This window comes from Glycine soja, chromosome 16 (assembly GCF_004193775.1).
Source record: "Glycine soja cultivar W05 chromosome 16, ASM419377v2, whole genome shotgun sequence".
NCBI lineage: Eukaryota > Viridiplantae > Streptophyta > Magnoliopsida > Fabales > Fabaceae > Glycine > Glycine soja.
In genome coordinates this window covers 35,997,298-36,120,547 of record NC_041017.1, presented here as the reverse complement: position 1 = coordinate 36,120,547, position 123,250 = coordinate 35,997,298, and the positions used below count along the sequence as shown (strand labels likewise).

At 32.4% G+C, this 123,250-nt stretch overlaps 9 protein-coding genes and 2 pseudogenes across 13 annotated transcripts; 2 read left to right on the top strand and 9 right to left on the bottom strand.

Annotated features, from left to right (window-relative positions):
* Positions 1 to 373: 373 nt before the first annotated feature.
* LOC114390653 (membrane steroid-binding protein 1-like) lies at positions 374 to 4,045 on the bottom strand. Its single transcript, XM_028351468.1, has 2 exons — positions 3,595 to 4,045; positions 374 to 930 (listed from the first exon to the last, which is right to left on the bottom strand). Exons 1-2 carry the CDS (start codon positions 3,906 to 3,908, stop codon positions 576 to 578), a joined length of 669 nt encoding a protein of 222 aa, XP_028207269.1. The 5' UTR covers positions 3,909 to 4,045; the 3' UTR covers positions 374 to 575.
* A 624-nt stretch (positions 4,046 to 4,669) lies between these two features.
* LOC114389223 (flap endonuclease GEN-like 2) lies at positions 4,670 to 11,841 on the top strand. 4 transcript variants are annotated; one of them, XM_028349852.1, is made up of 14 exons: positions 4,670 to 4,890; positions 4,993 to 5,150; positions 6,355 to 6,416; positions 6,552 to 6,688; positions 7,233 to 7,284; positions 7,426 to 7,498; positions 7,596 to 7,666; positions 8,190 to 8,249; positions 8,368 to 8,461; positions 9,438 to 9,537; positions 9,937 to 10,019; positions 10,323 to 10,423; positions 10,868 to 10,998; positions 11,255 to 11,841. In XM_028349852.1, the coding sequence occupies exons 1-14, from the start codon at positions 4,823 to 4,825 to the stop codon at positions 11,775 to 11,777; spliced, it is 1,713 nt and encodes a 570-aa protein (XP_028205653.1). In that variant the 5' UTR covers positions 4,670 to 4,822; the 3' UTR covers positions 11,778 to 11,841. The 4 variants fall into 4 exon arrangements, with proteins under 4 accessions (XP_028205653.1, XP_028205654.1, XP_028205652.1 ...); XM_028349851.1 differs by having other exon boundaries at positions 4,671 to 4,890; positions 6,555 to 6,688; positions 7,593 to 7,666; XM_028349850.1 differs by having other exon boundaries at positions 4,671 to 4,890; positions 7,593 to 7,666.
* A 3,734-nt stretch (positions 11,842 to 15,575) lies between these two features.
* On the bottom strand, positions 15,576 to 18,751 carry LOC114390280 (receptor-like protein EIX1). The gene has a single exon (XM_028350986.1). The coding sequence runs from the start codon at positions 18,722 to 18,724 to the stop codon at positions 15,725 to 15,727; it is 3,000 nt and encodes a 999-aa protein (XP_028206787.1). The 5' UTR covers positions 18,725 to 18,751; the 3' UTR covers positions 15,576 to 15,724.
* Positions 18,752 to 24,978: 6,227 nt separating this feature from the next.
* On the bottom strand, positions 24,979 to 28,108 carry LOC114390316 (receptor-like protein EIX2). Its single transcript, XM_028351018.1, has one exon. It carries the CDS (start codon positions 27,974 to 27,976, stop codon positions 25,178 to 25,180), a length of 2,799 nt encoding a protein of 932 aa, XP_028206819.1. The 5' UTR covers positions 27,977 to 28,108; the 3' UTR covers positions 24,979 to 25,177.
* Positions 28,109 to 31,352: 3,244 nt separating this feature from the next.
* Positions 31,353 to 98,294, top strand: LOC114390768 (protein YLS3-like). Of its 2 annotated transcripts, XM_028351645.1 has the most exons (3): positions 31,391 to 31,914; positions 89,499 to 89,600; positions 98,023 to 98,294. In XM_028351645.1, the coding sequence occupies exons 1-3, from the start codon at positions 31,578 to 31,580 to the stop codon at positions 98,160 to 98,162; spliced, it is 579 nt and encodes a 192-aa protein (XP_028207446.1). In that variant the 5' UTR covers positions 31,391 to 31,577; the 3' UTR covers positions 98,163 to 98,294. The 2 variants fall into 2 exon arrangements, with proteins under 2 accessions (XP_028207447.1, XP_028207446.1); XM_028351646.1 differs by lacking the exons at positions 89,499 to 89,600; positions 98,023 to 98,294 and adding an exon at positions 32,052 to 32,344 and having other exon boundaries at positions 31,353 to 31,914.
* LOC114390764 (receptor-like protein EIX2) lies at positions 37,939 to 41,522 on the bottom strand. The gene has a single exon (XM_028351641.1). It carries the CDS (start codon positions 41,503 to 41,505, stop codon positions 38,185 to 38,187), a length of 3,321 nt encoding a protein of 1,106 aa, XP_028207442.1. The 5' UTR covers positions 41,506 to 41,522; the 3' UTR covers positions 37,939 to 38,184.
* On the bottom strand, positions 47,431 to 50,560 carry LOC114390766 (receptor-like protein EIX2). Its single transcript, XM_028351644.1, has one exon. It carries the CDS (start codon positions 50,426 to 50,428, stop codon positions 47,630 to 47,632), a length of 2,799 nt encoding a protein of 932 aa, XP_028207445.1. The 5' UTR covers positions 50,429 to 50,560; the 3' UTR covers positions 47,431 to 47,629.
* LOC114390765 (receptor-like protein EIX1) lies at positions 76,786 to 79,873 on the bottom strand. The gene is made up of 2 exons (XM_028351643.1): positions 79,852 to 79,873; positions 76,786 to 79,795 (listed from the first exon to the last, which is right to left on the bottom strand). Exon 2 carries the CDS (start codon positions 79,729 to 79,731, stop codon positions 76,867 to 76,869), a length of 2,865 nt encoding a protein of 954 aa, XP_028207444.1. The 5' UTR covers positions 79,732 to 79,795; positions 79,852 to 79,873; the 3' UTR covers positions 76,786 to 76,866.
* Positions 84,153 to 86,427, bottom strand: LOC114390767 (annotated as a pseudogene).
* A 9,516-nt stretch (positions 98,295 to 107,810) lies between the features above and the next one.
* LOC114390077 (receptor-like protein EIX1) lies at positions 107,811 to 111,314 on the bottom strand. The gene is made up of 2 exons (XM_028350762.1): positions 110,014 to 111,314; positions 107,811 to 109,941 (listed from the first exon to the last, which is right to left on the bottom strand). Exons 1-2 carry the CDS (start codon positions 111,293 to 111,295, stop codon positions 107,915 to 107,917), a joined length of 3,309 nt encoding a protein of 1,102 aa, XP_028206563.1. The 5' UTR covers positions 111,296 to 111,314; the 3' UTR covers positions 107,811 to 107,914.
* A 6,334-nt stretch (positions 111,315 to 117,648) lies between these two features.
* On the bottom strand, positions 117,649 to 119,948 carry LOC114390081 (annotated as a pseudogene).
* Positions 119,949 to 123,250: the final 3,302 nt, after the last annotated feature.

Here is a 123,250-nt window from a genome sequence, read left to right as displayed (position 1 = left end):
CTCGTTTAACAATAAGGTCATACTCAAAATTTTTGAAAAGTCTTTTTAGTTAAATATGTTAAGTGATAAGCTTTTAAAAAGGACTTGTGTAATTAGCAATGATAATGATATTATTATTAATATGATACACAATGTTATAATTATTTTATTGAAATTAAAAAATTATTTTAGTGATTTTATTTTATTGAAATTAAAAAATTATTTTAGTGATTTTAGTTTGACACATGTAATATTTGTAAGCAAGTTTTTATCACATTTTATGGTTTAAACTTACCTTATTGTTTTTAAAGAAAATATTTGATTTTTTTTAGAAAAAAGTAAATACAAATACAACATTGATTTGTTGCCTGTATGTAATATAGATCTTATGGAATAAAGAAGAAGCTTTAAACCCAGGAAAACTGAAATTAAATACTAAGAATCGAAATTCCTTATTTATCAAACAGAATACTAGGACAAAGTTCCAGTGCAAAAGGGGTGGCCTAGACTAATCAGCAAGGCTCAGTCTCTCTCAGAAGCTTCTAAATAACCGTTTCCACTGTTTGCAAGACAATTGCTCTTTATCCAACGATTATTTACTCTTTATCTGCGTCAATCTTTGAAGGGGTTCCATCATTTTTAGCAGCTGCTGATTCTGATGGGCCATCATCTTCAGTAGGCTTTGAAGATTCAGCATCATGGACATTAGATTCTGCTGCTTCGCCAGTGGATTCTGGTTCAGTTACTGGAACGGTCTTTTTGACAGTTCCAACTTTTACATACTTGCCCATAAACTTGTATTCCCAGTCTTGCAAGGCCTCAACCTCAAATGGGCCAAGACCAGAGATATCTCCAGTTAGATCTTTCTCTTCAAAAGACATCTTTGCTAAAGCTCTGCTAGCATCCTTGCCAGCAAATAGAGCATAGGGTCCACCAGGTCCATAAAACATTCTGGTAGGACACATTACAGAAACATTGAAAAAATGGAAAAGAAAAACATATTTTGTTGGTGACATTCAAAAGTAGAAATCAAAAGAAAAATCAATATAATACTTGCTCAACTAGCAAGAAAATCAGGTATGCTGTGGGTTTTCTGATGATTCTCACATCTACGTTCTACAATTATAACCTTAGTAGTTCTCACTAGAAAATTATGCATGTTAAAAGCAATTTTAGTCTCCCAAGTTTTCTTCAAGCAACTCAAGTCCCTCTGTTTTTAAATTTAACAAATCTGGTCCCTCTCATCAATATTCTCATACCTAAAACCCTCAAAATCATATTTTCTATTCAAATAGTAAGGGATATATGATGAAATTGAAACATGAAATACTTTTAAAAACTCATGTTAGAAATTTAGTGAAAACTTGATAAAATTTGAAGGAAGTTGTGAGATTGGGGTTTGAAGAGGGAAATTTCTAACTTTTATTCTGAGTTAAGTTTGATATTTTGGTTGGTAAAATTTAAGTGAAACCAGGTTTAAGATGATGTAATTGGTTCAATTGTGATGGTTTTGAGTAGAAAAAGAAAATTAGAGTTTCATGTAGAAAGAAAATGCCAAAGAGGTAACGGTTGTTAAGGAGACAATTTCATACTAACGACTTGAGACTTTTCTATGGTAACTAGAACAGACTGAATAAAGCAGCAAAAACAAAGCAAGCAACTTAAGGATAACTTGTGTAATCAGAATTAAATAAAACTCTAAATTGACAAACAATGCACAACTGCCCATTACCAACCTACATAACAAATAAGATGCATTTGTTTTCCCTTCCTTGTCACACCCACCAACCCATCAATCACAAACTTGCATGGTTTAATACTGTCAAGAAAATGGTACAAAAATCTTAGCTTATTGGACAACTTAGATTTGGATTAACCAGGAATTCTCAAGTTCATAACTTGACAAGGTAGTCTTTCCAGGTGAAACTAAAAAAAGTAATAAGCACACTTTCATTATTTCTAGTGGCAGAAAGAACACTGAAGTGAGAAATACCCTGACATAGCACCTCAATCAATCTTTCAGCCCATTTAAAACTGAGGAACATATTGATACTATATTTCATCAAACTCTCTTTAAAATGCATGAAAACTACAGTTAGAGACATTGGAAAGTACACACAGCATACAAAAAAAGGACAGTCTTTTCAACAAAATAAAAACAATTTTTGACTTGAATGGTGAGTGGAATGAAATGGAATTGGAAGGAACAGCATAGGATAAAGTTACCAATATATCATTCGGACATTTCTACAGTAGAACAAAAACAGTGGAATTAAAATAAGATTATTATCATCCTATATTTCCCAAATTGAAAGGAAAGAAACGGAGGGATACTGGATTAAATGGAACAGAATGCATTCCATCACACTTTAAATAATCCAATGAATGTAGCCTAGTAGCATTCAATTCTTTTTCACTCAATTGCATCCCTTTCCATGAATATAAACTTAACCCTTACCTGGTGCCTGGTGGACTAGCATAAAGTTGGAAGGAAGAAAATTTGAAATGAACGTCACTTTATACTTAATGCATACTTGACTTTCAGTTGATAAAAGGAGGAAAATAATACGAATTAACTTTCTCTCAAGGCCAAAACTTTGGTTAAATGTCATTTTCGGTCAGCAATTCCTTTTCCTACAACCCACTTTTCCACCTAATCAATGCAGACCCAGAGGCTAGGCTAGCAGAAGTGTCGACCAAGAGTTGAAAAATGGAGGCCTAAAAAGTAACAACGTAATTCAATAGTACAACATTGAACAACTCCATACACATTCACTATCTTCACTCCTCCAATTCCCACCTTCCTTCCCATTTTCCACTCCCACCAAGCATACCCAAAAACACTTACTAACACATGAGTAGGATTGCATCCTCTCCTCACCATGAAACAAAAATAAAATCAAGAACCCAATCCACAAATGGGCACAAAATACTTACGCCTAAAGCATACCAAAAGAAAGGGGGTTCAATTTTCAACAAAAGTAACCCAATGAAAAAAAGAAAGAAAACCCTTGAAACACATTTGTCCAACAAACATGCAGTTTCTTAATTTATCTTAGTGTTGTTCTCTAATCGGAATTGAAGTTTCACCTCGATAATGTATGTTAGAAAAGTAATTCAAGTCTTTACTACATGAATCAACAAAATAAAACTCTAATTTTGACTAGTAAACAACACCAAAAACATCTATGGAACTGCAACTAAGTTTCGTCCATTCATGAAATGCTCATTTCAGGGATAAAAAAAACTCAAAAAACTCCGTTGACCAAACAAACGAAACCAAGACCCCAAAATCACAGAAAACAAAAAGGATAAAAAACAAAAATCAAAAACATCAAAAGGGGTCTTGTGTTATGCGGAGGTAGTGTAATTATATTCATCATTATACCAAACAAACGAAAACCCAGAACCCAAAACCGCAAAAAACAAAAAAGGGTAAAAATAAAAAACAACAAAAGGGGTCTTGTGTAATGCTGAGATAGTGTTATTACAGTACCAAACAAACGAAAACCCAGAACCCAGAACCACAAGAAACAAAAAGGGCAACACTCAGAAATCAAAAACAAAAAAAGGGGTGTTGTGTTGTGCTATTAAAGTTATCATGAATGGCTATACCTGCTCTGGGAAACATCATAGATCTGGCCCTTGATGGCCATGAGGAGAGGCTTCTCGGGATCGGAGCCGTCGTAGGCCTTGAGTTCTTCCTCGGTGACCTCGCCGATTTGAACAGGGGGTCGCAGAGGCTCCATCTGGGGCTCGAAGTCACGCGAGGCGGTGTTGTGGCGGTGGTCGGAGGAGGAGGGGAAGAGGCCCGAAACGACGTAGTAGAGGGCCAGGATGAGGGCCAGCAGGGTGAAGAAGGTGTTCGGAGAGAGCCCCGTGTACGCTTCTATGGCCTCCTTCAGTGTCTCCCATAGTTGCAAAGCCATCTTCTCCTTCTCTTGTTGCTGCTGCTGCTGCACACTGTGTGTGTTTCAGTGTTTGCGTGCTGGTGTGTGTCAGAGAGAGATAAGGGAGAGTTGAAAAAATGTTGTCTTCAACTCATTGTGAGTATTTTAAAAAATTAAGTTCTTTTAAAATCTATATAACCTTCTATAATTATAAAGGAAATAATCTATTTTAATTTCATCTTTAGATATTTTTGCCTTTCGACTATTCATAATCATTATTACTTTTTAACTTTAACTTCGGTCCCTAATTTATCTCTCATTTCGATTTTAGTTATGTTCATGTGTGTTGTGAACATTTTAAGTTTGTGAACATGGAGTGTATTGTATTTGCATGGGCTGAATATGCTAGCTTAAGAAAGCATTGATCAAACCAATGTTCACTTATCACGTGTTTTTATGGATGATGAATGTGAATATCATGTATCATAATTGATATGTGATAATTAATATTTCTTTTTAATATTTCATCTTTCATGAAAATGATTCTAATCAAAATATGTCACAAGATAATCATTAGTCAATATAACATTTTTTTTAGTTCTAGACTGAGAGATTGGTATTGTGAGATTGAATAAAATTCTTCAATAATTTCAAAAGAAGATCACAATCAAAACTAAAAATAATTAGGGACCAAAAATATAATTTTGTCTACCTTATACCAATTGTTATATTTCTTAAAATAAGGTACATCCAAACTTCATAGGTAATTTCTAAGTCCAGCAAAAGATATCTTTTTTTATTCAGCAAAACAAATCTTGCACTCGCAGCATAAATCTGAAAACTTTGTCGCTTAACGCGGAACTTGAGTTCGCGTTTTTAAAAACTCTACCTTTGCTTTTCCCTCTCGCCGGAAGAATCTTGGTCTCATCAGCAACGTCTCAATCTCCATTCCAATGGGCGTGAAGAATCTGTGGGACGTCCTCGAATCGTGCAAGAAAACGGTTCCCCTTCACCACCTACAGTTACCTTCCATTTCCCCAAAACTATGTTTTTTTTTTCTTCCTTCGAAACGGTGTTGAGTGAATTGACGCGGGTCTCTGTTTTGTGTTGTTTCGTTGGTCAGGAACAAGAGGGTGTGCGTGGACCTGTCGTGCTGGATGGTGCAGCTTCACAGCGTGAGCAAGTCGCACGCCTGCGTCAAGGAGAAAGTCTATCTCAGAGGACTCTTTCACCGTCTCAGAGCACTCATTGCGCTCAATTGCAGCCTCATCTTCGTCTCAGGTTTCTCACATGGTCTTTTGTTTCCTTCACTTAAACACAGAGGGTGCAGCATTGTTAGTTCAGTTGTGAGAAACACTGATGGAGACTGACTTAACTTTAAAGGAAAAAAAAATGTGTTTTTTAATCCATATAGTTCCGGTCAAACAATGTTAAGTTTCCTGTACTTTCATATCGAGGAATTTGGCTCTCAAACTTTAAAACTCATGTGGATTTCGTCTCGATTTTTGGTGTTTTTTTCTATTTTCATAAATAATTAATTAGGGACTAAATTTACAGTTTTTTTATAAATAAATCGAGTACCAAATTCACTGACACTTTAGACTTTTTGTATCAGTGGTGTGTATATGCATATAAGTTTGGTTGCAGAAGTTGAGTACATAAGTGTGTACATGTATCAGGGTTTGAAATTGTAGTTGTGTTTGTGTTTGTGAGAATTGGGTGCTTTGCATAGGCTGAATATTCCAAGTAACGAAAGCATTCGGCAATTCTTGTACCAAGCCGAGAAACCTTAGGGTATGCTTGTGTGTGTGTGTGTGTGTATGTGAGTGTTTTAAATTTTAGTTGTGGTCATGTGTGTTGTGAACATTTTAAGTTTGTGAGCACTGGGTGTATTGCATTTGCATGGACTGAATATGCTAGCTAAAGAAAGCATTTGGCAATACATATACCAATTCTGGAAAACTTAGGGTATATTTGGATGAAGGCTTTAGTCATTTTAAAGTGAGCGTTTTCATTGTGAGATTTGAGAATGGGTCTCATGATATTGGTGTAAGCCTTTTGGATCTGATTTCTCTATCAATATTTGACACTTGATAATTATTATTAGCGTGGGCTTTGGTTTTGACCTTTTCACTGTCACATCTCAATTCCTATGATATGATCTGACACAATCACTGAGTTCAACTACACAAGTAATACATTTCATATCACCCTATCAGTTCCAAGACTCCAAGTTATTGGCTGGAAACAGGGCGAGTGGCGTAGCGCCGTAGCCTATGCTGGCCCCTGTTATCTAATCCAAGTTATTGTCTTGGGACATGTTACTTATTGGTCTTATTTAGCGATGACAATTAAGATCTTTCTTGTTGACTTAATTATGGTGCTTTTATCACCATTCATTCTGCTTATTTGCCTTTTGAATGTATTTACATTTACATTATTCATGCATATTGCTTCCCAATGACTAATCTTTGATATCTGGTAGATGGAGCTATTCCTGCCATCAAATTATCAACCTATAGGCGTCGCTTAAATGTTGGAAAGGAGGTTCGTAGCTGTCTCATATTTTTTTCTGTTGCAGTTTCTTGTATATACTTTATACATCTTCCATACTTTTACTTATTGCTTTTACTTTTTCTTACTTTCTTTTATACTAACTTTAGTCAGTCAATAATAATAAAGCAGGTACAGGTAGCACAAAATGAAACTAACTTACAGAAAGCGACTTCATTACAGAGAAACATGGGGTCTGAGTTTTCTTGCATGATCAAAGAGGCTAAGGTCTTGGGGATGGCTCTTGGCATTTCTTGTTTAAATGGGTAATATATTATTGAATAAGTTAAGGTTCAGTGTTTTCTTTCAGGGGACACTCATATTGTGTCTGGTAATTGTTATTGTTAGTGTTAAATATATTTTACTTAGATTGAATAACAAATGAAAATTTGTTTGTAAATTTATAATAGTAATACTAATAATAGTTCAAGAAGAAAGTTTTTTACTTTTACCGTGTTGATTGTTGAACAGTTGTCAACTGGACTAATAATTTTTCCTTTTATTTAGTGCCGCTATATATGAGTGCACTGATTCATTATAAGAGATTCAAAATGCTCAACATTGTTGCATTATGCTTGTATAAAAACATTGAAAATGTGCTTGATGTCTTGTTATCAAGCTGAATAATATTTCTGAAACTTTGGTTTTTAACCGTACTGAATGGTGTCGTGTGATCCATGTAACCGAGCTCACCTAGTGGAATAAAGCTTTGTTGTTGAATTAGTTTATTGGAAAAGTTGCATTGCTGGATAATAAAGAAGTTACTGCACAATTTGAACTAATTTTATTTTGCTCTTTACTAAAATTCAGGATTGAAGAAGCTGAAGCTCAGTGTGCTTTGTTGAATTTTGAATCATTATGCGTAAGTACTGTGTATACTTATCTATCTTCAAATTCCTTTTTGTACCCACTTTGTAATTTCTGATATTCATTGGATGCTGATGCTATTGCTGTTGGCTAACCTATCTGTATTGTTGTCATTCGTTCATAATAATTATGGTAGGATGGGTGTTTCAGTTCAGATTCAGACATATTCCTTTTTGGTGCAAGGACAGTATATAGGGATATCTGCCTTGGTGAGTAGACAACCTTGTTTTATCATTGGTGAATTTTCTTTGCATTAAGTATGTTTTCATACGACTAATGATGAGTTGTTTATTAATGAGTTAGGAGATGGTGGATATGTTGTTTGTTATGAGATGACAGATATTGAAAGAAAACTTGGATTTGGAAGGGACTCATTGGTAAATTACTTATTGACTTTTCAATGTACTTACCACAATGTTCACTTTTTTATTTTTTATTTTTTATTTTTTTAATAGATGATCTTTCATTGTTCAGTGTTGTGCAATACAAATTCAGTTAGATTGATGCATGTGAAGGCCCAAAAGAGAAAGTTAGGTCCATGGACAGTAGGTTAAATTATTTCTTTACACTTAATGTCATCACGGGAAGCCTAATTGAAAAGCCTGTTAAAACAGAATGTATCAGCATGATTGACATTTGACATTCAATTGTTTGAATATGCAATGGTTCTTCATGTCTTGTATTGAATACAGAAATTTTACATGCATGTCTGTGATAGTTTTGTTTTGTTTTCTCCCATCCTTTCTTCCCTACACACGTTGATGGTCTAATAAGTAATAATGAAATTAGTGACATTTATGTTTTATTCAATAAGTGTTCCAATTGTATATATATGTTGAATCAAGGTTATTGTGTTCCTTTCTGGTGAAAATCAGTAACCAAGGTACTTGTGATCTTCAGATTGCTCTCTCCTTGCTTCTTGGCAGTGACTATTATCAAGGAGTTCATGGTCTGGGTCCAGTAAGTCCTGAAATTTGTTTTTCATAATCATATTACCTTTTTTGGCTTTTCACCCCTTGTTTTTAACAGGGCTGGAAATTACATGTTTTACATATGCTTATTTTTTCCATGGCTGTAGGAGTCGGCTTGTCAGATAGTCAAATCAATTGGAGACAAATATATTCTTAAGAAATTTGCTTCTGAAGGACTTGGATGGGTCAAAAAAAGAAAAGGCATACCTTCTATATTACATTCTAATTTGATAATCTTAATCTTAATATTATACAGCTGTTACTTTTTGTCAATTTTTTCCAATAAATTTAGTTGTAATAATTTTGCATGCAACTCAGAATTGTTACTATATATGTAAACTTTTCAGAGAATTAGGGACATTATCTGTCCAAATTATGCAATAATAAACTTAATATTTGATAAAGAGCGGTTTTAATTTTTTTAAAAGAATTTTGTCAACAAATATATCAGGATTTTGTTTACAGGTTATTAACTGTATATATATATTTATATATAATAAATAGAACTTTAAAGTCTGAATTATTTAGTCTCTTACATGTCCCTTTCCATTAGCAAAATGCCAAAACCTTTTGGGTTGAAGCATGGATAATTTGAATGCTCACCTACCTTGTTTTGAAATTCTGCTTTTTATTAGAAAAATGGGGGTAACAATGATCAAACTCTAGACCACTTAGTGCCTGTTTGGTTCGGTGCTCATTATTGTGAATGCACGTCAAATTGAAGCAAAAGATACTTGCTTTTGTGCCATTTTTAAAATTTTGACTAAAATTTCTTGGAAAATGTGGATCATGGTCTCAGATTCAAACATGCTATTAATCATGCATGCTTTGATACCATGCCATGAACCAATTATCTCCGCTATCTGAAAATATAATATCAGCTAAGTTAGTATATTAGAAAAAAGCTAAATTAACACTAACTTATTACTGTCCATATAAATGTAAATTGTTAAGCAATGAGATGTTAAAGTGGGCCCAATATAATATCTAATTCTAAACCAAAGGATGGAATTATATACCTAATATCTTTGTGCTTTTTTTATGTCTTCTAGAATGCATTGTCTGCATTAACTTGTACACAAATGTTGACTTGCAGTTAATAATTATTTTTGTCAAATGGAGGATTGTTGGTGTCTCTTGAACATTGTATCTTAGCTTCTATCTTTTGTCTATGCAGGAGGTAAGAATGATTTATGGCCGGATGATAACATTTTACAAGTAATTAATGCTTATATGAAGCCAAAATGTCACCAAGCAGATTCAGATATTGTGCACAAGTAGGTTTATCTTTTTCATTCATGGTTTCCACTCATAAAGATTGATTCTTAATACTGATTGAAATATATTCAATATACTCACTAATCCGAACATGTGAATACTGAGTCAATTTACGTCTGGTATTGTTAACTTATCTCATTCTCTTTCTAGCTAAGAAAGGTCATGTCTTTCTGTTATGGTTTTTAATACTGATTACTGATCAGGTATAAATGTTAATTTCTGAAAACAGATATGAAGTCCATTTGAAACAGTTACAGATATCACATGTTTTGTTAAAATTTAATTAAGCTTCTGAGATTCTTAATTGGAATTTTATTTTTGATGTAACCTGATGAATTACTGGAATATAAATTATATAGCATTGTTGTCAGCTACTTAAAATTTACTCATCTCTATAGGGCTCTTGCTCAATATCCATTTCAACGTACTAAACTCCAGCAGATATGTGTTGGATTCTTTGAGTGGCCTTCAGAGAAAACAGGTTCTTCGTCTTCTTTGACATATTCTAATAGATCAACAATTCATACCTCCAGTTGAATAATTTATTATAGTAAAATGTCTTAACAACTAATTTATTTTGTGGTTTGGGGGTGGCCTGGGTGCACAACTGTGAGCACTTACTACTAAGTAAAGACTATTTTGTTCATTGGTCATGTAATGAATTGTAGAGTTTACATTTAGTCCTAATCTAACTCAGAATTCTTAGTGATTTGAAGTATAAAGTTGAGCTGTGTTGGACTTTTCATAGTTATTTTGTGTTGCTAATTTACATTTCATTAAATAGATGGGTATATCCTTCCAAATATAGCTGAAAGAAATTTACGACGATTTGCCAATTTGCGTTTAACTTCATCTGAAGTTGGACTGAACCTTCCTTTACATGAGGTACTGCTAACCCTTTCCACTACCTAATTAAGATTTGATTACTGTCTGAGCTCATGTGAAAAGTTTTAATATTTAAACATTATTTTAAACTAAATAAAAGAGTGACTGCTCATGCTTAGAATCACGTGGCATTTTGATAACTGATGTTCTCTTTCACATGTTCATCATCTAAGATCAAAGCTGTCCATTTGATTAAGTAATGTAAGTATGCTACAAATTTTCTATTTTGGTAATTATAACAATGGTTCAATTCTTCGATGATCATTGATTTACAGTAGCTTCTACTGCACTCAGTGTATCATCAATAAACAGGGAAATCTTCCATTCATCGAGTTTCTATAATGCCGTTACTATTATTAGTGAACATAAATTTTATCTACAGGCTCCTTATTTTTGAACCTGGATATATTACAAGAATCTTATTTATATTATATCCGATCACAGATCCCTGTGAAGTGTCCTGTGTCAGAAATCATTAAGAGCCGAAGAGTTCAAGGGAGAGAATGCTACGAGGTTTCTTGGGAAGGAATGGATGGACTTGAAACTTCAATAGTACCTGCAGATCTTATAGAAAGGTAATGTAAATACATAATTGATGAACTTACTTTACTCCCTAAAACACAGAAAGGAAATGTTTTATCTGATTCTTATCAAATGTATATTTTGCTTATTTTTTGCTTGCAACTTGAGTTAGTATGCTGTTTGGTTTATTGCTGCAACTATACCAAGTATCTTTTAGAACAATTCAAATTCAAGAAGGCTGGTGGATATATAAGATAACTTTTTGTTTAGGGTGCCTTTCATCATTGTCTCATTATTAATCATCTACAGTGCTTGTCGTGAGAAGATTTTGGAGTTCGAGGAAAGAAAAGCTCAACGGAAGAAACAAAATATTCAGAAAAGAAAACCAAAGAAAAAGGAAACTAATTCATCTGTGGCAGAGCTTGATCTAAAACTTCAGAATTTGTTGCTTGATATTAATTTGAGAGACGAAGCCAACTTCAATGCCTCTGATTCTTCAGGAAGGATATCAAGAATTACAACTGATATGGCTGAAGCTGATCTGAATACCACAGACTTGTTGCCCCTATCACATGACATAGAACACACTGGGTTAATTCAGAATTCTAGCAGTGAGGTGGTTTCCAGTATAGATAAAAATGAGATCATAGATCTTCTGAGCCCTTCCCCACCTAAGAAATCCAATTTATCCTCAAAATGTCAGCAATCAAGTGACCAACATATTGAAGTGATTAATTTGAGTGATTCAGAAAATGACATGTCCGTTGAACACAAGCAGAAAGCGAAGGAGCTGAGATTGTTCTTAGCTAGTATTAGGAATGAAATTCATTGAACAATGTTTGTACAAGTAATATAAAAGCAGGTTTTATTAGTATTGATATCACACATTTACTAGAGATAGGACCAATGTATTAAATTTAGTACTTACAAGGTTGACACCTTCCCCAACTTTCAATTCGGTTTTGTAAGATTTAGTTAGATTGAAAGTCCAACTTTTAATAGTGTAATTAAAAACCAAATGAGTTACCATTTGTGATCTTACACAAATCATTTAAATAATTTGAAAAAATTGATTTAGTTGTTTCATCCAAAAAAATGAAAATATTTCAGACAAAAACAAGATTTTTAAGGATATGTAATTTATCTAATAACTCCAATTCAAATATCATTTGAGATGAGTAATTTATAAATATCTTTGCAAGTATTCTTTGAGTCTTGAGGTTATCTTAATTTTTGTAAATGCTCTCAAGAAGTCTACCCTAGTCTTAGTTAGTCTCTGGGATCCAATTTACCTAAAAAAAATTCTTATTAAAAAACATCATTGCATTGTCATACAATCTATTGATTTCAATATTAATTACCACTAAACCCTCTTATTCTGAAAACCTATATAAAGAAAAGCCAAAATGTTATTTGATCAAGATAATAGAAAAAGAATGAAAATATTACCCATAAGAGATTTAGCCCAAAAAACTTTACTCCTTCCTTCCAATACATATACCCTTGATAATAACAAAATCTATACCTTTTATGAATTTATACAGGTTGATATTGATTAAATGGAAGTTTAAAATTAAATGGATAATAAAAACAAGTTTATGTAAGTTTTTTATTCATAGAAATAAAAAATAATTACTACAGAGTTTTACAATAACTCATGCACCTGTTCAACCAATTAAATTAGATCCCATTGGTTTATGTAAGTAATTTTACACTTGTCCTAGATTTTAATTTGACCATTCATGATCAAATCTAATGGCTAATATTTATTTTTCATTCATGTGAAAAAAAACAAAACTCACTTGATACTTCCCTGCTTGTTTGCAATCCATAGGTTCTCACCAAGTTTTATGTTAGCTTAAATAGTTAACTTTCTTGATTATGTGGCCTTCGTGTTGCCTCTCATACGATATAATATGACATTTGTGTGGCAAATTAAATACCTATATTTTAGAAACCCTTAACCCAAACCTTAAGATTCCATTTCCAAATTTCTGCAACTATTCTTCATTTGTGGTCAAAGATGCCAAGGGCATTTGTTTTAATCGAGTTTGAACATGGGGCCGAATAGGAGATTCTGACATTGTGGAAAATAGGCAGTGAACTACCATATACTATGACTGATCGAGTCAGAAACTGATCGTTCCTTCTAGCAGATGGATATTGAGTTTTTGTTGCACTGAAGTGTTGTGGATAATTGTGGACAGTCATCATCCTAGAGATATATTTCTCAATGGGGTAATGCCAATTTTTGCCCCAAATGTTAGCCATAAGACATTAATAAAATGGCATGAGAATTGTTTAGAAGCAACTCAAGAAATTCTTGCTAAATGCAACTTGTTAACCACCATATACTATGATTGACACCCATGTAAAAAAAAATCACAGATTGAAAATGTTAAATCTTGTAAGATGATAGGATTCCTAGAGCAATTCAACCTTCTATTTTGGATTGTTACGGAACTTGTGGATCACACCATTTCTTTACCACTTAAGGACCTCACAAAATCAAACACCGCATTATTTTAAGCCACAATAAATTTTATTATACATTTTTACCAGCTGATCTTCCAAAATTGTGTAATGAGACATAGACAGAGTAAAATTCGTCCCAAAAAACTAAATTCGTTATGCAGAACAAAGACAGAGTAAAATTCGTCCTCATTTCTATCTCTGTAGTCATTCCCATGGATGAGGGTAAGTTCCCAACAGAATGGTTGCTTTGTAAATTCACTTCCACTAGAAATGGCCAAATCATCCAACAATTTGGTATTTCTCCTGACAAATTATTTGATGCAAGATTCAGAAATTCTAATTTCATGGATTCAGAGAATGAATTGCTTGAAAGATCTAACCGAAACACATCACTTGAAAGATAGGATAATTTACCACATAAGTGATTTGAGCTTAGATCAATAGTATGGATAGATAATGGATTCTTTAATGTAGTCCCAAGCTCACCATGGATATGATTGTAAGAGGTTTAAATACAAAACCTGAGAAAGTGCTTCTCACATCCGTATGGGAATAGAATCTAAAATCTCCGTGTTAGACAGTCCAACATCTTGAAGTTTGTTTTGTGACTGAATCCATGATGGAAAATTGGCACCTTACTGCCACGATCTCACATGCAAAGAGGTAAGCTGAAAATTAGGAAGCCAATTGGGACCCACTTTTAAAGTGAAATTGTTCCCTGATGCATGAAACTCCTTCAAGCTTGTAAGATTTCTAAGATCATTTTCCTTGACAACTCTTTGAAAAAGATTGCCATCAATATGAAGAGATGACAATTTAGAGATATTCATGAGATGACAATTTAGAGAGTGATCAAAGACTTTCAAATCGATTTCCACTGAATTTATCAATAGACAGATCAAGATATCTTAATGTTGAAAGTTTTCCAAATCATCTAGAAAGGGCACCACCAATTGAGTTGTTGTAAAAATCTAGCATGTCAATATTTTTAAAAACTCCAATTTAATCCGTCAAATTGGGTTATTTTATCATCTAGGGACAAATTTTTTCTGTTTTTTTTCTCATGTGGGTACTTTTCAAATCATGCCCCAAAAGTGAATAAGTGGTATTATAATATTTAAGTTACAAGTCGTAATATGACTTATTTTTTTTTTAACTTAAATCGTAAAATTATTTATGCCTCCTTTTTTTATTACTTCAAAGTGATTTAGATTTTTTTTTTAATTTTACGACTTCAAAGTTATAAGTTTTTCTATTAGGATTTTAAAGTGATAAATTTTATTTTTTTTATTTTATTTTTCCTTTTAGGACTTTATAGTCATTTTGGTTTTTTTTTTACGTTTAAAGTTTTTAATTTTAGAATTTTTTATTTTTTTATTTTGTTTTCCTTTAAAAAAATTGTTAATTAGTATTTATTTAATTATTAAATAAATATTTTATTTATTCATTTATAAAAAATAAAATTAAATGACATTATTAAAAGATTATCTAAATTTTAAATAAACAAAATATGAGAATGAATTTTTGGACAAGTCAAAATTTTGAAGATGTGTGAGGTTTGGAATACCACCAGGGAATCGGACCTTGCATTTCATTACCCAACAACAAGGGAATATTTGAAATCTCATTTCCAGAGAGATTCAAGCATATGGATAAATTTCAAAGAAACATAACTTAAAAAAAAAATAGATACACTTGTGTATGTAGATGCAATGACAACAATTCCCACAGTACAACTCTTATGCATTAAATATAACACATTACTGAAAATTGAAATATAATGGATTAGTTTGTTTAAATTTATTTGATGAAATAAATTATTATTTTAATAAAATAAGTAACTTTTTTTAGTATATTTATCTAAACTGCTTTTGTTTCTTTTAAGAAACATCCCATAGCTTGCTTAAAAAAATGCTTATATAAAAAATGTTTATTTCAAAATTACTTTTTTTCTTTAATTTAAAAAAACTCACCCAATATTAACTTAAGCAACTGACCAAACACGTGGTTTCAAAACTTGGTTTAAACCAAAGAGTTTATCAAATGTTTTTTTTTAGTAACTATTTCAATCTTAATCTACGTGATTTAGCAAATGTTTTTTTATCATAGAATTACAACTAGTTGATCTAAATTACGACATTAACTAGAATTCATCTGTAATAATATGCTCAATATGCAAATCTTTACATCCCAAAACAGAATTTACATAAGGCTCTAAACTCTGAAAAAAAAAAAGATAGCAATGACTACAAATTGATCAACCTGCCAATACAATGATAAAACATCGGTGTATTCTAAGCAACACTAAACACTGATACTACATGAGCAAAAAGATTGAAGTTTGAACCACACGTGATCAAGGAAATGAAAATAGGCATACCTCCATGATCTACAAATAAGTAAAGGAGCAATCACTATCCAGAATCCCGCAACAAATCCAATTGTCATACTGACAAAAAACCAATTCACTCCATGCCCATCACTTCCTTCATAACTATGAGTTTTCCCATTGGAGCTGCAGTTTATGGGCAGTGGTGGACCACATAGATTGTTGCCAATAAAGCTGGAGGCATCAAAGGTTTGCAATTGAGTTCCTGTTGGAATATTTCCCTTCAAATGATTGTAAGACAAGTCTAGCATGCTCAGAAAGCTCAAATTTGCAATGGTTGGAGGGATTTCACCAGAAAGTTGATTCCTCGAAAAATCAATGGACTGTAACGATCCCATATTACCAATACCTTCTGGAATAGGACCAATCAATTGGTTGTGGGACAAGTTCAAAAAGTTCAATCCATTTATATCTGTGATTTCTCTAGGTATTTCTCCTAATAATTTGTTACTTGACAGATCAATGCTTGTTACCAAACCCAGAATGTTTTTGTACTCATCTCCTCTTCCTTTCAGCCATAGTAGCACACTAACTATATCAGAATTGGAAGAGTATATTGTATAATTCAGTGCTGAAGAATAGATTCTGGGATCTGTACTTCGGTTCACTAGTGTCATGGCACTCAAGTTATTGAAACAGCTCGGTATATTGCCAGACAAATTGTTTTTTGCAAGGTCTAAAACTTGAAGATGACTCATCTGGCATATTTCATTTGGAATGTGACCGGAAAAACTGTTTGATCGAAGGCGGAGGATTTTCATATTTGAGAGCTTTTCTCCCACCCATGGTGGAATACTTCCTGAAAGATTATTTTCTCCAAGATCCAAGGATTTCAATTGGTTAGTCTTCTTCAAACTGGTAGGAAATATTCCTGAGAGTGTGTTGTTACGAATTTGTAAAGACTGCAGCTCAGACAAGGAACCCATGGATGACGGTAAGTTCCCAACAAAATGGTTGCTTTGTAAATTTACATCCACAAGAAATGTCCAATTCATCCAGCAATCAGGTATCTCTCCTGACAAATTATTCGATGCAAGATTCAGAAATTCTAATTGCATTGGCTCTTCCTGATCGTTACATAAAAAATCATTCATGGATTCAGAGAATGAATTGCTCGAAAGATCTAACTGAATCACATCTCTTGAAAGATAGGGTAATTTACCACACAAGTGATTTGAGCTTAGATCAATAGTTTGGATAGATATTGGATTCTTTAATGTAGTCCCAATCTCACCATGGATATGATTATGAGAGAGGTTTAAATACAAAACCTGAGAAAGTGCCTCGCACATCTGTGTGGGAATAGAATCAATAATCCCCGTGTTAGACAGTCCAACATATTCAAGTTTGTTTTGTGACTGAATCCACGATGGAAAGCTGGGACCTAACTGCCATGATGTCACTTCCAAAAAGGTAAGTTGAAAATTAGGAATCCAATTGGGACCCACTTTTAAAGTGAAATTGTTTCCTGATGCACTAAACTGCTCCAAGCTTGTAAGATTTGCAAGATCATCTTCCTTGACAACTCCTTGAAAATTATTGCCATCAATATAAAGATATGACAATTTAGAGAGTGATCCAAGACTTTCAAATGGATTTCCACTGAATTTATTAAAAGAGAGATAGAGATATTTTAAATTTATCTCCCTTAAGTTGCGGAGATTACCCAAAAAAGTCGGAATTGTTCCTTCAAGTTGATTACGTGATAAATCAAGTTCAACAAGAGAAGTCAAATTTCCCAGGGCATCAGAAATAGTCCCATGCAATTTGTTGCCCTTGAGGTTCAGGAACTTGAGACGACGAAGACCGTCTAAGCAATCAGGTATAGAAGATGAGAATGAATTGAAAGACAAGTCAAGATTTTGAAGAAGTGTGAGGTTTCGAATACCACCAGGAATCGGACCTTGGATTTCATAATTACCTGATAATTCAAGAGAAACAAGTTTCTCCAATTTGAATATCCACTTGGGGACAAAAGAAATGGCAGGGGAATAACTAGTATTGTAAAGAATGAGAGTTTGCAGAGATGAGAAGTTGAGCAGGGATGGTTCATTATAGTGAGGGAGTGTGCATTCATACAAATATAGGTGGGTCAAAGAAGGAAGAGATTGGAGAGTGTGTAGCCAATGAAATGCTTTGGATAGGTTTGCATAACTCAAATCAAGATATTCAAGCTTCCACATACTTGATACCCATTCTACATTTTCAGCTAACAGATCAGAATAACCTCCGAGGTCAAGGTAGACCAAATTGGAGAGATTCCCAATCTGAGATGGAATCTTCCCATGGAATAGAGTATAAGAGAGGTCGAGGTGAGTCAAGGAGGTCATTGCACAAAGGAAAGAAGGAATTGCCATACCTTCTCCAAGGAAATAATTGTAGCTCAAGTCAAGATATCGAAGCTTAGAGAAATTCCCAATCTGAGGAGGAATCTTCCCATTGAATCCAGTATGAGAGAGGTTGAGGTGAGTCAAGGAAGTCATTGTCCCAAGGAAAGAAGGAATTGACATACCTTTTCCAAGGAAATAATTGCCGCTCAAGTCCAAGTAATTCAAATGCTTTAAATCAGCCAAACAAGGACTTATCTCTCCACCAAAGCTCCTTCTCCTATAAGCTTCCTCATCGAAGCGATAGTGGTAATCATAGTCAAATTCGAAAGCAGAAAACGTAGTGTTGAGGTGAAGCTGAAGAAGATGGGAAGTGAGGTTGTGGCAGAGGACTCCATACCAGTGGCAACAGTTGGTATGATTATGATTCCAAGACCAAAGCCTATTTGAAGGATCATTCAGATTATTCTTAAACTTCAAAAGTGTCTCACGCTCACTTGGGATGCACACACTCTCTCTGCATGGTAAGCTCAACAACCAAAGCTGGACAAAGACAAGAATATAAATGGAGGAGGAATTCATGATCATGCAACGCAAATATAGAAAACGAGTGTAGTTGTTGGTTCTGCATATAAATCATCAAACTTCTATTATTTATACTGCTGCCCTGCCTGCTTTTTTCTTCACTTTCATTATTTTTTTTACCTTTTTTATTATTGTGCCAAATACTAAAATATTCTTCCATTCTTTTTTTACGCTGGCCTCTTTAAATTATCGATTTAATTATCCAATTCTCCCGAATTAATTCTTAGAATACGAAATATTTTGTTTTTACTGTATCTATCTTCCTTTTTAAAATTCCTATATACACTAAATTCATAAAAAAAATCAAAATTAATAACAAAGAAATATGATTTATTCTTGTGCTGAATACTAACATAAGAAACATTCTTTTTGGTACAGTTTTTTTTTACAAAAATAAATAAGAATTATTTTATTTTAATTTACTCTATAATACTGCTTAAATGAAAATTTGGTGTCATTAAACTTCAAATTTTAACTATTATTTAATCAATCCTTCCGTTAAACTTTTGTTACGTACAAAAGTCCAACATTTTTTTAAGAAAAAAATCAAGTCTTTTATTTCATCAAATTTAATATTAAATTATCAAATTTTCAATATTCAAAACTAAAAATAATGTAAAAGAAAATTGTCTTCTAAATCATAGCTTACACCATCAAGTCAATCTCAAGGTTTTTCATTTTTTCATCTTGAACCTTTGGACACTCCACAAAGTCCAGCCATGATGTTAAGGTCTGACTTCTTCAACTTAAACCATAGGTCACTGCATTAATTACCTTCATATCAAGTTCCCTGTCATTGACAACAAATGTTGCGAGTTAAGTCAAGCAAGGAAAAAAAAATATTATTGATGAATAAATCAATTATAGGAAAAGAGTTTACTTTAAAGACTATTTTGGTTAAAAAAATCTATAAAAAAAATTATTTCATTCCAAGCTAGCTATTTAATTTTGATCAATTTTTCAATTCACAAAATAATATTCTTCTTATATGTGAAAATGACTAATTAATCTTCATTGTCATTAATGATTGTTGTGTTGTCTATTTCTAATTGTTTTTTTAATCATAATATTATTTTCTTTTTATTAAAAATTAATTAGTGAGATACAAAGAAGTTTAACTTGATCTATCATAATTATTGAGATCATAGTTTTTCCTTTTATAAGTCTTGGTCCAAATTTCTCCATGTATTGTAAATCATATTTAACTTAAAAAGTAAATTAGAAGATCTACAAAGAAGTGTGACATGTTTTTTAAATTATAAAATTATGGTCCTAGCTATTTATTGTTAGACCACAAGTTTTCATATATTAAAGTTTTTGTCTAAATTTCATTTATGGTGATAGTTTAAGAATAGTGATAGAAGACAAAAATAAATATTCAATTTATTGAAATATCTAACTCAATTAATTGATGAATACATCAATTATAGGAAAAGGGTGTACTTTAAAGACTATTTATATTAAAAAATCTATAAAAAAATTATTTCCTTCCAATCTAATTATTTAATTTTAATCAATTTTTCAGTTCACAAAATAATATTCTCTTATATAGGAAAAAAAGACTAGATTTAATTATCATCAATTGGAAAAGTTATTGTGTCATGTATTTATAATTGTATTCTAACTTGAATATTATTTTATTTATCATATAAAAATTAATTAGTTATATAAAAGAAGTAAAAAGAATATTAACTTTTTTTCTCAAAAAAAAAATCAGTATCATATTTTATATTTTTTACAAGTTATCAACTTAAATAAGAGGAGAAACATAATTTTAATTTCCATTTTACTTTTTAAATAATTGCAAGTGCCAAATTTAAATAATCATGAGAATACTCACGTTCAATATAATATTCTCAAAAAAAAATCCATACGATAACTTAAACCATCTATAAAGAAATATAATTTATTCTTGTGCCAAATACTAAAACAAGAAACATTTTTTTATTTCTAGTTTACCGTATAGAATTGTTTAAATCAATGAAATTTTTATTTTAAGAAAATATTAATGATTTTTTTTTAAACTTTAAGTAATTTACATCAAAGATAATTAAATTTGGCTTAATTAGTCTTCAAATTTTAACTATTATTCAAATCAATCCTTTCGTTAAACCTGTACGTGTTAAGTAAACAACAAAAAGTCTTGTCTTATAAAATTCACACATTCTATTACATGCGGTTTGAACCCATAATTAATTTTAAACTATCAAATTTTAATTATTCAAAATAAAAGAAATGAAAACAAAATTGTCTCCTAGAGAAACCACCTGCCACTCCACCAAATCCATATCAAGGTCCCCACTTTTCCAACTTGAACCATAGACTACTCCATCAAGTCTATGTCAAGGTCCTCCACATGCAATGTTATATTATGTGATTTTTTTTTCCCATTCAATGTTATATTTAGCTACACATCAAAATTAATTTTATACAAAAAAATTTACATATAGGTTGTTTTTAGTGAATCAAATTCTTTTTTAATTCAAATAGGGACATTAGTTTTCGTATCCGTTAAGAATAATTGCTACCTAATTTAAATAATTGTATTAAATTCTAATTATCAAAAAAATTCCGTATTCATTATCATAAAAATATTTAACAATTTAATCATTAATTTCGTATTATAATTGATACTTGACAACTAATATTTTTTGCACTTAATTTCATTTGATAATAACTGATATTTCTTCAATCGCGTATCATTTGTGGCAAAACGAACATCCAATATCATTGGAGAACAATGTTGATGTAACGATTAATTCATTGAGAATCACATGAATGCATTAAATTCAGGATATTAAATTTACAAATAATTTTATGTTTTTCAATTATATTTTAACAATAATTAAGAAATAAATCTAAATCGTTCTACATTTACATTTGTTTATAGGTATTTGGGATATTGGAGATGCTATATGCGAATCTAAATTTTGCTTAACACAAAAATGTGGTATGCAAGGAAAAATCACATTGAAATATTTTTATCTGCCACTTCAAATTTTAAAAGATTTGTTTCAAAATAAGGATATGAAGAACAAATTATTGATTTTAGAGAACATTTCCTCCATGATGTTTTCCTTTTCTTTAGGTGAAAAACAAATAGACATTTCCAAAAATAATGAAAGTGCATCTTATATAATGTTGTTTATATAGAGAAGTCTTTGAAAATATAAGTCAAGTACTATTACTACAAACTATTCTGTATCATATATCTCTTATATATTTTCATATAAAATATTTATTAATTTTTTATTTATTTCTTAGTAACATGTACATGAAAGTCAAACCAAATCGAATCGAGGATTTATGTGGCATTTAACTTTTATCACTTTTTGCCCTAAAAGATCACACTCTAATCATGTACCAAAATTTTGTGGCGTACAAGAAAACTCTTCTATTTGGGAACAGTCGATCTTTAAATTATCAACTTAAAAGAAGTGGTGAAAAAGAATTTAACTTTTTTCTATAAAAAATAGTATCATATTTTGTATTTTTTATAAGTTATCAACTTAAATAATAGGATAAACATAATTTTTATTTTCATTTTACTTTTTAAATAGGAGAAACATAATTTTTATTTTTATTTTACTTTTTAAATAATTGTAAGTGTCAAATTTAAACAATCATAAAAATACTCACGTTCAATATAATATTCTAAAAAATATATTTATACGATAACGTAAATAATCTTCTACAAAGAAATATATTTTATTCTTGTCTCAAATACTAAAATAAGAAACATTTTATTTTAATTTACAGTATAGGATTTCTTAAATCAATGAAATTTTTATTTTAAGAAAATATTAATAATTTTTTTAAAACTTTGAGTAGTTTACAACAAAGGTAATTAAATTTGGCTTAATTAGTCTTTCAATTTTAACTATTATTTAAATCAATTAATCCTTTTGTTAAACCTGTACGTGTTAAGTAAATAACAAAATATCTTTGAACCATAGACGACTCCATCAAGTCCAAGTCAATGTCCATCATTTTTTCATCTTGAACCTTAGGACACTCCACAAAGTCCAGCCAACCATATTTAGGTCTCTATCTTCTTCAACATGAACCATAGGTCATTACATTACCTTCATATCAAGTTCCTTATCATTGACAACAAATGTTTAGAATTAAGTAAGCAAGGAAAAAAAATTATAAATGATGAATACACCAATTATAGGAAAATGATCTAATTTAAAGACTATTTCGGTTAAAAAATCTATATAAAAAAAGCCTCTTTCGTTTCAATCTAACTATTTAATTTTGATCTATTTTTTAATTTACAAAATAATATTCTTCTTATATGTGAAAAAAAAAACTAATTTTCATTGTCATTAATCGGAAAGATTGTTGTGTCGTCTATTTCTAATTGTATTTTAGCCTGAATATTATATTCTTTTTCATTAAAAATTAATTAGTAAGATACAAAGAAATGTAAAATGCTTGTTTAACTTGGTCTATCATAAATATTGAGATCATAACTTTTTTCTTTTATAAGTCTTTGTCCAAATTTCTCCAAATATTGTAGATCATATTTAGCTTAAAAAGTAAATTAGAGGATATGATATACCAAGAAGTGTGGCATGTTTTTTTAAATTATTTATCTATGGCCTTAGCTATTTTATTTTTAGACCACAAGTCTTCATATATTAAAGTCTTTGTCTGAATTTCATTTACTTGTGTGGTGATATTTTAAGAATAGTGATAGAAGAGAAAAATAAATATATAATTTATTGAAATATCTAACTTATGAAGATTTGCATTCTTAATGCATAAGATTTTCAGTTTATATATTATCATTATTTGGAAATATTGTTTGTGTTAATTGTCTATTTCTAATTAATTTGAAAATGAATCTTAATTTTTTATCATAAAAATTAGTATTATATTTTTTATTTTCTTTACAAGTTATCAACTTAAATACTAATAGGAGCAACATAATTTTAATTTCCATTTTACTTTTTAAATAATTTTAAGTGCCAAATTTAAGCAATCATACTCACGTTCAATATAATATTTTTAAAAAATAATTCATGAGATCACTTAAATAATCTTCAAAGAAATATAATTTATTCTTGTGCCAAATAAACAACAAAAAAAGTCTTGCATTATTAAATTCAAGTCTTCTATTACATGCAATTTGAACCTATAACTAATTTTAAATGATCAAATTTTTATTATTCAAAATAAAAGAAAAGAAAAAAAAATTGTCTTCTAGACAAACCAGAGACAACTCCACCAAATCCATATCAAGGTCCCCACTTTTTTAACTTGAATCATAGGCCACTCCATCAAATCTATGCCAAAGTTTCTTATCATTGACAACAAATGTTGAGAGTTAAGTCAAGCATGAAAAAAAATAGGGTAAAATATATCATTTCTATCCCTATAAAATTTTAATGTGCTACTTTTTTTTTTTATCCTGAGTTAAGTTTGGATGATAGATAATTATCATGTATTCTTAGATTTTGGTGTCATTTTAGGATATTTATGTGATATATGTCTTTTATGCTTTTTTATTGTCATGAACTAATCTTCTCTTTTGTTGGAGTTGAATATAATTGGTTCATTTTTCATGTAATGACTATTTTTTTATTGAATAAAGCATTCTAATTGTTTCTCTTCTATGTTTAATATGTGTTTTTGGCTTAATCACCTGTTTGTATGATTTTTTTTATTCAATTGTAATTTAAATTTTTTTTTGAACTACGAATTGCAAAAAACACCTAATAATTTTTATGTCTAGGAATAAGATAAAAAGAATTGAGCATCAATAAACACTTTATCTTAATGAAAATCATTTAGTTATATTAATTTAAGGGATTAAGGGATTTAGGTCTCTTCACTAGGAATTAAAGTGAAGATAATATGATGGGATTATGATAATATAACCTTTATTAAATATAAATGTGTAGTTATTAGGTAATAGAAACTTCAATGAAATTAAACCCCAACAATTTTTTCATTGATTTAACCCCAACAATTACATGAGGTGTTTGTTAAAATTCCCAAACAATTTTTTTCCTTAATTTTTTCCTTAATTTTTTCTTTTATTTTCTTCTTTAGTTTTCTTATTTTTATTTCTTACTTTAATTTCTTTATCTTTATGCATATTGTTATTTAAATCAAATTAGCTAATGTTAATTAATTTCAAATATTCATAGTATAGAAATTATACTTTTTATTACCCAATTATTGCCTAAGTCCTGTTAATGCTAATCATTGTTAGAGCACAGATAGTAGAAGACAATAATGCGTGATAAATACAAAACAGAATTTGATGCTCAAGTCTGAAGCTCGTCTAGTTCTCTTAACATTAAGAACATTTATTACCAATGAAAGCAAAACAAACAGACACCCCATATGAACATGTACATAGTATGGTAAACCTTTTAACATTTTTAATGTCTAGAATAACACGTTGTAATGTCTCTCACTCCTAACAGTTAACATGTAAACTCACAATTTCCCATGTAACCTTCTTACCTTCAAAACTATTATCACATAAATCAGATCTCTCAAGTGGTCAAGATAATGAAAATAAGCACGCCTCCAAGTTCTGTTGAAGAAAACAACACTGCAAAAACCCCAAAATCCTGCTGCAAATCCAACTCCCATACCGATATAAAACTCTGATGTTCCAAAGAAATTACCATCACCGTGTCCAACAGAAGCACTCTCTGTCAACTCTTCCTTGTCTGTGCAATTTTTTGTTACAGGAGGACCACAAAGCTCAGGATTTCCAGTGTAGCTAAGTTCTTCAAAGCTCTGAAGTTGGGTGCTCGTGGGAATTCTGCCTGATAAGTTGTTGTATGATAGATTCAGGACACTGAGGAAGGACAAATCAGATAAGCTTTGAGGGATTTGACCTGAAATGTTGTTTAGTGAGAGATCAAGGGATTCTAACAATTTCATTTTTCCCATGTCATTTGGTATCTCTCCAGACAGATGATTTCTAGACAAGTTCAAAAACCGCAAAGCAGATAGCTTGGAAATTTCAGATGGAATTGCTCCAGACAGCTTATTACTTGAAAGATCAATCATTCTCACCAATATCAGATTGTCTCTGTACTCTAACTCATCTCCTTTGGGAACTAAGACAAGAGTTTCCTTGTAGTGGTTATAACTGAAGTCAGAGCCATATGAATAACTTAAAGGGTTGGCAAAGAAGTCATCTTCACCAGCCATTGTCTTCATGTCATCCAAACAATTTGGAATGGATCCTGACAGGCTGTTATTGCCAAGATCCAGCACTATAAGGGAAGAAAGTTGACAAATCTTTTGAGTAATGCTGCCATTGAAATTGTTGGATCTTAGACGAAGAACCATTAGATATTGCATTTCCCACATCCAATCTGGTATTGCGTCAGAAAGTTGGTTATTGCCCATGTCAATGAATTTCATTGTAGAGCAATTTTGCAGTGTTGAAGGAATATATCCAGAGAAGCGGTTGTCGTCTAACAACAAAGACTCAAGTTGAGATAGATACCCCATGGAGTTTGGAATAACACCAGACAAATTGTTACTACCCAAGTTCAAATGCACCAATGCTTGCCAATGCACCCAACAGTGACCAAGATCACCAGATAAGACATTATTTGAAAAATCAAGCACACTCAAATTATTAGTAGCATTTTCCTTTCCACATAAAAAGGGAGAAATTGTTCCGGAAATTGAGTTATTGGCAACATTCAGCACTTCAACATTTGAAGACACACTTGGCAATGTACCCTTGAACAAATTAGAACTCAAATTTATGAGGCTGGAATTGAGAAAGATGTTAGATAGGTCTCCACTTAACAGATTGTTGGACAGATCCAGGAATTCAGTTTGCAAAGTCCAATTCCAAAACCAACTTGGAACCAAGTCTGCAATACCTGCCTTAGACATTGTCAAAACCTTCACAGAACTTTGCCTTTTTAGCCATTCTGGAAACTTAGGACCTATTCCAAAGGAGCTCAGTAAAACATATTCAAGCTGAAAAGGAGGAACCCATCCAGAGTTGACACTGAGGAACAAGTTTGTCCAAGATAAACGTAGTTCCTTTAATTTCAAAAGTTTTACAAAATTTGACTCTTTTATAGATCCTTCTAACAAATTAGATGAAAGGTCTAACATCACTAAATTTGAGAGAGTTCCAAGAGTTACAGGCATATCACCAGTCAAAGAATTAGTTCCAAGATTTAATACCTGCAGGTTTCTGAGGAGCTCAAAACTCTTAGGAATGGTTCCATTCAGTCGGTTGTGAGCCAGGTTTAAAGTTCTCAAGAATGACAAGTTTGCAAATGGTGAGGGAATTGGACAAGTAAAGGTATTATTACTGAGATTTAGAACTTCAAGATGCTTAAGCTGGCCTAATGAATCTGGAAGTGGCCCACTGAGCTGGTTGTTCTGCAGGTCTAGATTTTTTATGTTCTGAAGGCTTGATATTATTTGTGGAATTTGTCCCTGTAAAAGGTTACTGTGTAAATCAAGTTGGACAAGAGTTGTGCTGAGATTAAATAGCCATGAAGGGATTTGCTGATTGAGATTGTTAATTGAAAGATCAAGGACTTGGAGATGTGTGAAGTTGGTTTTTCCTTTTGGTGGTCCTAAGTTATCAATTTGACAGCTCTCCAAGTGTAGTTCTGAAAGAGATGGAAGTGCACTCAGTACTTGAAGCCAGTTACCTTGTTTATGAAGGTCTGAACCACTCAAATCAAGGTACTCTAAGGAAGATAGCCTTGATATCCAATTAAGGTTATCTATCTGAAGAGCATAATTGTATCCCAGATTAAGGTGCTGCAGGTTTGAGAGGTTTCCTAGTTGATGAGGGATTAATCCCATGAACCCACTTAAGCTAAGGTCCAAGTATCTCAGACTCTCCAATGAGCCTAGGAAGCTTGGTATTGGAGTAAGAACAAAATAATTTGAACTCAAGTCCAAACGATTCAAATATTTTAGTTCAAGCAAAGAAGGACTAATCTCTCCACTCAACTCCCTATAGGGAGAGCCCGCAGGTGTGTAGAGATTGATTTCCATGACTTTACCTGTGTTGTTGCAGTGAACCCCTGGCCATGTACAGCAATCCGATTTGTCAGACCACGATGAAAGCCTGTTTGAAGGGTCTGCTAGTCCATGCTTGAAGCTGAGGAGTGCATTCCTTTCCTTCACACTGCAAGTCATATTGAGCCTTGCTGCCTTGCTTGCACTGAAGTGGAGAGTTGTTGCAGTGGACAATATCAAGAGAAGAACATGAGTTGCAAATAGCACTGCCATGAAGAAGAAGGAAGACGAAAAAGGTTGAATCCACAATTTTCTGGTTCACGGTTGGTATTTACTACTAACAATGCCTATATAGGATATATACCATAGAAGGGTTTGCATTTAAAATTTTTTTCCACTAATGGTGGTGGTTGCAAAATGCACACATATGTAGAGGTATATATGTCTACAAGGAGACAATTAGGATTAAAAGTGTCTAACCACACCACCATTATTTTGCTCTAGTTTATTTAATTTTGATTTAATTACTCTTTTAGTCCTTATAGTTGTGATAATTTTTTTTAGTCCCTATAGTTTAAGACATTCATTTTGATTCTTATATTTACAATTTTTTTTATCTTTTGATCCTCGCGGGGAAGATTCAACTCACACATAAACATGAACAAAATTAATAAAAATAGGGAAGCAAGCTCAGGTACAAATGAAGTGTAATGGAGGTATGAGACAAAGCCACTACACATTCCATTATTCTTGAGTCTGCCACCGACCTCTGCAAGCTTAGCATTTGCCAATTGCCATGATGTAATCTCCATCTTGACAGTCTCTCATCAAGTTGGAGTGGTATCACAGCATTGAACTAAGTTGATCGTTCCAATGGGATGATGGTTTTGATTGCTGCAGATAAAGTGTGTGATTGTGAGTTTCTGGTCCCATGAGTTAAACTATAAGGATTAAAAAAAATATTGTCGTAACTTTAAGGGCCAAAAGGATAATTAAACCTTTTATTTTTTTTTATTATTTTTTTTAACAACGGGTTATATATATGTAGCAGTTTATTCTAAACAATGGACTACGTGTGAAATCTTTGAATTCTATGTAAGAAATGTTATTTCAAACTTCTCATCAGTCTTCATGTCAATGATGACATGCTCCATTTGAATTCTATGTCTAATTAAGCTCTCGGTCTTCCGTTTTTGCAACTTTATTTCGTAGAAAGAAGCCAAATTTGAAGATACAACATTTGATACTATAACTGTTTGGTGTTTTGAAAATCTCACTCACATATTTCCAAATGTTACAAAAGAATTTGATTCAGTGGTTTTTACGAATTCCTTCCTAGCCTTTTTTACCAAGTCAGGGAATTTGCATTGTTGTGCATGATGGCTGCCACAAGGACCCTTGTACCAACCCATTAGTGCAAGTGGTTTTTTCTTATGAGAATTGAGAAACAAATTATATATGTGTTTTATTAAGGGAATTCTATTATTTTTAATTTTGAACTTGTAATGTTTTTTGTTTCCCTCACAGAACAAGTGATGAAACTCTTGATGATCGACGCCATACGTACGCCTACTTTGATGCTCTTTTTTCACACCACTTTTATCTTAATGGTATCTCAAGTTGACAATCATAAATTAAAATAGCTAACTATAGTTGATTAGTAGAGACAAACAGCTCAAAGATAAAGATCTTTAAGCCATCATTTTTTTTTTCCTTTTCTTTTCTATGAACTGTCATTTCTTATCTCTACATGGAATGTCTAGAAGTTGAAAATTACTTGAGCTTTCTTTACCTACTGCTTTCCATTTTGGCGAACTGCTTTTCTTTCTCATAATGAACTTTCCACTTCCAATGATGGTTGAACATTAATAATTCTTCATCTATTTTGTCTAAAAATTTCCACTCACTTTTTGTGAGTGGTGTGAATGTCATGCAGACAAATGATGTCCAAGCTCCACTTTTTCCATTCATTGCAAGTTGTAAGCAGAATGTAGAATGTACGTATAATAAAATAATGAGAATGGCAACTGCTAGTACTACTTAATTAGAACAAAAGTATCAAAATTTAAACGAAAATAACTTTCATGCTGTTAATATATGAGTTTAATTTTTATAGATAGTGTAAAAATTTAAATTGTTAATTAATTAGAAATCACCAAATGATTTGTAAAACAATTAGTAAAAAAGTTATAGGAAATATATATAATTAATTAATTGCAAATGAAAGTGTATTTAAATTAAATTCTTAATTAACATATCCTTATTGTGATATTTTGTATATTTTTTATTTAATTGAGACAGTGGAATGAGACCGCACTATAATTTTCATCACGGGTGTGGTTGTCTAATATAATAGGGATGGTTGGTGAGGAATTTTGGAATGTTAGTTGGTTTTAGACTATATATCCTCTTGTTCAGTTTTCACATTCTCATTAGAGTTAAGTTGCTTTTGGGGAAGAACCAATGTCTTGAAATTCCCTCTTCACCAGAAGCAGTTTTATTGTGTCTTTATCGAAGTCATCTTCTCCAGAGACTTGCCTTTAACTTTGAAGATAGGAAATAGATCAGTCAAACATTGTTTCAGTTTATTTGAATGACATGTGATTTACAAAGACTTGTTACAACTCACAACCTTTGGAATTTCTCTATGCCTGGTTAACCCACAATTTCTGGCGCCTGTTGCGGTTAGGAACATAGGCTAGCAAAAACACTAATCATTTCAAGAGAAATGTTAACACACTTTTCTAATATATTATTTTTTATATTAAAATTTATTTAAATAAAAAATTCAGCTGATCTCATATTTTATTTAGCAAATTTTTCTCATATATTAAGTCTTAGGTTTTTAAAATTATAAAGCTAAAACTAAAATGTTTTACTAAATGTATTTTAAAGTAAATTTTACACACAAAAATATTATGATTTTATAAAAATTGTTTGGTCAAGGGAGACATATTGAGCCCTCCTAACTATAAGCTACCCTGAGGGTTTCTATCTTTCTTTTTCCCACTTAATTTTTGACTTTGGCAGCAAGGGTTAAACCTACCACATCTACATGACTATGTCTTACTTTCCAATAAGTTACACCTAAATAGCTAACATATTCCTCTTGCTCACGCACACTATCTTTCGTAAACTTTTCACGATCATCTTTATATTATCAAATTCATTTAATTAAATATACAATTATCTTAATATTATAAGCAAGTCTCTGTATAATCATGTAGTGTTTCTAAATTGAATGAGCCTAAATCACACACTCCTGAAAAAAGGATAAAAACATATTTAATTTCATTTAGTGTTTAATAGTGTTTTGGTCTTTTTTTTTTTGTTTTTTTATAGTTATTTCTTTTCAAATTTGATGACAACATTGTCATTGGGTCCTTCTACCCTTCACATCAGCAAATTGGACACTAAAGAGACTCGGTCAGAAACAAATAACTACTAGGGGTACAATAACATGAGAGGATTTAACACTTTTGGAGTAGGAAAATGTACTTTAAGAAAAGAAAATTATATGTTTATCCATGAACACTAAGCTCTAGACAAAAAAAAAAAAACCACGAGAAATAGTATATAACTCTTTAGTGGACAATTGGTGTTGTACAAAATTGAAATGATCCAGACTAAGTCAACAAACTGGTCTTCTTCATTGAACTCACAGTGAAAGCACAGAATTTATTTTCATCTACTAGTTTCCTTCCCAATTCCCATGTTTTCTAAAACATAACACACTACAGAACCTTCTAATAAATTAAAACAAAAAAACCAATATTTTACATGTAGCACCACAACCTAACAATTTCTACCTACAACTTTTTCTATAGACTATAATATAATCTATCTCCACTCATTCATTCATCAAGATTGAGAAATGGATTCAAATGCTTGTCTACCACACTTGCTAGTGTTAGCAATAACATTGGTATTGGTTAGTCATGCAATGGGAGATTCAGCTAAAGACAAACAGAGATGTGCAGAATCCCTGACAGGTGTTGCAACGTGTCTGCCATATTTGGGTGCTGACGCGAAAGCACCCACAGCAGATTGTTGCAGTGGTCTCACACAAGCCATGAAGACCAACAAGAAGTGTGTCTGCCTTATTCTCAAAGACAGGGATGATCCTGACCTTGGCTTAAAGATTAACATGACAATTGCTGTTGGTCTCCCTTCTCTTTGCAAAACACCTGATAATCTCTCACAGTGTTCTGGTACGTTCAATTTCTAATTAAGCCTTCCTTTTTCTTAAAGAACACTACACTACAGTGTTATGTTTCCATTTCCTATGCAATGAATGATCTATCAGTCTTGTTAGTTGTCATATAACAACTTATGATTTTACATTCAGTTGATGGAAGTTCCCAGAATGGTAGAAAGCAGGGGACAGATGAAACGGCCACAGCTAAGAATAGTGCATCTTATATCGGGAAGAGATTGTTAGTTGATAGTGTAAAAAATATTTATACTCTTGAGTGTACTAAATCTCTGACAGACTCACAATAGATATTATTGCAAAACCTTTTGGAGATTTATTTTTGTTTTTAATACTAACCTAGAGTCTACAGATCAAAGTTAATTAATTGCTGAAAATTATGTTCATTCTCATTCTTGGCGCTGTTAGTCCAGTGTGAAAACGGACAAATTCAGTTTCATGTTATATATGGCTCTGTATATGAAAAGGAAATTAAAGAAAAAGTAGAATTTGATTATGGCTAATTTCACACATTATATTTATTATCAGAAAACCTTTAGATAAAAATTATTTTTTTGTACTTTTAGCTTGGTCGTAAACATTAACATTACATCACGCACACAAACATGAAAGGCAAACCAAATTATTTTACATCCCTGAATTTTATGAGGAAGGATGCTATAAATATTAACAATACATCTCACACACACAAAGACAACTAAAATTATATCACTAAATTGAGGTGGGGATAGTTTTGAAAAAAAAAATAGTTGGTGTGGTTGTGTAGGTGTGTTTTTATGTTTTTCAATTCAGGATATTAAATTTACAAATAATTTTATGTTTTTCAATTAGATTTTAACAATAATTAAGAAATAAATCTAAATCATTCTACATTTGTTTATAGGTACTTGGCATATTGGAGATGCTATATGGGAATCTAAATTTTGCTCAACACAAATGTGGTATATGCAAGGAAAAATCAAATTGAAAATTTTTTAACCACCACTTCAAATTTTAAAAGATTTGTTTCAAAATAAGGATATGAAGAACAAATTGTTTTTACAGAACATTCCCTCCATGATGTTTTCCTTTCCGTTAGGTGAAAAAAATAGACATTTCCAAAAATAATGGAAGTGAACCTTATATAATGCTGTTTATATAGAGAAGTCTTTCAAAATACAAGTTAAAGTACTATTACTACAAACTATTTTGTATCATATATCTCTTATATATTTTGATATAAAACATTTAATAATTTTTTTTATTTCTTAGTAACATGTACATGAAAGTCAATCCAAACCGAATCGAGGATTTATGTGGCATTTAACTTTTATCACTTTCTGCCCTCAAAGATCACACTCTAATCATGTACCAACATTTTGTGGTGTACAAGAAAACTCTTCTATTTGAGAGCAGACGATTTTTATTTGAACCTTTTTTGGCAAATGGAACTAGCTTTGAATTACCATGTGACAAAAAGCTACGTTGGATTACCATGTGACGATTTTTATTTGAGAGCAGGCGATTTTTATTTGAACCTCTTCACTGTTTTTCATCAATATTACCAAAATTTCCTTAAAGTGTTCAATATTTCGTAATCTTCATAATTAATTCAAAATTCTCAAAAGATTAGTATATGACCTTTTTTCTTGTTTGTACTAGGAGAGGAATAAATGAAAAAAATTCAGAAATTTGTGGATTGCAATTTGCTCAAATGATGTGTCTATTAGTTCTTTGAAATTTGTATATATTGATCATATTTACTTTTACCTTTTAATAGATATATTGTGCTGTCATCCCAAGAGAAGGATCAAACATTGATGATGCAGAGGTGCTAAGATATTGCAAGAAGAATCTTGCATCTTTCAAAGTCCCTGAAAAGGTCTTCATTACTGATTCTTAATTTGCCCAAGACTGCCACCGGAAAGATTTTGCGTCGTCTTGTGGCAGAACACATTGTCTCTCAAATTTGAGCAACTGATCAAGTCCTACTTTTGAAGCCTCCATACCTGGCCATACATAGTTGGAGTCCACACACCATAAATTTCAACAATAATTTGGCAACTTGGCATTTAAGAGGAGGGTAATTCTGCAAATGGTCTTTCATTCAGGATACAATAGATTGTAGTTTTCAATGATTCACGTGAAATGTTCACAATGTAATGTTTTCAATGTTTTATAGGTCTTAAATACCAATATAGCAGACAAGATCATGCTTATGCTTTTTTGCTATCGTGCTCCTGTTCCTTGCCACTGGTCTTGATGAAGCCAAGCATTGTCTCTTTGCCTTTTAAGTTGTACATAGTTGCAAAACAGGTACATGTGAAAGAATAATGCTTATTAAAGGTAAGGTTGATTTTAAAGTGGGCATGCAAGAATGCATTCATTATCTCAAGTAAATAAAATTCAAGCGAATATGTGATTTGGATTAGAGAATAGTATTATCCAGTGCACACTAAATTGGAGAGATTCCCAACATGTGGTTTCAAAACTAAAAGAACTTACCAACTATTTGAATTTTAATCTACGTGATCTAGCTAATGTTTTCTATCAGAGAATTACAACTAGTTGATCTTAAGTACAAAACTATACTAAATATGTAAATCTTTACATCTAAAAACAGAATTTAAATAAGGCTCTCAAATTTGAAGAAAAAAAAGAAGATAGCAATGACTACAAATTGATCAATCTGCCAATACAATGATAAAACATCGGTTTATTCTAAGCAACACTAAAAAGTGATACTACATGAGCCAAAAGATTGAAATTATTGACCATGCAGTATGAATGTACAGCATTATTTATTTAATTTTTCTAATACAATTTTATTTTATATTAATACAAAAACTCTCACAAAACAACTTCTTAACTACTAGTTAATCACTACTTTTATACATAAAAAAACTAGTTAATTACTACTGCTACATAGCAGAAATTCCTTAATTTCACGTGGTTTGCCTCAGTTGTTTGCCGCAGGTTTCAGTATATCCTTAGGAATCGTCGATTGTCAAATCGTTGTTAAATAACGGCGCTATATATAATTTTAGTATTTTGACGTTTTTAAATGAATTTCTTATTTATGATTATATATTTACAATTTTTAATTTCACTTAAAAAAAGAGTTTTTTTTCGATTTAGAGAGAAAAAAATAGAGTTTTTAGTTAACACACTGTTACTATATAGTGCGGAGACAATTACCCCACAAGCTTTTCATTAACTTGTCATAATATAATATATGTGAATACAAACTGTCCCTATAATTTAAAATAAAATAAATAAAAAGTCAATAACTTTATAAGTATTGTCTCCACACATATATATTATCCTATAATTTACAATTTTTATATTTATTATTGATGATATTCTTAATTAACCAAGTAAAAATATTTTTTTTATAATTTTTAAGATAATTATTATAAAAATTAATAAATTTATTACAAATAACATTTTTATATGTGTAAGTGCATGTATATTATTTATTGAAATATTTTATTTGAATTTTTCATTAAAAATACTAAATTTATTAACATGATATGTGTCTCGTTAGAGCAGTGATTCAATTTAATCTGATAGTGAGAACAGAATTGACAGCAGATTCCCTTTACTGTGTGATGAAAGAGTTGTACGAAATCTTTATGACATCAACCCCCAACATGAGTGGCCCAGTGGACAAGCCCATCAATCTAACATGTCGGTTGATAGCACTTGCATAAACTTTTGTTCCTTGCATCATCTCATGTGTCTCCATTCTCCATTCTCTGCTTCCACTAACGATTAAACCTCATTGATTAGGGTTCAATGATTTTTCAATGAATAAAATTAATTTTAAATTCTTGATTCTAACAGCTCACGTATTGTCTGTTGAATCAAATGGATTAAACTCTTGATATCATAAAGAAAATTAAAAATTGATTCTTTGTGTAAAATAAAGAAATCTAATTAATTATGCTTGTTATGTTACTATATCATTTTTCGGGTGTGGAGTAACATCAAAATCAAAGTAACAAAGTTACTTGCATGTTACTCTAACTGTTATGAATCAACCATCAGACAAATCAAATCATGAGGAGGCAAGCATTAACAGAATAGGAGCAGGATTGCTGAGTTGGCATTGCGGGATTGGGCCCTTGGATGATCCTGTCGGGAATATGCTTTTTCTGTTAGGATAATTGTTGCAATTATGTTATTGCTAGCTTTCTCTAGAACCTGCAAAAAAGGAACGAATAATTAGTAAATGAAGCTTATAAATTGCCAACCCATGTAATGAATTTGCAAGCAGAAATCAAAGTTTCCTTTCCTTATCTTATCCCTTTCTTTGGAGGAATTCTGGGCCCCGAACTCCAGAAACACCAGCACTCATATCACTAACCATAATTCCAGCTAAGTCGAATATGGTTTCATGTTTTGTAAAACAATTTAGATCCCCTTTATCAAAGTGTATCTGTCTTTTACACAAGTTTTTTCACTTTATTTTATTTCCCTCAGAATCAATTGTTGTGTTATTCGTACTATTAAATTAGTCCGATAACTACCATGTCGATCATTGTTAGTTTTATTTCCACCATTGTTCGGAGTAAGTATATACTATTACTTTATGATTAAACGTGTTATTTAAATTGCAAATAAAAACTCTTTATAATGAAGTACAATTGCTTATAACTACAACAATTATATTGAGTCAATTTAACACTCATCAAAGGCAGAAAAGCTTTACTTTAAGATTAGACAGAGGCTCATACCAATCATGGCGGTGGTTATAATTACACACATCAGCAACTGTAAAAGATCTTGCACAGCCACAGAAAAAAAAATGCTTGATGCACATCTGATAAACTCACTCAAGGTCTATGTATTAATAGTGTAAAAGAGAGACTGAATATTAAATGATAAAAATATAAAATAATTGTTTTGTATTGGCAGAGTACACATATATATGCCCAAATGTAGATTCAAAGTTCAAACATTTTGGGCCTATAGCTAGACCATCCCTCCTAGTCATAGCCATCTGAATTGGATTGACCCCACCCCAAGGTTTGTGTTGCATCACTTGCATGCATTCACCCACCACAGTTGTTATAGTTTTCTCGTGATTTTTGTATTGGAAAATACTATGGACAAATATAATTGATACAGTCATAATTAATTATTGTCATGTTGCAATTACAAAGACTCCTCAAAGAATATGTTTAGTAAATCATGATCAAGTAGAAATTGCAATGGCAAACTGTTTTTTAAAATCTTATTAGTCAGTTGTATAAACCCAAATTTAGATATATTCAGGTATGTAATATTTGCCATTTTAGTGCTCTGTTTGGAAATTTGCGTGTCGAAATGTTTTTTTTATACGTACCTACACAACACTCTTTAGCCAAATACCACTGTTCATGGAGGAATCTGTCCTGAAAGGAGTATAGAACCAGAAACAATATGCGTGGTGGTATCTATCATTCTGAAGAAGAGAAAAAGTGGGATACGTACAATAGTAGGACTGTGACACTACTAGAAAAATGTATGCACCTTTCATGTCCCTAAATTTATGAACAAAAGATTCAGGTATCGTTTATTGAATTTGTTTTATATGGAGTGTAAAGTCATCATATCCAATACTAATAAGTGTATGTTTATATAATTCTTTTTAAAATAATTACTCTTCTTTATTTACATCTAATAAAAATGTTATCACATTAATTTTTAAATTAAGCTAAATGAAGCATGTTTCATAAGAAATTAACTTTTACTGTAATTGTTACATTTTTTAGTGACAAAGGGAGATGGGTGAAGACGGTGAAGGAAAAAAAAATGAAGATAATGTCTATGTTGTTCAAATAACAGTATTAATTGTATTAAAATAGTTAATATTAAAAAATAAATTAGTAAATATAACAACAAATTGTTGTGTTGGTGCTATTTATTGTGCATCAAAATATGTAAAAATAATAATTAACTTGTAATTTGTATAGTTGGTATGGGTTGTTTTATCTATCCTGGATTTTGTTGTATCACACATATAATCATTTATATATATATGGGCTACTATTGTCACTACCAAAAATGCTATTGAGACTACCAAAGCATTTGAAATTACTTGGTTATCCTTAGTTCCATTTCCCCACACCTCCTATCCTTCCCCTCTTTACGTTCAGCTACTCTCCCTCTTTACATCCAAAAACAGAATTTAAATAAGGCTCTCAAATTTGGGAAAAAAAAAAAAAAGAAGAAGAAGAAGATAGCAATGACTACAAATTGATCAACCTGCCAATAATAAAACTTCGGAGTATTCTAAGCAACACTAAACAGTGATACTACCTAAGCGAAAAGATTGAAGTTTGAACCACACATGATCAAGGAAATGAAAATAGGCATACCGCCATGATCTACAAATCAGCAAAGGCGCAATCACTATCCAGAATCCCACAATAAATCCAATTGTCATACTGACAAAAAACCAATTCACTCCATGCCCATCACTTCCTTCATAACTATGGGTTTTCCCATTGGAGCTGCAGTTTATGGGCAGTGGTGGACCACATAGATTGTTGCCGATGAAGCTGGAGGCATCAAAGGTTTGCAATTGAGTTCCTGTTGGAATATTTCCCTTCAAATGATTGTAAGACAAGTCTAGCATGCTCAGAAAGCTCAAATTTGCAATGCTTGGAGGGATTTCACCAGAAAGTTGATTCCTCGAAAAATCAATGGACTGTAATAATCTCATATTACCTATACCTTGTGGAATATGACCAATCAATTGGTTGTGGGACAAGTTTAAAAAATTCAATCCATTTAGATATGTGATTTCTCTTGGTATTTCCCCTAATAACTTGTTACTTGACAGATCAATGCTTGTTACCAAACCCAGAATGTTTCGGTACTCATCTTCTCTTCCTTTCAGCCATAGTAGCACAATAACTATACTTTCCATCGAAGAGTAAGGCGTATCATATTTTCCTAGAGAATAGATACGAGGATCTGTAATTTGGTTCTTTAGTGTCATGGCACTCAAGTTACTGAAACAGCTCGGTATATTGCCAGACAGATTGTTTTGTGCAAGGTCTAAAACCTGAAGATGACTCATCTGACATATTTCATTTGGAATGTGGCCGGCAAAACTGTTTGATCGAAGGCGGAGGATTTTCACATTTAAGAGGTTTTCTCCAACCCATGTTGGAATAGTTCCTGAAAGATTATTTTCCCCAAGGTCCAAGGATATCAATTGGTTATTCTTCTTCAAACTGGTTGGAAATATTCCAGAGAGTGTGTTGTTACGAATTTGTAAAGACTGCAGCTCTGCCAAGGAACCCATGGATTGGGGTAAGTTCCCAACAAAATGGTTGCTTTGTAAATTTACATCCACCAGAAGTGTCCAATTCATCCAGCAATCAGGTATCTCTCCTGACAAATTATTTGATGCAAGATTCAGAAATTCTAATCGCATTGGCTTGTCCTGATCGTTACATAAAAAGTCATTCATGGATTCAGAGAATGAATTGCTTGAAAGATCTAACTGAAACACATCACTTGAAAGATAGGGTAATTTACCACACAAGTGATTTGAGGTTAGATCAATAGTTGGGATAGATATTGGATTCTTTAATGTAGTCCCAATCTCACCATGGATATGATTACGAGAGAGGTTTAAATACAAAACCTGAGAAAGTGCTTCCCACATCTGTGTGGGAATAGAATCGAAAATCCCCGTGTTAGATAGTCCAACATATTCAAGTTGGTTTTGTGACTGAATCCACAATGGAAAGCTGGGACCTAACTGCCATGATGTCACTTCCAAATAGGTAAGTTGAAAATTAGGAATCCAATTGGGACCCACTGTTAAAGTGAAATTGTTTCCTGATGCATGAATCTCCGTCAAGCTTGTAAGATTTGCAAGATCATCTTCCTTGACAACTCCTTGAAAATTATTGCCATCAATCTGAAGATATGACAACATAGAAAGCGATCTAAGACTTTCAAATGGATTTCCACTGAATTTATTAATAGACAGATCGAGATATCTTAATGATGAAAGTTTTCCAAATGATCTAGGAAGAGCACCACCAATTGAGTTGTTGAAAAAATCTAGCAGCTCAATATTTTTAAATGCCCCAATATGATCTGTCAGATTGCCTGAAAGTCGTGAACTCTGAACTGCAAGTGTTGTGAGTCCATGGGAAATACAAGGAGCAAGAATTTCTAAAAGTTCATTAACCTGTTGGTTGAGTTTGAGATATGATAAATCTATCACCCTTAAGTTGCAGAGATTACCCAAAGAAGTTGGAATGGTTCCTTCAAGTTGATTAGCTGATAAATCAAGTTCAACAAGAGAAGTCAAATTTCCCAGGGCATCAGAAATAGTCCCATGCAAGTTGTTGTATCTTAGGTCCAGATACTTGAGACGATGAAGACCGTATAAGCAATCAGGTATAGAAGATGAGAATGAATTTTCAGACAAGTCAAGATTTTGAAGAAGTGTGAGGTTTCGAATACCACCAGGAATCGGACCTTGGATTTCATTACCCCATAATTGAAGAGAAACAAGTTTCTTCAATTTGAATATCCACTTGGGGACAAAAGAAATGGCAGGGGAATAACTAGTGAAGGAAAGATGGAGAGTTTGCAGAGATGAGAAGTTGAGCAAGGATGGTTCATTATAGTGAGGGAGTAAGCATCCTGACAAATATAGGTGGGTCAAAGAAGGAAGAGATTGGAGAGTGTGTAGCCAATGAAATGCTTTGGATAGGTCTGCATAACTCAAATCAAGATATTCAAGCTTCCACATACTTGATACCCATTCTACATTTTCAGCAAACAGAGGAGGTTTGAGATCATAACTACCTCCAAGGTCAAGGTAGACCAAATTGGAGAGATTCCCAATCTGAGGAGGAATCTTCCCATAGAATCCAGTAAGAGAGAGGTCGAGGTGAGTCAAGGAGGTCATTGCACAAAGGAAAGAAGGAATTGACATACCTTCTCCAAGTAAATAATTGTCGCTCAAGTCAAGATATCGAAGCTTAGAGAGATTCCCGATCTGAGAGGGTACTGTTCCGTTGGCAAAAACATAACTCAGGTCAAGATACACCAAATTTGAGAGATTCCCAATCTGAGGAGGAATCTTCCCATAGAATCCACTATAAGAGAGGTTAAGGTGAGTCAAGGAGGTCATTGTCCCAAGGAAAGAAGGAATTGACATACCTTCTCCAAGGAATACATTGCCGCTCAAGTCCAAGTAATTCAAATGCTTTAAATCAGCCAAACAAGGACTTATCTCTCCACCAAAGCTCCATCTCCGATAAGCTTCGTAGTTATCATTGAAAGGAGAATGTGAAGAGTTGAGGTGAAGCTGAAGAACATGGGAAGTGACGTTGTGGCAGAGGACTCCATACCAGTGGCAACAGTTGGTATGATTATGATTCCAAGACCAAAGCCTATTTGAAGGATCATTCAGATTATTCTTAAACTTCAAAAGTGTCTCACGCTCACTTGGGATGCACACACTCTCTCTGCATGGTAAGCTCAACAACCAAAGCTGGACAAAGACAAGAATATAAATGGAGGAATTCATGATCACACAAGAATATATAGAAAACAAGTGTAGTTGTTGGTTCTGCATATAAATCATCAAACTTCTATTATTTATACTGCTGCCCTGCCTGTTTTTTTAGGTACAGTTTTTTTTTACAAAAATAAATAAGAATTATTTTATTTTAATTTACTCTATAATACTGCTTAAATGAAAATTTGGTGTCATTAAACTTCAAATTTTAACTATTATTTAATCAATCCTTCCGTTAAACTTTTGTTACGTACAAAAGTCCAACATTTTTTTAAGAAAAAAATCAAGTCTTTTATTTCATCAAATTTAATATTAAATTATCAAATTTTCAATATTCAAACTAAAAATAATGTAAAAGAAAATTGTCTTCTAAATCATAGCTTACACCATCAAGTCAATCTCAAGGTTTTCCATTTTTTCATCTTGAACCTTTGGACACTCCACAAAGTCCAGCCATGATGTTAAGGTCTGACTTCTTCAACTTAAACCATAGGTCACTGCATTACCTTCATATCAAGTTTCCTGTCATTGACAACAAATGTTGCGAGTTAAGTCAAGCAAGGAAAAAAAAATATTATTGATGAATAAATCAATTATAGGAAAAGAGTTTACTTTAAAGACTATTTTGGTTAAAAAAATCTATAAAAAAAATTATTTCATTCCAAGCTAGCTATTTAATTTTGATCAATTTTTCAATTCACAAAATAATATTCTTCTTATATGTGAAAATGACTAATTAATCTTCATTGTCATTAATGATTGTTGTGTTGTCTATTTCTAATTGTTTTTTTAATCATAATATTATTTTCTTTTTATTAAAAATTAATTAGTGAGATACAAAGAAGTTTAACTTGATCTATCATAATTATTGAGATCATAGTTTTGCCTTTTATAAGTCTTGGTCCAAATTTCTCCATGTATTGTAAATCATATTTAACTTAAAAAGTAAATTAGAAGATCTACAAAGAAGTGTGACATGTTTTTTAAATTATAAAATTATGGTCCTAGCTATTTATTGTTAGACCACAAGTTTTCATATATTAAAGTTTTTGTCTAAATTTCATTTATGGTGATAGTTTAAGAATAGTGATAGAAGACAAAAATAAATATTCAATTTATTGAAATATCTAACTCAATTAATTGATGAATACATCAATTATAGGAAAAGGGTGTACTTTAAAGACTATTTCTATTAAAAAATCTATAAAAAAATTATTTCCTTCCAATCTAATTATTTAATTTTAATCAATTTTTCAGTTCACAAAATAATATTCTCTTATATAGGAAAAAAAGACTAGATTTAATTATCATCAATTGGAAAATTTATTGTGTCATGTATTTATAATTGTATTCTAACTTGAATATTATTTTATTTATCATATAAAAATTAATTAGTTATATAAAAGAAGTAAAAAGAATATTAACTTTTTTTCTCAAAAAAAAAATCAGTATCATATTTTATATTTTTTACAAGTTATCAACTTAAATAAGAGGAGAAACATAATTTTAATTTCCATTTTACTTTTTAAATAATTGCAAGTGCCAAATTTAAATAATCATGAGAATACTCACGTTCAATATAATATTCTCAAAAAAAAATCCATACGATAACTTAAACCATCTATAAAGAAATATAATTTATTCTTGTGCCAAATACTAAAACAAGAAACATTTTTTTATTTCTAGTTTACCGTATAGAATTGTTTAAATCAATGAAATTTTTATTTTAAGAAAATATTAATGATTTTTTTTAAAACTTTAAGTAATTTACATCAAAGATAATTAAATTTGGCTTAATTAGTCTTCAAATTTTAACTATTATTCAAATCAATCCTTTCGTTAAACCTGTACGTGTTAAGTAAACAACAAAAAGTCTTGTCTTATAAAATTCACACATTCTATTACATGCGGTTTGAACCCATAATTAATTTTAAACTATCAAATTTTAATTATTCAAAATAAAAGAAATGAAAACAAAATTGTCTCCTAGAGAAACCACCTGCCACTCCACCAAATCCATATCAAGGTCCCCACTTTTCCAACTTGAACCATAGACTACTCCATCAAGTCTATGTCAAGGTCCTCCACATGCAATGTTATATTATGTGATTTTTTTTTCCCATTCAATGTTATATTTAGCTACACATCAAAATTAATTTTATACAAAAAAATTTACATATAGGTTGTTTTTAGTGAATCAAATTCTTTTTTAATTCAAATAGGGACATTAGTTTTCGTATCCGTTAAGAATAATTGCTACCTAATTTAAATAATTGTATTAAATTCTAATTATAAAAAAAATTCCGTATTCATTATCATAAAAATATTTAACAATTTAATCATTAATTTCGTATTATAATTGATACTTGACAACTAATATTTTTTGCACTTAATTTCATTTGATAATAACTGATATTTCTTCAATCGCGTATCATTTGTGGCAAAACGAACATCCAATATCATTGGAGAACAATGTTGATGTAACGATTAATTCATTGAGAATCACATGAATGCATTAAATTCAGGATATTAAATTTACAAATAATTTTATGTTTTTCAATTATATTTTAACAATAATTAAGAAATAAATCTAAATCGTTCTACATTTACATTTGTTTATAGGTATTTGGGATATTGGAGATGCTATATGCGAATCTAAATTTTGCTTAACACAAAAATGTGGTATGCAAGGAAAAATCACATTGAAATATTTTTATCTGCCACTTCAAATTTTAAAAGATTTGTTTCAAAATAAGGATATGAAGAACAAATTATTGATTTTAGAGAACATTTCCTCCATGATGTTTTCCTTTTCTTTAGGTGAAAAACAAATAGACATTTCCAAAAATAATGAAAGTGCATCTTATATAATGTTGTTTATATAGAGAAGTCTTTGAAAATATAAGTCAAGTACTATTACTACAAACTATTCTGTATCATATATCTCTTATATATTTTCATATAAAATATTTATTAATTTTTTATTTATTTCTTAGTAACATGTACATGAAAGTCAAACCAAATCGAATCGAGGATTTATGTGGCATTTAACTTTTATCACTTTTTGCCCTAAAAGATCACACTCTAATCATGTACCAAAATTTTGTGGCGTACAAGAAAACTCTTCTATTTGGGAACAGTCGATCTTTAAATTATCAACTTAAAAGAAGTGGTGAAAAAGAATTTAACTTTTTTCTATAAAAAATAGTATCATATTTTGTATTTTTTATAAGTTATCAACTTAAATAATAGGATAAACATAATTTTTATTTTCATTTTACTTTTTAAATAGGAGAAACATAATTTTTATTTTTATTTTACTTTTTAAATAATTGTAAGTGTCAAATTTAAACAATCATAAAAATACTCACGTTCAATATAATATTCTAAAAAATATATTTATACGATAACGTAAATAATCTTCTACAAAGAAATATATTTTATTCTTGTCTCAAATACTAAAATAAGAAACATTTTATTTTAATTTACAGTATAGGATTTCTTAAATCAATGAAATTTTTATTTTAAGAAAATATTAATAATTTTTTTAAAACTTTGAGTAGTTTACAGCAAAGGTAATTAAATTTGGCTTAATTAGTCTTTCAATTTTAACTATTATTTAAATCAATTAATCCTTTTGTTAAACCTGTACGTGTTAAGTAAATAACAAAATATCTTTGAACCATAGACGACTCCATCAAGTCCAAGTCAATGTCCATCATTTTTTCATCTTGAACCTTAGGACACTCCACAAAGTCCAGCCAACCATATTTAGGTCTCTATCTTCTTCAACATGAACCATAGGTCATTACATTACCTTCATATCAAGTTCCTTATCATTGACAACAAATGTTTAGAATTAAGTAAGCAAGGAAAAAAAATTATAAATGATGAATACACCAATTATAGGAAAATGATCTAATTTAAAGACTATTTCGGTTAAAAAATCTATATAAAAAAAGCCTCTTTCGTTTCAATCTAACTATTTAATTTTGATCTATTTTTTAATTTACAAAATAATATTCTTCTTATATGTGAAAAAAAAAACTAATTTTCATTGTCATTAATCGGAAAGATTGTTGTGTCGTCTATTTCTAATTGTATTTTAGCCTGAATATTATATTCTTTTTCATTAAAAATTAATTAGTAAGATACAAAGAAATGTAAAATGCTTGTTTAACTTGGTCTATCATAAATATTGAGATCATAACTTTTTTCTTTTATAAGTCTTTGTCCAAATTTCTCCAAATATTGTAGATCATATTTAGCTTAAAAAGTAAATTAGAGGATATGATATACCAAGAAGTGTGGCATGTTTTTTTAAATTATTTATCTATGGCCTTAGCTATTTTATTTTTAGACCACAAGTCTTCATATATTAAAGTCTTTGTCTGAATTTCATTTACTTGTGTGGTGATATTTTAAGAATAGTGATAGAAGAGAAAAATAAATATATAATTTATTGAAATATCTAACTTATGAAGATTTGCATTCTTAATGCATAAGATTTTCAGTTTATATATTATCATTATTTGGAAATATTGTTTGTGTTAATTGTCTATTTCTAATTAATTTGAAAATGAATCTTAATTTTTTATCATAAAAATTAGTATTATATTTTTTATTTTCTTTACAAGTTATCAACTTAAATACTAATAGGAGCAACATAATTTTAATTTCCATTTTACTTTTTAAATAATTTTAAGTGCCAAATTTAAGCAATCATACTCACGTTCAATATAATATTTTTAAAAAATAATTCATGAGATCACTTAAATAATCTTCAAAGAAATATAATTTATTCTTGTGCCAAATAAACAACAAAAAAAGTCTTGCATTATTAAATTCAAGTCTTCTATTACATGCAATTTGAACCTATAACTAATTTTAAATGATCAAATTTTTATTATTCAAAATAAAAGAAAAGAAAAAAAAATTGTCTTCTAGACAAACCAGAGACAACTCCACCAAATCCATATCAAGGTCCCCACTTTTTTAACTTGAACCATAGGCCACTCCATCAAATCTATGCCAAAGTTTCTTATCATTGACAACAAATGTTGAGAGTTAAGTCAAGCATGAAAAAAAATAGGGTAAAATATATCATTTCTATCCCTATAAAATTTTAATGTGCTACTTTTTTTTTTTTATCCTGAGTTAAGTTTGGATGATAGATAATTATCATGTATTCTTAGATTTTGGTGTCATTTTAGGATATTTATGTGATATATGTCTTTTATGCTTTTTTATTGTCATGAACTAATCTTCTCTTTTGTTGGAGTTGAATATAATTGGTTCATTTTTCATGTAATGACTATTTTTTTTATTGAATAAAGCATTCTAATTGTTTCTCTTCTATGTTTAATATGTGTTTTTGGCTTAATCACCTGTTTGTATGATTTTTTTTATTCAATTGTAATTTAAATTTTTTTTTGAACTACGAATTGCAAAAAACACCTAATAATTTTTATGTCTAGGAATAAGATAAAAAGAATTGAGCATCAATAAACACTTTATCTTAATGAAAATCATTTAGTTATATTAATTTAAGGGATTAAGGGATTTAGGTCTCTTCACTAGGAATTAAAGTGAAGATAATATGATGGGATTATGATAATATAACCTTTATTAAATATAAATGTGTAGTTATTAGGTAATAGAAACTTCAATGAAATTAAACCCCAACAATTTTTTCATTGATTTAACCCCAACAATTACATGAGGTGTTTGTTAAAATTCCCAAACAATTTTTTTCCTTAATTTTTTCCTTAATTTTTTCTTTTATTTTCTTCTTTAGTTTTCTTATTTTTATTTCTTACTTTAATTTCTTTATCTTTATGCATATTGTTATTTAAATCAAATTAGCTAATGTTAATTAATTTCAAATATTCATAGTATAGAAATTATACTTTTTATTACCCAATTATTGCCTAAGTCCTGTTAATGCTAATCATTGTTAGAGCACAGATAGTAGAAGACAATAATGCGTGATAAATACAAAACAGAATTTGATGCTCAAGTCTGAAGCTCGTCTAGTTCTCTTAACATTAAGAACATTTATTACCAATGAAAGCAAAACAAACAGACACCCCATATGAACATGTACATAGTATGGTAAACCTTTTAACATTTTTAATGTCTAGAATAACACGTTGTAATGTCTCTCACTCCTAACAGTTAACATGTAAACTCACAATTTCCCATGTAACCTTCTTACCTTCAAAACTATTATCACATAAATCAGATCTCTCAAGTGGTCAAGATAATGAAAATAAGCACGCCTCCAAGTTCTGTTGAAGAAAACAACACTGCAAAAACCCCAAAATCCTGCTGCAAATCCAACTCCCATACCGATATAAAACTCTGATGTTCCAAAGAAATTACCATCACCGTGTCCAACAGAAGCACTCTCTGTCAACTCTTCCTTGTCTGTGCAATTTTTTGTTACAGGAGGACCACAAAGCTCAGGATTTCCAGTGTAGCTAAGTTCTTCAAAGCTCTGAAGTTGGGTGCTCGTGGGAATTCTGCCTGATAAGTTGTTGTATGATAGATTCAGGACACTGAGGAAGGACAAATCAGATAAGCTTTGAGGGATTTGACCTGAAATGTTGTTTAGTGAGAGATCAAGGGATTCTAACAATTTCATTTTTCCCATGTCATTTGGTATCTCTCCAGACAGATGATTTCTAGACAAGTTCAAAAACCGCAAAGCAGATAGCTTGGAAATTTCAGATGGAATTGCTCCAGACAGCTTATTACTTGAAAGATCAATCATTCTCACCAATATCAGATTGTCTCTGTACTCTAACTCATCTCCTTTGGGAACTAAGACAAGAGTTTCCTTGTAGTGGTTATAACTGAAGTCAGAGCCATATGAATAACTTAAAGGGTTGGCAAAGAAGTCATCTTCACCAGCCATTGTCTTCATGTCATCCAAACAATTTGGAATGGATCCTGACAGGCTGTTATTGCCAAGATCCAGCACTATAAGGGAAGAAAGTTGACAAATCTTTTGAGTAATGCTGCCATTGAAATTGTTGGATCTTAGACGAAGAACCATTAGATATTGCATTTCCCACATCCAATCTGGTATTGCGTCAGAAAGTTGGTTATTGCCCATGTCAATGAATTTCATTGTAGAGCAATTTTGCAGTGTTGAAGGAATATATCCAGAGAAGCGGTTGTCGTCTAACAACAAAGACTCAAGTTGAGATAGATACCCCATGGAGTTTGGAATAACACCAGACAAATTGTTACTACCCAAGTTCAAATGCACCAATGCTTGCCAATGCACCCAACAGTGACCAAGATCACCAGATAAGACATTATTTGAAAAATCAAGCACACTCAAATTATTAGTAGCATTTTCCTTTCCACATAAAAAGGGAGAAATTGTTCCGGAAATTGAGTTATTGGCAACATTCAGCACTTCAACATTTGAAGACACACTTGGCAATGTACCCTTGAACAAATTAGAACTCAAATTTATGAGGCTGGAATTGAGAAAGATGTTAGATAGGTCTCCACTTAACAGATTGTTGGACAGATCCAGGAATTCAGTTTGCAAAGTCCAATTCCAAAACCAACTTGGAACCAAGTCTGCAATACCTGCCTTAGACATTGTCAAAACCTTCACAGAACTTTGCCTTTTTAGCCATTCTGGAAACTTAGGACCTATTCCAAAGGAGCTCAGTAAAACATATTCAAGCTGAAAAGGAGGAACCCATCCAGAGTTGACACTGAGGAACAAGTTTGTCCAAGATAAACGTAGTTCCTTTAATTTCAAAAGTTTTACAAAATTTGACTCTTTTATAGATCCTTCTAACAAATTAGATGAAAGGTCTAACATCACTAAATTTGAGAGAGTTCCAAGAGTTACAGGCATATCACCAGTCAAAGAATTAGTTCCAAGATTTAATACCTGCAGGTTTCTGAGGAGCTCAAAACTCTTAGGAATGGTTCCATTCAGTCGGTTGTGAGCCAGGTTTAAAGTTCTCAAGAATGACAAGTTTGCAAATGGTGAGGGAATTGGACAAGTAAAGGTATTATTACTGAGATTTAGAACTTCAAGATGCTTAAGCTGGCCTAATGAATCTGGAAGTGGCCCACTGAGCTGGTTGTTCTGCAGGTCTAGATTTTTTATGTTCTGAAGGCTTGATATTATTTGTGGAATTTGTCCCTGTAAAAGGTTACTGTGTAAATCAAGTTGGACAAGAGTTGTGCTGAGATTAAATAGCCATGAAGGGATTTGCTGATTGAGATTGTTAATTGAAAGATCAAGGACTTGGAGATGTGTGAAGTTGGTTTTTCCTTTTGGTGGTCCTAAGTTATCAATTTGACAGCTCTCCAAGTGTAGTTCTGAAAGAGATGGAAGTGCACTCAGTACTTGAAGCCAGTTACCTTGTTTATGAAGGTCTGAACCACTCAAATCAAGGTACTCTAAGGAAGATAGCCTTGATATCCAATTAAGGTTATCTATCTGAAGAGCATAATTGTATCCCAGATTAAGGTGCTGCAGGTTTGAGAGGTTTCCTAGTTGATGAGGGATTAATCCCATGAACCCACTTAAGCTAAGGTCCAAGTATCTCAGACTCTCCAATGAGCCTAGGAAGCTTGGTATTGGAGTAAGAACAAAATAATTTGAACTCAAGTCCAAACGATTCAAATATTTTAGTTCAAGCAAAGAAGGACTAATCTCTCCACTCAACTCCCTATAGGGAGAGCCCGCAGGTGTGTAGAGATTGATTTCCATGACTTTACCTGTGTTGTTGCAGTGAACCCCTGGCCATGTACAGCAATCCGATTTGTCAGACCACGATGAAAGCCTGTTTGAAGGGTCTGCTAGTCCATGCTTGAAGCTGAGGAGTGCATTCCTTTCCTTCACACTGCAAGTCATATTGAGCCTTGCTGCCTTGCTTGCACTGAAGTGGAGAGTTGTTGCAGTGGACAATATCAAGAGAAGAACATGAGTTGCAAATAGCACTGCCATGAAGAAGAAGGAAGACGAAAAAGGTTGAATCCACAATTTTCTGGTTCACGGTTGGTATTTACTACTAACAATGCCTATATAGGATATATACCATAGAAGGGTTTGCATTTAAAATTTTTTTCCACTAATGGTGGTGGTTGCAAAATGCACACATATGTAGAGGTATATATGTCTACAAGGAGACAATTAGGATTAAAAGTGTCTAACCACACCACCATTATTTTGCTCTAGTTTATTTAATTTTGATTTAATTACTCTTTTAGTCCTTATAGTTGTGATAATTTTTTTTAGTCCCTATAGTTTAAGACATTCATTTTGATTCTTATATTTACAATTTTTTTTATCTTTTGATCCTCGCGGGGAAGATTCAACTCACACATAAACATGAACAAAATTAATAAAAATAGGGAAGCAAGCTCAGGTACAAATGAAGTGTAATGGAGGTATGAGACAAAGCCACTACACATTCCATTATTCTTGAGTCTGCCACCGACCTCTGCAAGCTTAGCATTTGCCAATTGCCATGATGTAATCTCCATCTTGACAGTCTCTCATCAAGTTGGAGTGGTATCACAGCATTGAACTAAGTTGATCGTTCCAATGGGATGATGGTTTTGATTGCTGCAGATAAAGTGTGTGATTGTGAGTTTCTGGTCCCATGAGTTAAACTATAAGGATTAAAAAAAATATTGTCGTAACTTTAAGGGCCAAAAGGATAATTAAACCTTTTATTTTTTTTTATTATTTTTTTTAACAACGGGTTATATATATGTAGCAGTTTATTCTAAACAATGGACTACGTGTGAAATCTTTGAATTCTATGTAAGAAATGTTATTTCAAACTTCTCATCAGTCTTCATGTCAATGATGACATGCTCCATTTGAATTCTATGTCTAATTAAGCTCTCGGTCTTCCGTTTTTGCAACTTTATTTCGTAGAAAGAAGCCAAATTTGAAGATACAACATTTGATACTATAACTGTTTGGTGTTTTGAAAATCTCACTCACATATTTCCAAATGTTACAAAAGAATTTGATTCAGTGGTTTTTACGAATTCCTTCCTAGCCTTTTTTACCAAGTCAGGGAATTTGCATTGTTGTGCATGATGGCTGCCACAAGGACCCTTGTACCAACCCATTAGTGCAAGTGGTTTTTTCTTATGAGAATTGAGAAACAAATTATATATGTGTTTTATTAAGGGAATTCTATTATTTTTAATTTTGAACTTGTAATGTTTTTTGTTTCCCTCACAGAACAAGTGATGAAACTCTTGATGATCGACGCCATACGTACGCCTACTTTGATGCTCTTTTTTCACACCACTTTTATCTTAATGGTATCTCAAGTTGACAATCATAAATTAAAATAGCTAACTATAGTTGATTAGTAGAGACAAACAGCTCAAAGATAAAGATCTTTAAGCCATCATTTTTTTTTTCCTTTTCTTTTCTATGAACTGTCATTTCTTATCTCTACATGGAATGTCTAGAAGTTGAAAATTACTTGAGCTTTCTTTACCTACTGCTTTCCATTTTGGCGAACTGCTTTTCTTTCTCATAATGAACTTTCCACTTCCAATGATGGTTGAACATTAATAATTCTTCATCTATTTTGTCTAAAAATTTCCACTCACTTTTTGTGAGTGGTGTGAATGTCATGCAGACAAATGATGTCCAAGCTCCACTTTTTCCATTCATTGCAAGTTGTAAGCAGAATGTAGAATGTACGTATAATAAAATAATGAGAATGGCAACTGCTAGTACTACTTAATTAGAACAAAAGTATCAAAATTTAAACGAAAATAACTTTCATGCTGTTAATATATGAGTTTAATTTTTATAGATAGTGTAAAAATTTAAATTGTTAATTAATTAGAAATCACCAAATGATTTGTAAAACAATTAGTAAAAAAGTTATAGGAAATATATATAATTAATTAATTGCAAATGAAAGTGTATTTAAATTAAATTCTTAATTAACATATCCTTATTGTGATATTTTGTATATTTTTTATTTAATTGAGACAGTGGAATGAGACCGCACTATAATTTTCATCACGGGTGTGGTTGTCTAATATAATAGGGATGGTTGGTGAGGAATTTTGGAATGTTAGTTGGTTTTAGACTATATATCCTCTTGTTCAGTTTTCACATTCTCATTAGAGTTAAGTTGCTTTAGGGGAAGAACCAATGTCTTGAAATTCCCTCTTCACCAGAAGCAGTTTTATTGTGTCTTTATCGAAGTCATCTTCTCCAGAGACTTGCCTTTAACTTTGAAGATAGGAAATAGATCAGTCAAACATTGTTTCAGTTTATTTGGATTTTTTTTTAATGACATGTGATTTACAAAGACTTCTTACAACTCACAACCTTTGGAATTTCTCTATGCCTGGTTAACCCACAATTTCTGGCGCCTGTTGCGGTTAGGAACATAGGCTAGCAAAAACACTAATCATTTCAAGAGATATGTTAACACACTTTTCTAATATATTATTTTTATATTAAAATTTATTAAAATAAAAAATTCAGCTGATCTCATATTTTATTTAGCAAATTTTTCTCATATATTAAGTCTTAGGTTTTTAAAATTATAAAGCTAAAACTAAAATGTTTTACTAAATGTATTTTAAAGTAAATTTTATACACAAAAATATTATGATTTTATAAAAATTGTTTGGTCAAGGGAGACATATTGAGCCCTCCTAACTATAAGCTACCCTGAGGGTTTCTATCTTTCTTTTTCCCTCATAACTTGCGCAAGTTGTTCAAGGCCTCGGTAAGGAGTCGTTCTCGCTCATTTCTTCCAGCCATTACTTCCTATGTCACGCAAGCAATAAAACTTTGAAAAGAGAAAAACAAACAAAAAAAACAAAAAAAAAATATACCAACACAATAGAGTACACTTCTAATCAAACAAAAAAAACACAACGCATCAGAGTACACAAGGAAACACAGAAAGCTCATAACACACATGGCCGAAAGGTTCGACCTGCTCTGATACCACTAAATGTGACACCCTCTACCCTCACAAATAACAAATACAAGGAAATAAAATCATGCGGAATTTTTTTTTTCATTTTAAACATATTGACTTTAAATTGATTTCAAAAGATAAAGGGTTCACATTCACTTAATGAAAACATAGTAGAAATTGTTCAAATAAAAACAACAAAGTTATTCCGGCTCAAAACAAGACCGTCCATACTGAATGAATAAATAAAAAAAAACTAAAAACAGAAAACATAACTCAACGATATTGTTTACGGAAAATATAGCATGCGAAGTAATTCCTATGCCCCAATGTCACACTTATCAGAGCATGTCTCTATCACAAATTAAGTCTCTCCGGCTCTAACATGGAATTCACATATGATGGCTCACCTGAACAAATGGCACACACCGGGAGTGAGTTATCACATTCGTATATAATAAAATATTAGAGCATGTGAAACATATAATACTTAAAACTGAATTTATATAAATAACATTACTGCATAAAATCGGACACATTATTCACACCCATTCCAATTTACACACTCCATAAAATAACATCAACCACAATTGTTAACTCAATGAAATTCAAACACAAGCGTTATGCAACAATTATACTAAGACTCAAGCCTATATGCAATGTGGTACCATTTTTCAGTGAAAAACCTCGTCGGGCGCCTAGGAGTACATGACAGGACATGCCTCACAATGGGTAAGTCAGGTCACTCTCACTAAGTGAAATCATAGGGAGACCAGTCAGGGTCACGCTGTTTTGCAAGAATGCTCCAATCATGTGGGATCGGCACAGACTTACAGGAGCACTCAAACCGAATGACCCCCAAGGCCTACACTCCGAAGAGTCCGTCAGGGCCTCTCCCTCCTGATTCAGGTCCAACCCAAAAAATACATTTGAACACACAGACTCTACCTATGAATTATGCAATGCACACAACTAATCAATGGTTTTCAAAATCTCGATTGTATATATTTTAACTTAGTGCGCCTCAAGTGATTAACTTGTCGGGTTTCCACAGTGGATCCCATCACAACTCATCGCGCATTAACTCGTCGCCCTTAAAGGGTCTTACAGTTGTGTGATTACATAATTCATGGCTCACAACTCAAAACATACAACATCTCAAGAGTCATGTAATTCACAATCCATTACGTATCAATTGATTATCACTTACACATCATCTCAATCACATTTTCATAATAAAATAATTTATTGCATCTCATGCACCCTACACATATGATTCAATAGTAACATTTACTTGACATCACAAAATATAAATTAAACCAAAATGTATTAATTCAACAACATAAATAAAAAAGACTTCTATAACAATTAATCTTTAAAGTCACAACAATAATCACTATGAAACAATAATATCTATAACCTTATTTTTATTTATTTATTTATTATTATTATTACACATCACAGTAAAAGTGTTTCCTTGGAATACACTAAGACAAAAATAAATAGAGTACTAAACCATTTTATTTTATACTTTCAAATGTTTCCTAATGCTCAAATATATTAATTCAACAAAATAAAAATAATTATTATTAAACAATAATTTTACACAATATTTAATTTATTATTATACAGCTGTAACATATACAACTAAAAAGAAATAAACTAATAATTTCACAACACTATTTAATTTATTTCTAAAAAGCAATAAACAATAGTTTCACAACAGTATTTAGTTTATAATATTAAACATATCAATTTGCATAAAAAATAGCTTTCTTACGTATGTATTTGATAGTTACAATAAGTATTTTTTTTCTAACAAAAACTTACTTTATTATTAATTGTATTTGCTAAACACATATTAAAACATGTAACTAACAAGAAAAAAAAATACGTACCTGCCACTTCCAAAATAAAAACAAAAGACGTGGTTATAAAATCTGTCATATATATGTACCAAAACCAACGTGCTACAATGAGTGGATTGCAAACAAACAAATATATATATATATATATATATATATATATATATATATATATATATATATATATATATATATATATATATATATATATATCAACAAGTGCAGTACGGTACAAGCGCCAATTAACAACAATCATACGCGTTAATGTTTAGTAATATATATCCAAAAAAAAAATCTGATTTCATTATATGATTAGATATAATTCAAAATCAGTCATATAGGCATCCGGCAAATGTTGGTAAGCAATTCATATAATGTGCCTACATATATGATCATTATTATGTAATTTAAATTGAAATCAAAACATTGAAACAAGAAAATAATTCATACGAAATCAAGACTTGCAATATATGTAAATAAATAAAATTTGTAAAAAGTGAAATTCAGTTACATGACAAGCATAAATTTGGAAAAATCAGTTAAGAAACAACCCAAAATACCCAAAAATTGATCCTCTAGGGATTCCTATACATGTTCATTCTAATCCCCAAGCGTGAATAACTCATCATCCTTTACGTAGTCCCTCAATCGTTCTCTGTTAGCAATTGTGGCGTTTTTGGTGCTCTCTAGAGCTCCTCCTCCGATTGTCCTGTTAGGGTTCTTGTGCGTCAGAAGAAGAAAAAGGGACAGAAGTGTTTTGTAAAAGCTGCTCTAGGTTATGACCTAATTATATTTTTTTTTTACTTATTTATTTATTTATTAACTTATTACTCTATTATTTATTTATTAACAGTTACGGCTGTTGCACAAAACCTTTTGGAGATTTATTTTTTGTTTTTAATACTAACCTAGAGTCTACAGATCAAAGTTAATTAATTGCTGAAAATTATGTTCATTCTCATTCTTGGCGCTGTTAGTCCAGTGTGAAAACGGACAAATTCAGTTTCATGTTATATATGGCTCTGTATATGAAAAGGAAATTAAAGAAAAAGTAGAATTTGATTATGGCTAATTTCACCCATTATATTTATTACAAGAAAACCTTTAGATAAAAATTATTTTTTGGTACTTTTAGCTTGGTCGTAAACATTAACATTACATCACGCACACAAACATAAAAGGCAAACCAAATTATTTTACATCCCTAAATTTTATGAGGAAGGATGCTATAAATATTAACAATACATCTCACACACACAAAGACAACTAAAATTATATCACTAAATTGAGGTGGGGATAGTTTTGAAAAAAAAAATAGTAGGTGTGGTTGTGTAGGTGTGTTTTTATGTTTTTCAATTCAGGATATTAAATTTACAAATAATTTTATGCTTTTCAATTATATTTTAACAATAATTAAGAAATAAATCTAAATCATTCTACATTTGTTTATAGGTACTTGGCATACTGGAGATGCTATATGTATGGGAATCTAAATTTTGCTTAACACAAATGTGGTATATGCAAGGAAAAATCAAATTGAAAAAATTTTAACCACCACTTCAAATTTTAAAAGATTTGTTTCAAAATAAGGATATGAAGAACAAATTGTTTTTACAGAACATTCCCTCCATGATGTTTTCCTTTCCTTTAGGTGAAAAAAATAGACATTTCCAAAAATAATGGAAGTGAACCTTATATAATGCTGTTTATATAGAGAAGTCTTTCAAAATACAATTTAAAGTACTATTACTACAAACTATTTTGTATTATATATCTCTTATATATTTTGATATAAAACATTTATTAATTTTTTTTATTTCTTAGTAACATGTACATGAAAGTCAAACCAAACCGAATCGAGAATTTATATGGCATTTAACTTTTATCACTTTCTGCCCTCAAAGATCACACTCTAATCATGTACCAACATTTTGTGGTATACAAGAAAACTCTTCTATTTGAGAACAGACGATTTTTATTTGAACCTCTTTTGGCAAATGGAACTAGCTTTGGATTACCATGTGACAAAAAACTACTTTCCTAACTTTGGATTAACCAAATCTGAAAAGCGTTTCGTGTAATATTGGCTACGCATGACTAATTAACTTCTGAAACGGTCAGCTACTTCATAACCTTTTGATGTCATTCTCCCCAACAAAAAACAATTGCAACTTGTTACCTAGCAACAGCTTGAATTGCTTGCTTTCTCACGCACTTAGTGACCCTAGATGCTTGTGAAATAAATTGTTATAACCTTCACTGTTTTTCATCAATATTACCAAAATTTCCTTAAAGTGTTCAATATATCGTAATCTTCATAATTAATTCAAAATTCTCAAAAGATTAGTATATGACCTTTTTTCTTGTTTGTACTAGGAGAGGAATAAATGAAAAAAATTCAGAAATTTGTGGATTGCAATTTGCTCAAATGATGTGTCTATTAGTTCTTTGAAATTTGTATATATTGATCATATTTATTTTTACCTTTTAATAGATATATTGTGCTGTCATCCCAAGAGAAGGATCAAACATTGATGATGCAGAGGTGCTAAGATATTGCAAGAAGAATCTTGCATCTTTCAAAGTCCCTGAAAAGGTCTTCATTACTGATTCTTTGCACAAGACTGCTATCGGAAAGATTTTGCGTCGTCTTGTGGCAGAACACATTGTCTCTCAAATTTGAGCAACTGATCAAGTCCTACTTTTGAAGCCTCCATACCTGGCCATACATAGTTGGAGTCCACACACCATAAATTTCAACAATAATTTGGCAACTTGGCATTTAAGAGGAGGGTAATTCTGCAAATGGTCTTTCATTCAGGATACAATAGATTGTCGTTTTCAATGATTCACGTGAAATGTTCACAATGTAATGTTTTCAATGTTTTATAGGTCTTAAATACCAATAGCAGACAAGATCATGCTTATGCTTTTTTGCTATCGTGCTCCTGTTCCTTGCCACTGGTCTTGATGAAGCCAAGCATTGTCTCTTTGCCTTTTAAGTTGTAAATAGTTGCAAAACAAGTACATGTGAAAGAATAATGCTTATTAAAGGTAAGGTTGATTTTAAAGTGGGCATACAAGAATGCATTCATTATCTCAAGTAAATAAAATTCAAGCGAATATGTGATTTGGATTAGAGAATAGTATTATCCAGTGCACACTAAATTGGAGAGATTCCCAACATGTGGTTTCAAAACTAAAAGTACTTACCAACTATTTGAATTTTAATCTACGTGATCTAGCTAATGTTTTCTATCAGAGAATTACAACTAGTTGATCTTAAGTACAAAACTATACTAAATATGCAAATCTTTACATCTAAAAACAGAATTTAAATAAGGCTCTAAAATTTGAAGAAAAAAACGAAGATAGCAATGACTACAAATTGATCAATCTGCCAATACAATGATAAAACATCGGCTTATTCTAAGCAACACTAAAAAGTGATACTACATGAGCAAAAAGATTGAAATTATTGACCATCCAGTATGAATGTACAGCATTATTTATTTAATTTTTCTACTACAATTTTATTTTATATTAATACACTATATCATTATGACATCAACCCCCAACATGAGTGGCCCAGTGGACAAGCCCATCAATCTAACATGTCGGTTGATAGCACTTGCATAAACTTTTGTTCCTTGCATCATCCCATGTGTCTCCATTCTCCATTCTCTGCTTCCACTAACGATTAAACCTTATTGATTAGGGTTCAATGATTTTTCAATGAATAAAATTAATTTTTAATTCTTGATTCTAACAGATCACGTATAGTCTGTTGAATCAAATGGATTAGAATCTTGATATCATAAAGAAAATTAAAATTTGATTCTTTGTGTAAAATAAAGAAATCTAATTAATTATGCTTGTTATGTTACTTTATATATCATTTTTCCGGTGTGGAGTAACATCAAAATCAAAGTAACAAAGTTACTTGCATGTTACTCTAACCATAATTCTAGCTAAGTCGAATATGATTTCATGTTTTGTAAAACAATTTAGATCCCCTTTATCAAAGTGTATCTGTCTTTTACACAAGTTTTTTCACTTTATTTTATTTCCCCCAGAATCAATTGTTGTGTTATTCATACTATTAAATTAGTCTGATAACTACCATGTCGATCATTGTTAGTTTTGTTTCCACCATTGTTCGAAGTACGTATATACTATTACTTTATGATTAAACGTGTTACTTAAATTGCAGATAAAAACTCTATAATGAAGTACAATTGTTTATAACTACAACAATTATATTGAGTCAATTTAACACTCATCAAAGGCAGAAAAGCTTTACTTTAAGATTAGACAGAGGTTCATACCAATCATGGCGGTGGTTATAATTACACACATCAGCAACTGTAAAAGATCTTGCACAGCCACAGAAAAAAAAATGCTTGATGCACATCTGATAAACTCACTCAAGGTCTATGTATTAATAGTGTAAAAGAGAGACTGAATATTAAATGATAAAAATATAAAATAATTGTTTTGTATTGGCAGAGTACACATATATATGCCCAAATGTAGATTCCAAGTTCAAACATTTTGGGCCTATAGCTAGACCATCCCTCCTAGTCATAGCCATCTGAATTGGATCGACCCCACCCCAAGGTTTGTGTTGCATCACTTGCATGCATTCACCCACCACAGTTGTTGTTATAGTTTTCTCGTGATTTTTGTATTGGAAAATACTATGGACAAATATAATTGATACAGTCATAATTAATTATTGTCATGTTGCAATTACAAAGACTCCTCAAAGAAAATGTTTAGTAAATCATGATCAAGTAGAAATTGCAATGGCAAACTGTTTTTTAAAATCTTATTAGTCAGTTGTATAAACCCAAATTTAGTTATATCCAGGTATGTAATATTTGCCATTTTAGTGCTCTGTTTGGAAATTTGCGTGTCGAATTGTTTTTTTTTATACGTACCTACACAACACTCTTTAGCCAAATACCACTGTTCATGGAGGAATCTGTCCTGAAAGGAGTATAGAACCAGAAACAATATGCGTGGTGGTATCTATCATTCTGAAAAAGAGAAAAAGTGGGATACGTACAATAGGAGGACTGTGACACTAGGGGTGGAAATGAGCCGAGCAGCTTGTCGAGGGCTTTTGGCTCGGCCTATGTGAGGCTCGGCTCGGTTCGGCTTGTTTACTATAAAGGTCAAGCTCAAGCTTTTGAAAAAACCTTTTTAGATTAAAAGGCCAAGTCCAAACTATAAAAAAGCTTGACAAGCCGGCTTGTTTAACTAATAATAATAATAATATTAATAATAATAACTTTATTTTATCAAATCTTATTTTATCCAGATTTTATTCCATCTAGATTTTATTTCCTCCAGATTTTATTTCATCCAATCTTATCTTAACTTGTCCAGATTTTATTTTATTTCGTTTATGGGCTTGGACTTAAAATAGATTTGTGAGCATTGGGGCTGAGGACCTATATAACAGCACCAAGATTTTAGTTTAGGGAGTTTTTTTCGGATAGGAGAATAATTCTAGGATTTTAGAATTCCAGTTTTTATTACTGTTCATGCACACTGTTCACGTAGAATAAAATTTGTTTTCTGCAATTTCGTTTCGACTTCAATCTACAGTTTCATTTCTACTGATTAATGGAAGGCCAAGTCTCTAGCATTATTTTCTCTTGAGGATCAAGCAAAACTCTCTTTGAGGTTTTGTTATTACTATTGAATACTAATCAGTTTTTCCTCTTCACCCATTACTTTGTATTTGTTGCTATTAATCCATACATGCTTAGTGCTTGATTAATTGTCTCTGCGCTTAATTTACATTCATGCTTAATGATCAGTTTCGTTCATGATTAATTGGTGTATGTGTTGTTTAATCACATAATGACAGTCTTATGTTAATTTTCGCTTAGTAATTTAATTTAGGGTTGAATTAAGTGGTTGAACTGATTAAGGATAAATTCTCGTAACCTAGAATAAAAGACTTGCTTGTGAATCAAGGGGAAACATGTTTTAATTATGTTATTTTCTAATTCAAATTTGCTTGTTGTTTAATTTACAAAAACAAACAACCCTCCAATTCGTTACTGTTTTATTATTATCTATTATGAACGATTGGTTGACCATTGCTCGTTGGGAGACGACCTAGGATCACTTCCTAGATATTACATTTTTAATGTTTATTTGATTCGGGTACGGTCTCGATCAATAGTATATAAGATATGACTTGAGTAGATTAAGATGAAATTATTGTAGATATATTTTTTTAAAAAAATATTTAATATAATTATATATTCAAAAATTGGATTAAAAATTATTAATTTAACTAATAATAATTTTTGTTTGGCTATATTAGTGTAAATCATCTCTAATCCATACATTTTTTTTAATATTATGCTCTTTTTATTATCTTTTTATATACTTGATGCTTTAACGGACTTGAATTCAATATGGTTTTGTTTATCAATTATTTTTGGATTTGTACATTACTTATATGAAATTTTATAAGTTTTTTTTAGTTAGTATTTTACTAGGTTTTAAAATAATTAATTAATCAAAGACGTCTTTAAGCAAACTTTTAAATAAGCTCGTGGGCCATGTCAAACTTTTATGTAAGCCGAGCCGAGCCTAAAAAAAAGTCTATGACAGGTAATGAGCCGAGTTCAAGCCTTACGTACTCAATTCAAACCGAACTCAAGCCTAATAAAACTTGGCTTGGCTTGGCTCATTTCCACCCCTATGTGACATTACTAGAAAAATCTATGCACATTTCATGTCCCTAAATTTATGAACAAAAGATTCAGGTGTCGTTTATTGAATTTGTTTTATATGGAGTGTAAAGTCATATCCAATACTAATAAGTGTATGTTTATATAATTCTTTTTTAAAATAATTACTCTTCTTTATTTACATCTAATAAAAATGTTATCACATTAATTTTTAAAATAAGCTAAATGAAGCATGTTTCATAAGAAATTAACTTTTACTGTAATTGTTACATTTTTTAGTAACAAAGGGAGATGGGTGAAGACGGTGAAGGAATAAAAAATGAAGATAATGTCAATAATAAAATATGTATTTGAAAGATTATGTTGAAAAATATTTTGTGAGCACCAAGAGTATTTCTATACCACTAGCAAACATAACTAAATTAATAAATGTTTCTAAAACCAATATAGCAAGTAGTTCTGTACATACAAAAGAATTTAATATGAAAAGGATCAATATCATTATATGTTGCAGGCATATAGATATCCCATAAGAAAAATAAATAAAATCCCACGTCTTGAAGGATTGTTTTCATTCTATTTGTTCATTTGAAATCAATGAAAAAAAAATTAATAACAAAAGAAACGAAAAGGATAACATTTTGTTTGATAAACTGTAAAAATTTCGTGTTATTATTTTTTATAAAATTTTAGCAAACATAATTAAATTAAGAATATAATTGTAAGTCATTATAAAAAAATTACATCGTTGACTAATACAAAATTATCATTAGATTAATTTTTAAAATTATAATTATAAAAGTTAATAATTTTATCTTACTTAATTATTTATAATTAGATAATAATGTAAAAAAAATTATACTATCATTACATACACAAATTATTCTTAGATAATGGTGTCTTATTTAACAGCTAAATGGTAATATTTTCAAAATACAGAATATTGAAATAAGTTTTATCTCTTTTAATAAAGCCTTTCAGTACATACAATTAATAAGGAAATAAAGTGATGAGCATGGTTGGGACCCTACTATTTGGACTTTGTCGATATATTTTCTTTTTCTTTTCGCTTTAACTTCTGAGCTTTAACAATCACACGAAGGACTAACAAGCACCTACGCTTTAAATGTCTTGTATATATATTCATTTTATGTAGAAGAAGATGAAATTCGAAAATTGTGAAATTTAGCTAAAAATATTCATTACTATTGCCAAGTTAATATAAAAATTATTGACCATGCAGTATGAATGTACAGCATTATTTATTTAATTTTTCTAATACAATTTTATTTTATATTAATACAAAAACTCTCACAAAACAACTTCTTAACTACTAGTTAATTACTACTTTTATATATAAAAAACTAGTTAATTACTACTGCTACATAGCAGAAATTCCTTAATTCTCTGAGAATTATATTCCTTAATTTCACGTGGTTTGCCTCAGTTGTTTGCCGCAGGTTTCAGTATATCCTTAGGAATCGTCGATTGTCAAATCGTTGTTAAATAACGGCGCTATATATAATTTTAGTATTTTGACGTTTTTAAATGAATTTCTTATTTATGATTATATATTTACAATTTTTAATTTCACTTAAAAAAATTGAGTTTTTTTCGATTTACAGAGAAAAAAATAGAGTTTTTAGTTAACACACTGTTACTATATAGTGCGGAGACAATTACCCCACAAGCTTTCCATTAACTTGTCATAATATAATATATGTGAATACAAACTGTCCCTATAATTTAAAATAAAATAAATAAAAAGTCAATAACTTTATAAGTATTGTCTCCACACATATATATTATCCTATAATTTACAATTTTTATATTTATTATTGATATTCTTAATTAACTAAGTAAAAATATTTTTTTATTTATAATTTTTAAGATAATTATTATAAATATTAATAAATTTTTTATAAATAACATTTTTATATATGTAAGTGCATGTATATTATTTATTGAAATATTTTATTTGAATTTTTCATTAAAAATACTAAATTTATTAACATGATATGTGCCTCGTTAGAGCAGTGGTTTAGTTTAATCTGATAGTGAGAACTGAATTGACGGCAGATACCCTTTACTGTGAAAAAAAAATAGTATTTGGAGGGGTCCATATGTGATGAAAGAGTTGTACGAAATCTTTATGGCATCAACCCCCAACATGAGTGGCCCAGTGGACAAGCCCATCAATCTAACATGTCGGTTGATAGCACTTGCATAAACTTTTGTTCCTTGCATCATCTCATGTGTCTCCATTCTCCATTCTCTGCTTCCACTAACGATTAAACCTTATTGATTAGGGTTCAATGATTTTTCAATGAATAAAATTAATTTTAAATTCTTGATTCTAACAGCTCACGTATAGTCTGTTGAATCAAATGGATTAGACTCTTGATATCATAAAGAAAATTAAAATTTGATTCTTTGTGTAAAATAAAGAAATCTAATTAATTATGCTTGTTATGTTACTTTATATATCATTTTTCCGATGTGGAGTAACATCAAAATCAAAGTAACAAAGTTACTTGCATGTTATTCTAACCATAATTCCAGCTAAGTCGAATATGGTTTCATGTTTTGTAAAACAATTTAGATCCCCTTTATCAAAGTGTGTCTGCCTTTTACACAAGTTTTTTCACTTTATTTTATTTCCCCCAGAATCAATTATTGTGTTATTCATACTATTAAATTAGTCCGATAACTACCATGTCGATCATTGTTAGTTTTGTTTCCACCATTGTTCGGAATACGTATATACTATTACTTTATGATTAAACGTGTTACTTAAATTGCAGATAAAAACTCTTTATAATGAAGTACAATTGTTTATAACTACAACAATTATATTGAGTCAATTTAACACTCATCAAAGGCAGAAAAGCTTTACTTTAAGATTAGACAGAGGCTCATACCACTCATGGCGGTGGTTATAATTACACACATCAGCAACTGTAAAAGATCTTGCACAGCCACAGAAAAAAAAAAGCTTGATGCACATCTGATAAACTCACTCAAGGTCTATGTATTAATAGTGTAAAAGAGAGACTGAATATTAAATGATAAAAATATAAAATAATTGTTTTGTATTGGCAGACTACACATATATATGCCCAAATGTAGATTCAAAGTTCAAACATTTTGGGCCTATAGCTAGACCATCCCTCCTAGGGGAGTTGCTAGGTGCACCCAGCAATATTGCTGGTGCACCCAGCAATTTATTGAAAGGTCAATTTTGCCCTTCATTTAAAAACATAAAAAACTTTATCCCTCTTTCGGAAGCATTCTGTCTTCTCTCTTCCGCGAAAAAGCTTTTCTCCTCTCTTCTCTCTTCCGCGAAAAAGCATTCTGTCTTCTTCTCTTCTTCTCCGCGAGGCTTCTCCGGCTTCATCTTCTCCGCGAGGCTTGTCTTCCATTTGCATTCGAGGTAGGTGGCCTTCTTCTTAGCTTTCCTTTTGTTTTGCACTGTATGTGTAGCATTTAGGGTAGGTTAGTTGAACCTTAGGGTAGATGAACCTTAGGGTAGATGAACCTTAGGGTAAAGGACGCCGGAAAAAATGGCGGAAGCTTGGTGACGGTGAGCCTTCCGGAAGACCCGTTAGGGGTTCTTCCGGAACTTCCGGAAGAAGATCTTCCGGAAGAGTTCCGGAAGAAGGGTTCTTCCGTAGGTAATGAAACGACTTCCGGAAGAACAGATCTTCCGGAAAACTCTCGGAACACCTCTTCCGGAATGTTTCCGGAAGATGTACTTGTTCCGGAAACATTCCGGAAGAGGGTTCTTCCGGAAGTCGTTTCAGTGGTTCCGGAAGCACTTTCCGGAAGAGCCTTCTTCCGGAATTGTTCCGGAAGAAGTACTTCTTCCGGAAGTAGTTTTTAAATTTTTTTTTTAAAAAAAAATATTTTTTTTGTTAATTGTTTTTGTTAATTGTTTTAGTTTATTTTTTATATCATTTTAGTTGACTAATTTTCTAATTATTTAATTTAAAATTACTTATGTATTATTTTATAAATGAAGTAGTTTATTTGTATAAATAAAGTTGTGTATGTTTGGAAATATTTTTTTCCTATTATTGTTTTATTTGTATATATAATTTTAGTTGTGTATGTTTACTAATTATATATTTTGAAAGTAGTTGTTTTTTTTTTGTCTATAAATAATTTTTTTTATTTTATTATCAATAAAGTTGTTTATTTGATTATAAATGAAGTTGTTTAATTTTTTTTTTAAAATTAAGTTGTGGATGTTTAGTAATGAATTATTTTTATATTAGTTGTATTTTTTTTTATAAATGAAGTTGTTTATTTTTTTTAAAAAAATTAACTTGTGGATGTTTACTAAGTAATTTAGTTGTGTTTTTTTTAGAAATGAAGTTTCTTATTTTTTTTTAAATTAAGAGTTGGATGTTTACTAATTAATTTTTTTTTACATTAGTTTTTTTTTTATAAATGAAGTTTGTTTAATTTTTTTTTAAATTAAGTTGTGGATGTTTAGTAATGAATTATTTTTATATTAGTTGTGTTTTTTTTATAAATAATTGAAGTTGTTTATTTTTTTTTAAAAAAAATTAAGGTGTGGATGTTTACTAAGTAATTTAGTTGTGTTTTTTTTTTAGAAATGAAGTTTCTTATTTTTTTTTTAAATTAAGAGTTGGATGTTTACTAATTAATTTTTTTTACATTAGTTGTGTTTTTTTTTTATAAATGAAGTTTGTTTAATTTTTTTTTAAAATTAAGTTGTGGATGTTTAGTAATGAATTATTTTTATATTAGTTGATTTTTTATAAAGAAAATTGTGTATATTTTGACCGAAAAAAATACGTGTTCGACATGATTTACAGATCATGGCCAGAACACGAGGTTTAGGTCGTGCCATAGGTAGATTTGTAGGCAGAGATAGAGCTGCTGACGAGGATGCTGGCGATGTTCCCGAGAGGCGTAGGCCTACTGCCTCAGCCCGTAGGCTACGCGTTCATCAGATGACTACGGAGGGACGTGATATGGCTGAGGACGTCGCTGACATGACTGATGATGTCCCTGAGCAGCCTACGGAGGCACCTGAGATGCGTGCGGACGCACAGGGTGCTGATAGTGATGAGGGGTCAGATGGTGATGATGCTGCAGAGGGATTCCCTGGTGGTCCACGTGACCCGTCAGTGCTCACATCATTTGCCGAGCATGTTGCACATGCCGTGTGGAGTGGACAGATATTTTAATTTGTTAATTATTTGTCATTGTTTATTTATTTGTTTATGATTAATTTTTTTTTAATAATTGTATAATTTGTACTTCAAATCAGGAACGTCCTGATTTGAAGTTAGTGTCACATGGGAGGAAGCTGACACTGATTGGGAGGCCAGTGCCTGAGATTGAAGGCCTGGTGGCTGCCACAGGATTAAGTCCACTGATAGATTGTTCAGTTATTACTGGCGATCCTGGACTTATATCCGCATTTGTGGAGAGGTGGCACAGTGAGACTAGCACCTTCCACCTTCCAGTAGGAGAGCTGACGATCACATTGGATGATGTGTCGTCCATTCTACATTTGCCCATCACTGGTGCCTTGCACAGTTTCCACGCTCTTTCTACGGAGGAGGCCAGATTCTTGCTCACGGAGTTGCTGGAAGTGTCTGCGGAGGAGGCCAGAGCCGAGACAGCACTCACACGTGGAGCATATGTACGATTAGGATGGGTTCGTGACATTTATGAGACCAGATGTCAGGCCCGACGGTGGATTGTCGCAGCTCGCGCTTATTTGCTGCACCTTGTCGGTTGCACTCTTTTTGCTAATAAGAGTGCAACATACGTGCATGTGGTCCACCTTGACGCTTTTCGGGACCTCGCTCATAGTGGTGGTTACGCTTGGGGGGTTGCCGCGCTGGTTCATATGTACGACCAGTTAGATGAGGCTTGTAGGACCACCACCCGACAGCTTGCGGGGTACTTGACGCTATTTCAGGTAAATTTTGTGTTTATTAATATGTTAGGTTCGATTATGATTTAAACATGTTTTTATGTTATGTTAACCTCAATTATTGTGTAGTGCTGGATCTATGAGCACTTCCCTAGTGTGCATCAGTGCGTGACTGACGACACATACCAGGAGACGTCCCCACGTGCTTCCCGGTGGTTGACGTCGAAGGCGCACATGAAGGGCATCACAGGAGCACCCTACAGGGCACGTTGTGATGGTTTGACCGTCACAGATGTGTCCTGGTTGCCGTACACGGAGCATCGGGGTGTTAGGGCGTTTCAGGAGATTTCATCGTTCCAGGGTCAGCTCAGATGGGGTCCTATGATCGTCGCAGTTCGACCGGAGAGGGTGGTACGCCAGTTCGGTTACATCCAGAGCATCCCTCCGCCGCCTGTTAGTACACGATTGTCACAGGAGCAGATAGATGACAGGTGGATGGAGTTTGCGGATCACTTACTACCTGCGGGTCAGCCTTGTTTAGTGCCTGGGCAGGTATCTGCGGATTACATTGAGTGGTTTTTCCGCATATCTCACCCTTTCATGACACCGACCCAGGCAGCTGACCAGCAGAGGGATGCACCAGCTGCAGACCCTGAGGACTACATACAGCCGCCCAGCCCCCAGGTTCCAGTGGCATTTGACCCCCCTCCATATGTGGTAAGATTATTTGCGCGTTTAATGTTTTATGAGTTGTTGTTTATTTTGAATTTCATAATAAATGTTTTTACTGACTTTGACAGGATGATTACGAGGGATATGAGGCGATTGCACAGAGGTTGGAGCGTGTGCTCAACCTTAGGATAGTCACTGCAGGCACAGAGTTATATGACATTATGCAGGACTGCCTGACGATCGCGAGAGGGGGACCCAGTGCTGATGGGACGGTCAGGGCTCGTCAGAGACGCCGCACGGACCATTGATCATTGTATTTATATTGTTGTGTTGTAGTTGACATGAATATTTGTAATTATTACAGTTTTTGTTTAATATAGTTGGCGTGTTTTGCACAGTTTATTATTTTATAATATAGTTTGTTATTCCGATTGTTTGTGGTCCTTAAGCGAAGTTTACGGTTGTTTTAAATTTATTTTTAAAAAAAGGGAACCTAGAATCATGAGTTTTGTTTGTAAGAATTACATAAAAAATAAAAGTTTTTAAAATAATTAATAAATCAGGAAATAGTCCCGTTCCCCAGTTCTCATGTTTGGACGTCAAAGAATCCAAAAAAAATAGTCCCGTTCCCCAGTTCCGTCAACTAACACGTCAAAACAAAGCCTCAAAATCCAAAAAAATAGGAAATGAACCCTTTTTCCATGTTCAAGTACCCATGTTTGGGATTTTTTTGCGTGGGTGTGCCTGTGCCCTGAGACAATGGAGGGCGGCCATTTCTCATGTTTGGACGTCAAAGAATCCAAAAAAAATAGTCCCGTTCCCCAGTTCCGTCAACTAACACGTCAAAACAAAGCCTCAAAATCCAAAAAAATAGGAAATGAACCCTTTTTCCATGTTCAAGTACCCATGTTTGGGATTTTTTTGCGTGGGTGTGCCTGTGCCCTGAGACAATGGAGGGCGGCCATTTCTCATGTTTGGACGTCAAAGAATCCAAAAAAAATAGTCCCGTTCCCCAGTTCCGTCAACTAACACGTCAAAACAAAGTCTCAAAATCCAAAAAACTACGAAATGAACCCTTTTAACAATTAAATTTTTGGACCACTGAAACAACGCATTCAACTTTATTATGGGAATTAAACACGCCGTAAACATATAAAGGTTACATCAACAAAAAAACAAAAAATTAAACATGACATTCAGTTGTTTAGCGACGTCCCACTGACCTCGTCTTCAACATATTTAGTAAAGACAGCTAAAATTTCTATTGGTCCATATTTTTTCCAGTAGTTAGATTGTACTAACACCTTCAGCAGTTCTTCGTTGGTGATCAGCTCATTTATTTCATATTTTATAACCGTATCTGAATACTCAAACCGAGCTGGTTGGCGGAAAAACAATCGTCTTACCGTTTGTGATTCGTGAATTCCAAGAGGGGGGATCCCTTTAGGTGCAACTTGCTTGATTAAATTCTTCAGTTCATCGATGGTACATGTTGAAGGAATTTGAAATTTCTTAGGATTTTTTCCTGTGAACGCGCAACCAACAAATTTGTTCTGCGGTGGCATGTTCCATTTGCCGTTGTAATACAGGATCGCGTCATGAATACGAGGCATAGTGCGTTCAAGTAAGTTTATTATTCCATCTGGTGTTCTTCCAACGGTGCATAATAACTCAATCGGACCAACACAAGAAAATTGATCATTACACATTAACATTGTGTTGACATCGTCATCATTTATCAATTTGATACACTCAAAGCGAATTTGGTTACCTGTATCGGTGAATGGCTTCCGGTAGTGAATTTCATCCAAAAATTGTTTGTCGGATAGCTGAAGGGTATTGTGTATTCTGGTTTTTAGGCTTGCAAAATCACACCTATTTGGTACTCGAATGGGCATCGGAGTTGAAGTTTGGAAGTAAACCTCAGTATCATTGTGAATAATCGATCCATTTGGATAAATGAAAGCCAACCTTGAGTTGACAATCGTCTGACTGCTAGTTTCTCCTAGAAATGCCATAGTTTGTGTATCAGTTGGGAGATTATTTGAAAGCAAGATAATGTGTGATTTAGTAGCCTAGTCTGCCATATATATAGATGGTTGTGACCGAGCCTTTGTTTAACTTTGTTTACAAAAAAATAGACACGCGTAAATGTGTAGTCAAGTCAGCCAATGTGTTGTCGCTAATGTGTAGTCAAGTCAACCAATGTGTTGTCACGCTCAAACTGTAACACGCATGCATGTCATTATGTGTTGTCAATTATGACAATGATGAATACAAATATATCGCATAATATTAATTGGTTAGTGACGGGTTACAACGAATTATATCGCATAATGAATACAAATAAATAAACAATGATGTATGCTGTACGCGTAAATGATTTTAGTCTTCATTTAGGTCTACATAGTGTGTTTTGAATGACATCAAGCTTGTGTATTCCTGCATTCTACTAATATATGAAATTGCCCATTGCTTTGCCTGAGAATAACAATTGGTTGACCACAACAGCGCTGGGGGCGGCAACGGACAATGGTCTTTCAAATAAACCTGTTGTACATGAACAAACACTATATCATGCGCTGACCGTGCCAAACGAACAAGCGAAGTCATTGCATAATTGTTACACTAACTATATTCAATGTACCTGAACAAAATGATTTCCAAACACGTGACCGACACATATGATGCGGTGGCCAGAAGAGTCAGGTGGTGGTTGACTTCTAAGAGGGAAAAATGTCATGCTTTGTTGTTGGGACAACGATACAAGGATTACGTTATACCGTGAAGCAATCACATATCCCATGTCTGTTATATCCATCCACTTGTCCACACTAACCTGAATGAACCAAACATACACATGTAAGTAATTTAAACATTGTTATTAAAAAAAATTAACCTAAAAACATACCTTTGAAAATCCATCAACAAGTAGGGACAACTTTAATTGTTCAAATCTCTCTGTGCCACCGAAGAGGTTCATGTACTCATGCGACCACCTGCCAAGTTCTTTAAGCAATTCATTACGCACTAACGGCCACGAATCTTCCCCCATACCTAATAAAGCGCCAATGGACCGATATCCACAGTTACCGTCCGCTTTCACATCCACAACGTCACGAATGAAACCTTGAAAGAATGACGCAAATTGATCCAACATCGGGATGATCCTTGTTGGCTGACGCGGTTGAGAACATGATGCACTTCGTTTCACTGGAGAGTTGCTGCTTTGAACAGAATGAAAAGCATCAACATACTCCCAGTAAGACGGATCACGCTTTGTGGATGTTTGACTTCTTTTCATCGGTTTCTTCGGTGCACCTTTAGTGTTCACCTTTGATGGAGGAGGGCACATAGAGTTATGATCAGGGTATGCGATTTCTCGAAGTTTACTCTTCAGATTTACTTTGCCAGCCACATCAAGTTCATCAAACCTTTTAGATATGACCTCTATTTCTTCCTTGATGGTGACTTCCGTCTCACATAACCCTTGGTCTGAAAAGCAAAGTCTCCTCCAAAAAAGATGGACTGACTCCAATGGGATGCTGCTAGCAGTATACCTAGAAAGCTCACATGCACAAGGAAGCCCGTGCGTGCTTCTCATCACACAACCACAAGAAGAGAGATTGTTGCCGAGATAACGTAGACGGTCAATCTCAGAAGCAATCTGATTTAAAGCATCCCTCGAAACCATCCCAAGAAGCCTCTTGTATAAGGTTTTTTTATATACATGGCCAACCACATGCGTACTGGTTTCAAAGGATGCTTTAATTTCGACGTGTTGCAGCGTGATCATGTTGTTCATGGCATCCCAAACACTACATAGGTCTCCAACGCTATTTTGTAGTACTCTTTTGAGAGCCCAATGAGCTGATTCAACCCTACATTTAAAATACACAACAAACATGAAAATATACAACAATTAAATACCATTTAATATTAATCGTTACTAACAAATAAAATCAGTTGTTAATACCTGTTTGTTGTTGTGTTGCCTAGGTGCATGACCTTATTCGTCCATGCTGTAATAAATTTTTCCTTGTGGGGGATAATCCATGTGTCGTTAACATAGTCAACGAACATCGGCCAAGGCGAACAAGCAACTTGAAACTTCTGATATGACTCATGGAACTCGTATTCGGACGGACAATCAACCAAAGTACCCCAGTTATCCATTACATAGTCCCACGCATTTTTTTCCCCGATTAAAGATTTGCACTTCGCCTTCACATTCTTATCGATATGAAACCTGCACAACAAATTAGTAGACTCGGGAAACACAGTTTTCACTGCATTCATCAGTGCTAGGTCTCTGTCAGTGACAATAACAAGAGGGAGGCGATCGTGTCTTAAAAATAGGCCTCGAAATCGTTCCAAAGCCCATACAATATTATTAACACGCTCAGCCTCCAGATATGCAAACCCAGCAGAGAATGTCATCGCCGTTGGTGTCACTCCAACAAAGTCAAGTAGTGGGAGTCTGTACCTGTTTGTTTTGTAGGTACTGTCTATAAAAAACACTAGATGACATGCATTGCATAACTTTACTGCATCTGGGTGACACCAAAACAGATCACGCACCACAACTTCATCCTTCAATCTATGCCAATGAATGTATTGATCACGTTCGAGAAGCTTCATCAGATGCTGCATTTCGGTATCAGCTCCTCTTATTGAAGAACGATATGCACTTCTTGCATTGTAAATTTGCTTTATCGTGGTGTAACTGTCGGCATTGTGTTCCTTCAACGTTAGCAAGATGTTTTTCGGTTTCACCATCGACTTTGTCATATCAGCAATAATTTTCTTTTCTTCCTTAGTCAATCGCCCGGCGTATGGATGTCCAACTAAGGACTTCGCCAATTCATGATTATGAATCCCACAGATCAATTTCACCATCCAACCTTCCCCTCCACGCACTGGTTTCCCACGAAGCCTGAAGGGACAACCACATTTCCTACTCCCGGTGTCTTTTCTAACGAATTCTTTATTTCTACACTTGTACGTACCACTCCTTTCACACCCAATTAACACAAATGAACTTCTTCCTCTGCTACCGGTCTCTGTGTCAGATCTCATAATCACTGCAACAAATCCATTTTCATGGGCAACTGTTCGAGCCCATTGCAAAACATCATCTCGAGTAGCGAATACCTACAACGCAACCCTAACACATTAATTTTCGTACAAACCATCAATTCAACCAATGACTCAAATTATCTATGATTACCTGAGATGTATTAAAAGCATTTGAACAATCGACATGTCGTTCATTCACTCCACATTCTTCTTGATTATCATAATCATAATCCATATGAACTTCTTGTGACATCGCAAAGTCATACCTCCATTGATCTTCGTCCATCTTAAGGACATATGCATCATACACAAGTACATTCAAATTATCATATAACCACATCCAAAAATTTACTACACCTTAAATAACAAACATATTAATAGGACATATGCATCGTATATTACTATATTAAAATTATCACTATATTCTAAATTTATAACTATATTATTTACTTAAACTAAACTTATCACTATAATAAACAACTAATAAAACATTTTTGTACCATTATACATTTAAGTTACCTAAATCATTTAATATTATACCATTATACCTAATTAAATCAATAATCCACAACATATATAAACCAGAAATAAAAAAAAATTATAAAACAGAAATATATATATATATATATATATATACCATTATAAAACAAAAAAAATTATAATCCACAATATATATCATTATACCTAATTAAACCAATAATTCATTATTAACTAACAGAAATATATATAAAACAGAAATTAAAAAATTATAAAACAGAAATTAAAATAAATTAGTAATAATTTAACATTCCGGAAGAAGGTCTTCCGGAAGTTACGAAGGCCAATTCCGGAAGAAGTGCTTCCGGAAACTACTTCCGGAAGACCTTCTTCCGGAATTGGGCTTCTTAACTTCCGGAAGAAGGTCTTCCGGAAGTTACGAAGCCCAATTCCGGAAGAAGTGCTTCCGGAAGTAGTTTCCGGAAGAACTTCTTCCGCAATTGGCCTTCACCACTTCCGGATGAAGGTCTTCCGGAAGTTACGAAGGCCAATTCCGAAAGAAGTGCTTCCGAAAACTACTTCCGGAAGCACTTCTTCCGGAATTGGGCTTCGTAACTTCCGGAAGACCTTCTTCCGGAAGTTAAGAAGCCCAATTCCGGAAGAAGGTCTTCCGGAAATAGTTTCCGGAAGCACTTCTTCCGGAATTGGCCTTCGTAACTTCCGGAAGACCTTCATCCGGAAGTGGTCATTCCGGACCTTCCTCCTTCTGTGCCTAAAATTTCTTCCGGATACATTTTTTACTGTTTTTCTTCTCTAAAAGCTAACCGGAAAACGAAATAAACGCGTACCTCCGACAAAATAGGAACAACAGCCACTAATAAAACTTCAAATACGGAACACGGGACCACCAAATCTTCAAATACTTCACTTCACGGGACCACCAACAGACTGCTGAAGGGACCACCACCGAAACAACAGCAAACGGAAGAAGAAACAAAGCAAACGGAAGAAGCAACAAAGCAAACGGAAGAAGAAACAAAGCAAACGGAAGAAGAAAGAAAGAAAGTGCAGTAAAACACAACCTGAAGACGTTAATTTAAAGAAATTTACACAAGGGCAAAATCGTCATTACATACGCATTAAAAAAAAAAACTAACTTCCGGAAGAAGCTTCTTCCGGAAGACAATGGAATTCTTCCGGAAGAAGCTTCTTCCGGAAACATTCCGGATGACGTTCTTCCGGAAATTGTCTGTGAGTATTTCCGGAAGACACAAATTATTCTTCCGGAAGAAGGTTCTTCCGGAAACTTTCCGGAAAAATTATTTCCAGAAACTTTCCGGAAGAACCTTCTTCCGGAAGAATAATTGCTGAAGGGCAGTTTCGCCACTTCACTGTTTGCTGGGTGCCCCAGCAATAATGCTGGGTGCACGTAGCAACTCCCCCCTCCTAGTCATAGCCATCTGAATTGGATCGACCCCACCCCAAGGTTTGTGTTGCATCACTTACATGCATTCACCCACCACAGTTGTTGTTATAGTTTTCTCGTGATTTTTGTATTGGAAAATACTATGGACAAATATAATTGATACAGTCATAATTAATTATTGTCATGTTGCAATTACAAAGACTCCTCAAAGAAAATGTTTAGTAAATCATGATCAAGTAGAAATTGCAATGGCAAACAGTTTTTTAAAATCTTATTAGTCAGTTGTATAAACCCAAATTTAGTTATATCCAGGTATGTAATATTTGCCATTTTAGTGCTCTGTTTGGAAATTTGCGTGTCGAATTGTTTTTTTTATACGTACCTACACAACACTCTTTAGCCAAATACCACTGTTCATGGAGGAATCTGTCCTGAAAGGAGTATAGAACCAGAAACAATATGCGTGGTGGTATCTATCATTCTGAAAAAGAGAAAAAGTGGGATACGTACAATAGTAGGACTGTGACACTACTAGAAAAATCTATGCACCTTTCATGTCCCTAAATTTATGAACAAAAGATTCAGGTGTCGTTTATTGAATTTGTTTTATATGGAGTGTAAAGTCATCATATCCAATACTAATAAGTGTATGTTTATATAATTCTTTTTAAAATAATTACTCTTCTTTATTTTCATCTATTAAAAATGTTATCACATTAATTTTTAAAATAAGCTAAATGAAGCATGTTTCATAAGAAATTAACTTTTACTGTAATTGTTACATTTTTTAGTGACAAAGGGAGATGGGTGAAGACGGTGAAGGAAAAAAAAATGAAGATAATGTCTATGTTGTTCAAATAACAGTATTAATTGTATTAAAATAGTTAATATTAAAAAATAAATTAGTAAATATAACAACAAATTGTTGTGTTGGTGCTATTTATTGTGCATCAAAATATGTAAAAATAATAATTAACTTGTAATTTGTATAGTTGGTATGGGTTGTTTTATCTATCCTGGATTTTGTTGTATCACACATATAATCATTTATATATATATGGGCTACTATTGTCACTACCAAAAATGCTATTGAGACTACCAAAGCATTTGAAATTACTTGGTTATCCTTAGTTCCATTTCCCCACACCTCCTATCGTTCCCCTCTTTACGTTCAGCTACTCTCCCTCTTTACATCCAAAAACAGAATTTAAATAAGGCTCTCAAATTTGAAAAAAAAAAAGAAGATAGCAATGACTACAAATTGATCAACCTGCCAATACAATGATAAAACTTCGGAGTATTCTAAGCAACACTAAACAGTGATACTACCTGAGCGAAAAGATTGAAGTTTGAACCACACATGATCAAGGAAATGAAAATAGGCATACCGCCATGATCTACAAATCAGCAAAGGAGCAATCACTATCCAGAATCCCACAATAAATCCAATTGTCATACTGACAAAAAACCAATTCACTCCATGCCCATCACTTCCTTCATAACTATGGGTTTTCCCATTGGAGCTGCAGTTTATGGGCAGTGGTGGACCACATAGATTGTTGCCGATGAAGCTGGAGGCATAAAAGGTTTGCAATTGAGTTCCTGTTGGAATATTTCCCTTCAATTGATTATAAGACAAGTCTAGCATGCTCAGAAAGCTCAAATTTGCAATGCTTGGAGGGATTTCACCAGAAAGTTGATTCCTCGAAAAATCAATGGACTGTAATGATCTCATATTACCTATATCTTGTGGAATATGACCAATCAATTGGTTGTGGGACAAGTTTAAAAAATTCAATCCATTTAGATATGTGATTTCTCTTGGTATTTCCCCTAATAACTTGTTACTTGACAGATCAATGCTTGTTACCAAACCCAGAAAGTTTCTGTACTCATCTCCTCTTCCTTTCAGCCATAGTAGCACACTAACTATACTAACTCCGGAAGAGTAATCTGGACTCCAAGGAGCTACAGAATAGATACGAGGATCTGTACTTTGGTTCATTAGTGTCATGGCACTCAAGTTACTGAAACAGCTCGGTATATTGCCAGACAGATTGTTTCGTGCAAGGTCTAAAACCTGAAGATGACTCATCTGGCATATTTCATTTGGAATGTGGCCGGCAAAATTGTTTGATCGAAGGCGAAGGATTTTCACATTTAAGAGGTTTTCTCCAACCCATGTTGGAATAGTTCCTGAAAGATTATTTTCCCCAAGGTCCAAGGATATCAATTGGTTATTCTTCTTCAAACTGGTTGGAAATATTCCTGAGAGTGTGTTGTTACGAATTTGTAAAGACTGCAGGTCCAAGGAACCCATGGATTGGGGTAAGTTCCCAACAAAATGGTTGCTTTGTAAATTTACATCCACAAGAGATGTCCAATTCATCCAGCAATCAGGTATCTCTCCTGACAAATTATTTGATGCAAGATTCAGAAATTCTAATTGCATTGGCTCGTCCTGATCGTTACATAAAAAGTCATTCATGGATTCAGAGAATGAATTGCTTGAAAGATCTAACTGAGACACATCACTTGAAAGATAGGGTAATTTACCAAACAAGTGATTTGAGCTTAGATCAATAGTTGGGACAGATATTGGATTCTTTAATGTAGTCCCAATCTCACCATGGATATGATTACGAGAGAGGTTTAAATACAAAACCTGAGAAAGTGCTTCCCACATCTGTGTGGGAATAGAATCGAAAATCCCCGTGTTAGATAGTCCAACATAATGAAGTTGGTTTTGTGACTGAATCCACAATGGAAAGCTGGGACCTAACTGCCATGATGTCACTTCCAAATAGGTAAGTTGAAAATTAGGAATCCAATTGGGACCCACTTTTAAAGTGAAATTGTTCCCCGATGCGACAAACTCCGTCAAGCTTGTAAGATTTGCAAGATCATCTTCCTTGACAACTCCGTGAAAAAGATTGCCGTCAATATGAAGAGATAACAATTTAGAGAGTGATCGAAGACTTTCAAATGGATTTCCACTGAATTTATTCATAGAGAGATCGAGATATCTTAATGATGAAAGTTTTCCAAATGATCTAGGAAGAGCACCACCAATTGAGTTGTTGGAAAAAAGTAACGTGTCAATATTTTTAAATGCCCCAATATGATCTGTCAGATTGCCTGAAAGTCGTGAACTCTGAACTGCAAGTGTTGTGAGTCCATGGGAAATACAAGGAGCAAGAATTTCTAAAAGTTCATTAACCTGTTGGTTGAGTTTGAGATATGATAAATCTATCACCCTTAAGTTGCAGAGATTACCCAAAGAAGTTGGAATGTTTCCTTCAAGTTGACTATATGACAAATGAAGTTCAACAAGAGAAGTCAAATTACCCAAAGAAGTTGGAATGTTTCCTTCAAGTTGATTACCTGATAAATCAAGTTCAACAAGAGAAGTCAAATTACCCAAAGAAGTTGGAATGTTTCCTTCAAGTTGATTACCTGATAAATCAAGTTCAACAAGAGAAGTCAAATTACCCAAAGAAGTTGGAATGTTTCCTTCAAGTTGATTACCTGATAAATCAAGTTCAACAAGAGAAGTCAAATTTCCCAAGGCATCAGAAATAGTCCCATGCAAGTTGCTGGAACTTAGGTCCAAAGACTTGAGACGATGAAGACCGTATAAGCAATCAGGTATAGAAGATGAGAATGAATTTTCATACAAGTCAAGATTTTGAAGAAGTGTGAGGTTTCGGATACCACCAGGAATCGGACCTTGGATGCCATTATCCAGTAATTGAAGAGAAACAAGTTTCTTCAATTTGAATATCCACTTGGGGACAAAAGAAATGGCAGGGGAATAACTAGTAACGGAAAGATGGAGAGTTTGCAGAGATGAGAAGTTGAGCAAGGATGGTTCATTGTAGTGAGGGAGTAAGCATCCTGACAAATATAGGTGGGTCAAAGAAGGAAGAGATTGGAGAGTGTGTAGCCAATGAAATGCTTTGGATAGGTTTGCATAACTCAAATGAAGATATTCAAGCTTCCACATACTTGATACCCATTCTACATTTTCAGCTAACAGATCATATCTACCTCCAAGGCCAAGATAGACCAAATTGGAGAGATTCCCAATCTGAGATGGAATCTTCCCCATGAATCCAGAAGAGAGGTCGAGGTGAGTCAAGGAGGTCATTGCACAAAGGAAAGAAGGAATTGCCATACCTTCAAAATAATTGGCGCTCAAGTCAAGATATCGAAGCTTAGAGAGATTCCCGATCTGAGAGGGTACTGTTCCGTTGGCAAAAACAGAACTCAGGTCAAGATACACCAAATTTGAGAGATTCCCAATCTGAGGAGGAATCTTCCCACGGAATCCAGTAAGAGAGAGGTTGAGGTGAGTCAAGGAAGTCATTGTCCCAAGGAAAGAAGGAATTGACATACCTGCTCCAAGAAATCTATTGCCGCTCAAGTCCAAGTAATTCAAATGCTTTAAATCAGCCAAACAAGGACTTATCTCTCTACCAAAGCTCCATCTCCTATAAGCTTCCTCATCGAATGTACGGTGGAATCCATCATCATAGTAGTAAAGATAGAAAGCAGAAGGTGAAGTGTTGAGGTGAAGCTGAAGAAGATGGGAAGTAAGGTTGTGGCAGAGGACTCCATACCAGTGGCAACAGTTGGTATTATTATGATTCCAAGACCAAAGCCTATTTGAAGGATCATTCAGATTATTCTTAAACTTCAAAAGTGTCTCACGCTCACTTGGGATGCACACACTCTCTCTGCAAGGTAAGCTACATAACCAAAGGTGGAGAAAGACAAGAATATAAATGGAGGAGGAATTCATGATCATGCAAGTGTTTTTTTTTTTAGAGCTGAAACAAGTCTAATTGTGGCTTCTGCATATTAATCATCAAACTTCTATTATTTATACTGCTGCCCTGCCTGTTTTTTTCTTCACTTTCATTGTTTTTTTTACCTTTTTTTATTATTGTGCCTAATACTAAATTATCGACTTAATTATCCAATTTTCTCGAATTAATTCTTAGAATACGAAAATTTTTGTATTTACTGTATCAATCTCCCTTTTTAAAATTCCTATATACACTAAATTCATAAAAAAATCAAAATTAATAACAAAGAAATATGATTTATTCTTGTGCTGAATACTAACATAAGAAACATTCTTTTTGGTACAGTTTTTTTTTTTTTTTTTTTACAAAAATAAGTAAGAATCATTTTATTTTAATTTACCCTATATTTTAATTTACCCTATAATACTGCTTAAATGAAAATTTGGTGTCATTAAAATTCAAATTTTAACTTTTATTTAATCAATCCTTTCTTTAAACTTTTGTTACGTACAAAAGTCCAATATTTTTTTAAGAAAAAATCAAGTCTTCTACAAATCCCAACCCATGATTAATATTAAATCAAGTCTTCTATTTCAAGCCATGATGTTAAGGTCTGACTTCTTCAACTTGAACCATAGGTCACTGCATTACCTTCATATCAAACAAATGTTGCGAGTTAAGTCAAGCAAGGAAAAAAAATATAATTGATGAATAAATCAATTATAAGAAAAGAGTTTACTTTAAAGACAATTTTGGTTAAAAAAAATCTATAAAAAAAATTATTTCGTTCCAAGCTAGCTATTTAATTTTGATCAATTTTTCAACTCACAAAATATTATTCTTCTTATATGTGAAAAAGACTAATTAATCTTCATTGTCATTAATGATTGTTGTGTTGTCTATTTCTAATTGTTTTTTTAATCATAATATTATTTTCTTTTTTATTAAAAATTAATTAGTGAGATACAAAGAAGTTTAAATTGCTTGTTTAGCTTGGTCTATCATAATTATTGAGATCATAGTTTTTCCTTTTATAAGTCTTGTTCCAAATTTCTCCATGTATTGTAGATCATATTTAACTTAAAAAGTAAATTAGAAGATCTACAAAGAAGTGTGGCATGTTTTTTAAATTATAAAATTATGGTCCTAGCTATTTATTGTTAGACCACAAGTCTTCATATATTAAAGTTTTTGTCTAAATTTCATTTATGGTGATAGTTTAAGAATAGTGATAGAAGAGAAAAATAAATATACAATTTATTGAAATATCTAACTCAATTAATTGATGAATACATCAATTATAGAAAAGGGTGTACTTTAAAGACTATTTCTATTAAAAAATCTATAAAAAAATATATTTCGTTCCAATATAATTATTTAATTTTAATCAATTTTTCAGTTCACAAAATAATATTCTCTTATATAGGAAAAAAATACTAAATTTAATTATCATCAATTGGAAAAGTTATTGTGTCATGTATTTTTAATTGTATTCGAACTTGAATATTATTTTATTTATCATATAAAAATTAATTAGTTATATAAAAGAAGTAAAAAGAATATTAACTTTTTTTCTCAAAAAAAAAAATCAGTATCATATTTTATGTTTTTTACAAGTTATCAACTTAAATAAGAGGAGAAACATAATTTTAATTTCCATTTTACTTTTTAAATAATTGCAAGTGCCAAATTTAAATAATCATGAGAATACTCATGTTTAATATAATATTCTAAAAAAAAAAATCCATACGATAACTTAAAAAATCTACAAACAAATATAATTTATTCTTGTGCTAAATACTAAAACAAGAAACATTTTTTTTATTGTAGTTTACTGTATAGAATTGCTTAAATCAATGAAATTTTTATTATAAGAAAATATTAATGATTTTTTTAAAACTTTAAGTAGTTTACATCAAAGATAATTAAATTTGGCTTAATTAGTCTTCAAATTTTAACTATTATTCAAATCAAACCTTTCGTTAAGTAAACAACAAAAAGTCTTGCCTTATAAAATTCAAATATTCTATTACATGCGGTTTGAACCCATAATTAATTTTAAACTATCAAATTTTAATTATTCAAAAATAAAAGAAATGAAAACAAAATTGTCTACTAGAGAAACCGCTGGCCACTCCACCAAATTCATATCAAGGTCCCCACTTTTCCAACTTGAACCATAGACTACTCCATCAAGTCCATGTCAATGTCCTCCAATTTTTCATCTTGAACCTTAGGACACTCCACAAAGTCCAGCCATATTAAGGTCTCTGACTTCTTCACCTTGATCCATATCCCATAGGCCACTCCATCAATTTCATGACAATGTCCCCCCACTTCTTCAACTTGAACCATAGGTCACTACATTACCTTCATATCAAGTTCTTTATCATTGACAACAAATGTTTAGAATTAAGTAAGGAAGGAAAAAATTATAAATGATGAATACATCAATTATAGGAAAAGAATCTAATTTAGAACTAATATAGTGTATATGCTATTCTTTTTTTCTATTTTTTCCCCCTACATTTATGATCTCGGAACTGAAACAGTGAGAGAAACCGATGTGAAAATAGATAGGGTGGATGAAGAACTAGACATCGGCCAGTGGAAGAAAATGAACAGATGGAAAACCATCTTTTTGGGTATTTCCCTATTTCTTTTATAAAGATACCAGCTCCTCTCTCTCTAATACACACACTGGTGATACAGGTGTGATGGAAACCCTATATCTGATAGCTTGAAACTTTATTTTGTATGCGGGAATTCAATACAACTAGTGACCCTTGTATAAAACGATAGGAACTAATATGAATAAAAAAATAATATTTCATGATTTTTAAAATTTAATCAATCATGATTTGTCAAATGAACTTGTTAATGAGTATTATAGAATAAGTGCATCAATACTCAGGAAATGGGAATGTGGAATGTATCAGAGTAAGGAAAAGCGAGAGGGAAGATGTGGAAGAGCTTAGAAACTGCAGAATCCTATGCAAGCTCCAACTTTCTACACTAATTAAATTCATTCAGGCAAATTCTTAGTTACATGTTGTGTAAAACAGTCTTCTTAAATCCAATCACCGAGTGTGTCATTTCAGTTATTTTAATGCTAATCATTGTTAGTGCACAGATAGTAGAAGACAATAATGCGTCATAAATACAAAACAGAATTTGATACTCAAGTCTCAAGCTCGTCTAGTTCTCTTAACATTAAGAACATTTAATACCAATGAAAGCAAAACAGACAGAACACCACAGATGAACAGGTACATAGTATGGTAAACCTTTTCACATTTTTAATGGCTAGACTAACACGTTGTAATGTCTCACTTCTTAACAGTTAACAGGTAAACTCATAATTTCCCAAGTAACCTTCTTACCTTCAAAACTATCATCACATAAATCAGGTCTCTCAAGTGGTCAAGATAATGAAAATAAGCATGCCTCCAAGTTCTGTTGAAGAAAACAACACTGCAAAAACCCCAAAATCCTGCTGCAAATCCAACTCCCATACCGATATAAAACTCTGATGTTCCAAAGAAATTACCATCACCGTGTCCAACAGAAGCACTCTCCCTCAACCATTCCTTGTTTGTGCAATTTTTTGTTACAGGAGGACCACAAAGCTCAGGATTTCCAGTGTAGCTAAGTTCTTCAAAGCTCTGAAGTTGGGTGCTCGTGGGAATTCTGCCTGATAAGTTGTGGTATGATAGATTCAGGAAACTGAGGAAGGACAAATCAGATAAGCTTTGAGGGATTTGACCTGAAATGTTGTTTTGTGAGAGATCAAGGGATTCTAACAATTTCATTTTTCCCATGTCATTTGGTATCTCTCCAGACAGATGATTTCTAGACAAGTTCAAAAACCGCAAAGCAGATAGCTTGGAAATTTCAGATGGAATTGCTCCAGACAGCTTATTACTTGAAAGATCAATCATTCTCACCAATATCAGATTGTCTCTGTACTCTAACTCATCTTTTTTGGGAACTAAGACAAGAGTTTCCTTGTAGTGGTTATAACTGAAGTCAGAGCCATATGAATAACTTGAAGGGTTTGCAAAGAAGTCATCTTCACCAGCCATTGTTTTCATGTCATCCAAACAATTTGGAATGGATCCTGACAGGCTGTTATTGCCAAGATCCAGCACTAGAAGGGAAGAAAGTTGACACATCTTTTGAGTAATGCTGCCATTGAAATTGTTGGATCTTAGACGAAGAACCATTAGATATTGCATTTCCCACATCCAATCTGGTATTGTGTCAGAAAGTTGGTTATTTCCCATGTCTATGAATTTCATTGTAGAGAAATTTTGCAGTGTTGAAGGAATATATCCTGAGAAGCGGTTGTCGTCTAACAGCAAAGACTCAAGTTGAGACAGATACCCCATGGAGTTTGGAATTTCACCAGACAAATTGTTACTGCCCAAGTTCACATGCACCAAAGCTTGCCAATGCACCCAACAGTGACCAAGATCACCAGACAAGACATTATTTGAAAAATCAAGCACACTTAACTTATTAGTAGCATTTTCCTTTCCACATAAAAAGGGAGAAATTGTTCCGGAAATTGAGTTATTGGCAACATTCAGCACTTCAACATTTGCAGACACACTTGGCAATCTACCCTTGAACAAATTAGAACTCAAATTTATGACGCTGGAATTTAGAAAGATGTTAGATAGGTCTCCCCTTAACAGATTGTTTGACAGATCCAGGAATTCAATTTGCAAAGTCCAATTCCAAAACCAACTTGGAACCAAGTCTGCAATACCTGCCTTAGACATTGTCAAAACCTTCACAGAACTTTTCCTTTTTAGCCATTCTGGAAGCTTAGGACCTATTCCAAAGGAGCTCAGTAAAACATATTCAAGCTGAAAAGGAGGAGCCCATCCAGAGTTGACACTGAGGAACAAGTTTGTCCAAGACAAACGTAGTTCCTTTAATGTATAAAGTTTTACAAAATTTGACTCTTTTATAGATCCTTCTAACAAATTAGATGAAAGGTCTAACGTCACTAAATTTGAGAGAGTTCCAAGAGTTACAGGCACATCACCAGTCAAAGAATTAGCTCCAAGATTTAATACCTGCAGGTTTTTGAGGAACTCAAAACTCTTAGGAATGGTTCCATTCAGTCGGTTGTGAGCAAGGTTTAAAGTTCTCAAGGATGACAAGTTTGCAAATGGTGAGGGAATTGGACAAGTAAAGGTATTATTACTGAGATCTAGAACTTCAAGATGCTTAAGCTGGCCTAATGAATCTGGAAGTGGCCCACTGAGTTGATTGTTCTGCAGGTCTAGATTTTTTATGTTCTGAAGGCTTGATATTATTTGTGGAATTTCACCCTGTAAAAGGTTACTCTGTAAATCAAGTTGGACAAGAGTTTTGCTGAGATTAAATAGCCATGAAGGGATTTGCTGATTGAGATTGTTATTTGAAAGATCAAGGACTTGGAGATGTGTGAAGTTGGTTTTTCCTTTTGGTGGTCCTAAGTTATCAATTTGACAGCTCTCCAAGTGTAGTTCTGAAAGAGATGGAAGTGCACTCAGTACTTGAAGCCAGTTACCTTGTTTATGAAGGTCTGAACCACTCAAATCAAGGTACTCCAAGGAAGATAGCCTTGATATCCAATTAAGGTTATCTATCTGAAGAGCATAATTGTATCCAAGATTAAGGTGCTGCAGGTTTGAGAGGTTTCCTAGTTGATGAGGGATTAATCCCATGAACCCACTTAAGCTAAGGTCCAAGTATCTCAGACTCTCCAATGAGCCTAGGAAGCTTGGTATTGGAGTAAGAACAAAATAATTTGAACTCAAGTCCAAATGATTCAAATATTTTAGTCCAAGCAAAGAAGGACTAATCTCTCCACTCAACTCCCTATAGGGAGAGCCCACAGGTGTGTCAAGATTGATTTCCATGACTTTACCAGTGTTGTTGCAGGGAACCCCTAGCCATGTACAGCAATCCGATTTGTCAGACCATGATGAAAGCCTGTTTGAAGGGTCTGCTAGTCCATGCTTGAAGCTGTGGAGTGCATTCCTTTCCTTCTCACTGCAAGTCATATTGAGCCTTGCTGCCCCTCTTGCACTTAAGTGGAGAGTTGTTGCAGTGGACAATATCAAGAGAAGAACATGAGTTGCAAATAGCACTGCCAAGAAGAAGAAGGAAGACGAAAAAGGTTGAATCCACAATTTTCTGGTTCACGGTTGGTATTTACTACTAACAATGCCTATGTAGGATATATACCGTAGAAGGGTTAGCATTTAAAATTTTACTCCACTAATGGTGGTGGTTGCAAAATGCACACATATGTAGAAGTATATATGTCAACAACGAGACATTTAGGATTAAAAGTGTCTAACCACACCACCATTATTTTGCACTAGTTTATTTTATTTTGATTTAATTACTCTTTTAGTCCTTATAGTTGTGATAATTTTTTTTAGTCCCTATAATTTAAGACATTCATTTTGGTTCCTATATTTACATTTTTTTTACCTTTTTGTCCTCACGGGAAAGATTCAACTCACACATAAACATGAACAAAATTAATAAAAATAGGGAAGCAAGCTCAGGTACAACTGAAGTGTAATGGAGGTATGAGACAAAGGCACTACACATTCCATTATTCTTGAGTCTGCCACCGACCTCTGAAAGCTTAGCATTTGCCAATTGCCATGATGTAATCTCCTTCTTTACTGTGTCTCATCAAGTTGGAGTGGTATGACAGCATTGAACTAAGTTGATCGTTCCAATGGTATCTCAAGTTAATTAGAATGTACGTATAATAAAATAATGAGAATGGCAACTACTAGTAGTACTTAATTAGAAAAAAAACTATCAAAACTAAAACGAAAATAACTTTGATGATGTTAATACATGAGTATAATTTAGATAGACAGTGTAAAAATTTAAATTGTTAATTAATTAGATATCACCTAATGATTTGTAAAACAATTACTAAAAAAAGTTATAGGAGAATATATATAGTTAATTGCAATTCTAAGTGTATTTAAATTAAATTCTTAATTAACATATCCTTATTGTGATTTTTTGTATATTTTTTTATTTATTGAGACAGTGGAATGAGACCGCACTATAATTTTCATCACGGGTGTGGCTGTCAAATATAATACGGATGGTTAGTGAGGAATTTTGGAATGTTAGTTGGTTTTCGACTATAGCCTCTTGTTCAGTGTTAACATTTTCATTAGAGTTAAGTTGCTTTTAGGGAAGAACAAATGTCTTGAAATTCCCTCTTCTCCAGAAGCAGTTTTATTGTGTCTTTATCGAAGCCATCTTCTCCAGAGACTTAACTTTTAACTTTGAAGATAGGAAGTCAAACATTGTTTCACTTTATTTGGTTTTTTTGCTTCGACAAATATGAAAAATACACTCAGGATCAGGTCCTGTTCACAAGAAGGAAGTCTACTATCCCACACATGTACTGCTTAATTATTTAAGGGGCTTAAATATATTTTTTATTTTTAATAAATATCTGATTATATATATATATATATATATATATATATATATATATATATATATATATATTTTTTTAATAAATTTTTAATTTATGATAAATTTTTAATAAAATGATAATTTTATTTTTTATATTAAACACTTATTTTTAGTCCCTAATAAATTATTTTTTTTGCTTCATTATAAATATTTTTCATTTATTATTAATACATATTAAAATAAAATTTACTAGAAAGTAAACAATTTTTTTTAATTTATCATAGACTAAAATAAAAAATCAAAGATAAAAAATAAAAATATTAATTTATTAGAAATTGAATATAAAATAAAAATTTATTAAAAACATATTTAATTTCATTTAGTGTTTTTTTAACAGAAACAAAATTGAAATGATCCAGACTAAGTCAACAAACTGGTCTTCTTCAGTGAGTTCACAATGAAACCACAGAATTTATTAGTGTGCAGAATCCCTGACTGGTGTTGCAACGTGTCTGCCATATTTGGGTGCTGACACGAAAGCACCCACAGTAGATTGTTGCAGTGGTCTCACACAAGCCATGAAGACCAACAAGAAGTGTGTCTGCCTTATTCTCAAAGACAGGGATGATCCTGAGTTTGTTATTATCTGCTAGAAAACAATAAGCAGTGTAAGCCTATAAATATCAAGAGAAAAGGAATGAAAAAGCACAGAACAGAATTTGAATTTGCTTATCTTCTCTTTATTTCCTTCGTTTTGCTCTTAGCAGATAGCCTCTGCTATCAGTTCTTCAGACTGCTTGGCGGAGAATGATGTGAGACACAGAATGTGAAATTGAGAGGGAACTTGAATAAGATTAAAACAGAAGAAGCTGAGAAAACAATTTCCCGTTGTTTTTGTTTTTTTGGATTTTAGAACACTTATTTTGGATAGGATTCTCCAAACTTATATATTTTGGATAAGAGATTGATTACTAAGTAGTCTAAAATTATTTTATAAAACAGTTTCTTAACTGAGAATACTCAGGCCGTAAATCTTCCAATTTTAGTATATTTCTAAAAAAATCAGAATATTTGTGGTCTAAGTTTTATCATTATCAAGCCTTCATTTTCCATAAAGAACAAAAGAGTGTTACATTCCATTTACTATGTAATGAATGGTCAACAAGTCATGTACTTCAAACTTTTATACTTTTCTCATTCATAACTAGACAATAACACATTTTAAAGGGGAAAAAAAGGGCATCTAAATCTCCCAATTTTACTTTGTTTGTGTATCTGTTATCTCTGAGTTTTCAACTGTGGAAGTTAAAAATATTTGAGGTTTGATTTTTTCTCAAGAAATTCTTGTTTGAAACGATTTGAACAGCACTTCTGCACTTGGATTCTAAGTTTTATCATTATCAAGCCTTCATTTTCCATAAAGAACAAAAGAGTGTTACATTCCATTTACTATGTAATGAATGGTCAACAAGTCATGTACTTCAAACTTTTATACTTTTCTCATTCATAACTAGACAATAACACATTTTAAAGGGGAAAAAAAGGGCATCTAAATCTCCCAATTTTACTTTGTTTGTGTATCTGTTATCTCTGAGTTTTCAACTGTGGAAGTTAAAAATATTTGAGGTTTGATTTTTTCTCAAGAAATTCTTGTTTGAAACGATTTGAACAGCACTTCTGCACTTGGATCCTAAATCACCTGAAGCTCAAGCTTTTAATCAAATTGGTCAGAAATCCAATGGTGGTTCTATCAGTCCTTCGCCCACTACTTCTGGTAGTGATCCTTTCAACAAAATATTTCATTTTTAGAATTTATTTTTGACATTGACATTTGAGTTTCAATGGTGTAGTGTGACACCCTCTACCCCGACATATATATAAATAAACAAAATATATAAAAATATTGGTAACCAAATTCACACGGGTAAAAGGTTCACATTCACTTCACTATTATCAATTAAAACTTATTAAAACATATTTGGCTCAAAATAAGGCCATCAAAATTTACAGAGATATTTTATTAAATCAGTGAAATAAAATAAAATAGACTAACATCATGCCACTAATATAAAAACTTATGTCCCACTGTCACATTCTATCAGAGCGTTGTGTCTCGACGTCCTTCAGCATAATGTTCCTTAAAGCAGTTCACCTAGTCGTCTGCTCCCCCGAACACAAAGTTCAAGATCATCACAGGATCCAAACACAAACAACACACGGGGAGTGAGTTATCACATTCCTAACTAATAGAGAAACAAGACAACTAGATATACATATCATATAAACTAAATAAAATTTACTTACACGTAATTCACGTAATTCCACCACTTTGTCATTCAAAGTTCACTTTTCATCCATCAATCACACTTTTCAATCATCAATCACATTACACAAAAATCACATTCTCTGATCAAGATATAATAACACATCAATTTCATAATAAATAATTAGCAAGCGCATGAGACAGTTATGCTAAGACTCAAGCCTATATGCAATGTGGTACCATGTCAGTGAAAAACCACCCTGGGGCGCTTAGGAGTACATAACAAGACACACCACATAATGGGTTTGCCAGGTCACTCTCACTAAGTAAGATCATAAGGAGACCAGTCAGGGTCACGATGTTTTGCGAGAATGCTCCAACCATATGGGATCAGCATAGGCTTAAAGGAGCACTCAAACCCGGTGACCCCCAAGGCCTACACTCCGAAGAGTCCGTCAGGGCCTCTCCCTCCTGATTCAGGTCCAACCCCTAAAATCATTTTAACACACAGACACTGCTAGTGAATTATACAATACCCACGACCTCACACTCGTGTCTTAAGCACGTACAACATATTGCGCTACAATTTAACACTGGTTCCTAAATAGGAACCTACGCTTTCTCTTTAACACTGGTTCCTAAATAGGAAACCTACACTTTCTCTTTAACACTGCGCATTTACACTTTTCTCAAGATAACACTGGTCGGGTTATTGTACAATTCACAGCTTACAACACAAATAATGTCACATCAAGAGTTAATCACACACTTATTCACAACCAAAAATCATTCACAATTTCACATCTCATAATGTCACAATCCACCATCACATGTTTTCACATATCTCACAATTCAACACCTGTTCTACTTTACACTTTTACTCAATCTCAATAACAATATTATAATCTCAAGGCAACATATCATTCCACAATTCATCACATATTTCATTTATAAGCACTGCTCATGAATTATACAATACCACGACCTCACACTCATGTTTCAAACATGTTTAACACAATTACGCTACAATTTAACACTGGTTCCTAACTAGGAACCTACACTTTCTCTTTAACACTGCGCATAAACATTGGTCGGGTTATTGTATAATTCATAGCTCACGATATAATTAATGTAACATCAAGTGTTAACACATCCACTTATTCACAATCGAATATCATGTCCACACTTTAACATCTCATAACATCACATCAACCATCTCATAACATTGTCAATGATATTCATAAGGTACAACATACACATGTTCCTGAAATTTAACCATAATATTCTCAAACTCCAACACTTAATAATTTTTGGAATCATACTACAACACTCTACAATATTATTTACATAAATTATTAATATAAATAGCTACCTCTATATCTATAAACTGGCATACATCATATTGAATCACAAATTTCAAAGTAAGCTTTCAATGCACAAGAAAAAGAGAAAATACAAAATCAATATCTTTCTCTAAATTTCTCCTTATTTTATTTCATCAATTCATATTAATTAGAAAAAGTACTCAATTTATAGGGTTCATGCTCAACATAATAGCATATCAATTTCACAACAATTAGTCTGTCAAACATATATAATTCACTGTAATAATTATAAGGATAAAATGAAATTGCAAAAACACCCAAAAACTCATTCCAATTGATATCTCTAAGGATCCCTACACATGTTCTCACTATTTCCCAATTGTGAATAACTCATCCCTTACCTCTGAGCGGACTCACGTGTCTTCCGACAACGATAGCGGCATCTATAGCGGTTCCTTGAGATTCCTCAAGTTTTTCCTCCGACTGCTCCGATAGAATTCTCGAACGTCAGAGAGACGGAGAAGAGATTGAAGCCTCCGCTTGTACTGTCTCCATGCGATTCCTTTTTCTCCCACCACGAATATTATCTCGCAAATCCCAACGGTTAGAGTGTGCGAAATTGAATTTCGAGCAACATATCCAAATTTCATGAAAATCCAACGGTTAACGAAACCGGGATCGTAGTTTTACCGAGACAGTTTTGGGTTTCTGCGGGAAAATAAAAAGCTACAATGAGAAGGGTGTTTCTCTCAGTTCCGACATGATATCAAATTTCCCAACGGTGAGAATTCTCGTAATTGTGTTGCGAACATGATACTCAAATTTCACGACGATCCAACGGTGAACGGGTTCGAGATCGTCGTTTTTCTGAGACTGGTTTGGTGGGCTGCGGAAAAAAGAAAGGATTTTGAGAGGAGGAGGGGAAAAACAAAAATGAGGCCAAAAAGAGGCAGCTAACTTAACATAACTATTTATACCTAGGGTACTCAGCCTATTATTTGCTCTATATTTATTTATTTATTTATTTTTTACTAAAAAGCTTTTTAAATTTATTTACGAAAAAAATTGGGATGTTACAATTTTACCCCTCTTAAAAGAAGTTTCGTCCCCGAAACTTGCCGAAAGATCGAGAAAAAGATATCACGGATATGATTCTCAATATCAAGATGTGTGTCTAGTTGAAACTCTTTTTCTGTTACTCCGATCACAAGACTCCTCTGCACTTAACTATTAAATCCGGTGATCCTCGTTTACTCAATGATAGTATTACATAAGTAAGTCTTCTCACGAGAGTGACATCTCAACTATAATAGAATGTGAATGACATACTATTTGGAGTAGAATAATATCATAGGAGACACTAATGACAAATTGAAAAGAACAAACAAACACAAGGAGACGTGACTGATCACATGGTCGACTCTTTTTCGAACATCTGACGGTTCAAAAAGATAATGAGTTTCGAGACTCTCACACTCTATCAATCCTAGTTCACAATGACTATCGAGAATACATGATTTTCCTACCCTTGAGTCTAAGCCTCTTCCTTCAACATGATCTTTCTTACTTTCGTATACTTGACTCATAAGTCTTGCTTCAAGAAATCGTAACGGTCCAACTCTAAGATGTCCTCGTGATACTAACTGAATGAGCAAAACAAATCACTTCTCACTTCTATAAAATTGTTCAAACTTAAGTTTTACTCCCTATATAAATTTCACCAGAAAGCTTAAACTTACTTGAGTCATCTTTAGCAAACATTAAGGTTAATCCAATGAGTCCTATAATAACCTTTTGGTTTGACTACTAATTAAGAGCATTTCATCTTAATCTTAGGTTTCCTCTCATCTCAAAACAACTTCTGCCCAAGAAGGATTTGTAGTTATCTTCCACCTAGACGTAGCATACTCTAAGGGTCATCTTCATCTAACTAAAATGCATAACAAAACTCTTAGCTCGAAACATGATGCCCAAGGGTCTATAACAACCTTATAATACGCATCATAATTCAACTTAACTGGAAACATACTAAACATTAATCATCAAAACCACAACAAGAGCTAACTCAGGGTGGGAGATCCTATCACGCATTCTACGAACACACATGGACACCAATCATATTATGACATGACCAGGTACACATAGAGGTCACAATAGGTACTAAGGTATTTCTTAAAGCATCCACAAAATTTTTCCATATTAAGGTAAAAAGAACTAATATTTATCTTGCTAATCATACAACTATCATCAATAATCTTTTAGGTCACCTACCTTACGCAAGAACACTCACTCTTGAATCCTTCTATGCTTCACTAACTACCTTACTCTTTTCTTAAGGTTTCACATTAAACATCTTAACTATTCTTCACAACTTTTCCAACTACTATATATTCTTAAACAACTCTTTACCAGTCATCTCTTAGGAACTAGGATTACAATATTCTATGGGTACCACACTCATAAGATTCTCAATTTCACACTTAGGTGGTAACTAAGCATATCCTCAGGGAGCACAAGTACTTGACTTATTAAGTTTACTTTCATCTGTAAATACAAGGATCATGCCTACTCAAGGATTTCCTCTCGAACGCCTTAATGTGATTAACAAGAGTGGAGTCTTTCTCTATTCGTAACAAAAATAACAACATCACAATACATCAAGCAGTTTAACAAGATATGATTGGAAGATGAGCAACCAATAATAAGATGAACACTCGATTGATTAGGAGACAATAATTTTGAAATAAAAAAATGATCACTTATTCAGAATCAACAACAATATTTCAATGAATTCTAGAAACGAAAACATGACCACAATGTACACCCATATGAGGACGTTAACAATTGCTTGATTGTGACAGAAACATCAATAATCCAAATGTTTGATGTAGGCTCACAACACAAAGAATGAATTATACTCAAGCTTGGAAGCGTAATTGAATTACTTGACTTAAGCACACAACACAAAGAATAGTTTGCACTAGAATCAGAAGGTACGGTCAAAAGAGTATTCTTTATGAAATATTTTTTTTTTTATGAGTCATTGAACTATAGAGTATCACCATCGCTAAGAACAAGAATCTCAAACAACCATACTCTTTATGCAATTAAGGTAAAACATCATACTACAAGTATACATAGAATTATAAGGTTCTTATAATAAGTATACAACTTACATATAAGAAGTAAGAATTAAATAGTTAATAAGGATGTATTAAGGAATCATAAACTTCAACTACTACATTCACGACTACGCACAAAATAAAGGGAGTTAAGTAGTCATGTGTTTACACATCAAGAAAGACACACTCATCCAAGACATATACATGGTTCAAAAGGTTTTCACAACACTAATCAACACATCAAGATAGAAATAAGTTTATTAACAACATACATGTAGGAAGATAAGGGCTCATTAAGGCATTATCCATCAATATCAAGACTACTTGAATCACCCAATGGCTTGCCATAAAGTCCAACCGCACTTCGCAAATTATAGAGATGGCCAGTCTCATAACTCATGACTCAACAGTGGATTTATGGTATAGCAAACATTAAGGATGCAAGGCACATACAAGCATTATTATTAAGGCTCATTTAATCATGTAGGAGAAAATACGAATAATAATTCAAGCATCTTTAACAAAAGCATTTATAAGTAACCACATAGAGTGCACACCAGAATATGATAAGCACATAACACACTGGCCGAAAGGTTCGACCTGCTCTGATACCACTAAATGTGACACCCTCTACCCCGACATATATATAAATAAACAAAATATATAAAAATATTGGTAACCAAATTCACACGGGTAAAAGGTTCACATTCACTTCACTATTATCAATTAAAACTTATTAAAACATATTTGGCTCAAAATAAGGCCATCAAAATTTACAGAGATATTTTATTAAATCAGTGAAATAAAATAAAATAGACTAACATCATGCCACTAATATAAAAACTTATGTCCCACTGTCACATTCTATCAGAGCGTTGTGTCTCGACGTCCTTCAGCATAATGTTCCTTAAAGCAGTTCACCTAGTCGTCTGCTCCCCCGAACACAAAGTTCAAGATCATCACAGGATCCAAACACAAACAACACACGGGGAGTGAGTTATCACATTCCTAACTAATAGAGAAACAAGACAACTAGATATACATATCATATAAACTAAATAAAATTTACTTACACGTAATTCACGTAATTCCACCACTTTGTCATTCAAAGTTCACTTTTCATCCATCAATCACACTTTTCAATCATCAATCACATTACACAAAAATCACATTCTCTGATCAAGATATAATAACACATCAATTTCATAATAAATAATTAGCAAGCGCATGAGACAGTTATGCTAAGACTCAAGCCTATATGCAATGTGGTACCATGTCAGTGAAAAACCACCCTGGGGCGCTTAGGAGTACATAACAAGACACACCACATAATGGGTTTGCCAGGTCACTCTCACTAAGTAAGATCATAAGGAGACCAGTCAGGGTCACGATGTTTTGCGAGAATGCTCCAACCATATGGGATCAGCATAGGCTTAAAGGAGCACTCAAACCCGGTGACCCCCAAGGCCTACACTCCGAAGAGTCCGTCAGGGCCTCTCCCTCCTGATTCAGGTCCAACCCCTAAAATCATTTTAACACACAGACACTGCTAGTGAATTATACAATACCCACGACCTCACACTCGTGTCTTAAGCACGTACAACATATTGCGCTACAATTTAACACTGGTTCCTAAATAGGAACCTACGCTTTCTCTTTAACACTGGTTCCTAAATAGGAAACCTACACTTTCTCTTTAACACTGCGCATTTACACTTTTCTCAAGATAACACTGGTCGGGTTATTGTACAATTCACAGCTTACAACACAAATAATGTCACATCAAGAGTTAATCACACACTTATTCACAACCAAAAATCATTCACAATTTCACATCTCATAATGTCACAATCCACCATCACATGTTTTCACATATCTCACAATTCAACACCTGTTCTACTTTACACTTTTACTCAATCTCAATAACAATATTATAATCTCAAGGCAACATATCATTCCACAATTCATCACATATTTCATTTATAAGCACTGCTCATGAATTATACAATACCACGACCTCACACTCATGTTTCAAACATGTTTAACACAATTACGCTACAATTTAACACTGGTTCCTAACTAGGAACCTACACTTTCTCTTTAACACTGCGCATAAACATTGGTCGGGTTATTGTATAATTCATAGCTCACGATATAATTAATGTAACATCAAGTGTTAACACATCCACTTATTCACAATCGAATATCATGTCCACACTTTAACATCTCATAACATCACATCAACCATCTCATAACATTGTCAATGATATTCATAAGGTACAACATACACATGTTCCTGAAATTTAACCATAATATTCTCAAACTCCAACACTTAATAATTTTTGGAATCATACTACAACACTCTACAATATTATTTACATAAATTATTAATATAAATAGCTACCTCTATATCTATAAACTGGCATACATCATATTGAATCACAAATTTCAAAGTAAGCTTTCAATGCACAAGAAAAAGAGAAAATACAAAATCAATATCTTTCTCTAAATTTCTCCTTATTTTATTTCATCAATTCATATTAATTAGAAAAAGTACTCAATTTATAGGGTTCATGCTCAACATAATAGCATATCAATTTCACAACAATTAGTCTGTCAAACATATATAATTCACTGTAATAATTATAAGGATAAAATGAAATTGCAAAAACACCCAAAAACCCATTCCAATTGATATCTCTAAGGATCCCTACACATGTTCTCACTATTTCCCAATTGTGAATAACTCATCCCTTACCTCTGAGCGGACTCACGTGTCTTCCGACAACGATAGCGGCATCTATAGCGGTTCCTTGAGATTCCTCAAGTTTTTCCTCCGACTGCTCCGATAGAATTCTCGAACGTCAGAGAGACGGAGAAGAGATTGAAGCCTCCGCTTGTACTGTCTCCATGCGATTCCTTTTTCTCCCACCACGAATATTATCTCGCAAATCCCAACGGTTAGAGTGTGCGAAATTGAATTTCGAGCAACATATCCAAATTTCATGAAAATCCAACGGTTAACGAAACCGGGATCGTAGTTTTACCGAGACAGTTTTGGGTTTCTGCGGGAAAATAAAAAGCTACAATGAGAAGGGTGTTTCTCTCAGTTCCGACATGATATCAAATTTCCCAACGGTGAGAATTCTCGTAATTGTGTTGCGAACATGATACTCAAATTTCACGACGATCCAACGGTGAACGGGTTCGAGATCGTCGTTTTTCTGAGACTGGTTTGGTGGGCTGCGGAAAAAAGAAAGGATTTTGAGAGGAGGAGGGGAAAAACAAAAATGAGGCCAAAAAGAGGCAGCTAACTTAACATAACTATTTATACCTAGGGTACTCAGCCTATTATTTGCTCTATATTTATTTATTTATTTATTTTTTACTAAAAAGCTTTTTAAATTTATTTACGAAAAAAATTGGGATATTACATGTAGTACTAAATTTTGCATTTACTTTTAATGTGTTCTTTTGTGCATTCAGCTGAAGGAAGTTCCCAGAATGGTAGAAACCAGGGGACAGATGAAACGGCCACAGCTAAGAAGAATAGTGCGTCTTATATCGGGAAGAGATTCTTAGAAAGTTTGGTTGCAGTTGCAGGGCTTCTAATTTGGCTTTCATGAGCTTAACTCAAATACTACCTATATATTACCATTCTCATATCACGTTGAAACGTAAACCATTGATTAGTTGATAGTGTAAAAATATTTACACTCGAGTGTATTAAATCTCTGACAGACTCACAATAGATATTATTGCAAAACCTTATCGGAGATTTACTTTTGTGAGCATTTTGCCTTTAATCTCATACAACTAAATGCTTGTTACACAAATCTTATTGCTCAGTCCTAAAATTCTTTTATCTCTAATAAGAAATAACGACTTGTTGTAATAGAAATTAAAATCTTATTATTTTTTTTTAAGTACACTTGAGGATGATTTTGGTATCCCACTTTTCAATTGCTCGGTTCGTTTCCATATTTTCAAATTTTACAAATTTGATTCATTAGTTAACTTAATTGATATCAAATTTTACATTTTGGTATCCATATTTACAAAAGTAACAAACTAATTTTTTTTTCCTCGTAAAGTCTAAAACTGACAATTCGTCAAGCATGATATGGTTTCTTTAGCCAAGTACAAGATAATCTAGATTCTACTTGTATCCTTCCAAGATAGTCTAAGAATGAATGAGTTAAGTTGAATATGGAAAAGCAAATATTCATTAAGATGTTATGGTTTGATTATCCCAATAACTTTTCTCCCATGATTCAACTTGTTGAATTGAGCTTTCCTTTCTCTGTAATGTTGCATACAAAGTTGGAGGGTCAAAAGGGGCAGGCATGGTGCAAGGGTCGGTATTTGCAGGAACCTTGACCAATGATTCCATCATAAATTTCTTTACTGATCCTTCTGCTCCACAAACCATTGACTCCACACATAGTTCTGTAGCATTAGCACTTATGGAGGGTTTGTATCTGAAGAGTTTAGCATATGAATTCAGGAGATGAAACATGTAGTCGTACACGTAGAGTGGTAGAGTCACATGACAGAATGTATTTTTGACTGACTGACCAAGCAGAACCTTCAATGTACACCTTATATCTGCACGATCATGATTGAATTGAAACATTTATTTATTGATAAACTGAACATATATGTCCAATAACAAAAATATATTATTACATATAATTACAACTGAAGCATGAATGGACAGTTTTAATGTTATACCTATAAGTGCATTGACTTGGCAAGTCTGATTTGTTGAACCCCTCTTGTAATTCTCGAAACCAATCCTGAAACAAAATTTTCATTTGTCAAGAAGGAAGCTATATATGCGGCTTTATTGTGAGTCAATTAATAGACAATATATATTGTTCAGAAGGAAAAAATCAGTAATGTTCAATAACAGGTTATTTCCTTTGATTTTGAATGTACTTTTAAGTTGTGTATTAATAAAAGATTAAAAGTTAAAAAAGTGTATAATGTTATATACAATATTGCTGCTGGCCATTGTGTTGCTTGAATTTGCCTGTTATTTCTAGTTTCTGCACACCATGTGCTTAAGCCAATTTTGTATAATGAAACTTTTGCTTATAAGAAATATTACATACAAAATTAATTTTTTCATATCCAAATAATAAAACTACTTTCAATAAGTGTAATCAAACAAAGCTAATAAGAAGTGTGATACCTAGGCAAATAAACGAGCATTCAAACATTGCATTTCATGAGATCTTGTCTGGTTTCAGCAACAGCTGGATTACCTTTTCAGTAAGCATAAGGCTCTCTGTTCAGCCATGGTATCCTCGTAGTGCCTTCTTTCAACCCTCCCAACAAAATATGCCATGGCTTTATATTAATCTCTGCCCTGTGCACCACACATACAATACTTTTTACTTATTTAAAAATTAAGGTGGGTGATTGTCAATTTTCAATTTTCCGTTTTAAAATATAATTTCGAAATACAAACATGTTCAACAAAAATTGCACTAAGTTGATTTTTTACATCTTTCTGAAATGGTTTTTATCACATTTAACAAACAATTTACTGATTATTGTTTATGTTTTAACCTTTACTGTTTATTTTTTAATTATTTTTATTATGTTTAATTCTTTTTTATTTATTTTTGTGTCAACATTTTTTTAATATTACATGATTTTATAATGGAGTGTGATAAGATTAAATATTTAAATTATTTTATCTATTAAATAATTTTTAAAAATCTAAAAATTAAAATAAACTGAAACTAAAAACTCAAAACATAAACTGAGTTTAATTTTTAATGATTTTGAAACTGAACAAAAAAAACTACTTCTAGAATTGTGTCCCAAACAATGTAATAAAAATATAATTCTATTGTATATTTGAATAACAAAATCATATTTATGTAAAAAGAATACTTCTAGAATTTTCTAATTTTCTACCCACATGGGTAATGTGAATAGCAATATAAAATCCTACTTAGCCTGCTGCGATACGATAAACAAATTTTGAAAATTTTCACTCATAAATGGACTCCTTTAGATGTCCACACATAGGTCCTTCTAGACTTGAATGACAAATTGAAAGGTACCCAAAAAAAAAGGTTTTGATATAATAATCACATGCTAAAAGGTTAATTTGTGTATTGTGAATTATTGATTTTGTTTATTATATATCCTTTTTCTTTTCTTTTTTTTTTTCAAAATTTTAATTATTTGGCAGTGTGAGCTAGGTTTGTATGATGGCTATGATAATGAGGAATTAAGTTTGACAATGGAGAGAACCTGTTGCTCCAAACTACCTGCGATACTTTATGTTTGAAAGAAAACAAAAAGATTGCTCCTATACTGGGTCCTCATACAGAAACTATCTCCAGAGAATTAGGGAGAATAAAGGAAGAACAAGGTAAGAAAAGGGCAATTTTTATTCATGTCATAGCTTGTTATTTACATAGATATATATAACAATCTTCCTAACAGAATTGTATCAATTTGCTCAAGGAATATTACACTATCAAAGTTTGTTATGCTTGTCGGAGAGGATAAGACAAACATGACCCAAGCTAGACCTCTACTGCTAAATTGCCCACTGCTGCTATATTGTCCAATTTGCCCCTTTTTGCTTCATACGTAATCACGAAGGTAAGATGGCTTTGCGACTTTTCTCTTAGAGTACGTTTGGATAGAGAATTTTAACTGAGGTCAGAGAATTTGAATTTCTGTAATTTAGAATTCATTGAAATTAAAATTCTTTTTTTTCTAGTCTTTTTCAAGAAATACCATATGAGCTCCTAAAATATCGATCGAGTATGAGCATTGAGGAATACGTATAACTAGCACACCAACCATATCTTCTTTTTTTCATTCATTTTTTTTTCATCCTCATAATTTTAATTTTTTTTATCCAAACACAAAATTTTGAAAATAAAAGAATTTCAATTGAAGTATTTGAAATTCTTAAAATTTTAAATTTCTCAGCATTTTAAATTTCTCCATCCAAACACACTCTTAATCTTTTCTTCTTTTTGCACCTCTGGTTTGTTAATTACTGCTACTCCCTTCAATGTTTCTGTCTTTCTGATGCTTGCTTCTGGTTCCTTATCCCTGTTATCTGCTTCTGATATCCTATTACTATCTCATGCTGAAAATTACGTATGATGTTTTTATATCATAACACAACATTATTTTTCTTATAAGAATAAGAATCTTACTAACAACTACTCTTATAGCATTAATTAAGAAATTCAAATGAAAAATATAGTGAACAATAAAATTTTTTAAAAAATCATAAATAACATAATTTTATACACTTCAATGAAAATTATTTTCTTTTTACTTTTTTAATGAATGTCCTCACCAGTTAACATTTGGCTAATAATAATGGACAGTGAAGCTACGTTTCTTATACTCGACAAAATTTAATTATTTCTACTGATCCTTTTGGTCAAGCTACTATTGTATAATATATATATATATATATATATATATATATATATATATATATATATATATTAATTTTTCCTTTTGGAAAAAATTAACAAATATCTTTTACATTATGCTGGATATTTTTAAATTAATTAAAAATTTAAAATACAACATAAATGTTATTTACAACTAAAGGAAAGATAAATTTAAAGTATAATAAATGATATGATGGTTAGAAATAGATAAATAAATTGAAGTTGTCTGAATTATATGAATTGTTGTATGAGTAGTGTCATATTTCTATCATATATAATTTTATCAACTTACATTCTAAAAAAAAAAATTATTTACTATGCTCTAAAATTAAGGTGGAAAAAAAAATCTAATCAGTTGGTACTTTATTCATTTTTCATGATCAAGTGAAAAAAAAATTAATAATATTGGATGCCCCCATAGTCTCCACCATTGAGCTACAGGGGCAAGGACATTTTGAATCAAAATTGATTTTTCTATTGGTTCTTCCTTTCCTCCCTTATACTCTCCCCTTTTCATAAAAAAGGTTAGACTCAATAATTTTCATCTTTATGTTTACAATAATATTTTGTTTGTTTTATGTTTTTAATACTAACCTAGAGTCTACAGATCAAAGCTGTTGAAAATTATGTTCATTCTCATTCTTGGCGCTGTTAGTCTAGTTTGAACACGGACAAATTCAGTTTCCTGTTATATATGGCACTGTATATAAAAAGGAAATTAAAAAAAAGTAGAATTTGATTATGGCTAATTTCACCCATTATATTTATTACAAGAAAACCTTTAGATGAAAATTATTTTTTTGTACTTTTAGCTTGGTCGTAAACATTAACGTTACATCACGCACACACACATAAAACGCAAATCAAATTATTTTATATCCCTAAATTTTATGATGAAGGATGCTATAAATATTAACAATACATCTCACACACACAAAGACATCTAAAATTATATCACTAAGTTTTATGATGTGTTACGGTTTGCTTTAAAATATGGTACAAGGTTTATGAGAGATCGGCTTATAAGTAAAAATTAAATTTGTCATAAAGGGAGTAAAATGGAAAATAATTAATTTCTAAATTAGAATTAAATTAGAATAAGCTGTGCAGATCTTATAATTTTTGTTCACTAATTCGCCCACCACATAATGTTTTAATATTTCCAACTTTGTATAATCTAAAAAGTATAAAAATGAAGATTACGACTTTCAGCCTCCAGTTCCTTTTAATGGAAGAATTGAGTAAATGTTGATGCGATATCGGTAGCTGACCTTGTCAAAGAATGCTTGGGCCATGATCATTCAAAAATAAGTTTATGTAAGTTTTTTATTCATAGAAATCAAAGATAATTACTAGAGAGTTTTACAATAACAAATTCACTTGTTCAACCAATTAAACTAGATCCCATTAGTGTATGTAAGTAATTTTACACTTGTCCTAGATTTTAATTTGACCGTTCATGATCAAATCTAATGGTTAATATTTATTTTTCATTCATGTGAAAAAAAAAACTCACATCCATACCTCCCTGCTTGTTTGCAATCCATGGGTTCTCACCAAGTTTTATGTTAGCTTAAATAGTTAACTTTCCTGATTATGTGGCCATGTGTTGCCTCTCATACGATATAATATGACATTTGTATCACAAATTAAATACCTATATTTTAGAAACCCTTAACCCGAACCTTAAGATTCCATTTCCAAATTTCTGCAACTATTCTTCATTTGTGGTCAAATATGCCAAGGGCATTTGTTTTAATCGACTTTGAACATGCGCCGAATAGGAGATTCTGACATTGTGGAAAATAGGCAGCGAACTCCCATATACTATGATTGATCGAGTTAGAAACTGATCGTTCCTTCCAGCAGATGGATATTGAGTTTTTGTTGCACTGAAGTGTTTTGGATAATTGTGGACAGTCATCATCCTAGAGATATATTTCTCAATGGGGTAATGTCAATTTTTGCCCCAACTGTTAGCCATAAGACATTAATAAAATGGCATGAGAATTGATTAGAAGCAACTCAATAAATTCTTGCTAAATGCAACTTGTTAACCACCATATACTATGATTGACACCCATGTCAAAAAAAAAATCACAGATTGAAAATGTTAAATCTTGTAAGATGATAGGATTCCTAGAGCAATTCAACCTTCTATTTTGGATTGTTACGGAACTTGTGGATCACAACATATCTTTGCCACTTAAGGACCTCAAAATCAAACACCGCATTATTTTAAGCCACAATAAATTTTATTATACATTTTTACCAGCTGATCTTCCAAAATTGTGTAATGAGACATAAATCAAGTAATTATCCATAGCTTAAGTAAGCAATGACAGATCATTGAAAATTGATTTCTGCAGCTTTAGTTTGTTCGATTTACTTGGGCGTCAATCATATGATCCTCTGCTTGATAATTGGCTGGAGCATATACACTTGATATGTACTTTGTGGGCATGAGGATCTTCTTCCAAGTCCATTGGTCCCTCAAACTTGATTTTAGCATGCCTTGCTTTCTCTGACCCTGTGTCCTAACAAAATGTTCAAGTTGGGTTTGTGGGTCTTCTCGGATTAATTCCATTAGTTGGAGAAACAATTACTACAACCCTTGGCTCGTAATGAAGTCAATAATAGGAAAAACAATAAAGATATTTGAGTGGGATAGAGTAAGACAGTACATTTCACACATTCAAATTATCCCACAAAGTGATATAACAATTCATTACATTAAAAATTAACTTCCACCAAAGCTGAAATAAACAAGTCTAGGCTGTCAGTTTGATGATTGAGCAGAGTCTAAAATAATATCAGGAAGAGAAGGAAACAAAAGATGGTGAAAAAACTAAATAATATGAAAAAACTTAATTATGCAGAACAAAGACAGAGTAAAATTCGTCCTCATTTCTATCTCTGTAGTCATTCCCATGGATGAGGGTAAGTTCCCAAAAAAAATGGTTGCTTTGAAAATTCAATTCCACTAGAAATGGCCAAATCCTCCAACAATTTGGTATTTCTCCTGACAAATTATTTGATGCAAGATTCAGAAATTCTAATTGCATTGGCTTGTCCCGATTGTTACATAAAATGTCATTCATGGATTCAAAGAATGAATTGCTTGAAAGATTAATAAATTCTAATTTGATATTTCTCCTGACAAATTATTTGATGCAAGATTCAGAAATTCTAATTGCATTGGCTTGTGCTGATTGTTACATAAAATGTCATTCATGGATTCAGAGAATGAATTGCTTGAAAGATCTAACCGAAACAGTTCACTTGAAAGATTGGGTAATTTACCACATAAGTGATTTGAGCTTAGATCAATAGTATGGATAGATAATGGATTCTTTAATGTAGTCCCAAGCTCACCATGGATATGATTGTGAGAGAGGTTTAACTACAAAACCTGAGAAAGTGCTTCTTACATCCGTGTGGGAATAGAATCCAAAATCCCCGTGTTAGACAGTCCAACATCTTGAAGTTTGTTTTGTGACTGAATCAATGATGGAAAATTGGCACCTTACTGCCACGATCTCACATCCAAAGAGGTAAGCTGAAAATTAGGAAGCCAATTGGGACCCCTTTTAAAGTGAAATTGTTCCCTGATGCATGAAACTCCTTCAAGCTTGTCAGATTTGTAAGATCCTTTTCCTTGACAACTCTTTGAAAAAGATTGCCATCAATATGAAGAGATGACAATTTAGAGATATTCATGAGATGACAATTTAGAGAGTGACCAAAGACTTTCAAATGAATTTTCACTGAATTTATTAATAGACGGATCAAGATATCTTAGTGTTGAAAGTTTTCCAAATGATCTAGAAAGGGCACCACCAATTGAGTTGTTGTAAAAATCTAGCATGTCAATATTTTTAAAAACCCCAATTTGATCCGTCAAATTGAGGTTTTTTATCATCTAGGACAATTTTTTTCTGTTTCTTTTTCTCACGTGGGTACTTTTCAAATTATGCCCCAAAAGGGAATAAGCTGCATTACAACATTAAGTTAGAAATCGTAATATTGATTATGACTTATTATTTTTTAAAACTTTAATCGTAACATTATTTACACTTCCTTTTTTTATGACTTCTGTTGTCCACACACGAATACCTTTGTTTAAGAGAATATTTTTGGTGTTGAAAGTCTCAAATTCAGAATCTTCCGCTGTGCGGATTTCTTGAGAAACGAAAGTTAATAAGATTTTTTTTTAATTTTACGGCTTCAAAGTCAATAGTTTTTTCTATTATGATTTCAAAGTGATAAGTTTTTTTTTTAATTTTTCTTTTTATGACTTTTTAGTCGTTTTGTTTTTTTTTTCCGTTTAAAGTTTTTAATTTTAGAATTTTTTATTTTCTTGTATTTTATTTTTTATTTTGTTACATTTTTTAAAAATGTTATTAATTTTATTTATTTAATTATTAAATAAATATTTTATTTATTCATTTTAAAAAAAATTCAATGACATAGTTAAAAAATTATCTAAATTTTAAATAAACCAAATATGTTAAATAAAAAATAATTAAAATGGAAAAATTTCATAGTATTAGTTTTATTTGATTTGTTTTATATTTTTTATGGTTTTATTTAACATATTACATATTTTTTAAATATTTTTTATTTAAAATATATTATGTTTTTAATATTATTTTATTTAATATATTTTGCATATTAAAATTTAGATAATTTTTAAATAATATTATAGAATTTTATTTGTTAAATGAATAAATAAAATATTTACTTAATTATTAAATAAATAATTTTTTTTATAATTTTTGAAAAAAATTAGAAACAAAAAAATAAAATACAAGTAAGTAAAAAATTCTAAAGTTAAAAAATTTAAACGTAAAAAAAAAAGAAACAATTTCAAAAGTCATAAAAAAAAAATTAAACTTACAGTTTTGATGTCTTAAGTTAAAAAAATTAAAAAAAAAACTTACGACTTTGAAGTAGTAAAATTAACGACTTTGAAGTCCCAAATAAAAAAAAATTACATTAAACTCATAAATAATTTTATCACTTTCATTAGAAAAAAAGTCATGTTACGATTTCCAACTCATATATCATAATACCTAAAAAAAGTCATGTTATGACTTCCAACTCATATATCATAATACCTGGTATGACTTATTGTTTTTTGGAAAATAATTTGAAAAATACCCCTGAATGTTAATAAGCCGTCAAATTGACTGAAAGTTGTGAGTCCATGGGAAATACAAAGAGCTAGAATTTCTAAAATATCATTAACCTGTTGGTTGAGTTTGAGATATAAGAAATCAATCTCCCCCAAGTTGCAGAGATTACCCCAAGAAGTTCGAATGGTTGCTTCAGATTGATTAATTGATAAATCAAGTTCAACAAGAGAAGTCAAATTTCCCCAGACATCATAAATAGTCCTATGCAAATTGCTGTACCTTAGGTCCAAATACTTGAGACGATGAAGACCGTATAACCAATCAAGTATAGAATATGAGAATGAATTTTGAGACAAGTCAAGATTTTAAAGAAGTGTGAGGTTTCGAATACCACCAGGGAATCGGATCGACCTTGGATTTCATTACCCAACAACAAGGGAATATTTGAAATCTCATTTCAAGAGAGATTCAAACATATGAATAAATTTCAAAGAATCAAAGAGACTGTTTTCGGATTCGAATCCATGACTAACAAGTCACCAAGGCACAACTTTACCGCTGCACCAGGGCTCGCCCTCAAATTTCAAAGAAACATAACTTAAAAAAAAATAGATACACTTGTGTATGTAGATGCAATGACAACAATTCCCACGGTACAACTCTTATCCATTAAATATAACAACATTACTGAAAATTGAAATATAATGGATTAGTTTGTTTAAATTTATTTGTTGACATAAATTGATCAACCTGCCAATACAATGATACAACATCGGTGTATTCTAAGCAACACTAAACACTGATACTACATGAGTAAAAAGATTGAAGTTTGAACCACACATGATCAAGGAAATGAAAATAGGCATACCTCCATGATCTACAAATCAGTAAAGGAGCAATCACTATCCAGAATCCCACAACAAATCCAATTGTCGCACTAACAACAAATCCAATTGTCACACTAACAAAAAACCAATTCACTCCATGCCCATGACTTCCTTCATAACTATGAGTTTTCCCATTGGAGCTGCAGTTTATGGGCAGTGGTGGACCACATAGATTGTTGCCAATAAAGCTGGAGGCATCAAAGGTTTGCAATTGAGTTCCTGTTGGAATTTTTCCCTTCAAATGATTATAAGACACGTCTAGCAGGCTCAAAAAGTTCAAATTAGAAATGGTTGGAGGGATTTCACCAGAAAGTTGATTCCTCGAAAAATCAATACACTGTAACGATCCCATATTACCAATACCTTCTGGAATAGGACCAATCAATTGGTTGTGGGACAAGTTCAAAAAGTTCAATCCATTTAGATTTGTGATTTTTCTAGGTATTTCTCCTAATAATTTGTTACTTGATAGATCAATGCTTGTTACCAAACCCAGAATGTTTCTATACTCATCTCCTCTTCCTTTCAGCCATAGTAGCACACTAACTATGCTATAATCGGAAGTGTAAAGCATAGCAAGTTGTGCTTGAGAATAGATATGAGGATCTGTACTTTGGTTCTTTAGTGTCATGGCACTGAAGTTACTGAAACAGCTCGGTATATTGCCAGACAAATTGTTTTGTGCAAGGTCTAAAACCTGAAGAAGACTCATCTGACATATTTCATTTGGAATGTGGCCGGTAAAACTGTTTGATCGAAGGAGGAGGATTTTCACATTTAAGAGCTTTTCTCCAACCCATGTTGGAATACTTCCTGAAAGATTATTTTCCCCAAGGTCCAAGGATATCAATTGGTTATTCTTCTTCAAACTGGTTGGAAATATTCCTGAGAGTGTGTTGTTACGAATTTGTAACGACTGCAGGTCTGCCAAGGAACCCATGGATTGGGGTAAGTTCCCAACAAAATGGTTGCTTTGTAAATTTACATACACAAGAGATGTCCAATTCATCCAGCAATCAGGTATCTCTCCTGACAAATTATTTGATGCAAGATTCAGAAATTCTAATTGCACTGGCCCGTCCTGATGCTTACATAAAAAGTCATTCATGGATTCAGAGAATGAATTGCTTGAAAGATCTAACTGAAACACATCACTTGAAAGATAGGGTAATTTACCACACAAGTGATTTGAGCTTAGATCAATAGTTTGGATAGATATTGGATTCTTTAATGTAGTCCCAATCTCACCATGGATATGATTATGAGAGAGGTTTAAATACAAAATCTGAGAAGGTGTTTCCCAGAACGAGGTGGGAATAGAATCTAAAATCCCCGTGTTAGACAGTCCAACATATTGAAGTTTGTTTTGTGACTGAATCCACGATGGAAAGTTGGGACTTAACTGCCATGATGTCACATCCAAATAGGAAAGCCGAAAATTAGGACGCCAATTGGGACCCACTTTTAAAGTGAAATTGTTCCCTGATGCACCAAACTCCGTCAAGCTTGTAAGATTTGCAAGATGATCTTCCTTGACAACTCCATGAAAAAGATTGCCATCAATATAAAGAGATGACAATTTAGAGAGTGATCCAAGACTTTCAAATGGATTTCCACTGAATTTATTAATAGACAGATCGAGATATCTAAATGATGAAAGTTTTCCAAATGATTTAGGAAGAGCACCACCAATTGAGTTGTTGAAAAAATCTAGCAGCTCAATATTTTTAAATGCCCCAATATGATCTGTCAGATTGCCTGAAAGTCGTGAACTCTGAACTGCAAGTGTTGTGAGTCCATGGGAAATACAAGGAGCAAGAATTTCTAAAAGTTCATTAACTTGTTGGTTGAGTTTGAGATATGATAAATCTATCACCCTTAAGTTGCAGAGATTACCCAAAGAAGTTGGAATGTTTCCTTCAAGTTGATTACCTGATAAATCAAGTTCAACAAGAGAAGTCAAATTTCCCAAAGAAGTTGGAATGGTTCCTTCAAGTTGATTACCTGATAAATCAAGTTCAACAAGAGAAGTCAAATTTCCCAGGGCATCAGAAATAGTCCCATGCAAGTTGTTGTCCCTTAGGTTGAGGAACTTGAGACGATGAAGACCGTATAAGCAATCAGGTATAGAAGATGAGAATGAATTTCCAGACAAGTCAAGATTTTGAAGAAGTGTGAGGTTTCGAATACCACCAGGAATAGGACCTTGAATTTCATTACCCTGTAATTGAAGAGAAACAAGTTTCTTCAATTTGAATATCCACTTGGGGACAAAAGAAATGGCAGGGGAATAACGAGTACGGGAAAGATGGAGAGTTTGCAGAGATGAGAAGTTGAGCAAGGATGGTTCATTATAGTGAGGGAGTGTGCATCCTGACAAATCTAGGTGGGTCAAAGAAGGAAGAGATTGGAGAGTGTGTAGCCAATGAAATGCTTTGGATAGGTTTGCATTACTCAAATCAAGATATTCAAGCTTCCACATACTTGATACCCATTCTACATTTTCAGCTAACAGAGGCTCGAAAGCATAACTTCCGAGGTCAAGATAGACCAAATTGGAGAGATTCCCAATCTGAGATGGAATCTTCCCCATGAATCGAGTATCAGAGAGGTCGAGGTGAGTCAAGGATGTCATTGCACAAAGGAAAGAAGGAATTGCCATACCTTCAAGAAATGCATTGGCACTCAAGTCAAGATATCGAAGCTTAGAGAGATTCCGGATCTGAGAGGGTACTGTTCCGTTGGCAACAGATCTCAGGTCAAGATACACCAAATTTGAGAGATTCCCAATCTGAGGAGGAATCATCCCATAGAATCCAGTATGAGAGAGGTCGAGGTGAGTCAAGGAAGTCATTGTCCCAAGGAAAGAAGGAATTGACATACCTTCTCCAAGGAAATAATTGCCGCTCAAGTCCAAGTAATTCAAATGCTTTAAATCAGCCAAACAAGGACTTATCTCTCCACCAAAGCTCCATCTCCTATAAGCCTCCTCATCGAAGTGAGAGTAGCCATCATAGTAATGATAGAAAACAGAATCTGAGGTGTGGAGGTGAAGCTGAAGAAGATGGGAAGTGACGTTGTGGCAGAGGACTCCATACCAGTGGCAACAGTTGGTATTATTATGATTCCAAGACCAAAGCCTATTTGAAGGATCATTCAGATTATTCTTAAACTTCAAAAGTGTCTCACGCTCACTTGGGATGCACACACTCTCTCTGCACGGTAAGCTGAACAACCAAAGGTGGACAAAGACAAGAATATAAATGGAGGATGAATTCATGATCATGCAACGCAAATGCAGAAAACAAGTGTAGTTGTTGGTTCTGCATATAAATCATCGAACTTCTATTATTTATACTGCTGCCCTGCCTGTTTTTCTCTTCACTTTCATTATTTTTTACCTTTTTTATTATTGTGCCAAATACTAAAATATTCTTCCATTCTTTTTTTACGTTGGCCTCTTTAAATTATCGATTTAATTATCCAATTCTCCCGAATTAATTCTTAGAATACGAAATTTTTTGTATTTACTGTATCTATCTCCCTTTTTAAAATTTCTATATACACTAAATTCATTAAAAAAATCAAAATTAAAAACAAAGAAATATGATTTCTTCTTGTGCTGAATACTAACATAAGAAACATTTTTTTTGGTACAGTTTTTTTTTACAAAAATAAATAAGAATCATTTTATTTTAATTTACCCTATAATACTGCTTAAATAAAAATTTGGTGTCATTAAACTTCAAATTTTAACTATTATTTAATCAATCCTTTCGTTAAACTTTTGTTACGTACAAAAGTCCAATATTTTTTTTAAGAAAAAATCAAGTCTTCTATTTCATCAAATCCCAACCCATGATTAATATTAAATTAACAAATTTTCAATATTCAAACTAAAAATAATGTAAAAGAAAATTGTCTTCTAAATCATAGCTCACACCATCAAGTCAATCTCAAGGTTTTCCATTTTTTCATCTTGAACCTTTGGACACTCCACAAAGTCCAGCCATGATGTTAAGGTCTGACTTCTTCAACTTGAACCATAGGTCACTGCATTACCTTCATATCAAGTTCCGTGTCATTGACAACAAATGTTGGAGTTAAGTCAAGCAAGGAAAAAAAATATATAATTGATGAATTAATCAATTATAGGAAAAGAGTTTACTTTAAAGACTATTTTGGTTAAAAAAATTATTTCGTTCCAAGCTAGCTGTTTAATTTTGATCAATTTTTCAATTCACAAAATAATATTCTTCTTATATGTGAAAAAGACTAATTAATCTTTATTGTCATTAATGATTGTTGTGTTGTCTATTTATAATTGTTTTTTAATCATAATATTATTTTCTTTTTTATTAAAAATTAATTAGTGAGATACAAAGAAGTTTAAATTGCTTGTTTAACTTGGTCTATCATAATTATTGAGATCATAGTTTTTCCTTTTATAAGTCTTGGTCCAAATTTTTCCATGATCATATTTAAGTTAAAAAGTAAATTAGAAGATCTACAAAGAAGTGTAGCATGTTTTTTAAATTATAAAATTATGGTCCTAGCTATTTATTGTTAGACCACAAGTCTTCATATATTAAAGTTTTTGTCTAAATTTCATTTATGGTGATAGTTTAAGAATAGTGATAGAAGAAAAAAATAAATATACAATTTATTGAAATATCTAACTCAATTAATAGATGAATACATCAATTATAGGAAAATGGTGTACTTTAAAGACTATTTCTATTAAATAATCTATAAAAAAATTATTTCGTTCCAATCTAATTATTTAATTTTAATCAATTTTCAGTTCATAAAATAATATTCTCTTATATAGGAAAAAAAGACTAGATTTAATTATCATCAATTGGAAAAGTTATTGTGTCATGTATTTCTAATTGTATTCAAACTTGAATATTATTTTATTTATCATATAAAAATTAATTAGTTATATAAAAAGAAGTAAAAAGAATATTAATTTTTTTTCAAAAAAAAATCAGTATCATATTTTATATTTTTTACAAGTTATCAACTTAAATAAGAGGAGAAACATAATTTTAATTTCCATTTTACTTTTTAAATAATTGCAAGTGCCAAATTTAAATAATCACGAGAATACTCAAGTTCAATATAATATTCTAAAAAATAATAAAAATCCATACGATAACTTAAACAATCTACAAAGAAATATAATTTATTCTTGTGCCAAATACTAAAACAAGAAACATTTTTTATTTTAGTTTACCTATAGAATTGCTTAAATCAATGAAATTTTTATTTTAAGAAAATATTAACGATTTTTTTAAAACTTTAAGTAGTTTACATCAAAGGTAATTAAATTTGGCTTAATTAGTCTTCAAATTTTAACTATTATTCAAATCAATCCTTTTGTTAAACCTGTAAGTGTTAATATTCTATTACATGCGTTTGAACCCATAATTAATTTTAAACTATCAAATTTTAATTATTCAAAATAAAAGAAATGAAAACAAAATTGTTTCCTAGAAAAACCGCTGACCACTCCACCAAATCCATATCAAGGTCCCCACTTTTCCAACTTGAACCATAGACTACTCCATCAAGTCAATGTCAAGGTCCTCCATTTTTTCATCTTCAACCTTAGGACACTCCACAAAGTCCAGCCATATTAAGGTCTCTGACTTCTTCAACTTGTGCAACGTATATATGGAAAACAACTTAATTGTATAAGTGCTTCTTGCTTCTGCATATAAATCATAAAACTTCTATTATTTATACTGCTGCAAGTGTCTTTCTTTTTTTTTTTCTTTTTTTTTATGACGTTTCCTTTTTTTTATTTATTGACTTTATTATCCAATTCCCCCGAGTTAATTCTTAGAATAGGAAATAATTTTGAATTTACTTTATCTATCTCCCTTTTTAAAATTCCTGTATACACAAAATTTTGTATTGAATTTAACTTTTATTAATTTTGATTAATCAATCCTTTTGTTAAAATTTTGTTAATTAAACAATAAAAGTACAACATTTTATTAAAAAAATTCAAGTCTTCTATTTCTAATTCTATTTGAACTTGAATATTATTTTTTTATCATGTAAAAATTAATTAGTTATGTAAAAAGAAGTGTGAAAAAGACTATTAACTTTTTTTCTCAAAAAAATCAGTATCATATTTTGTATTTTTTTACAAGTTATCAACTTAAATAAGAGGAGAAACATTATTTTAATTTCCATTTTACTTTTTAAATAATTTGCAAGTGCCAAATTTAAACAATCATAAAAATACTCACGTTCAATATAATATTCTCAAAAAGAAAAATATTGATACGATAACTTAAAAAATCAACAAAGAAATATAATTTATTTTTGTGCCAAATACTAAAATAGGAAACTTTTTTATTTTAGTTTACCGTATAGAATTGCTTAAATCAATGAAAGTTTTATTTTAAGAAAATATTAACAATTTTTTAAAACTTTGAGTAGTTTACATCTAAGGTAATTAAATTTAGCTTAATTAGTCTTCAAATTTTAACTATTATTTAAATCAATCCTTTAAGTATATAACAAAAAGTCTTCCATTATAAAATTCAAATATTCTATTACTTGGAATTTGAACCCATAATTAATTTTAAACTATCAAAATTTTATTATTCAAAATTAAAAAAATGAAAAACAAAATTTTCTCCTAGACAAATCGCTGGCTACTCCACCAAATCCATATCAAGGTCCACACTTTTTCAACTTGAACCACAGGCTACTCCATCAAGTCCATGTCAAGCTCCTCCATTTTTTCATCTTGAACCTTAGGACACTCCACAAAGTCCAGCCATACTAAGGTCTCTGACTTCTTCAACTTGATCCATATCCCATAGGCCACTCCACCAATTTCATGACATTGTCCCCCCACTTCTTCAACTTGAACCATAGGTCACTACATTACCTTCATATCAAGTTCTTTATCATTGACAACAAATGTTTAGAATTAAGTAAGGAAGGAAAAAATTATAAATGATGAATACATAAATTATAAGAAAAGAATCTAATTTAGAGACTATTTAGATTAAAAAATCTATATAAAAAAAGATTATTTTGCTCCAATTTAGTTAGTTAATTTTGATTTATTTTTTAATTCACAAAATAATATTCTTCTTATATGTAAAAAAAGAATAATTTTCATTGTTATTAATTGGAAAGATTTTTGTGTCGTTTATTTCTAATCGTATTTTAACCTGGATATTATTTTCTTTTTCATTAAAAGTTAATTAGTGAGATATAAAGAAGTGTAAATTGCTTGTTTAACTTGGTCTATCATAATTATTGAGATCATAGTTTTTTCTTTAATAAGTCTTGGTCCAAATTTCTCCATGTATTAAAAAGTAAATTAGAAGATCTACAAATTAAGAAGTGTGGCATGTTTTTTAAATTATAAAATTATGGTCCTAGCTATTTATTGTTAGACCACAAGTCTTAATATATTAAAGTTTTTGTCTAGATTTCATTTACTTATGTGGTGATAGTTTAAGAATAGTGATAGAAGAGAAAAATAAATATACAATTTATTGAAATATTTAACTCCCTTGTGCGAATTAGTCAAACTCCCTTGTCACTAGGTCCATCTAGTGATTAAAAATATAATCAAACAATTCAATAAAACACAAGTCTAATTGTCGCTATTGTAATTCAATAATTGTATTATATTTTTTATGTTAATAAATTTTTTAAAAAAGATTGGTGTTTTTAGTAGAATGAAAGCAATTAATACATTGATTTCAATGCATTAATTGAATTCTGATTTGACTTTTAATTAAAAGACTGCACATAAATGTTTTTAAAACTATTGTGTGGTTTCCCTGGAAAAAAAACTATTGTATGGTTCTATTATAATGGACTGAATTTGAGTTTAAAAAGATTTTTTTATGAAATTAAAATTAAAGATAAAAAATATAAAAGTTTAATTGCATTCTTTATTCTTCAGGTACAGTAATTGTGCGATTTTGGTCTATTGTAAGTTCCAATTGGGAGAATTGGATTGGATCCACTGGGCATTGCAATTTCAATCCCTCCATCCATCTTTCTTTGAATATTTAACAGATATTTGCTGGCATGACACTAGATGAAAGGTACATAATATGACAACTACCATGTTGCCTAACACATACTGAACTAAACTTTTGATCCCTTAGAATATTGCAGTTATAAGGAAGCAGAAGTGAATAAGCCACATCTAAGGGACCAAATTAAACTTACAAAATTATAATACCTAATTTACGTAATGCATGCAGATCAAAAGTGAAATTAAACTAAATATAAATTATGAGAGCATTCTAAATCTGTCTTCATTGTCTGAGGAGCAAAGGACTTGACAAGTGTTTTATATTTTTTTTTTTTTTGTACATGCATATATAGTGTATATGCTATTTTTTTCCCCTACATTTATGATCTCGGAACTGAAACAGTGAGAGAAACCGATGTGAAAATAGATAGGGTGGATGAAGAACTAGACATCGGCCAGTGGAAGAAAATGAACAGATGGAAAACCATCTTTTTGGGTATTTCCCTATTTCTTTAATAAAGATACCAGCTCCTCTCTCTCTAATACACACACTGGTGATACAGGTGTGATGGAAACCCTATATCTGATAGCTTGAAACTTTATTTTGTATGAGGGAATTCAATACAACTAGTGACCCTTGTATAAAACGATAGGAACTATTATGAATAAAAAAGTAATATTTCATGATTTTTAAAATTTAATCAATCATGATTTGTCAAATGAACTTGTTAATGAGTATTATAGAATAAATGCATCAATACTCAGGAAATGGGAATGTGGAATGTATCAGAGTAAGGAAAAGCGAGAGAAGGAAGATGTGGAAGAGCTTAGAAACTGCAGAATCCTATGCAAGCTCCAACTTTCTACACTAATTAAATTCATTCAGGCAAATTCTTAGTTACATGTTGTGTAAAACAATCTTCTTAAATCCAATCACCGAGTGTGTCATTTCAGGTATTTTAATGCTAATCATTGTTAGTGCACAGATAGTAGAAGGCAATAATGCGTCATAAATACAAAACAGAATTTCATACTCAAGTCTCAAGCTCGTCTAGTTCTCTTAACATTAAGAACATTTAATACCAATGAAAGCAAAACACACAGAACACCACAGATGAACAGGTACATAGTATGGTAAACCTTTTCACATTTTTAATGGCTAGACTAACACGTTGTAATGTCTCACTTCTTAACAGTCAACAGGTAAACTCATAATTCCCAAGTAACCTTCTTACCTTCAAAACTATCATCACATAAATCAGATCTTTCAAGTGGTCAAGATAATGAAAATAAGCACGCCTCCAAGTTCTGTTGAAGAAAACAACACTGCAAAAACCCCAAAATCCTGCTGCAAATCCAACTCCCATACCGATATAAAACTCTGATGTTCCAAAGAAATTACCATCACCGTGTCCAACAGAAGCACTCTCCCTCAACCATTCCTTGTTTGTGCAATTTTTTGTTACAGGAGGACCACAAAGCTCAGGATTTCCAGTGTAGCTAAGTTCTTCAAAGCTCTGAAGTTGGGTGCTCGTGGGAATTCTGCCTGATAAGTTGTGGTATGATAGATTCAGGAAACTGAGGAAGGACAAATCAGATAAGTTTTGAGGGATTTGACCTGAAATGTTGTTTAGTGAGAGATCAAGGGATTCTAACAATTTCATTTTTCCCATGTCATTTGGTATCTCTCCAGACAGATGATTTCTAGACAAGTTCAAAAACCGCAAAGCAGATAGCTTGGAAATTTCAGATGGAATTGCTCCAGATAGCTTATTACTTGAAAGATCAATCATTCTCACCAATATCAGATTGTCTCTGTACTCTAACTCATCTCCTTTGGGAACTAAGACAAGAGTTTCCTTGTAGTGGTTATAACTGAAGTCAGAGCCATATGAATAACTTGAAGGGTTTGCAAAGAAGTCATCTTCACCAGCCATTGTTTTCATGTCATCCAAACAATTTGGAATGGATCCTGACAGGCTGTTATTGCCAAGATCCAGCACTATAAGGGAAGAAAGTTGATACATCTTTTGAGTAATGCTGCCATTGAAATTGTTGGATCTTAGACGAAGAACCATTAGATATTGCATTTCCCACATCCAATCTGGTATTGTGTCAGAAAGTTGGTTATTTCCCATGTCTATGAATTTCATTGTAGAGCAATTTTGCAGTGTTGAAGGAATATATCCTGAGAAGCGGTTGTCGTCTAACAGCAAAGACTCAAGTTGAGACAGATACCCCATGGAGTTTGGAATTTCACCAGACAAATTGTTACTGCCCAAGTTCACATGCACCAAAGCTTGCCAATGCACCCAACAGTGACCAAGATCACCAAACAAGACATTATTTGAAAAATCCAGCCCACTTAACTTATTAGTAGCATTTGGCTTTCCACATAAAAAGGGAGAAATTGTTCCGGAAATTGAGTTATTGGCAACATTCAGCACTTCAACATTTGCAGACACACTTGGCAATCTACCCTTGAACAAATTAGAACTCAAATTTATGACGCTGGAATTTAGAAAGATGTTAGATAGGTCTCCACTTAACAGATTGTTTGACAGATCCAGGAATTCAATTTGCAAAGTCCAATTCCAAAACCAACTTGGAACCAAGTCTGCAATACCTGCCTTAGACATTGTCAAAACCTTCACAGAACTTTGCATTTTTAGCCATTCTGGAAACATAGGACCTATTCCAAAGGAACTCAGTAAAACATATTCAAGCTGAAAAGGAGGAGCCCATCCAGAGTTGACACTGAGGAACAAGTTTGTCCAAGACAAACGAAGTTCCTTTAATGTAAAAAGTTTTACAAAATTTGACTCTTTTATAGATCCTTCTAACAAATTAGATGAAAGGTCTAACGTCACTAAATTTGAGAGAGTTCCAAGAGTTACAGGCACATCACCATCAAAGAATTAGCTCCAAGATTTAATACCTGCAGTTTTTTGAGGAACTCAAAACTCTTAGGAATGGTTCCATTCAGTCGGTTGTGAGCCAGGTTTAAAGTTCTCAAGGATGACAAGTTTGCAAATGGTGAGGGAATTGGACAAGTAAAGGTATTATTACTGAGATCTAGAACTTCAAGATGCTTAAGCTGGCCTAATGAATCTGGAAGTGGCCCACTGAGTTGATTGTTCTGCAGGTCTAGATTTTTTATGTTCTGTAGGCTTGATATTATTTGTGGAATTTCACCCTGTAAAAGGTTACTGTGTAAATCAAGTTGGACAAGAGTTTTGCTGAGATTAAATAGCCATGAAGGGATTTGCTGATTGAGATTGTTATTTGAAAGATCAAGGACTTGGAGATGTGTGAAGTTGGTTTTTCCTTTTGGTGGTCCTAAGTTATCAATTTGACAGCTCTCCAAGTGTAGTTCTGAAAGAGATGGAAGTGCACTCAGTACTTGAAGCCAGTTACCTTGTTTATGAAGGTCTGAATAACTCAAATCAAGGTACTCCAAGGAAGATAGCCTTGATATCCAATTAAGGTTATCTATCTGAAGAGCATAATTGTATCCAAGATTAAGGTGCTGCAGGTTTGAGAGGTTTCCTAGTTGATGAGGGATTAATCCCATGAACCCACTTAAGCTAAGGTCCAAGTATCTCGGACTCTCCAATGAGCTTAGGAAGCTTGGTATTGGAGTAAGAACAAAATAATTTGAACTCAAGTCCAAATGATTCAAATATTTTAGTCCAAGCAAAGAAGGACTAATCTCTCCACTCAACTCCCTATAGGGAGAGCCCACAGGTGTGTCAAGATTGATTTCCATGACTTTACCTGTGTTGTTGCAGTGAACCCCTTGCCATGTACAGAAATCCGATTTGTCAGACCACGATGAAAGCCTGTTTGAAGGGTCTGCTAGTCCATGCTTGAAGCTGAGGAGTGCATTCCTTTCCTTTTCACTGCAAGTCATATTGAGCCTTGTGACCTTGCTTGCACTGAAGTGGAGAGTTGTTGCAGTGGACAATATCAAGAGAAGAACATGAGTTGCAAATAGCACTGCCATGAAGAAGAAGGAAGACAAAAAAGGTTGAATCCACAATTTTCTGGTTCACGGTTGGTATTTACTACTAACAATGCCTATGTAGGATATATACCGTAGAAGGGTTAGCATTTAAAATTTTACTCCACTAATGGTGGTGGTTGCAAAATGCACACATATGTAGAGGTATATATGTCAACAACGAGACATTTAGGACACTTCTGTAGGGTTTCAGGGCTTTCCATCAGCTCTGATAAATCTGCCATATACTCAGTCGGTATTAGGCCTCATGAGCTTTCTCATATTCAGCGCGCAGCTTACTGGATTTAGCTTGGGTGACTTTCCTTTCAGATACTTGGGTGTTCCCCTTTTATCATCTAGATTAAATGTATGTCATTATGCTCCCTTGCTTTCCAAGATTACTGGCCTGATTCAGGGATGGAGCAAAAAGTCTTTATCTTATGCAGGTAAGTTAGAGTTGATCAGAGCGGTTATTCAAGGAATTGTGAATTTCTGGATGGGGATTTTTCCTTTGCCGCAATCTGTTCTGGACCGGATCAACGCTTCGTGCTGTAATTTTCTGTGGGGCAAAGCGGATATTGGCAAAAACAAGCCCTTGGTTGCTTGGTCAGTAGTTTGTTCTCCGAAAAAAGAAGGGGGTTTAGGCCTTTTTAATCTCAAGGACTGGAACCTTGCGCTTCTTTCCCGTATCCTGTGGGACTTTCATTGTAAGAAAGATTATCTATGGGTTCGGTGGGTTCACCATTACTATTTCAGAGGGAGCGATGTGTGGAATTACAATACTTATTCATCAGATTCAGTTTTGATAAAGAAAATCATTCAAATAAGGGACTTTATTATCTCTAAAGAGTTAAGTACGGAAGAGGCCAAAAAGAGAATTCAATCTTGGAGCACCAATGAACAATTGCTTGTTGGCAAAGTCTATGAATACATTAGAGGTCTCAAGCCTATTGTTAGTTGGTGTTTTGTTATATGGAACCCAGCAACCCCTCCTAAGATGTCTTTCATTTTGTGGCTTGCTAAAAGGAATCGGCTGCTTACTCATGACAAAGTTACTTTTTTGAACAAGGGTTCCCTCTGCCCTTTATGTTCAAATGAGCCTGAGTCAAATGCTCATTTGTTCTTTTCTTGCAGGAAATCTCTCCAAGTTTGGGCTCACATTCGTGATTTGGCTCCTTTCTGCAGGCGTTTCACTTCTTTACAGCGCATTACTAACTCTTTAATTAGGGGCAGATCCACATCAGGTGTTCAAGGAAAATTACGTTGTCTGGCTATAGCAATTACAGTCTACTGCATTTGGCTGTCTAGGAACAAGCTGATTTTTGAAGATTATCAATTTTCTATAATAAAGTTTATTAGCAAGATTAAGTTCTTTATGTATAGACAAGCGCACCTGTTGTATTTATTTTAGCATCTTGATATAGGTCTTCTTGTATTAGAGAGACTTTTGATTTTCTTTAACTGCGGGGTATGCGCCGTTTATTATTGTATCATTTTGGGTTTAATATAATTTACATTTTTTCCCAAAAAAAAAAGTGTCTAACCACACCACCATTATTTTGCACTAGTTTATTTTATTTTGATTTAATTACTCTTTTAGTCCTTATAGTTGTGATAATTTTTTTTTAGTCCCTATAATTTAAGACATTCATTTTGATTCCTTTATTTACATATTTTTTTACCTTTTTGTCCTCGCGGGGAAGATTCAACTCACACATAAACATGAACAAAATTAATAAAAATAGGGAAGCAAGCTCAGGTACAACTGAAGTGTAATGGAGGTATGAGACAAAGGCACTACACATTCCATTATTCTTGAGTCTGCCACCGACCTCTGCAAGCTTAGCATTTGCCAATTGCCATGATGTAATCTCCTTCTTTACTGTGTCTCGTCAAGTTGGAGTGGTATCACAGCATTGAACTAAGTTGATCGTTCCAATGGGATGATGGTTTTGATTGCTGCAGATAAAGTGTGTGATTGTGAGTTTCTGGTTCCATGAGTAACAGAGGTGTGGTAGTTTGTGCCTTCATGGTTGGGATGATGTTGCAGGTGCCGGTTTGTTGTTGAGAGAAAAGATGATCAGCCATGTCTCGTGTGTGCATAGGAGAGTGTCTTTGCCCTCTCCATAACATTAGTTTCAACAATTGACTTTAGTCGAAACTTGATGGTGAGAATCAAAGAGTAAAAAAAAAAAATTCAAACGGGACTAAAATAGAATGATTTAAACTATAAGAACTAAAAAGAAATATTGTGGTAACTTTAAGGGTCAAAAGGATAATTAAACCTTTTATTTTTTTTTTTGTAAAAACAGGTTTGGAATTTGCAACTTTGAATTCTATCTAATTAAGCTCTGAGTCTTCCGTTTTTGCAACTCTATTTGGGTATTAAGAGAAGAAATCTGGACCTAATTCAACCCTAAAAGCTAACTCATAGGGTAGGGTTGTCCTCACCTTATAAACTCTATCTTGAGACTATCTCTAACTAATGTAGGACTTGAATTTTTTTTTTTAATTCACCCCTCACATCCAGCACTCTTTGGGCATGGTGCGTAATCCTTTTGAATGGATCTAGGATACGTTCGGATACCAAGAAGAAATCTGGGCCTAAGGGAAAGAAACCAAATTTGAAGATACAACATTTGATACTATAACTGTTTGGTGTTTTGAAAATCTCACTCACATATTTCCAAATGTTACAAAAGAATTTGATTCAGTGGTTTTTACGAATTCCTTCCTAGCCTTTTTTACCAAGTCAGGGAATTTGCATTGTTGTGCATGATGGCTGCCACAAGGACCCTTGTACCAACCCATTAGTGCAAGTGGTTTTTTCTTATGAGAATTGAGAAACAAATGATGTGTTTTATAAAAGGAATTCTTTTGCTTTGAATTTTGAACTTATAATGTTTTTTGTTTCCCTCACAGAACAAGTGATGAAACTCTTGACGCCATACGTACGCCTACTTCGATGCTCTTTTTTTCACACCACTTTTATCTTAATGGTATCTCAAGTTAATTAGAATGTACGTATAATAAAATAATGAGAATGGCAACTACTAGTAGTACTTAATTAGAAAAAAAAACTATCAAAACTAAAACGAAAATAACTTTGATGATGTTAATACATGAGTTTAATTTAGATAGACAGTGTAAAAATTTAAATTGTTAATTAATTAGATATCACCTATAAAAAAAGTTATAGGAGAATATATATA

Coding starts and splice junctions, on each gene's coding strand:
- LOC114390280 (XM_028350986.1), bottom strand. CDS start 18,724: ATGATCATGAATTCCTCCTCCATTTATATTCTTGTCTTTGTCCAGCTT.
- LOC114390766 (XM_028351644.1), bottom strand. CDS start 50,428: ATGGCAGTGCTATTTGCAACTCATGTTCTTCTCTTGATATTGTCCACT.
- LOC114389223 (XM_028349850.1), top strand. CDS start 4,823: ATGGGCGTGAAGAATCTGTGGGACGTCCTCGAATCGTGCAAGAAAACG. Junction 4,891..4,992: donor GTTCCCCTTCACCACCTACA/GTTACCTTCCAT, acceptor TTCGTTGGTCAG/GAACAAGAGGGTGTGCGTGG. Junction 10,999..11,254: donor CCTGCAGATCTTATAGAAAG/GTAATGTAAATA, acceptor AATCATCTACAG/TGCTTGTCGTGAGAAGATTT.
- LOC114390316 (XM_028351018.1), bottom strand. CDS start 27,976: ATGGCAGTGCTATTTGCAACTCATGTTCTTCTCTTGATATTGTCCACT.
- LOC114390653 (XM_028351468.1), bottom strand. CDS start 3,908: ATGGCTTTGCAACTATGGGAGACACTGAAGGAGGCCATAGAAGCGTAC. Junction 931..3,594: donor TATGATGTTTCCCAGAGCAG/GTATAGCCATTC, acceptor GTGTCCTACCAG/AATGTTTTATGGACCTGGTG.
- LOC114390765 (XM_028351643.1), bottom strand. CDS start 79,731: ATGGCAATTCCTTCTTTCCTTTGTGCAATGACCTCCTTGACTCACCTC.
- LOC114390768 (XM_028351645.1), top strand. CDS start 31,578: ATGGATTCAAATGCTTGTCTACCACACTTGCTAGTGTTAGCAATAACA. Junction 31,915..89,498: donor TAATCTCTCACAGTGTTCTG/GTACGTTCAATT, acceptor CGATTTGAACAG/CACTTCTGCACTTGGATCCT. Junction 89,601..98,022: donor TCCTTCGCCCACTACTTCTG/GTAGTGATCCTT, acceptor TTGTGCATTCAG/CTGAAGGAAGTTCCCAGAAT.
- LOC114390077 (XM_028350762.1), bottom strand. CDS start 111,295: ATGATCATGAATTCATCCTCCATTTATATTCTTGTCTTTGTCCACCTT. Junction 109,942..110,013: donor TGTTGAACTTGATTTATCAG/GTAATCAACTTG, acceptor TTGATTTATCAG/GTAATCAACTTGAAGGAAAC.
- LOC114390764 (XM_028351641.1), bottom strand. CDS start 41,505: ATGATTTATATGCAGAACCAACAACTACACTTGTTTTCTATATATTCT.